Raw genomic sequence first — 106,121 nt, forward strand, 5'->3', positions numbered from 1 at the left:
GAGGGGAAACAAAAATATCCAATCCTATGATACCAATGTTCATTTTTGATGCAAACAACTTCAAAACGACTTCAGAGCATATTTGACCGGTTTCACCTTTCCTTGCAATCAAGCATCTCACCAAAGCCTTGTGAGAGGAAGCCTACCATCAGCTGGTCTCAAGAGACTTACAAGAAACTGCATTTATTTAACACAATATGATGTTTATTTTATGCAAATAGTTTCCAACATAACCCACTGAATATACAGTTTTGGTCAAAAGTTTGGACACACCTGATTAAAACATTGGGCAACATGCATTCAGACATTTTGATCTAAAGACTTATGATTAAATGCTTGATTTTTTTTCTTAGACAAATATAAATTGTGAAGTTGATGTCTATGCATGAATTTCTTTCCAAAAGTTGCATTTTAAAAATAGTTGTTTTATTTTATAAACAAATCTAAAATATAAGATATTCTTTATTTGTTCACAACACTTGTTTGGTTACTGCATAATTTCATTTATGTTGTTTCAGAGGTTTGATGTCTTTGCTATTATTCTATAATGTGGAAAATGGTAAAAATAAAGACATAAAAGTCTGTAAAAACTTTTGACTGGTACTGTATTTAATGAAATGTAGTGTTTCCATAAAATAACGACTAGGCCTTTGACATTGTGTTCTGAATCTGAAAGTGTTATGTTCAGGACCTAGGGTGGGTCCCACAAGCAAATGGAATTGTTCCAGAAAAGGTTTAATCCAAACTTGGGTGAGAATTGTGCCACCTGGTGCACAAGGTAAAGAAGAAACAAAATCTAAAATCATGAATGCGGGAACCCAATGTGAACATATGTCAATGTAGACCATAACATGAAACTGCATGTTACTTTGACATTCTTGACTCCTGAGGTGGGCCACTGCCTTTTTAGATTTGAAATACATCTCAAGTGTGGCTTCATACGAGCAGCTGGCCAGCAAGATACATGTGCACGCAACTGATCATCTAACCCTGCCCTGCAGAGCTCATCAAACCCCAGGAATCAGTTAAAGAGCCGGTTATACCATCACAAAACTCTTCCATTCATTTATTAACTCTTGAACACACTTGATATAGCAGGCTGCAGACTGCCAAGTGAGGGGAGCTGGAGAACGAGAGTGCAGGGGCCGGTTTAGGATGCTGCCTAAGTCACTTACCCACCCCAGTCCTTTTGATTCCGATCCTGGATGAGTTATTAAGGTCAGGAATTTGTATACAGACTGGCTGAACTCCCAGGCAGAAATAAAAAGCATGACATAAAATGTTGCAGACAGTAGAATAGAACAACCTTAGTCTTTGCAAATACATTTGTATTTACATTATATATATATATATATATTGCATATACATTGTAGATCTGGACAGACTTCCTTCTTTCTCTTTTTTCACAGCAGTCACAAGATTAGTGAATAGCTTTTACCTGCATGCAGGCATATGTGTGCAAATGCATTTTGTGCATGTGGACTCTTGTCAGGAGGCACTGAGCTGTGTCTGAGGCTTCTCCTACTTGTCAACAACATATATAATTTCAGGACATCACTTGCTACGGTACTACATCATAAAAAGAACAGAATAAACTATAAACCCACCTGTAATCATTTAACCATATCACAATTTGAATAGGTGTTATTAACATTGTTAATTTACCAGTGACTGATATTCTATTGAAACCCAAAGGATACATTGGTACATTAAGTATATATTTACATTATATATACCTGGTGGTATGCATAAATGAGACAGAGGGATATCTGAACTGCTGTTAAAGATTTCCTAAAGCAGTGCTATATGAGTTGAGTTTTTTAAACTTTGGTTGTGAACAATATTTTTTTTCTTGACCTGCCCTGACATCTGAAAATACACCTAGCTAGCTACCAGCACATCATGTTCCCTTAGCTTTTCTTTGTGTTATCTGTTCAATCTTTTGGCTGGGTGTCAATGGGTTTTCTTCAAAGCTTCATAATTCTGTGAAATCTGGTACTGTATAGGTATAATATTTCTGTCACAGAAATTTGATTGTGGTGCCAAGACTATTATTAACAATAGTTTACATATTAATTACATATGAATACAAATAAATGTATGACATTCATCACAAACAATGCAACAATAAATTAATTATCAAGAAGGTGCTCTTTATTTGCAGATACTTGCTACTTCACTTTTTATGCCATCTTTAAGGCCTTTACACCCAGTGACCTTTGACCCATATGCACCAAATGAAACAAGTTCTTTTATTACACTTTTATTTTAAAAAAGGCAGACATGTATAAATATCATCAATAACAAAATATTGCCATCGAAAAAAAAGAATGAGGAAAAAAACAATCAAACGAAGACTGCAGGAGTAGCATGTCGTTGCTTTACTACAATTTCCATTTTGGCTTTGGTCACTTAAATGTCACTTCCTGTTGAAACACTATTGGCCGTGGACAAAAACAGAACTGTAACTGAAGCAGTACATCATGGGTCATGCATGGCTGTGCTCATTAAACAGTGTGCATTCACTGCTAATTTGCCCGTGCACTCAGTAAAAGGATCAGCTATAGCTTAATTGTGAGGAGGAGTGTGTGGAAACTTGGGAGAGTCACAACTGTAGTTCCAGTGACAGCCACAGGTCCTCGCTGGGAGTGGATGATCAGACGTTTTGACTGATGCCACCAGAAAGATGTCCGCAGCTGCACCAACAATGATTCCTTCAAACAGTTTTTCCATTCAGAAAGGTAAGTTACCACAAATGCCCACACCCAACCTGCTGAAACAAAACATTGGATTTATCCTTGAACCTAGGTAAAATTCTCCAAAACACAAGGAATAATGACTCCATATACACTCCCATTTGAACAAGACTGAATATGGTTTTTCATGCTCCTGTGTTCCCAAATATGATGTTATATATACTCACTATGGTATCTGGGCCGTTTGAAGTTATTCCAGCTCAGATCATGTATGGTATGTGGCTGTCAATCTGGTTCTTTTTAAGCCTGGTTTAGGCCTCATACACACTTGCATGCTATTAGGTTCATGTACACACAGCACAGGGTACTGGTTGTGAGATGCCACCTGCCTTGGCAGCGGTTCTCGTTCTCAATACAGGACATTGTGAGAGCGAGGCTACCCAGCATCCACCTATTATTCAGAAGTTGTAAAACTAAAAAGGGTGTCAGTCTTGCTGTTTTTTCAAGCTTTATCCAGGCAACAATAAATGGGGAAGTCAATCACACCACCATGTGCAAAAGTCCTTGGTTTTGCAGAACCATCAGAGACAGAAATTTAGATTAAAAAAAAAAGAAAGACTTCATGTCTGTGTGCATGTTTTCTCTATCTGTCTCATCTATCTCTCTCTGAACAGCTGCTGTGGTTATTAGAGATTTCCTTGTGCAGACTTGCAGCTGAACATATGCAGAGGTGTCAGACTGGGTTTCTGTACATGCTCTTAATGGGTGTAAATTAAATTGAATGCGAACTGCTTGAGAGTGTGGACAAAACGGCTTTGAGAAACCAAAAGGAGTAGAAAAAATATAAATCTGTTACACATGCAAGTGCGCATAAGTCTAACATTGTGAGTGCAAGTGTACATTTCACCGGGGATGGGTCAAATGTGGCAACCTGACATACAATGGAGGTTGCACCCAAGATTAAATGTGGCTTTGTGGAACTCCTCAGTGGTTATGGGATGAAGTGACCACAGCATGAGGATAACACATGATGAGTAATGTTTAGGTAACGATGTAGGGAATTTGATGCCAAAAACACATACAAGCGTGTACTATCACTTCAGTTGTTGTGGATATAGATACTTACATAGCTACTCGGCCCTAAGGTTTTTGACTAAGTCAAAGAGTTCTGGGGAATCAGAGTTAACATATAATTTTACAGTGGCAACAGAGAGGCAGTGAGTTGAAGCTGTTGATGTAAGAATGGGGAGGGATGTGGTTGTTGAATTATTGCAGTCATCTTCAGAGAAACAGCCAGGGAGAGATGAAAACGGGAACTCACATTTCCAACACTTGGGAAGTAAAGCTAGAATATTATATATATATTTTTATTAAACCTCTGCCTTTTCCCCCCCATCGGGACCTTCATAGAAAATCCTCTTAACTGTTGCAATGGTCGAGTTGGAGTTTCCCCTATAACAAATAATTTGAGACATGAAAATGGCATATATCATATCACAACAGTAAACAAGAAGTTCTGAAGGCAAATTCCTTTGCATGACAACAAATGGTCTATCGCAATCCAAAAGTGTTCTGAGAGTAACAGACAGTTTTGCAAATTACATTTTAAATAACAAAATCACCATCATTTTGCTGCCACTATATTTCTACTGTTCATTCTACAAAGACAGGCTCAAATAACAAAAAATACATTCTGATTAGAACCAGAATAGACAGCTACATCAAATGAAAGTTTAAAAAATTTGTCTGAATATCATTTGTCTGAACATAACAACCATTTTATAGGCAGCCTCTTAAAACTTTTAAGTTGCTTCAAATTACTTTAATTGGCGAGTCGAAACATTTGAAGGCAGTGACACTTTTTTTTTCAAATGACCAAATGAAAGCAATAGCAATTATCAAACAAACAAACAAAAAAGAACTAAATACACTTCAGATTTTAGTCCACTGGGCCACTGTGTGGTTTTCATGCTGTGATGGAGAAAAATCTTATGATGCAATCTCAAAAAAGAAGGAAAAGCAATTTCCCACAGGGTGGAAAACAGAATGGAGTGTGGGAACTCCTCCTTATTTTACTGCAGAGGCTGTAGTCAATGCAAGGCACCACAGGAGGAAGGTGGGGTTGGGGGGGGGGGGGGGGGCACTTCATGATAAGAGGACATAAAAAAAAGTAAAAAAAAAAAAAAATTCTCAACAAAGGTTTGGCTTTAACAGTCTGGCCAGGAAGGAAGAAGAAGAGGAGTGATGAAGTCTGTAAAGGGGGGAGGAGGGGGGGGAGGGGAGAAAGAGAATTTGGGGTTTCAGTCCACTCTGGGCTGCTACTCTCTCTGTCTGTCTGTCTGTCTGTCTGTCTCTCTCTCTTGCTCTCTCACTCTATTTCTAGATTGGCTCTGGTTTGAGCTTTTCGGCCAGAAAGTCGCTCACAAACTCCTCCACCACGGCGGGCGTGATCTCCTCCACGTCACGCACGTACTTGGCACGGGCCGACATGTCCAGGATGGTGAGCAGCGGCGCCGCCTCTGGCAGGTTGGTGTAATCGCGCAGGGAGTCGCTCATGTCGTCCTGCGTACACACATGACAGTCACCATAATGTAAACAGAGTACACAGTACACAAACCCGCAGGACAACAGACATTTACTTAACTACTGGGGAGAAAGGGGGTATACTCCCAGTATGAATTCATCCAAATACAGAACCAAAAGGAAACAGAATTATACAATAGTACAATAATATTTGTAGAAATAGTAAAGTAGTAATAGCAGTAATACTAGTCAGTAGAACCAATACTTCAGCCAATGATATCAATGCATTTGATTACTTAAAAGGTTACATGACACATAGCCTCACCCAGCTGGTGAGCCCTGTTTGTGTACTTTCAAAATTCAGCAGGAAAGCTTGGATGAAAAAATTACTTCCAAGTGCCTTTAACTCAAACTAGTGTTCTTTTTGCTTTCCCCTTACCTTTTTAAACCATCTATGGCTTGTTTTGTGATGTGGTGACAGTGTGTGATCTAAGCTGTGAATATGACTAAAAATGTGACTAAAAAGCCGCTGGCTTTTGCATCTTTCTTTGTGCATCATTCCTCAGCATTCTGCTGTGTCATCTTCATATGACGAGGTGCATGTTCTGATTCTCTCCTCCTCACCGCACAGTCTCCCTGGGAATTTTTATTGGATAGCGGAGTGCCATTGAAAGCAACAAGCCGTGCAAAGCTGAGGGACTCCGGCACAGCCTCGTACGAATGCTGTCTCAGCTCAGAGAACACGAAGAGCTCTTTCTCTTCCTCTGCCTCCTGCAGGGAGGGATGCCAGATGCTCTGTGAGCGTGTGCCACGCCCTACTGTGATGGGAGCTCTGGGCTGGTGAGAGGGAAGCCAAGAGGAGGCACGATAACATCTCTCCCTCCTCCTCCCTCCTTCGGCTGGGTTATTTCAGACATTTCGCCCTGTTTGAATGTAGTGTGCGTGCTGGAAGGGGGATGGTGTCTGCTCTTGTTCAGAGGGGGTGTTGTTAAGCACCTGGGGGTGGGGGGAAAGCAAGGAAATTGTCTCCCTTTTGCTGTGCTTTATAGTCCCGGTCTCCTTCAGAGCCTCTGGCAATCTTCCATTGCTTTCACACGTATGGTGGGGCCAGGTGTAGCCATCACAAGAAATGCTGCATACCTGTGTGTTCCTGAACACTGCATCTGAAAAAGGTCTCTGCTGTAGTCCTGATCCTGAAGTAATTCCACTACCTGAATGCATCCCACATTGTTACCCTCCCCTGATTTCATTTGTTGTCTGTGGCTGCCTAAATTGCAGCAATTGCTTCCTTTTCCTCAGTTCCCCTAGGCACTCCACTAATTGTCAGAGCTTTTTGCTGATTTTATAGTTTAAAACAGTAGTACAGAGCTCCAAAACCAACACAAACCAACATTTTGAGATTTTGTGTCCTTCCACTTACTCATACTGCTCTGTTGTGATAACAATACAGGGCCCACAGGCAGCTCGGAGGGAAGTACTCGCTGTCAAAACAGACTCTGGACTCAGCGCTACCTCTCAAACTGTGAAAAACTAGATTGATCCAGCATGCAACAAGCTGCACTGAGCTCTGAAATGCTCCAAAGTATTTGAGAAAGGATCCTTAGCTCTCCATTCTACAAAGCCCCTCATCCAGTTCCCTGCCTCATATTCCCAGCCCCGGGCCCAGCTTAATCTTTAACCCCTTAACGAGTGTGAATTACATCCTGCAATCCCAGGCAACAGGAATTGGCACAGACACACCATAAAACACTACTATGCACGTGCACGCGCCTCTCAGCAAACATTAACACTGAAGGGTTAGTAATTATGTGGGAGGAAACACACAGCAATCGTCATCCGGAAACAGAACCAATGTATCCATGAGGGATACATTCTTGAGACACCCATGGCACAGTAGAACCACTATGCATTTGCTGAATCTAGACCTGTCTCACCTAGGGTTCAGTCTATTCCAGTCTTGCACATAGTCTTGGTCTATGCCAGCATTGCTTAACACAAAAGATGCTAACCCCCACATGTGCCATCTCTATTTAACTTCCTTAAAAAACGGCAGTGTTCCCCCAGGCTCAGGGACATCACAGTCTGGTCGTCTGAAAAGTCCCACATGTGTCATTTATGGCCACCAGGTGGCACTGTCAGGTAGGCTTGAGTATGACTAAAAATCTCAGTCTTTCACTCTCACAGTGCCATGATTTCATTTCTCCCTACACAGTGACAAGAAGCTGTGGTACTTAAATCAAGCACATGGTGTGCTGGCTGCTTTTTACCACAGCAACAACAGAATAAACAAGGCCATTACAAATAATTTCCCACAATCAATTTTGTATGTTGCTGTCAGAATTCACGTAACCAATATTTGCATGGACTTCATGTATGGCCAAGATTTAAAAATAAAAATACTCCAGGATACAATACCCAGAAGTGTGCATTGACAGACAATAAATGTATATTAAGGGAAAAAAAAACACCACATGTAAACAACAGTGAATTAACTGTTCTCTGTGAATGAAACGTGAAAATCATCACTACAATGGCAAGTGGATAAGCATACATTCCTACTGTCACCAAATAAAACAAACAGCAGAAGCACTAATGCCTACCAGTTAATTTAATCAGTTAATTTAAACCAGTTGCTGACTGGGACAATGCTCCTCGATCAGTTAATTTAAACCAGTTGCTGACTGGGACAATGCTCCTCTTTGGTACAGTGTTACCCAAGAGTGGCATGCCACCTGAAAGGTGTGATCAGAGCATGTATGCCATGCAAACATATCGGACATGCTAAAATCGGGCTAACCCGCTCCCCACTGATGATAAAATATTTTTCCATGATTGCTAGCCTCTGTATCTTAGCCCCAAACCATGGGTGCAGAAATTAACTATGGTATTTTAAGACAGTCAAAACAGGTAAAAACTATATTTAACAAAAATAAATAAAAACACTAAAATGTGATGTTTATTTTTAAATTAATTGTATGAGTGAATAAAATAGTAAGGGCATCCCAATAAAGAGACTTAGTAAAGTAGTATGAAGCTCAGAGAGCCCGTTTCTAGGCCTTGCTGATAATAATTTCTGGTTTTTGGACATTGTTGACCACAGACACATCTCAGTATAGTGGGACAGGGACAGGAATACTGCCAAGTAGCTTAACTGTTCTGTGCAACAGCACAATAACATGTTCTGCTGGATGATTCTCAAAGGGGGAAAATGCTGATTTAGGCTACGTGTGAATAAAAATGAATACAGACAATAATCTACTGAAGGGTTTCTGAGCAGTATTCATGTTAAGCCATATCACCTATATTATTGTATTCCCAGGAAAAATCCCAGAAAAAAATGAAACTCTTAACCAAGCCGAGGTAACTAATTTTACAGTTTCACAAAGAAAGTCTCACAGGAGGGAGGTGAAATAAGAGAAACCAGTGCTGAATGGTAGAGGGGGCTCTTTCCAGCTTCCCAGATAAGGGCAGATCTAATCTCTCTGGCTGCTCTCCTCGTGGCAATAACCCAGGTATCACCTTTTGTGAGGCAGCTAACCTTGTGTAAACCATTCTTCATGAGGTGCAGCCATTCCAACACTGAGACATGCAGGTCCAGCCCCCAGGAGCCCCGGCTGAACAGAAAAAAAGACAAAAGGCCCCCCTGCACAAACCCGGAGTCACCGTCGTGATAAGGGCTCGTGTATGTTTACCGAACCCCGCGGATCGCACAGTGTCTGGTTTATTCTGTCCATTGTGCTGTATCACTGTAGCATTCCGCCACGGCTATCAGGTGAGGCCTGAAACCACAACGGCCTCCCATTGGCCCGGCCCCAGAGAGGCAGGCCTCTGCTGATTGGTCGGTTTGGACAAATTGAGGTTCTGCGTTGTGACATTCTGTAGACAATAGGCTTTCTAACGCGGACATTATGGGCTGCACAATGATGTGTTTCTAAGGGGAGGGGGGGCTCAGGATCTCGAATCACAACCACCTCACATTAGAGAGCGGATTGCACCAGTCACAGAAATAAGCATCCGTAGTGTGTTAACATGCCTTCAGTCTCTATTTTGAGTGCCTACCCAAAAAGAAAGGCAGCCATCAACGGTTTAAAACTAATACTTTTTGTCATTATGTGCTTTACATACTCAATTTAATCTATTCAACAATTTCAAGTGTGATATTTTTGCAGGAGTTGATGAAATCATCTTAAATTTGAGTATTGTGCACTCAAGAGTGTACTGAGTATACTTGATCAGTACACAGAGGAATGCACAAATGCATATAAGAAAAAAAAATCAATTATTAGATTTATCACACCTCATGATCATATAAAATTTAACAGTTTTGACAGTAATGTCCATTACCAAAAGCTCTGAGCCGACTGAGGCTGTCACTGCCTTACTGGGAACAGGATGCTGTTTATTTTAGAATGACAAGCTGTGAGGAAGTGCTTCAGGAGGCCAACTGAAACCCCAGGGTAACAGGGGCTCTTAACTGCTCAGGGGTCACTGGATAAAAAAATTCTTGCATTTCATTTCATTTTCATTTGATTTAGTTCATTCTTCAGGAAGTTACATTACATTTTACATTTACATTTATTCATTTGGCAGATGCTTTTATCCGAAGCGACGTGAGGTGAGGCAGAGTATAACACAAGAAAAAAAAGGAAAGGAAGTGGCCATTAATTTTTTCATGAAAAAACATGAGTGAAAGAGACATAAGTGTCTGCAAAGATTGCTTATTCTGACTATGGGATCCTCCAAATTTTCAATGCAATAAAATGAATTGTATGCAAAATTTTGGCCTTATGTTTATGTGCATTTTTCTGAGGAGCTAGTCTGTGACCCAAAAAAGGTTAAGAACCACTGAACTAGATGTTTTTTCCTGCCTTAAAGGGAGTCTGTATTATCTGTACACTGTCTATGATGGGATAACAAAGACCACTATTCATCAGCAGCTGTATGAATGTGACGCTCACAGAAGAGTTAAAAGGAGGAAGCCACTACTGAAGCCACAAAGCACAAAGACGCTGTGTAAATTTGTCAGACTGCATCTTAATAACCCAGGGGATTGTGTTCTGTGGTCAGATAAAAACAAACGCTGAATTTTAAAGTCCTGCCCATCAGCGGAGCGTTTGGTTCCGAAAAGGTATAGCTCACGCTGAGAAGAGCATCATCCATTCAAATATTGATGTGGATCTGTTTTGCTTCGGGGGTTGTTTTATATTTTATTGGTGCCCTTAGAATCAGAGGAAAGATGTGAGTCAATCTACACCATGACATTCCTCCAAAAAAAACTCAGTTTCCCTGTGCTAATAAGCTCAATCTTTGTGGATAATGGTTTTATTTAGTGTGGTATTTGTCTTTTTAATTGTGTCCTTTATTTACCAGGGACTGTATAATGATCAAAAGCACAGATCCAGGTCAAGAGAGAAATGCTGAAGGGGACACAAAATCAATCCAGCAGAAGAATTGTGTTCTGAATGATGTAAAGCAGCAAAAACCAGAAACACGCAGGAGCTAGGGACTTTCTGTCAGGAAGGGTGCTCAAAACTACCCCCTAAAAAGCACCAGAACCCCTGAGAATTCTCCAGCAAGCATTCCTCTCGTGTCATCAAAGTGAATGAAGACTAGATCAAACGCTGATTTGGAGGCTGCTTTTACAAAAAAAAAACAAAACATGCAATTATTAGTGGAAGTATCCAATCTCTCTGTGTAACATTGGTGATATCAGTACATATGGTTGTTCTGACACCTTTTGTGTCTTTGCACTTGTAAATATAAAGCTTTGTCTGTTCTTGCATTGCCCATAAGAGTAATCAAATGCAAAGAGTCATCATGTCTCTAACATCACATTGTGGTCCTTTCCCACACTCTAGGCTGGGGACGGCGGCCCCTCGTTTACATAACCTTTGACCCTGGGGTCAGTGTTGCCGGCAGGTGAGGAGGAGGGCAGGCGGAATGTTTAGACTCTGCTCTCCGAGGGCACTGACCCCTGCCTGGGTCAGCCTGGTAGGGGATCAAGGCCGAGCAGATTGTTGTGGATGGAATCTTAATATTGCTGGTCTATGCGTAGTTACGACTTTTACATGAAAGTCAGCTCTCGGCATCCTTTTTGGGAACGCTTCAGAAAGATGTACAATGCAAATGTCTTCGACGTGTTTTGAATTTCTATACTCTGACGCATGAAGAAACTAAAAATGTGCATATTTTGTCTTCTTAGGCTTGTTCCTCATTCTTGACAGAGGTTTTCTTGCTGCAACACATCCTTTGAGCTGTGATTTACAGAGTGACCTTCGCACTGTTAATGGATGGAGAACAGCACCTGAGCCTTCTGCCAGTTCTGCTGTCAACTCAATGCTCAATTTTCCTTAGACAGCATTTTTGGGTCTTCCACTAATGGGTTTGCCAATTACAGATGATGATTCACCTGTTGATCTTTTTCAATAACACACCTTGAAAATCAAGTGATGAAAATCTTTATGTTTGAATGTCCTTAGAGAGTTCAGTGTATATTAGTGTTTTTCCTTCTATGTGAAGTAACTCTTCCTATACATATAAGAATATGTGTACATCCATTTACCGCAACTCTTGAATGTGTCTTAAACTTCAGCACAATAATGTTTGAATGCAGATTCATTAATTGGTTGACTGATATATGTAAGTTATCACGTAAACCTTTCACAAAAGATGCTTGCATGTCCACGTATTACCCCTGATTAAGGAGTGGAGAATGCTGAAATGCTGGGTGTGTCTTATAAATAATCGAGGGCTTATTTTGGAGTAATCTCAGCGACCTTCTGTGCCCTTTAATTTCTGTCCCTCAAAGCCACTATCCTCAAGCCTCCCTCAAACATCTTCAAGAGCTAATAATACCTTGCTGCGGTAAAAACTCTTTCGCTCACTTGAGGTTTGTTCCAGAATACTCCAGACCGGTGTGAGGGTCGTACTGTGACCATCTCCGTCCCCCCTGGGTGATTTACCGCCTTTTGGTATGTGTCAGCATGTTCTTGCATTTGTGCGTCCGCTTTGCGCTGTCCATCTGTCCGTACATGCAGATTCCAGTCGGACGTGGGAGCAGCAGGGAGCTAGGCGTTCACGCAGCGGTGCATGCTGAGAGCAGATGTTCGGGCTGCGCCCAAAACCGAGGCCACCGCGCACGGGATGGGGAGATAGGGGATGAGTGAGGAGCAGGGCGCTGCTCCGAACTCCACAGGACCAGAAACAGGGCTGAGAAGCAGGGGCGGGAACAGCGGGAGGCGCGTTTGGGACCCCACTCGTGCCTCATCCGGTGCGGCAGGGCGGGTGTGGTGATGGCGGCAGCTGGGGGGCGGGGAGGCCGAGAGCAACACATCTGTTTCGGGGAACAGAGAGCTAGAGCACCATGGCTTCTCCTGTCATCAGAGGGACGTCCTCCCTAATTCCGGACGGTACACCTTGAGCCCCATCTGCACATCTGCTCGGCTTGTTTTGCGCAGTTATGTATTGCTAAGCATAGACATGTTCCTCAGGAGGCTGATGGCATATGTTTCCACGTACAGATACAGTACCAGTCAAATAACTGTAAAAACTATGAAATAACACAAAAGGAATTATTATGTAGTGACCAAAAAGTATCAAAAAAATTAAAACTATCTTTTATTTTAGAATTTTTCAAAGTAGCCAAGAAATATTTTTTTTTTTTTAAAAAATAAGTCTATAAAAATTTTTGGGAAAGAAATTCTACGTAGGCATCAACTTCACTATTTATACTTGTCTAAGAAACAAATTTCAAGCATTTAAGCATAAGTCTTCAGATCAAAATGTCTTTGCACATTTCCCATTATCTTAATCAGGTGTGTCCAAATGCTTGACCAGCACTGTACATGCAATTTAACATTCAAACACACACGCATGCACACACAGAGAGACCAGGGAGAACCAGCCCTCTGCTGCGGAGCAAACGCAGGCCTCACCCTCACCTCTCCCGCCACAAAGAAGAGCAGCGGTGTCTCCTCCTCCTTGGCCTTGTACTTGGCCATGATCTTCTCCGCAATTGGCTGGATCAGCTCCTTGGCCGGCCCAAGCTCCTCCTCTTCCTCGGCATCTTGGGAATGAGGGAGACAGGCGAGTCCAGGCAAAGGGAGAGGGGGGGGGAGGCGGGGCGGGGGAGTTGGGGAGAGAGAGAAAGAGAGAGAGCAGGTGAGCGGACAAATGGGCAAATGAGTGAAGCCGCAAGTGGGGAGATTAGAGACAATGAGCCTCTTCAGATCCGCTCTCGCTGCAGCAAGTCTGTGGCAGCAGGAAAAACAGTGCACCTGCAGCTATACGCTCTGTAAGGCGTTATTTTACAACTGCTACCCGTAATGACAGACCAGAAAAATTAACCGGGTCCACCCACTTCAGTCTGTACACCTGAGAAAGAGTTCCTTCTGCCATAGTTTGCCCAGGTGGGGTCCTTCATTGAGCAACCTCCCCCACCCACTGCTCACCCACAAACAGCACCAGGCAGGGTCCCTCGTTGAGCTGAACGGCGTTGGACTCGCTGAGCTCCAGCACGGGCCGCGGGTGCCAGGGGAAGAGCCGGCACTCGGGGTCGTTGAGCACCTCCACACGCCCCTGCCTCGTGATCACGCGCCCCTCGGGGTCCAGCAGGATCAGGGTGGGGATGCCTGTAGGAACGCCTTGTGGTCAACATGGCATCGAGGCCCAGCACATCCTCAGCCTCCAAACAGGTCCTTTCACACATAATGCTATTCACACACAGCAAAGCCGCATCTCCATTGTGTCATGTAACACCCTCTGCAATGAACTAGCAAATAAAGTGAGTTGGCAACAATCCAACCTCGTGGAACTGGTTTCATGCAACAGTCAATGAATGCTCAGATATTGATCGCATTTACATCCTAACATCCTACCAAATCCACTCAGTCCATCCATAATAACACATTCACTCAATAATTCACTCAGACGATCTGGGTATCTACCTATTCAACTGCTGACAAAATACTGCTGACGGGGAAAAAATACTTTCTGTAGATACATCAGAAAGAAATATTCATGAATTGTTATCATGGTTTGCAAAGATGTGAGTGGAAATTGCAACTTATTTACATTTACATTGCTTGCACATTGGTAGCATGTAATGATGTCACACGCAATTAGTTCGCACAACTTTAGTTGCATACAAGAAGCTTTGAGTTACATCAGCTTTACATCACATTCTTACTCCCCAGCAAATCAGCACCGCTTCATACACAGCATCTCCACATTAGCCTCTTATCCTCAAACCTGCAGTGTGTGAATACCTCTGGCCTTTTCCCCACGTTCCCCTTTGTGCTATTGAGAAATGTACTTTCCTCTGTCTCATTTCCTTTCTTTGTGACCATGCACACATTCTAGAACTAACCCGGTTCTTTTCTTAGGCTGGGTGAGAGTGCAGGGTGGAGCTGGATGTGGTAGACTGCAGGAGCTTGGAGGTCCTGACCACAGCTGGCTCCTGTAGTGTTTCTCCACTGTCCTTGTGTGCCAAGCATTCAGACTCTCACTCTCGCTAGAGAGTTTCCCTCTCCCTATCCAGACTGTTTTCCCCACTAGTATGTATGTGACGAGTATCACGCTACACCAGCGCCATGTAAAGTGTTCTCCGCTAGCGCCAGCTCTCAGGCAAGCCTCCATGTGATCTCGGCAGGAGAGAGAGAGAGAGAGAACAGAGGAACTCTCCTTCTCAATAAAGTGGGACGGCAAACCTAATTACCATCTTACCTTCCTCAGGTTTGAGGGCTGTTTGCTGCTGTGTCATTTCTTAAACAGACTGCGGTGGAATGCAAAACAGCCTTTTCTGTGCTCATTCCTTTTCAGTATCTAGTGTTTATTTTAATCTCCTGTGCCCTTACAGTTCTGTTGTCATTATTTTAATCTCTCTTGTAATGTGTTTTTTTTATTATTTTGTTTTGTTTATGCTGTACTGCTGGAAAGGTGCTATCAGAATAAAGATCACTATATTTTCCTCAACGATTCTGTCAACATAGTTTGAAGGTGTGCAGAAGCCAAGAAGCCTGTTACACCCCAGATCCACCGTAAATACCTGACAGCGCTCACCTTGAATTCCATACAGCCTGTTGAGCCGCGACCGTCGGCCCTCGTCTGAATACGGAACGGCCACCCAGGGCATCTCGCTGAAGTACTGCTTAAAGGACTCCTCCGACCTGTCAGGCGGCAAACAGAAGCGTGTTTTCCTCTGTATTGCGAAAGGGTCAGGCTGTTCTCTGTCTGCTCTTGAAGGGGTGCAGATGTGCGTTTGGTGAAAGAGTGAATGAAGATGGACTGCCTGACGGACGGACGGATGCCTTGCCTGTCTGCGCTGACAAAGACGATCTCAAACTTCTGTCCGGACTCGTTCACAGTGCGGTACGACTCCACCAGCACCCGGGTGAGACTGCGACACGGAGGGCACTGCCAAGACACATGTACACACACCCACACATACACAGACACAGATACACACACACATACACACCCCCACACACACACAGACACAGATACACACACATACACACACACAGATATACACACACACACATACACACCCCCCCACACACACAGACACAGATACACACACATACACACACACACAGAGAGAGAGAGACACACACCCACACACACACACACACACACACACACACACACACAGACGCACACATATAATGTTAGCCATTACAATTTTATAACAAACATGGACATAACCAAATTCAGATTTCAAGAACAGTTCATATGGTCTCTGTTGGGTTTTGTACACACGCATGCACGCACACACACAGATAATACAAGTTTGGTGTATCTTCAGAGTAGTTTCACCTGAACACTGTGAAACTGGTGACAGATTTTCATCTTTTGAGGTCAGCATCGCCCTAGGTGTGTTCCCCAATTCTCGCCACACAGCTAATGCGCTACAAAACCACACCAGTAACCACAAACACGATTATCCTTTTGTTTCCTGGGCCATTCTAGAAGGAGGCCGTGAGCGTACAGGAAATGCTCTCCCGACACACCGATCTGTGTGTGTTTGAGACCTGGACTCCACAGCGCAGCCAGGATGACCTCACTGTCTCCTTTCGAGCCGGTGCACATTCCAGCCCTCCCGCAGGATCAGCGGTGCCAGCGCAGCACCAGCTAACAGAGAGCTTGGCACCGAGTGGGCACCACAATGCCAGCAGCCCAAGACCCAGGCTAATCTCACTCCCTCACGTCTGTCTGCCTCTATCTCTCACACACGTCTGTCTGTCTCTCTCTTTCACACACGTCTGTCTGTCTCTCTTTCTTTCACACATGTCTGTCTGTCTCTCTTTCACACACGTCTGTCTGTGTGCCTGTCTTTCTCTCACACACACACACACACACACACACACACACATACCCATGGGCTAGTACAGGCCGCAGTGTAGGGAGAGGGCAAGAAATAAGACTCCCACTGCATCCTGTCTAGGGTTATTTGAGGTTCGCACGAAAACAGAGAACCTATCGCCAGTAAGCTGACACCGACACCAGGTGCTGGCCCTTTCACACTTGAACGTTCCTTATTTATTTTTTTTTTTTACAGTGGGTAAGTTAGCAGTGGAGAATATGTGAAACATGGCATTAAATTACTACAAATAAATATGTTATGGCTTTTGTAGTTCCTCTTTAGGAGCTGTAAAGGCTTGAAAAAAGAAGCAAGGTAGTCGGATAGCTCACACAAGAGGTCGGGGCTCTGTGTGAGGGCGCCCCCTGCCCCTGTGGGGGTCTGCAGTGCCACTGGCATCACAGAGCCCCGGGCAGACTCCCGTTTAGTGAGTGGGAAGTGATAAGCAGCACGGGGAAGGCTGCTGCCCATTATGAGCAGTGGTGATTCTAGAGGTTTCCTGCCATCGTCATCGGCGACAGCTGATTGTTTGAAGTCTGGCAGCTGAGTGGAGGCTTGGCGGTCCCGCTCAGGATTTCCCGTCTCCCACCAGCGGTAACGATGTCGCCCCCCCGCCCACGCTCCCCTGCATGGCTCTGCCCTCCCAGCATGCTCCTGGCAGGCCTCGCCCTGAAAGCTGCCTCTTCTTTACCCAGCTTGAGCTCACAGCCCTCCTGATCACTGTGGGCTTAGATCTGCTAATGGCTCCTTACACACATCTGTGCCATAAAAACGGAGCCACTGGACTGAGTGTTGATAAATGCAGTACATTTGCTTAGAAGACACTCTTGCAAAGAGATCAGAAGGCTTCTGTAGTGTCTTCTGTAGTCTCTGAACCACACACTCCCCTCATCAGACTCCTTGTTTTGCACACATATCAGTGCCACACACATAGCTGCTTTTCAGGCCTGCTTTTTGGCCTGGAGTTCATTCATGATTTTGACACTGAGGCTGCTCATTGGCAGACGGGATGGTCAGAAGAATGGGGGATCCAATCACACTCACCCAGTGGGCGGAGAAGTAGACCCCGACGTAGGAGCCCTCCAGGGAGCTGCTGTCTGTGGTCTGCCCATCACTCCTGAGCAGGGGCCCGGCCACCACCTCCGCAAATGGCTTCGGCCCCCAGGGGAACTCCAGGCCTGGGGAAGAACACAATAATGTGTTTATGTGCGTGTTTATGAGTGTGTGTGTGTGTGTGTGTGTGTGTGTGTATGTGTGTGTGTGTGTGGGTGCGCGCGCACGTGTATCACATTACAGTACAAAAAGGGCACAGTGTCTGTGACAGCCATCTACTCAAATACAGAACCCTTACATAGCACCTGCAATTGAATTATGGGGTATCACATTCATACAAGAAAACTTCAGCTGTCATTCATACATTTAAAATCCGCTGAAAAACAGCATCATACAAGCTATCGTGTTCTTGCCTCAGAGGAAATAAAATTGCATTTGATAAAAAGCCACACGGAGAGAATAAGAGCAGAGTAATTTGCTGTGGAAGAAGGGTGTGTTTCACACCTCTGTTTTCAGCCCTGCAGGCTCCCTCAGGTGTGTCACTGCCAGTGCTGTGTGTGTGTGTGTGTGTGTGTGTGTGTGTGTGTGTGTGTGTGTGTGTGTGTGTGTGTGAGAGTGTGTGTGTGTGTGTGTGTGTGTGCGCGTGTGAGAGAGAGAAGGAGAGGTTGTATATGTGAGCTGTGTGAGAGGGTAGCCAATTATATTTCCTTCACTTTTTTTGCATTTTGAATGCCTTTTTGCCTTTTAGTCAACCCTGTCTTGGAATAGTCAATTGTATATGAGGCTCATCTCAGCACAACAAACTCTGCACTCACACAGGAGCTGTGCATTTATATGAATACAGGGTGTTACAGTGGAGCGGGTGTTCATTATTCCATTTCATGATTCAGCGATTATGACAAGGCTGATTTTGAACTTGGGCGGTGGAGCCACTTGAAACCCTTCACTTTGGGTTTTACTACTGACTTGGCTACTTGGCTACTGACGCAGGCGGTGAAGAAACGAGGGGATCCCCGTACCCACCTTTGGGGTCGTCCCGCACCACCAGCAGGCCGTTTCGGCACACCACCTTCCCCGTGGCCACGTCCACAAACACCAGAGACGGGATACTGGTCACCTTGTACTTGTTCCACAGTTTCATCTGCGCAGAGAGATGGAAGGAGAAAGAGAATTAATGATTTAAAATAATGAAACGAAACTTAATTAAAAACACTGACAGCAAGATGATATAAGTGAAGATATAAAGATGATATAAATCATTTCAATTCCATTTCATACTGTTCAACGTTCAGTCTTCTTTTAAACTTTGACAAATTGTCCTATCACTTTCCTCTTTTCTGATTCCAGAAATGACATAACACACCAACAAATAGGTCAGCTGATACTCCACCACAGATCATTTGGGAAGCAGTTACGGGCAGAATGACTGAATTTAGAAGAAAACAAGCTTTAAAATGAGAGCAACATAAAGGAAGAGGATGGAAAAACAGCTTAAACTCCAGCTTTAAAGCCAAATTCTGCCTCAGATGTAAAATTTAACTGAGAGAGGCATCCAGTTGAATTTAACAGCAGCGGCGGCCGCCCACAGTGAATTAGCTGAAGGATGAAGATCACACAGCCACAGGGCGGATTCAGCAGTAAAAAGCCGAGCGCTGGATGCAGCTCAAGATGCGCATTTCTTTCCTTCCCCTTGTCTCTGGCAGAGCACCACACGAAGGAGCAGTAAATGCAAAATCCACATGTGACAGCCGTTTGCCACAGCATCTCCGCTGCCCCGCTACCGCGGGCTGTTTTCCGTCTCTGCAAGGACAACTGTGTAAATAACTCAGAGTTCAACGCGCGAAGCGCAGGGAGATGGATGTTTACGGACGAGATGGAGGGGTGGCTTTACAAACCAATCAGATAAACAGAGCAGCTGCCAGAGTTTGAGCCCGAGGAGGATGTCAAACAAAACAGGGCCTGTTCCACTGATCCGGTTTGCATTACATTATTGTCTTTTAGCACATGCTCTTATCCAGAGCAACTTACATAGGTTATGTGTTAACATTGTCAATTTATACAGCTGGATTATTAACTGAGGCAACTCTGGGATAAGTGTCTTACCCCAGAGTGCATCACCAGTGCCCCAGTGGGGAATCAAACCAGCAAACTTTCAATTATGACCCCTGCTCCTTAGCACTACACCACACTGCTGCCTGATTTCATGCACAAAATCATTACAGAGCAAAGTATGCTTGGTGAATCTCAGACCATACAAAGCGCTGCAGGGGATCCAGAAGGTCCGGCCATGAGCATGTCTCCTCCAACATTCTTAGCCTATTGCTGTAAAGCACCTCAGACTCAGCATCATGAAAGGCAGCGGCCTTACAGCAGGACAGCGTGTTCACTCCAGCCTGATCCCTGCCTCAGACCAGACCCCAACTGCCCGGGTCCATGAATCACAGCGGGTGGAGATCCCGTGATGGACACAGATTTCACATCCCTGCATAGCTGCATGAAACTGATTACAGCCTTGGTTTCCCCTTGTTGTGGAAATAATGGCTTTGCCTGCGCGGTGCGGCTGTAATCTCCAGAGACAGTCAGACAGGCCCGCTGTGAAAAGGGTGGGGGGTGATCTCAGTCCTCAGGGGAGAGCTGTGTGGGATTACCCCCATCACTGTGATACACAGTGACCCCTCTCTGCTGGGCGCACTGTGTCCGCATGACTCCTCCACAGTGCAATGACCTCCAACCCCCTCTCTCGGCCCCAGCACAATCAGAGGGACATCATGTGGCCACCTCTCCAACTGAGACAACCCGATCGGCTGCTGTTGAAAATTACGTTAGGGTGCTGTGTTCTGGGATTAGGGGCTTTAGAGTATGACATAACCCAGCTTCTCTCCACCAGATCTGTGGAACTGAAGTCAGGGAGTGCACACACTCTGCCTTGTTTCTTGGTTGTCAATTAGCTGCAGCTGAGCGGGAGGGTGGGGCTTGCTTTGGGGAGAGGAAGATTCGAGAAGTCAGAGACGGGTCGAGGGGGCAAGAGGGCTTTAAACTCTGTAGTATAACGAGGTTCCCCTCATGCGGGGGGGGGGGGGGGGTTAATTGACACAAGCTGAAAAATATCAACATATGGGTCTTGTTTCATGACCTCCGTCTTCCCCTTCTCCTCCAACAGTGAAGTCTAGAAAGGATGATGGCTGCATTGGGAAGGTGTTCATGGGCCTGCCTGACTACAATACCAATCATTATCACATCAGCTTTGCTGATAGCAGAGCATTAAGGACCACATGTTTTCCATTTAAAAGACTTTGCTTTGCCTGGCACTCACAGCAGTAACATTAGCAATGTAGCTTCCACTTTTTTATTTTTCTTGGTTTTACTTAGGGGAACTCCTTTGATGTCGCATTACCATATATGTTAATCAGTTCCACAGTAAGGGGATCTAAGCGTTTCTGGAAGGTGCTTAAGGAGTCCTGCACATTACGATAGTGTCTTACTTAAACATTAATACCAATAACAAAAACACGGGGAAACATGTCCTTGCCAGGAACGACATAGGTTTTGAATCACCTGAGGAGGCGTGCCGGCTTTGTCTCACAGAATAACGTGGAGTGCTGTGCCCTTGCTGTTGGGCGGAGCACAGTGGTGTATACGTAAGGCGCCAGTCCGAGGGTAACCAGGACCAGTCCGGACCTGACATCAACACAGCGGCTTGAAAGACCAACAGACAAATGAACTTAAAGCTGTGTTGGTTCAACCTCTCCTCGCTGCAGCTGATATAAGCAACTCCAGAGCTGTGTCAGGCTTTTGGCCTGGCTGCAGTTCAGAACACCACAGGACGATAAATCACTCAGAGGGTGGATGACTGAACAAAGCGCACGATAAGCATCTAAAAATGTTACCTTGGTCCCGGGGCGGGCAGGGGATTGACAGCTACACCGCAACCGCTTATCATTAATGAGCATGAATTATTTCACTACACTCAAAGTCTGTATTTAAGTGTTTAACAAGCTTTTGCACAATCCTGCAGTCTATTTAGCTGCTGAAACGCCTTTGGTGAAATTAAAGTTTCATTTCAGAGCAGAGGTCTTGCAGAGATTCTGAGCACTGTTTGGAACCAGCAGTGAAATCTAACTCCTCTTGCGCTGTCCTCGCTCTCTTGGTCTCCGCAGGCTTTCCAAAAATGCATATTTTCATGAGTGCACACATTTTTTCAGATGTGGCTGGAGAAATAATGAAGGGAGAATATTAAGATAGAGTGCGTCTGAATAATTCCTAACTTCCATTGTAAGCATGGCAGTGTGGTTAAGTGGTAGAGCTAAGAAGGTCCTACTCTATACCCTCAGAGACTGACACAGGTCTCCCCCTTAAAGCCATTTCAGTCACATAAACTGAAGTCCGTACTTGGTTTCTTCTTCTATGCTATGTGCTCAATAGGATTATACTGCATACAGCTATTCAAATTTACTAAAAACATTACTATCCTGTCGAAACCGTACCTACTCCAAATTGAAATAAATCCAACAAGGAGGGGAAAATTAGAGAGCAGACCCCTCTTAGATATCTCCAGAATTCACTTTAAGGCGTTGCATCAGGCCAGGATTTATTAAATATACTTCATTATATGTGCCCACATCATTCCCTGTAATTTGTTGTGCTGTAACTGTATATTTTCACTGCCTTTTCTGACCAAATGTATCTGTTATAACTTGTGGGATATGCAAGTGGGACGAAGTTTTGAACTGCTCTAATGCGCTCCAATTTTTTGATGCCCCAGCCGCTCTTTAACATACTGCAGATGGACAGAAAGGTGAACAAAAAGGTGAACAGGTGTGTCATGAATGAAACACCCCTCCCCCTCTAGGTCCTACTTTTTTAAAGGGAATCCCATCCCTCATTACAGGCTCAAATGCTGCGGGGCCATATGTGTATTCACCCTTATGAAACAAGTCAATTTCCTCCACAAAGACCCTTCGAATGGCTTAGAGTGGAGGGAAAGTCAGTCTACACCAAAAGCCTGTTCACTTTCACACACGTACATTAGCGGGGGCCATGCTAATGGGGTTGCGATCACTGTAACAAGCACAGTGTGGTGAACTCAGCATGCAGGGAAAAGAACCCACCCACCTTCCTCCCCCCACCGACCCCAGGTGGGTCATACCGTCTTGCCCTGCACACTCACTCCATATGGTGCCCTTCACATTAGAAGCTTCCTGCGGTGTGGAGAGGTCAAAAGGTTATCATCCTGTGGCTTGTATTTCATTTGAACAGCATGTCATCCTTGAGGGCTGTGCACAAACAGGACTGTAAGGTTGCCCGTTTCTATCAACATTTACAACTGGAATGCAGCCAAACGAACCAGTGCAGTCCGTGCCTACAGTACACCAGTGTTTGTTATAAATATGTCACCGATATGGTACGATTTTCCAGTTTTATTGCTGAAAACATGCTGGGTCATTTTTGCACAATGTGCTTTATATCAAGCGTCCGGACTGAAATATTTTCATGTGTTCTTCAGTTTGAATAGCTGTTCCTAAAAGCAGAGATCCAAGAAGGACTAAATGAATAGCAGAAAGTGAAAACCTTGGACAGGATGTGAAGACCTTGGACTAGGATGGTTCTTTTATGTTGTCCTTAGTTCTCTTTGGAACCTTTGCTCACTTAATTAACTAAATGTATAACAGAACACTGTACTGCTCTGTGGTGGCATAAAATGAACCATCATCAAACTCCATCAAAGTTTTTTGGGCAACAAAACAGGTGAGTGAGGTAAGACTCTAACCTTTACTGCCAATCCTAAACCAATGGTCTCCTATGAGCTAAAGTTCTCTGTGAAAGAATGGGTTAAAATCGTGACAAAGTCTCTGCTTCTTGTTTTTCTGTCAACCCAGTTTTAAGGCCACAAACATTTGACAAAATAGCCTCATTAGAAAAAATGCTCTTCAAAGACTACCTTCACAGTCCATTTGAGGAGGAATGTATAGCCACTGTCCATTCTGTCAGACTGGTACATTACAGAGATCTATAAAATTCTTCATTTGTTCCAGATGACTAATACAAAGCATCTTTGAAAGGAAACCTAAATCCTGGTCTTAGTTGGACTGTTGGTTTTGTCTGTAACTGAAATACGGCATTTAGCCCATCGCAGGCAAAGCAAAACAGTGTCCTGACACTACAGACTACAGTCAGTCCCATTTATATAACTCGGTCCAAGACTAATTTTCCATTTTTGGTGAACATTTACTTTTAGTAACAACACCTCCAGCAAAAAACCTTAACTAATTTAATTGTGATATCAGTCCTGTTTTATTGATACTATCAGAGTGGAGTGCTGTATGATAAAAAGTCCTCTGGTACACATTAATCAAAACTATCCTGGCAGAAGACCAAGACCACTACAGTTCAACTATGAAGAAAACATCAAGAAGACTGAAGACACCTACATATTGTCAATTTTTCTTTGTTTATCTGAATTTTTATAAGGTTTCCACTAATTAGGCTACTGCAAAATTTAGCTTGCTTGGCTATGATTTCTGCATTACATGAAAACACTGTGCTGATATTATTGTTACACAACAGCCTTTTGTTCCTCACTTCAGTATAACACTGAAATAGCCCAAAAGTCATTCCTGAGATGTGCGAACATTGCAGCTAGCAAGCCTATCTGGCCATAGTGTTGAGTGTGCTCGCTGGTTGAATAAATAAATAAATAAATACAAACAGAATTCCATTGCTGTTGCTCAAGTAACACAGGCAGATGCTGTCTTCACCGTTTTAACTGGCTTCTTAAAGGGGAAAGAAAACATGAAACGGCCATTAAAGGGAAAGGAGAAAAGTGCCCAAATTTTTTGGTGTAAAGCCATAATATAAGTTCAGTTTTGACTGTGAAACACTTTCACACTGATGTAAAATGCCCTATTTACTTTTAAGAAAACATTACATATGTTTCATAAAGTTTCTTTTCACCAGGGACGTATCTGTGTGAGATTTTGGCAGTTCCTTCATGTAACTTTCTGTTTACATATCTCTGCAGTCTGGGTCCGTGTGTCCCACAGAGAAAAGCAACGTCACTGCATTACACTTCCAAATGTTTCTGTGCTGGAATCCTTCATGCTGGGATGCAGAGCGTGTGAAATCACTGCTCAGCCGCCTCATCTGCTGATGTAAAATCATATTCTGCTCTAATCACTTCCTGCATTATCTTCGTACCTAAACTGTGATGGATGGTTTGGCTCCTACACCCGCCTTGTCAAGGAGGACTATCTGATGACAGCTAACACTCTGTGTCTGCTGGTAACACTCGAGCGGAGACAGTGGGAGATCCAGCCGGTGGCTGTTCCCAGCACATCTGGCATCCAGAATCTCGTGGCTGAGTGATCACATACCCACTCCAGTGCACCCTGTGCTCTGGATCCACGCAAGGCAACTCAAACCCCCCTCAGTCGACCTGTTTCACACCACTCCAGCGCAAAAGGTAAAAGTTATCACTCTGATCACAGCTGACCTCTGTGGAAGGGGAAGGACAGAGAGACGGCTGAGTGAGATTAACTTACTGGAACTCTCTGCGCTACATCACTTGCTTCAGCCTGCCAATGCCTTTTTTAAAGAGCCCGTGGCTGTTATACTCTTACTGTTGTTAACAACTGGGAACACGTTTGAATACATTTTGAATTTTAAATGTCTTTCCAGGATTTTGTTTTAGGGTGGCTTTGTTCTCCAATCTAAGAAGACGAGGAGGTGAATATGCTCTTGAAATATATCTTCGCCACAAAGAAACCGAGTGGAAATTTCTCACTTTTTCCACAATCATCTTATTTGTGTTACAGGAGGTAAATCCTGTACATAATACCTAACTATGCGTAAGTGTAGGGTGTCGCACCAGGACATCTCTTTCTTCAGAGACCAGCACTGCTTAAACACACCCCCTAGTTTGCAACATTGCCACTCCCTGTGATTAGCTGTTATCACTGCATATTTTCACTCCTTCTTCCAACCATCTCATGTTACATCTATCATAACTTGCGCCGTTTCTCCAATGTATTCTTTGAAGCACTCTGTCAGTTCATCGCAGTACGAGTATTACTGAATTGATTGATTGACACAGCTGAGCAATCTAATCTGTCTCTTTGCAAGCCCCCCCCCCCCCCATCCCCCCCCCCCCCCCCCCCCCCCACCCCCAAAGCACTGGTCTTTTATTGTGGTTTTTTTATAGCGCAGGCCTACAGGCCTGTTTGAGCTCTGGCCATAGAAGAGTCTGTGGAGACTCACAGCTGGGTTGATACTTTTCAACTTTCTAAAAATACAACACAAAAGAAACACTATGAGGTGAAGGCTTCTTTAACATAGAAATGTACCACGGTACTGCCGTGGCTTTAGGTCTGCGATTCAAAAAGCAATTTACAACTGTTTCCATATAATCTGTTTACACAGCACACATCTATAGATATGCAAATAATGTGGGGTCATTCTATAGTGTACATGTGCATGTGTACACACACATATGCACTGAACAGAGCCCTCAGCTATGCACATACACACTCATGCACACTACAGTACAGCCCGATGTGTATGAATACCTACCATAGATCTGTCATTGAAAAATCCTTTGTGTTCTCAGCAGCACTATCAGATGAGTGAGTTGCTCTCAGGTCAACAGTACAACTAAACAGTGTGGATTTGAAGGCTCTGTTCAAAAAGTGTGGTAATTACCAGGTGACACAAGATACAACACCTTAAAACTCTTCATCAAATGGTTTGCTTCCACACTAGCATGGGCCACTTGTAAATGTCGGGTGGATGGCTGCGTGTTAGGAAGTGGATGTTGAAATATGAAGCTTCCGTCCCTCTGGACTTAACACCTCCATTTGTGTGGCCATGCAGAAACCTTCCAGTGCTCTTCCAGAGAAGGCTTTGGACCCCACCCACACCACTGCAAAGCACTGTGTCTGGCTGCGGTAGAATCTTTATCTCCCCATATGCTCACACCCCCGGTGGAGATTGCTTTTTTAAAAAAAAAAAAAAAAAAAAAAAAACAGGGTCTGTTTCCGTGGAAACCCCTCCCCGGTCAGGACGAGTCACGGAGCGCCTGGCGTGTCGGGAGCTTTTGGTTAGTAATTCTGAGACAAATGAACGGGTTCACCAGGGAAACAGGTGGCAGAGTGTCTGAGTGAGAGGGAGGTGGCTGTGGGGAGAGGGGACCTGAGTGAGCCCTCAGCCCCAAAGCACTAAAGCTGCCTCCTGAATGCAGCGACTTCATCCAAACTACAGGGCTCCCCAAAGCTGTGATTCACTCTGCGGTTGTTTGTGAGGTTTGAGAAATACACAGCTGTAAAAAGAGACAATGCGCGTCTTCCCCCATCAGATACCTGCAGCACTGCCTCGTCCTGCTCTGCTGGGCACAGACCCACAATGCCGCTGAGTCAAGAGGTCAACACGGCAGGAGCATTTTAGAATTCGACCTGCATCCCCGCCCCCATCCTCTTCCTGCCTATATCACACACTCTGTGTTGAGAGGGGGGCTTAGACAAAGAGGAGACCAAGCTAATGTGCTCAGGTAAAAACATGGCTTAGTCCCACTGATAAAAAAAGAGACCATCCCATATTTTAGAAGTTGTGTTAATGAAACAATCATGTACTTCGTGATATAACATTTATTATATGATGTACGTCATTACAGAATGGTTCAAATTGCACCAATGGAGAAAATACAGCCTTCCTTATTGGCCTATGTCCCTCACAGGCCTTTTCATCAGTCTGAGAGCTGGAGGGTCCCTAGCGAACAGGATGCCAGCGCTTGGTTCTGGCTCCGTTACGACTGCACCCAGCCAGGCCTCTGGGCACAGCGTCCCATTTAAAATTGGCATCACACCCTTTCAACAGCATGAATCACAGCTGTTTAGAGTACACGATGAACATAGTTTTGTTCCTGCCAAAAACAATTAATATCTCCATTTTCACATAAAAGGTAATCGAATACACTACTAGGGTAGCTCCTTGCACAAGGCAGTGAAGAAACAAGACCCTCCACTTCTAATGACAGGCAGACACATACACAGAGAAGGTACTAATATGCACAATTTACCTCACACCCCTCAGTAACTGTTTTCAACACTGCAGTTGTACATTCTTTATAAGCAATAAATGAACACAGAATGGTAACATTTTCTGGATATGGATCTGAAAACAGAATGATTTAAAAAAGGTACTAACATTAAATTCTCATGAAAGGTATTGCTGGGCAGTACCTTTATCCAGTGTATCTGTGCTGTATCTGGGACACTGGGACGTGCAAATGAGCTGCCGAGTTTCAGCTCATTTGCTGGAGAGGAAGAGGGTGGCTGCATTAGCTGCCCCTCCCTTTGACCGTCACATGATCCTCACTCATGTCAGTTGGGAGGAGGGGGAGGGGTTCGTCAATTCCCAGAGGCTGTACTACTGCAGCTCACAGCACAGCAGTCTGATCGGCATCAGCACTGCTCTTAAGATGGTGTCTCTCTAGCGACCATCAGAGCTACATCAGAATCAGAGGTGCTGCAATACGTAACCACAGACACACAGTTATCTGAAATTCTTGCATTTCTAGATGTTTTTTTAATGGTTTTCAGGGAGAAGCCCAGTCATTCCTGATAGCTTCCCAATGAAAATAGGGATTATTGCCACTGTAATATGAATCAGCCACTGAGGAAACCATTTGGACCCGGGATCTTGGACGTGATAGCTGCGGCTTCCAGTCCAAGACCCTGATGCTGGGTCCCTGAACGGACTGGGTTACCACGAGCCACTGCAGTAAAAACCTCAGATCAAACGGGTGACAGAATGTGCACGATAACACGCGTCTGTCCGCCACACTGCACGAGGACGTCTGTGATGCGAATATTTTTAGCTCGCGTCTCTAAGGACATGCATCTGAAACAGGTATGCCTTCTCGGACAGGGCTCTGAAACACAGTGACATCACTCATGAATCTCAGTGACACGCCCCAAGGCTACGCTACATCAGAAAGAGAAGAAGGCTAGGTTTCTGGCGGCAGGGTGGGCTCTCTATGACATTGTCATTTGGTAGAGTCATGGTCGATGAAAAAAGCAAACCAAAATTTAAAAACTGCTGTACGCTACTAAGAGTTTGTCTAGTTCTGATAGACATGTTCAGTTAACGTGACACTGTACAATCACAGTGACTTAATGATCACATGTAATATATCTGTATCCCTTCTCAAAATATACCTTCAAATATATGCCCTCCCTTTCATACATTAGGGCTAAAATCCACTGCAAATGGCAATCCCAGCCAATGAATAATTAAGGACAGTGATGACAACATGATCTGCTGGATTCTATTCAATGCACACAGTGACTGTCTTCATCCATTAACCCACTTCCTTCACTCTTCAACGCTTTTTTAACATGAGCAACATCTGCGCCCCGCTGCTGAGGACAGCACTCACCACGTCATAGCTGATTCCAACATCTGTACCCAGACCCCCTCACAGCAGCGCAGACTCTCTGAGAAGCACCACCACCTGCCTTAGAACCCCTGCCCCCTCCATCTTTCCCCCACCTCCTGCTTAAGCCAGATCAGTTTTGCTCCAGGAATACAGTCTTAAATCACATCAGTCCGGATAGCTATGCTGGCCAAGTAGCTGGAGCCAAACGAGTCCAAGTTTAACACCATCCCTCACTGAAGGCTTCAGAGATCTCAGTATTCCAACATAATAAAACTCTCACTAACTGCTGCCTTTCAGCTACAACAACAGAAACAAAATCAATTACTATATAATTAAGAAAGAGAGAAGACATGGGGACTAAACGATCTTGATTTTGCTGGTAACCCTGCACTGTGGCCGGAAGATATATGAACGTCAGCTGCTGGCTTTGAAATGTGGGTGCGGCCGAGCTGTCTGTGTGTGTGTGTGTGTGTTAAATGCAGGGACAGGAGCAGGCGCATAAAAACAGCTGAACAGCATCTTATCAGGGTCTCATGATTTGACTGGCAGCCGCGTGACAGGGCGGGGCCCACCGCCCTGCTGCGAGGTCACAGGCCACACCTATAATCCCCAAGGCGCCAAATACAGCCTTGAGGAACACGCCCAACAACCCAACAGCCTACATCCCCCGAGCGATCCTCAGGCCTATGTGAAAATGCTTCAAGCAAAAACGCTGAAATAAATTGCCTCTTTAAAGCTCTTCCCATCATGCAGTGCTCACCTCGTAATGGATGCACAGTGGACACTGCAAAAGGGGACAGACAAAGGTGGTCATATTACAAAATGATGTTCATGTGCTTTATTCAGACTGGCCTTTCATCTCTTCCACAATAAGTGAACGGCTCCCGCAATGTGGCTGATTGATGCTCTGTGTGCAACACCACTCAGCAGAGGAAAGCACCGCAGATCTGCAGTCTTACCCATGAATGGGGTCAGAGGTCACTGACCTTGCGGAAGCCCTCCCTTCCAAACGGTTCTCATGTATCCTTTTCATCTCCGCAATCCAATCTGTGGTGTATGAAATAACACTCCAGCTAGAGGACCACACAGCAATCAAAACCCCCCGATGACTCCTATAAATCGATGGCTGCAAGTTTCAAATGAAGAGGAACGGCAATTAAATCATGACCTATGACACAGACTGGCACTTCTCTGCCTTTTGGGGAAAGCCTGCAATGAGCTATTAAACTGATATGAGAAAAAAAAGAAAATATGTATATATAAGATTATATATATATATATATATATATATATATATATATACACACATAATACACTGAACACATGCTGAACTCTTTATTAAACCACCTGGCTGAACATGACCACCACCAAGAAGGTAGCACTGTGATGGTTTTTGTCTGGCATTTCAGGATATAACATCTAGATCCTTGAGACTTCCTCTCATGTGAATTCATTGAAAAGTTCTCATTTCATGGGTTTCATGTTGCCTCATATCCTACTCTTTATCTCATCCCCAAGCAGCAGATTACGATGAACAAATCAGAATCTGAAGGAGTAGAGGGAAGGGGATTTTATCCATTTCCTGATCAGTTTTAATCATTTGGCGGGGTTGCGACTGCCGTCACTCACGCTGAGTGACAGCTGAGAAAACATCCTATCCTGAGAAAATATAACGCATGCGAACATGCAGAAGTATATCGGCCACAAAGTCTTCACTTTTCTTTTTTCCCCATCTGCGTTCAGATGGACAGAGCTCCATGCGCCTGCAGAACTTTTGCTAAATATTTCAAGCTGTTTGGTGCAACATGAGAGGGCTGATTCTGCCTGCTTTCCAGTGATATGTAATCAGGGCTTTGTGAGCGGGTAGGGAGAAAAAATATGCACTTTCAAACTGTGCCAAGAACCAAGAGTTACAGTAGGTACAGGAAAGCCACGCTGTTACTGAGTGTTCAAAAGAAACGTTAAAAAATAGAGGAAGAGAAGTGGAGGAGTGCTGTGTGGTATGACACGAGTCTGCCAATCTTTTCAAGTGTGTTCGCACTCGTCCTGAAGGGCCTCTGAGCTGCTGGCCTGCAGAGAGTTTCCCTTCCTCCTTTTTCCCTCAATTAAGTCTGAGCAGCCGAACCCGAATGAACGAATCAGTGGGGTGAAAACTCCCATGTTTCTGCCTTCCCTGCTGCCTCTTGGTTTGATCCCCTGGGTGTGGGATGCAGAGAGAGGGGCAGGATTTCAGGCTCCCACGGCGGCCGCTTGGACGTGCTCCAGGCCTTCATTTCCAAACTGCGGAGTGCCGTGCACGGAATGAGAAGGCAGGCCACCGATGCATGCGCTGACCGACTGCCGTCAATCGACCGACGGCTCCGGGATGCACAAGTTCGTCCGCTAATCCGTTAACCATCTGCAGCGGATCGAAATCGTGCATGCGTCTCTGTGCCTCAGGAGACTTATGTAACGGGCTCGTGCACGCTTAGAGCTGCGCTCCAACAGCTGCTGAAGTGCCATTAACGTTTCTATTGCAGCAAAGGGGGGCAGGGGGGTGTGTGGGGGGGGGGGGGGTCGCTATGCCTGCCCCCTGGTTGCGGTTTCTGAGCGGTCTTCTTTGAGACACCAAGACAAATGGACATCGGGGCCAGCAAGACCAAAGTCTGAGGTCACAGTTAATTTTGGGACCTTATTGCCCGACGCGCAGATCGTCTTACTGAGAGGAGAGAGTGCAGAACCCATTCGCTGGACCTCGTGCAAAGCTAATACACTACAAACACAATACCATAGAGATGACCTGTGGAACAGCGTCTGTGAATCAGAGCTGCTCCAGAACGGTGTAGGAGACAGAGGCATCCCCATGTTTATTTTACATGATGCTATGCTGCCATTCACTGATGACATTACATTAGTGTCATTCAGCAGGCACTAATATCCAGAGCAACTTACAAAGTTTAAAATTTCCACTTATACAGCTGGATATTTACTGAGGTCAATGGGTACAACAGCAGAGCCCCAGCAGGGAATCGAGCCGGCTTTATTCCATTAATGAGCCCTGCTCCATACCACGATGCCACGTTGCTGCCACACTGTCCCCCTGATGGAAGCAAAATGTTTGCTGAATACCTTCTATTGGTGCTGTCCTCTGTCTGCAGAACAAACAGAACTGCTGGGAAACATATGACGACTCAATGTCACCGCTGGCAGAAAAGAGAGTGCGAGTGTGTGTGTGTGTATGTGTGTGTGTGCGTGTGTGTGTGTGTGTGTGTGTGTGTATGTAATTTGACAGAAAAAAAACCCCACAGAGTAATATTGTTTGAGATAATGGGGTAGAGCGAGCACGGCTGAACCGCACCTTTCCGAGGGGAGCGGGAGCAGACAAAGGCGACACACACGGCTCTGACGGGCAGCTCCCGCGGCGCAGGCCTGGAATGCGCGGCCCGCTCGCGGGGTTTATAAATAACCCCGCAGACGCAGTCAGACACAAAAGGCTGCGCTGTTCGGGGCCGGACAGCTCCCTTCCCAGCATGCTCTCTGCCCGTCAGGCACTCCGGCGCTCACAGTCGCCACGCCCGAGCCCATCTCCGGACCGCTAATGCGCAGTCCCTGCTTCTGGAACATCCCTTAGCACCATGTAGCTGTACGCAGAGGCTGTGATGTTCAGGGAGGGACACAAGCTGTTCTCTGTGGCTGGGCTGTGAATGAAGCAGATTTCAGCTTCAGGGTTCTGCTCTCTCATTGCTTGTAAGAGCTTTGCACAGTGATATACAGACATACCAATATAAGCCCTGCTCTATACATATGGCAAACAATCTAATTACACATGCAAAAAAATTACAGTTACATACAACTACAGTATTATTTTAAATCTAGCTTGACTCTCATTTTAATCAATTAAAAACAGAACTGCAGTAACATTTTAACGGAGGGTGTTAAATTATCCCATTATAATGTAACTAATGATTATTAAGTTATTAGCCTGGGCAATAAACGACTGTCAGATTATTAGCCTGTGTGATAAAAGATTGTCACGTTATTGAGTCCCAATAATGATAAAGGGCCTGTCACCATTTATGTAGAGTAAAGCATGCCATATATCATGAAGCAGACAGTTTCAATGGGATCAGAAGAGAATAATGCTATGTTATTGATGACTGTGTACCATAAAGTAACATGATATGTATTTATTTGGTTATTTATTTCATGGTAATTAACACTTCTGTGCAGGACCAAAGTAGCTTATTCTCAGTATTAATGGTCATCAGCCAATTTTCCTTCTCTTCACGGGGAGAGCTTATGCAATACCTCACTTAGTCACCCCACATAGTCCACAAAATCAAACAGTGGTGGCTGCGTCTCGCTATAGATATTCAATATGTGTCATTGTGATTGTACTGAAGAGAGATGGTGAAATAGTTTCAGACAGGGGGGTTTGAGTACTGTGTGTGGAGGGTGTTGCTTTATGTACAGCGGGGGAATGAGTAATTTGTGTGGAGGAGGGTTGTGTTATGCAGTGTGAGGGGTGTGAGTAATTTGTGTGGAGGAGGGGCGTGTTAAGGAGAATGGGAGTGCAAGCTTTGCAGAGGGAGCGTGTTAGTATCAGAAACAGAGGGAACTCGTAATGCAGACAGGAGGTCTCAGAATTGATGCAGATGCGGGGAGGGGGATAATGGAGGAAGGGGTACGGGAATGGGGGCGAATGAGCTGGCTGTTTCGGGCCGGAGGTCACCCACAGGACGAGTGCGTGAGGAACTGAACTGAAAATTCAGCTGTGACAAGAGACGCACGAACTGGGACCCAAAAACATCTACGACAACCAAGGAGCTGAGAAGGAGGAGATTTCTACGAGAGAGCGATCGGTCTCACGACGTCGCCGCCCTCTTCCACAGCCATGTGCTCTCTGAGGGAGTGCGCTCTGCTCGCAGCTCAGCTGAGGCAGAAACCGCCACGGCCTCCTCATCCCTCAGTCCTCTCTCCTGCTGTTTCTCTCCTCCTCCCTCGGTTTTACGGCCGCTGCAGTAATTCGCAGGGACAGAGCGGCGAGAAAGAGGGGGAGAGAGGGGGGGGTGGGCGCCGCTGAATGGCTCGCAAGTGGTGGTTAGCCTTGGTGTAGGTACCACAATGGCCAGTCACGCTGAATTAAGGCGCTTTAGTAAAACACAGGGTCTAGGGTCGGCTGGGGGGAGGTTGGAAGAGGAGGCTTTAGCGCCAAATTCTTTGTGGCGAGGGGAACTGAATTGTGGGGCTGCATCGAGGTGGCGGCGGCAGCAGCAGCAGGCACCCCAAAGCAAGCTGCCAACCAGAGACTCGACACACACAGACAGCACAATGCAGGGGGGAGGCGAATCCCAGCCAGCCCTTATCTCTGCCTGAGAAACAGGCACAGGCAAAGTTGCAGTACATTAGACCGTAAGCCAAATTACCTCTGTGACACATAATATAGGTGTGACATTACCATATGTCCGGGGGCAGGAACATATCCACCGGGCTTACATAAGAGAAAGTCCCATCTTGAAGACAATATCAAGTTCAAAAATAAATGGGGTTCTATTTTTAAAGTATGTCCATTGGATCTGATTTTATTACTGGCTGTAGGGGGCAAAGAAAGAGCATCTTAAGAGCCCGGTGTCTTGGAGCACAGAGGACCAACTCCCCTTTTCTCAGGCAGACAGCCTGTACCGGAAATCTTCTATCAAATTTATAATCACTCAGCCTGTAATTACTTCTTTATGTTGTCTGTACATTGCGCCTCGGTGCTGTACAGTAAGACACACCTCCAGAGATGCGTGACTGGGACAATTAAATGCTGTTCTGCGCTAACAGGATTGAGAGCACTCCCCCCCCCCCCCCATTTCCTGGCTGCTCCCCCTGCCGTTTGAGTGGCACGTGGGAAAATGCATAGCAGCAGGCCCGGGGACGAAACGCCTCTGAGAATGTGCCCAATCCCGCCAGACGCAAGCGAAACGGACATGTACACGCGTGGCGAGCGTGTACACATTGAGGCGGGAGAATGCGGAACAGGCCGGCGTGGCAGGAGAATCGCAGAGACACAATGGCCGGCGTGGCGCGCAGCCGAGGAGCAAGTGACACAGACGTGAGGCCCTTTGTGCTGAGCAAATTCGGCTGGACGGGGGAATAGAGTCATGTCCTGTTGGCAGAACGGGTTTTGTGACAGATACCGAGGGCCACGTAGCAGTAAACGGGGAAGAGTTGGAATGAGTGTAACATTCAGTTCAAGTATGTCTTCTGCCTTCCTCGTTCTTAGCCTGCATCTCCTCCTGCCAACTCTGTTTCTTGTTATTTCAAATTTAGAACAGGGTCTTTTTATCCGCATTATTTACCGAGGGCTCTTCATGTTTATTTCCTGCAGAGCAAAGGGGGCCAGAGGCTTTTGTCTTTCTTCAGGTCATTTCATATTCATTGGAGTTGGGGATTTCTTGAAGCAGTAACCCGCGAGGCACTTAAACCGAAAACCGCCTCAAAAGCGACCACGCCGCCACATACACACACGCCTGAAACCCAACTCCACCGCGCTGGCTGAAGGGCTAAACAAACAGGCAAACAAACCCCTCACAGTCCTCCCATTCATCTGGCCTGGTTGCCCTCATTCAAACACACACACACACACACACACACACACACACACACACACACACACACACACACACACACACACAAACACTCCCCCACACACACACACACAAAAAACACACACACTTAAACACACTAACTTGTGGAGAAGTCAGATCCCGCTGAACCAGGCCCTAGGGGTTACCATATAGACCTCTCTCCCGTCACCAGGCCCCTGGCAACAGCCAGCTGAGATATGGCAGCCTGCCAAGCTAACGGTAATGCAAACTCTCATTATGGCGAGACTCTGACCCTGCAGTGCAGCAGCATACTGCATGTCTGCACGAGGCTTCAATGGAAAAGCTGGCAAATGACCTACTGCACAGCAGTGAGACTGCTCAAAATCTTCCACAGTGTGCAACAGAAAAGCCCCTCAACAAATGGTCCTGCCATGACAGTCCATCAGCATAAAACCTGATTTTGCCTCTTGCTCCTTCCATAAACCAAGCATGGCACCTCAAACAAGACAAACCATAAAAAGCAAATCGACCCCACTCAGTGCAGTTTGACTATCCACAACGTATTAGCCAATGTAAAACACTTGGGACCAGCTAGAAAACCAAACACCAGCAAAGAAATAAAAAGCGGATGTTTACTCTCTGACATTAATAGCAAGCTAATGTTCTACTTCAGCAAACCCAAAGGTCAAAACGGGGTCTGGAGTCATGACCTTGTTTGTTTTTTGTCTGCAGCATGTTATTCCTATGTGCTATACAACATTTTAATGATCTGGAGAGCCTTGTATGACTGGTAAAAGACAGTGGACCATCCCGCACACTGAGACAGCTGGGTAGGAATGGGTTTCGTAAAATAATATTTGCATTTTTTCCCTGACAGAACGCATACCACAGGCAGACCGCACTGCCCCATCTCCTCTCCTGCTCCTCTCACTCGCCTGCAAAACTCACTCAATCGTTTATCTCCCTCTCAATCCCTGCTGCTCTCGATCTCCCTTTCTTTGGCGAACTGTCTCTCTCAATCCCTAATTCTCCCTGACTCCTGATCTCTCGCTCCAAGATGAAAAGCCTGAGCCATTATTGCACCTGACAAGACCTCTGCGTTTGTCTTCTAAATGTCCCGTCAGCTGTTCCCCGAGTCTATAATGCACCAGAAAAAGAACATGCACCCCATAAAATGCTTTCCTCCCCAGAGCTTACCGTCCCATCTGTGGATATGGATTTCAACATACAACTCATAAATCTTGTGTTGTGTGCAGGTCGTCTTTAAGAATTTTTCCTTTTCTGTCTCTCCCTCTCTCAGCCTTTTCACACAGGGAAACTGTCTGTCTGTAGTCTTGTTACCTAGAAACCTGGGGAGGCGATTTAAGCATGGTGGATAGTACTATCACTCATCTGTCAGCAAAGGGAAACGAAATTCAAAAGGCAAATAGAGAGCAGTCACCAGGGCCATCAGGAAGGACCAGAAAAGAACAGCTGAAAAAAAAATCCCACAATGCTTTGCATCTTTGTCCAGGTGTTTGAGGCTGAAATAGCCACACAATCCAAGCATTACATTTCTCACTGTTAAAAATATGGACGTCTACAAAACATTTTGCCAGCCAAACATAGTTAGTGGCTCCGAGAAGTCTCACTGGAAGTCACATTGATGAGCTGAACACTGTGATTTTACATGTGCTGCCTGAAGACTCAGTTCACCAAGTTTTGCATTTTTTACCACAGCTCTTTCCCTCATTGTGTTAAGAAAGCTGAGGATTCAGATATTTCGACCACAAATAAATGTCAAAATGTGGGTCTGTTTTGAAAATTAAATGTTAATGAAAAGGTCTGCCAAAAGTGATACAATTCAGACAGGAAAACACTGGTCTGATTAAGCAGTGCAATGACACAGGAAAGTAGAAGAAAGATAATTCAGGTTATGACTGCCATTACATGATATACCGTACAGGAGTGATCAAGCGAGGGAAGCTTTCCACATTTACATTCGATGACGTATTAATTTACGACATTGCTGAGGAAAGGCGATGCTCTGACAAGACATTCTGTAGTTCATTTGATTAACGGCAACAGCTGCTTAATTGCTACAGTGCTGCGTGCCATTAGCCCGTGGCAGGCACTACAAAGCCTGGCTTCTGTTTGCCTCATAGGGAGAAGCAGGCAACTCTGGACATAGTTTTGCAATGTGGCATCATCGATTCCAAGGCCTCAGTTGCTCAAATGCTTCGCACTGGAGTTGCCTGCACGATGCATTTTAAATCGGTTTTACATCAAACCGATTCCCTCCAAACATGCGCCAAAATGTGGTGGACAAGGAGGTTCACCGAATCAGACAGCAAGTCTTCAGAGCAATGTAGGAGCGATATTTAAGGAGTGCAGTACCGGGAGATTGGGATCACAGCAGATTTCCTCTGTCTCTGCATTGCAGAGTTGTGCTTGTGACAGAGCCCACCTCATGAATCAGAACTGCTTATTTTATTAAATCAAACTTTCCCAGGTTCCTCCTCTCACCAGGACCAGACTTTTTTCCTCTTTCAACTCCATTTCAGCTATTCACAAGAGAGGGATTGCCTCATCAGAAAAGACAGCCTCTTGAAGATTGATTCCTTTCCTGGGTGTTCTCTGGAGGAAGACATGCAACACGTCTGTTTGCAGAACAATGAAAAATGGATGTCGTTCAGATATTTCTACTCCAGATTCCTTTCCTGTAGAGAAGAGGATGGGAGTGGGTTTCATTAGGCAATAAGCTCTGAATCACCGCTGAATATTGCAGAGGCAGCCATCTGGTAAACCGCCACTTTAAGCGCGCTCTCTGCTAACAAAGGAGTCACACAGGGGTTGATGGGGGATTTGATAAATTGCACTACGCCTCACTGAAATGAATCTCCAAAGGAGGGATGCAATATTGATGTGTGAAAAACCCCTCAGAGGGGAGGTCTGCGTGTTATGAGGGGCACTTAAAAGAGGTGGCCCCGGCCCTCTGAGAGAGCAGGGGTTCTGCGACTCACAGGAGGGGTCACGTCACCAAGTCACCCGGCAGTTGGGCCAGCGCCCCATTCAGCCAGTCATCGTGTGACGACAAAACAGAGCAGACCCCTACCCTGAAGGATCCCCCAAACCTCCCCCCCCACCACCACCATCACTACCCTTGACACCAACTATGTCATAAGACATAGTAGTTAAGGCGAAAAGACAAACTAGGCTAATAATCCATTGTGTGCAAGGCGTCCCACGCTTGTGGAAAGCTTGATGAATTTGGCAGACACATTGGTGTGTTGTGACCACTTCATTAGATGCGGGTTCGAGAGGGGTTAGTCCCTCCCGCACGGGCTGAACCAGAGTGATGCTGGTGCCTGCTACAATGCAGTGCTGAGGGTGCGAATCGCACGGTTCTCATGAGTGGACCCCTTTCGCGGCCCACATGGGACAATACGCCCGTGTGACTGCAGAGCAGATTTTTAAAACGCGTCTCCAGCTATGCTGCCACCATTGAGCGACTGCAGCTCCCCCCAGACACCCCACCTTGATCAACAATTACCACCTGTCACCTGCGATTCCACTGAAGGGGAAAAAATGCAATTTAATGCTTGTGCAGATAAATGGGTGAATGATCACATTCTTAGCGATGCTGAAGGGACACCCGGACAAAAAAAAGAAAACGCTTTGCACCTTGGAAAAAGGGAAAGGGAAAGGGGGGGGGGGGGGGGGGGCAGCTTAATCCGTGACACCTGTCAAACGGCCCCCGCTGTGCAGACCCCCGGCACTCCTAAAGAGCTGCAGTGGCACTGAGAGGCTTAACCCCAGAGCGCCTCTGCATTGTAAGTGGGGGCGGTTCAGGAATCCCCCTCCCCCCCTCCACACCCCCCCCCCCCGCAGGGGATAATGTGGGGACATGCCCACACGCGCGCTCGCACATATGGACGTGGCCATAGATCAACCGCCCGCGAGTGAGAGCACAAGCTTTCCTGGGCGTAATCCGGCAGTTAAACAGAGGTTAGGCCGAGACATTTCTATGGGTGCTTATGGGTTTCCGGAAAGTGAGACAAACTTCACCAGTCCTGTAAATGCCTACAGTGGTGCAGCATGCCCATGAGACTTTCTGCACTTGGAGCTGCCTTGGAACTCCCCAAACATTTGTTTAAATAATTCACATGGGTGGGGGTTTCTGAATGGCTTGGTTGGCAAAGTGCTCATCTAGAGTGCAGGCTGAGCCCTACAGTCCAGGTTTGATTGCAGGTGTGCTATCGGTCAATAATGACTGGGAACCCCCAGTGACGGAGCAGACTGCGGGTGGGGTCAGTGTTTCCTTGTCTCACTGCTCTCAGGTACCCTGCGATCTGTCAGTCGCCTGAAAGTTGCTCATACGCCGTCAGTGGAGTGGGGCTTATCCTCTAATTGGCTCCTGCTTCAATGTTGTGCACCATGGGACTTGTAGTGTGAAAAATTTCTGTGAATTGCTGTGCATTCATCTTGTTTCAGCTGAGGTTGTCACTGTGTGAAGAGCCTTAAGTACAACTGGCAATTCCAAACAAGGTTGCATTAAAGTGAAAAGGTTTAATAATAAAAAATATAATTGAGGTAGGTAATAAGCAAACAAACAATCCACAAAACACAGTGACTACTGACCTGAAATCTAACAACAGGGCACATGGCTTTATCATCTATTGCTCTGTCCATGGCTCTATTTAAAAAAAAAAAAAAAAAACACAAATGTTGGAACACACACAGAATTTGTTAAAAATAGAAGCTATTTAATTTCCCAATGATAAGCATTCCTTTCTGTAGTAAAATGTCACACATTTCAGCTGACAAAGGCTAATTCTTCACCGGTTCATTTATTCTTCTGTATCACTGTGAGGAAGGCAGTCAGTACTACCATACAGATGGTAGGATGAGAGGTGTCCAGTGAGTGTGCTCTCATGTCATGTACTTCATATGTGTACCAGTATGCACTTGTGTAAATACACCAGCACGCATTTCACATTGGGATAGACAGAAGAGGCTCAGACTATGCTGCAAAGCTTGCTGGAGACTGGAGGAGAACAGCAGCAAAGAGGAAACCACTGTCTGTTTCAACTAAAATCTTGACTTTTCAATTTCCAGTTCCAGTTCCTCCAATTGTGGATTAGCCTAATTGGCTCAAGAACGCCACAAACATGCTGAGATGGTAAAAAATAATGACTTACTGTGGGGAGCCAGTACACCCGTATCCACTGATGCACTAATTTATCCCTACCTCGAACGAGGGAAATGCAGGTAGAAACAGCGAAACAACCGGGAGAGCTCACTGCCCAATTTATTGCACTCCATTTGCACACCTATATATAACGTAACGTTACAAAAGAGACTTCCTGACCTGACTTCCTGGCCTAACACCATGGCTGCCAAACTACTGCATTAGCGTATATGATGCAAAGGAGTGCATCTCCTTCCCCACACACCATTAGTATCAGATTAAAATACGGAATGTACCACAAACATTAAAAAAAAATCCAGTACAAGTTTTTTTACCCCTAATTTTTACATAAAAGGGCTGCATATCTTAGCTGATCAAATCAGATAAAGGCTGGCCATGAGAACCACCTGTGCTGCGAGTTTGGTGTGGACACGGTTACACGGCTCGATCGCCGTCTTCACCTTGTTTCCATTAGGGATCTCCTTTAATTTGATTTGCTGCACACAGCTGAACTACCTTTGAATTTGATAAAAACGCCCATTGCCATTTCCGAATGCTTTGATACAAGACAGCGCTACTCCCACGCAGTCTTTTACCCATCTCTGTGCCCTGTAATCAGCACTTGCAACAATAATTTTTAGCATGTGTTCCCTATTGGCCAATACATAGCAATAAAACTCTGTGTGATGCATTGCTGGAAATACTGGCTCACAGAAGGGTGACTTGGTCAGTGTGATAAGGGAGCACCAACCACAACAGTACAGATTTGTTGGCGGTAATGTTCAGGGTTACTATCAAAAACGAGCATAAACTTGGAACTGCAATTAAACTGAAATTTCTTTGGTGTATCATGACAAAATTATTCTTACATATGTAACTGAATCGGTTCCACCATTCCTGGTAGAACAGTGAACAGAATGAACGCGAGTCAGGGAGGGAGAGACAGGATATGAAGGATACGAAAACTTGAGAAGCACTGTAACACTTCTCATTTCACTGAGCTAATTTTAGCTGTTTCCCCCATTCATGATATTCTCTGCACTGGGAGTTCTGTTTCGGCCTTGCTGTAAATCAGAGCTGCACACAGGCCACGGCTACCGAGTGACACGTGCACTGCTGGGGAGCCAGGGCTCCAGTGACGGGCAGAAACAGCAGGCCTTAGAGACACAACAGTGGAGGAGGACGGGGCTGTCTGGGCCTGGGCTGGCTGTGCCACCCTGTTCAAGGCAGGACAAGGGCGATCCTGGCAGGAGCCCCGCAGGCGCCGCCAGCTCCCGCCTCTGTAACACACACATGCACACGTACAAATGCACGCGCGCGCAAACACATGCACGCACACAAACACGCAGGCACGCACGCAGGCATTCACACAAGCACACACACACACACACACAAAATAGTTAATGTGGAAGAAGCCCAGCGGAAAACAGCACAGAGGGTTTTGGGGTGGGGGGGGCGGGTGGGGGCGTCGGAGGTCAGCAGAGAGGGGTCTACATTGTTCGGGCCCGCTGGAGCATGAGAGAGCGTGCAGGAGAGTGGCACTCACTCTCTCAATAGTCAACAGTCTGAGGGACAAACAAAATCACAGGAAGCTCTCCTGTGCTTCGCGGCGAGGCACACTCAAGCGATCCGTGCGACAGCGGCTCCTGAGGCCCAGCAGGATCTGCTCACAGCCCTGCTTTCCTCCAGATAAACTGCCATTTTTTGGCTTAGAAACAATACTATCAAACAGCATTTAGAAAGGGAAATGAATGCTAAGCGCGGTTTTGGTTTTCCACTTTTAACAAGTTAAACAAGAGATCAGAGTGTTCTGGGGATACATTTTGATAATGTGGGCATTGGAATCACAGACCACAGCTCATTCGGGAGGTGGATAAAAAGGATAAACATCGCAGCGCTCGGACAAAAACAAAACTAAACAAAAAAACAACTCCATAACCTCCAGATCTGTAAATGCAATCATTCCAGAGCCCTTGTGCTGGAGCCACAAACAACAAATACATTATTTTACATGGTTTTGCATAGGGAAGACCGTGGCGTATTTTGACATAAGAGCGGAGAGCAAAACTTCGCCCATATCTGGGTCACGTCTTTAATGTTTATCTAAGAATTCCATTCCCAGTCCAACCCCCCCAGCTCCACGGCCAACCTTCCGAAACAGAGGGAGGGAAAGGGAGAGAGGTTTACACAGAGGCAGAGAAAGGAAGCACAACACAATCTGGCCTTCCTGCTCTCCTTTGTGCATGAGGGGAAGGGACACAGTTTTGTGTGTGTATGGGTGCGCGCACGCGTGTGTGTGTGTATGTGTGTGTGTGTGTGTGTCTGTGTGTCTGTGTGTGTGGAGGTGGGGGGGGGGCAAAGTCCCTTCACCCCATTCACCTCTCATGGATAATACATTTTTAAGCACGCTTCTGCCTTCTCACTTCTCCACCACACAGATCATTAAACTTTAATTGTATTTACTTTTGAAAATGGCACAACGGCGGTGATCACTTCCAGGCCTGGAGAGAGGCCTGGAGAAAGAGAGAAAGAGACAGAGAGGGGGAGAGACAGAGAGCGAGAGAGAGCAAGAGAGAGAGACACACACATAGAGACGGAGGCAGACAGAGACAGAGAGAGAGACAGAGATGTGAGCTGGACTCAACAGCCTGTTTTCTTCTTCACTTTGAGAAATACAAGATGGAACATCTTACAGAACACAGACGCAGTAACTGAAAAGCAGAGCAAACCCCGCTCCTGATAGCCAGCCTGCCGTGCATGCACCTTTCCAGAGATGGTACAGCAGCTCACAGCCACTGGCATGTCTTTATGCTGACAGTCTACACCCTCCTCTTGCTGTGTACCTCAGGAACAAGCCAATTCAGACCCTGTTATGGTTATGTAGGTCTAATCCCAGAAAAAATAACAGCGGTTCACCTCACAATTACCATACTGTGAGTTTTCTGGAAAAAGCCAATTAGTGTCTGAAATGAGCCCCGAGGAAAGAAAAAAAAAGTTAAGTTGGATGTAACAAGCACACAATGAGTAGCCTGTAATTTATAGATGTTTGGAAAAAAAAACAGTTCCCAGGGGTTTTCTCTTCTTGTAAAAAATCCACGGGCGCAGTTCTTACAGAATCCTTAGCATTGCTATTTGTAGTGAATTTTCAGTTTACTGTACAGTGTTTGAGTGAGAGGCACCGCATTGGCTCTCTCTGGTCAGAAAGTCGTTGGAGGCGACACCAGTGGTGTTGCAATGTCTCCTGCTTTACCATCCTCTCACTCTAGATTTGGCGGGGAATTTTAGGGGGTGGCATTGTATTTACATGTCACTCAAGATCTTGTGGTACTTGGCCCATGTGTATTACTTTATTAGTCTTTGTTTGTGTATGCCCCCCCCAGGCCCCTTAAATGCAGGGATAAAATTGGCAGAAAAGAAGAGGGACAGTTTTTGGTTGGAAAGAGCTTCTTCCTGCTGCGGAGAAATGAAATGGTGCAGGGTGCAGGTCGTTCGCAATCACAGTGTGCCCAGATGGAGTCACATGCATATGAAATACAAGACTGAGACATGATTTACCACTAAATCTGAAGACTGATAATGGTTGTGAAAATGAATCAGGACAGTAAGGCCAGTGGTTCTCACTGATTGCTCAGATGCGATCCACTTGAATCAGGCAGGGTCATAAGAGAAGTAATTTCTTTCCAATGACGCTTGCAAATGAGTGTGAAGAGGAAAATGTGCATGAGTGTTATTCTCCATAAAACAATAATAATCATAAGGGACATATGTTCTTGTCAGCTATTCTGAATGGGCATGTTTGCTGACGTTCACCCTCAGCTTTGAGTCTTTCAACACTCACAATGAAACTACAACGAAAAGTCATCTTTAAAACATGTTTCAACTGCAGCCCCGTTTAGATGGCAACTCCACACCGCTTACGGTATTGGAGCATAACCTAAACATGATGTAAGCCGTGGACCTGGTCCCAACAGCCTGCCCCACAAATATCTGGCATTCCTGGTGTAGTTTAGGGGAATGCAGCTGACATTTTAAGTGGGCACATCTGACGACTGGAATTGTCGAGATAATGTGAGGGTTTGAGTCAGAAAAGAGTACATAGATTTCCACTCTTTTTACCATCAGTCCACATTTGTCTTCTCTCTCCTAATGTAACTTCTGAAGACTTGCATCTATGGTACGAGAGGTGAAATAGAAAAACAGAAAACACATATTTCAGCTACCAGCACTAGCAATTACAATCCAAAGAAAATCAATTTGAAGACTTAACATGCTATATTATGACATGTAATGACTGCAATTTAAAGATCAAAGACAGTCAGATCTTCCAGAATAAGTCTTAATTTCTCTTCCCTGCAACCCCCCTCCAGTCTCTTCCAAGTACAGAACACAGGGACAACACATGATTGCCTCCGACTCCCGTCTCTGAATTTAATTTCCCCTGGGCACCTTCGCAAACTGAAGTTATGAAGGAACGGCAGCGCAATTAGCGTAATATTCTGGGACAGCTGGTTTGGCTTCCAGCGCTGAAGCAGCTCCCGGGTACCACTTCAAAAAGGAAACAGAACGGAAGAATGAGAGGAGGAAAAAACCAGAGCAGGAAGCTTACGACCAACACAACAAAAACACGGCCTCTTGTCCTTTTCATTTTTTCTGGGGACAGGGCAATTTTCATGTGCCTGCTGGATAACCTTCAATTTCAGAATGTGTGAATTTAAAGAAATAACATTTATAATCCCAAAACCCAAGGGCTTGCAAATAACCAACTTATTAAATACAGCAACCGCACACAATGTACTCACAGATCATCTGTGCACATGTGCCTTTGGGCGAGACAGTTGCAGGGTGTTTACCAACAAGGCCAATAGCTTCTCTCTCTGCTAGAGGGAATGGATGATGTCACATAGTTATTCAGAGTATATCTGGAACTTCCTATATCATTTCCTAATATTAGATCATCATGATTAAAATACTTAAATATTTTCAGGGAAAATATGTCTGGTCCACATTAAAATACTGAATGCCTGGCCTTTTTTAAAAATCAGAGTCTATAAAACTGTCACAGTTTGATTGGTTCAAATCACACACCAATGCCTTACAGTGTATAAAAAATGCCACATTTGAACATAATGCTGACTATACCTAAATATATGGCCCGTCCACAGTGTGGAGCATGTATTACTTTATCTGGCAGCCGTAAGGCCACGACGACATGTGATCCATTATCTCTCTCCCTGAACTTGCATAAAGTGCTTTGCTCTTTTCCTCTGAAAGATCCTAGGCTTTGAGCCTAGGCCAGATATTTAGTTTGGCTGAACATTCGGCAGCAAATTAAAAAGTGGATTGGGGCGGAGAGGGAGTGGTGGTGGGGGGGGGGGGGTGTCGTTTTAAGGATTGTCCTCAGACAGATTCTCTTCCAGAAACCCTCTCAATAAAATTGCCTCATTTAATGCAAATGCAAGCCTACAAAAACAGAACTTTAGGCAACGTAAACTTATTCTCTTATACCCTGTCATCAGTGTTGGCAGTATCAAAAAAACTATTGAAAAGGGCATTCCTGATTCAAATGGTACTAACAAGTCCTTAAGCCTAATCATTCTATTAGCAGTATACAGTGAAGCTCATGAACAAAAGGTACATTAACGAGAGGGTGAAACCGATAGTATCTCTCTCTCTGTCTCTCTCTCTCTCTCTCACACACACACACACACACACACACACAGCTGTGCACAAATCTTAGACGTAATCAGGAAGTATGATGCATGGGTTTTTTCTTCTTATACGTATGGCAAGATTGCTCTTGAAATGTATTAGAGAAGGAAAAAAACTCTGTGAAATAGCTCACATCACTCAAATTTCAAGCTGCGGTGTCCAATGCACCATCAACAAGTACACAGAAACATCATCTACATTAGACAAAGCCAGGACTGGAAGACTGAAAAAAGTAGTCCTACAACTAGCCAGGATGAGCAGTTCTTGAAGGTAACACCACTGCATGCATAGTTGTATTTAATTTCTATATATACTATTCTGAAAGACTTTTTTAGCATTTAATGCTACAGGTGCCTGCATTATATATTTCTGCGACAAGCCAATGACAAGAAAGAGTTTTTAAAAGCTTAGAAGGCACAGTGGAGACTTTCAATAGATATATAGACTTTCAATAGATATGTAGATTTTCAATAGAAAAGTAGTAATATAAGTTGCACAGAGTACTGTAACTTAATTTATTATTACGTTAATTATCAGAGCTGCCTGATAGCCTTACTTTTACCTGCTTCTGATCTAACAATCAGTTAGTTAGTGTACAATATCATGTTTTGGGACTTGCTTCAGCATAGCACTGATCAAAGCAATACAGTGAAAACTATTTTTACCCACTTTCCCTGTGTACCTTTTCACTTTCACCTGATTACTTGCATTGAGGGAATAAAGAGCAATTTGATACCTTCAGCCTTTTGTTGTTGCATTACTTTTGCAGTATGTGGACGCTGTTAAAGCTTCACATAAACACAGCTGCTGTCTGTCCTGCCGGTGCTATCCGCCTCCTCTGCCTGGCTAGTGTCTCACGTCTCTATCACTCCCTTTCTGCCTCAGTCGTGATCATTACTCGTTTTTTACTGCATACTTCCAGCTCGTACCATACCCCTTAATTAGACGCGAGCAGGGGGGAAAAAAACAGCGCTTGGCAGCAGCACTGACATTCCAAACATAAAACCTTCCTCTTCCAGCAGCGAACAGTCAACCTTTATTACCCAAAGTCCAGCAGTTCCTCTCTCCTCTTAAAGCCAGAGAGAAACCCCATGCAAACAGCATCACGTACTGTGACACATCAACCCCCCAGCGTTACTGCAGACAATACAGCCGAACCACCCCAACAGCTGGTTGGACGTGTTTCGTGCTCCCTGCAGGACGTGGGTTTGTCCATTACGTTATTGTCATTTAGCACATGCTTACAGAGGTTACAATTCTTAAATGTAATCCATTTACACAGCAGGGTATTTGCCGAGACAATCCTGGGTTAACTATCTTGCCCAAGGGTACAGTAGCAGTGCCCCAGCAGGGTGTTGAACCAGCGACCTTTAAGTTACAAGCCCTGCTCCTTACCACTATGCTACACCGCTGCCCATTGGTGATTCTACGAGCTTCAGAGCTGGGGAGACTGCAGCAGGACAGCAGCAGCATCTACGCTTTGTGCGTACCGCTCCAAAAAGGCCAGTCTTGGACGCAACACCTCAGGAGGCTGGGAATCTCATCAGCACTGTTCGGCAGTGCCATTTTCCTCAGACCCCTGTCTCGTCTCAGAGTGAGCATGGAGGAAAAGGGGATAAGACTCAAGACTCGTGGCACAGTGTGACAGGCTTATCCAATTTCCCTCACCAATGGTACATTCAATATTGTTCTAACCTCACCTCAGCTGAACAACCCTGGCTAGTAAATTCAAAACAGAAGGTGACAGAAAGGGAAACATTATGTGCATGGCCCTCCGGCTTATGCAATTCGAGCTCCGAAAACGAATCCCGTTCCAGGCTGGAGCTGGTAGCCCTTCACTGCTACTGCGTTGAGCTCCTTTCTTTTTCAGATTAACTCCAAGCTAACTGCACTGCGCCCAGACCATAATGCACCTCTGTGTTTAGCCTGTGCTAACACCATAGAGGGGAAAAAACGGACCCCAGCAGAGTCCTGTGTGCTTGGCATATTCCTTTTAGGAAAGCAAGGCGTGCCTAATGGCCGAGACGCCTCTGTTTCGGGCGCCACTCTCCTCGGTGAATGGATTTGAACCTCCGTGCTCCTGGAAGCAGCTTAAGCGGACAAATCCTTTTCATGTAACGCGGCCGCCGGATCCATTCCCCTCAACCCGAAATAATTTGGTGAAAAAGGAAGATCAAAACAGTGATTAGCCCCCCGGCCCAGAGACACAGACGTGCCGCAGTTCTGTCACAGCAGGGAGGCACCCATTAACAAGAACTGCTTTCTGATGGCTGGCCCCCCTCCACCTCCGAACGCAAGACCCAATCACTGATATTAGTGGCTGTAATGCCTTCGGTGATTTTGCAGTTCTTTGCATAAGCAGTCATCTTAACTGTTATTACCGAGATAATACTGAAATCGCATTACCATGCAACCCTATTCAGCTGAACACAGGAGCTCTTGAAATCAAATGTTCATTCATTTAATCATTGACTGAACTGATGCCATGAGGACAAGTATTGTTATATATATATATATTGTTATTGTTATATATTGTTATGCTTGAAAAATCAAATAAATATATATAGAAACACAGACCAGCGCACATTGAGGTGGAAGAAAAGTGTAGTGATTTTGTCTGTCAAACAGGGTGACGGCCCTCGTGAGATTGTCTAGCAGGTCATTTCCACCCCTCTACAAGGCCCAGGGTCCAGCAATGCAGGACACCAGGGTTCTGTCCCAAGCTCCAGCAGATAACCTTGTCACCTCCCCCCTCCCGCTTGCTACATTGACGTCAAGGTGGGGCCTGACCCTGTGAAACAGTGTCACCTGGAAACCCCCCACCCCCCCCCCCCCCTTACTATAATATAAATATATATTTCTACATCTGCAATAACAAAGAAGCACATAATATGTTACACACTACGGGAAATACACCCACTCTTTGATGCTACAATTACAGGAGTTGCAACCAAGAGTGGCCCTTCATATCCCCTGTACAATAGACAAGTGCATTCATTTGGACTCACCAGAATTTAGCGAAGCTCATTTACTAGATGAAGTCCACCCCACCTCATTCCTTATGTGGAACAGAATGACACATACGCACTTAACTGTTCGTTAAGGGTAGGACAAGACGTCAGAGCCCAATAAATAACTTGAATGTTCTTTTTTAACATCTCTTTCAATCCTGTCCTTTATTCTCCCCTTTACCTGTCACTGTGCACACAGCTGTAGCAGCAGCTGCTTTTCCCAAACAGGACACTGGGGTCGCCCGGAAAAAAACACAAAAACAGAGGAGGCTTTTGAATCCTCCGCTGTCAGTGAAGGCACGCTCCGGAGGAACCCGTCAGCTCCTGGGCTGACGACATCAGACGCGAGCTCGCCGGTTGTTCTGCAGAGCGCTACCTCCGAGCAGTCACGAGGACCCGCACATGTGGCGGGCAGGCAACGCGCAGCGGCTTTCTGAGGCTCACTCTGCTGGCACGAGCGCTTCCAGCATTCCGCCAACGTCAGCCCTGAGCGAATAAGGTGTTCGTTAAGGCAGGGGTGGGCTGTCAGCAAACCGTCTCGCCAACTGTGGAAAGGAAGGCTGCAGAAAGGCACCGTAGATAACAACTCGAAAGCTGCCCGTAAGATGACAGACTGAGAAAACATTTTTCACATATAGTCTAGCTTTCAAATTTGCCTTCACCGGCCTTCATGCATGACTGCAGACCTGTGTTATGTCAGCAACATAAAAATGACACGATTGCCTTAGTTAACACGGCATAGCATGTACACCCTCCACCAATCTACAAGATAATAGTTATGGGGTCTGCCCCACTAAACACTTCAGCCTTTCAACCACGTAACTCCTGCTTGAAACTACAGAGTGCTTCAGTTTCGCTCCTCTTTGACCTATAAAGTGTTTTGTGAAATTGTCACAAAAAAATAGAAAAAAAAAAGCTGTCTGTCAGTTAGTTAAGCCAATATTTATTTGCTAATTTGTTGTCTGGCTGAACGTGTTCCACCACGAGTTGCCCAGCCAGCGACTCACTTCGGTTCCACTAATGTGCACCACACTTATAGCTGGCCTAGAGTGAGACCTGACATCATTAGCGAGGTCAGAAATTCATGGCTTGACACATACACAGGCACACATATACACACACACACACACAACTTAATTATTCGTAAGAGAATGGAAATGACACAGGAGAGGGTTAATTAGACATAGCAGGTTAAACCCCTTTACGAAAAGCACGGGGGGGACTGCTTATGTCGGTAAGTGATGTGCAACACCAGCACCTGGACCGCGTGGCAAAGCAGAGTGGGCTGGCAGCCCCTGAATAAGCAGAGCTATTATGTGCCTGCCAGCATGTGCTGATGGTGAATTAAACACAGATGTGCATTTTATTTACCTAGCTTAAAGAACATTGCACTTACTTGCTTGTTGGTTTACCGCTGAGAAGCGGGGAACCCCCTGGGGAGGTTAGCACAAACTTTGCCGCGGGTAGGTATCACATGCTGAGGCTTTCACAATAAAAGACATGGCATTTATTTTTGTTGTAGCTGTACCTGTGTTCTGGCAAAGGAAGCAGGGATGCTGAGTTCCAGCAATGTGCCTTCTGTCCTGGGATTTTTTACTTGATCTCATTCTTCTTTTAAGATGTATTTGTGCTATAGATGGAATAAGCCAGTTTACAGCATTAATGGTTACTTGCCTACATTTGTTTTCCCTTTAGCAATTAGTTTCAACTGCATTTAAACAAGGCGTCTGTATCAATACACTTGCAAGCCAAATGAACATTGCCCTTCTTGCTATGAATTTTCAATAAATGCTGATTGAAAACCTTACTGTCAACAGACTTCTGTGTATTGTTTGTGTCAATCTCTGGTGTTTCTCCTTTAATAAACATGCCTGTGGCTTTCTGGAAAATGTTATTATTTTTCAGCTAAACACGTACTGCAACCGGAGATCACAAAGCCCAGTGTAAGCGAAACTCGTCCGCAAAGCCGCGAGGACGGTGAAACGACATGTTGACACGCTACTGCTTCAACGCCGTCACGCCAACGAGATTAAAATCGCGCCACGACGGCGGAACAATGCGATCACTTCCAAAAACGTGGGACGGCGAGGCGCTGTGGTTCCCCGGGGAGGCGGAGGTTCCCCTTTGTTTAGATGCGCCATGGAGAGACGCGGGCCTCGCCCGGCTGCGACCCCGCAGTGCCGCGGGCTCCGCGATCGAGCCGCAGGAATCGCATGACACCCTCCAACGATCCCCGAGAATATTTAATGAGGTCGCTCAGAGGCTGAAGGAATTTAAACACGAATACAATACAGCGGAGGCTGCCAGCACGGGCCTCTTTTCTCGTCTGTTTTGCCAAGGATCCATTTCACGCAATTACGTGCAAGACACATTACCACGCAGGCACTGAGTGACAAACACGCGTGCACGCACTGGCTGACAACCCCCGCAGATTAAGTGTGCATTTGCACGGGTAATCAGCCGTACACATAACATTCCAGCGCAGCAAAGAAACCGCCGTATAAAAAAAAAAAAAAGAATTTGTTGACGGCCCCTTAAGAGGTGGGAGAGAGCTCTAACCTGGGTGCTTTGAGGCTGTGTTTCTCCAGCACTGACTTTGCTGTGTGCCACATTCATGGTGACGACATGCAGCCCATGGGAGTCTGTCTGGGAGTGTGACCACAAAGACGGGAAGGCTGCCATGGCTGCTAAGACAAGTCCCTTGAGCCTGAATTCTTGGGACCTCGAGACCTCTCATTCATGCACTCTAGTGACCATCGGCAACATTCAGCAGTGTTTGCTGGCTCTCTCCTGGCGTTTCCTCCAGGAAACCCTTATTTAACCTTTCTCTCTCCTCGTCTCCTTTACTGTGTCCTCAGTTTATCTCCCTTCATCTTCCCCCCTCTCCTCGCGTGCTCTGGGGGTGACGTTATTTATAGTCTGGGCGCAACTTCCCTCAGACCGTTAGCCAGCATCCTGCCTTCTGATCTGAAGCCATCTCACAGCCGAGACCCCAGCGGTCCTGCTCCTTCACCCAGGGTCCTGCAGCCCTCCTCAGGGCACCTGTTTCTGCTGAGCACCTCAGTTCCTTATGATTTCTGGGGTGCAGAGTTGAAAGGGTTTCCCATGGCCTCCTCCAACTGAGAGAACAACAACAACCAAAAAAAAAAAAAACAACAACCCAGAACTGTATTTGGATTAAACTGGCGCAAAGCCTCAGCCTTAGTCATCGCAGAAAAGGCTATCTGAAGGGCAGAAAATCCAATCGCAGGCATAAACACTCTCCCCCAAAGCCATGTGTTGGAAAGAAGCAAGGCCCTCCTGCGTTTCCAGCAGTACTGGAAACCCTCACGAGAGGAACTCAGTGCCACAAAGCGGCGCAGTTAATGTATCTAAATTATGTCAGGTCAGAGGGGTTAAGAGTCACTTGCTGTTAAGTCGGGCCCCATTTGAGGCTGGGATCTCCATAGCAGGAAGTGGGGTTGGTGGATGGGGGAGGTTCTTTCTAGTGACCTTGGGGGTGCTAACTGGCTCTAAGCCTCCTGAGGAGAGGGTGAGAGGGTGGCCTGGCTTGAACCCAGATTTCAACAGTATTCCCAGGCAGAAACGTGCTCTGGAGGGTGAGAACTGCTGAGGCTGAAATGCTGCACTCTTCTTTTGAACTGTTCTTCTTCTACTCACTTGGCAACACTTGGATCCTGATGGCTTATATAATGCCCAAATACACCTCTGCATCACGGTCCCTAAGGATCCATTTTGTAAGTGAGGCCAAGACTGCATAACTGAATACTTAATTGTGCTACATATTTTGGGGGTAAACTCACCCAAACTGCCAGGCTCACACCAAAATCCCTGTCCCAGATGTCCAGCTATATGTCAGGGAAGCCTGAAAGATTGGACTTCCCTGTTTCTTTACGTTCTCTCCCTCTCCCAGCACAAAGAGGCTGCTTGGACGTGCCACTAGGGATAAGCTTAATGTTATTGTCCTCAATCACTCACTAGTCCCACCTGTCAACCCTTCTTTTGCTGGTAAGTACTTCAGTGACAACATACACTGGTGATCATTACCTTCTCTGTACCTTCTCCAGAGCATGCTCATTTATCTTATTACTGGTTATCTTAAATCTATGTTCCTGTGTTCCATGTTCACACGTTGTTCCTCTTGCTCCTGTGACATTCAACTGAATGTATCTTGCAGTGGTAACTGTTTGAGTCACTCCCGCTGGGAGCATCTGCCAAGTAAAAAGTAATGAATAATGATAATATACATTTAGACGGATGATTCAGCTCGGAAAGGGCATTTTGTGATGAGCACATAATTAAGCGCATCAACATTTCCAGCCAGAGGCAGCAATCATCTAAATGATGATCTCACAGTCCTTAGATTGGGCATCGAATGCCCTTTCTTTGAACTGCTCCCCTTTCTCCAACTCGGTTCACTCCACAATCAAAGTAGGTGTTCAAGCGCACAGGGGAAGTATCAGATTTGAATGATGTACCTCAGATGAATTGAACATAGGCCAAGTTGCCAATTGAATACAGATAAAAAAAATATTTAAAAAATGAAATTACAAATACAGAGTCTATGCTGGTGCTAACACAGTGCTAAGACAGCGGACTCATTCCTGCCACTCTTCCTCTTCCTCTACCTCGCCACGGACAGCATGCACAATACAGCCACGCCTGGAATGGCATTACCAGCACCTCTGCACAGACAGCCAATGGGGATTCATAGTTTGTGCTTTCTTTTTCCCCTACTGTGTGTAAGCGAGTGACAAAATGTGTCAAACAAAAGCACGCTGTTTCAGCCTAAAAACACAAAACAAATTATGGTTATTTGTCACAAGTAAGCCTGTATTCGCTTTGCTTATTACTGGTGAAATGAAAGTGCGACTTATACTCCAAAAATCTGGAAAATATCAGCAATGTTTAGTGATGCCTGTGTCCAACTAAGTTCAATGGAAAAAAACCACACCTTTATGCCTGGGGCAAAGTTCACCAAGTCTATGCTAGTTACCCTTGTCTGATACAGATAAGTCCAGGGGTTTTAAAACACATGATGATGATAATAGGTTTATTGATAATACAAGGGCTTAGAGCACTCACAGTGCATCACACATGGAAACAAACGAGCATCAATCAGGTCTCTGTTTTCTCAGAAACAGCAGAGGGGTCTGTGTCCTGACTTCAGGTGTCTCACAGAAGTAGATGGCTATACCACACACCGCACAGCAGTGAATGCAAGTGCACCCAGTGAGAATTTTGATGACAGAGCACACTGTTGCTGCAGTCAGAAAGAGTTCATTCTCTTTAGAAGCTTCCGTGTACCATGGTAGATTATAAGTTTGATATTCTCTCTTTAGACAGCGCTACACCGAGCAGCCTGCAAACTCCCACAGCGTAGTAATGAACTGTATACCTATAGGAAGCTACCGTGAGAGGAAGTGTGATGCAAGACACTGGAGACAAAGTCAGAGTGGTAGTTTATGAGAGATGTCGCTTCTGAATGTCAGAAATGCATCTGGTGAATGTCAAAGATGTAGTTTATGAATGTTCTCCATGTTTCACGCTTGGCTTAACTTTATGTCTTTGTCATTTGTCAAAATGTCCTTTCTTACACATATCTGAAAATCTCTTTATACTGATCTGTCCATTTGTGCATTGGTCATCCTTACTATGAAAAAAATGTGATAAAATGCCATTGAGGGAACTGGGAAATTAAATGTGTTACCTTCAATTATGTGGAAAAACAAAGTGAAACAAACAAACAAAAAACCCCTCTGGTGTAAATACTCTGGGATCTAGGTTTATTATGAAGTTATTATAATGGTTGCAGAGCTGTGTGTGTGTGTGTGTGTGTGTGTGTGTGAGGAGGGGGAGGGGTTGGTGTGAGAAAGCAAACCCGTCCACCGCCCCCTTTGGAAAACTGCCATAAGGTACAAGGTGTACAAGAGAGAACAAACACAGTCATATCCACATTCAGTAGTAGGACTACTTGCCAATGAAAGCACTTGTGATTTAAAAGCTCTTACTTATCAAACAATACAATTAAACCTTATTTTTCTACATCTGCTTTCTCAAGAAATGTAACTCGGGATACAAATACATTGAAGTGCCACACTCAAATCATTTAGCCATTTATGCATAATACAACAAGCGGCCTACATAATGAATAACTACTTCTTAGTATTTTGAGTACATTTTGAGAAACCACATGGTATGTGTATCAGCAGTCAATATGACTGAAGAGAGTGTCTGATACTTACGATCTAACAGTTAGCTCCCAAGCACACAGTTTGCTGAATCAGCTTTCTCTCATCCAAGCGGGGGTGTCTGTGATCACAGCAACGTCACACCAAGTTTTTGCCACAAAACATTTTAATGGCACTGACCTTAAGCTTGCTTAAAACGTGAACAAATTGAGCTGGACAACTGTTAACGCTGTTGCACTGTGGAGAAGGAAAGGAATTTCGCAGTACAGTAGGAAGCAAGCTGCTTTCTCACGCTAATGGGGACAGCTAGCTAGCTGTTAGCATTGTATTTATATATCATTTCCATCAGTATATATATACTTTCCTTCAGCAGTAGCTTGACCAGCACAATTTGTTCCAAAAATCAAAATAATTCCAAATTAATCTTTAAAAAAAAAAAAACAAGAGTCAGATGATCAGAACTGCTGTCCATCTTCATAAATTTATTCTCCTCTTTCAAGTAAAAACAAAGGAAAAATCTCTGCTATGCCTTGCATTCTGGAAAGAGCTTGAGGCGGCACCATAAGCTTTGAGTTTTTCCCCTGGTCCCCCTCACTCTGATTTCAGCATGTCGATGTACTGATATTTTACCTGCTGCCACTGAAAGTGGTAGAGCTGTTTATGGAGGGCAGAGGGGGAAAGCCATGGTTTCTTTGGACATACGCTGGGTTTCTGCTAATACGTCTGGTTTGGAATAATGTACTTAATGTTATGAATCATCTGCCTCACCAATTGGGGTGCTGTTACTGTAGAGACTGTGGTAAAGACAGCACAGAGGGAGGATCTGCCATTGCTGCTTAACCACAGTATCCACAGAGATGAAGACCCTGAAATACACAATCACGTCTACACCCCCCACAAATGACTCCTGTGACTAATTCACACATGTAGACCTGGCATGCCACAGATGCATCCGAGTCCAATGTCACAGCTGTAGATGGTGCCTGTCACGTCACTGGTAGGAAGACGAGCAGCTGAAGTTACAGTACTTGGAATAGAGGGGACTTGTTAATGGATCGGACTGCAAGCATAATAGTGTAGATAACCAAAAAATCTCTTCGCTTTTCTACCAGAGGGATTGCAAAAAGTCCTCCATTGTTGTCTCCCACAATGTAATGCAGCTTTCAGTGACTGGAGGAACAAAATGAGAGCCCAGAGAAAATGTAAAACAAGCCGCATGTGGGGTGTAGCATTTGGGACTCCTGAGCGTCAGCGGGCTCCCCTACAAATCGCGCTCTTGTGTTTGGTCGCCCCTGGCTGTGATGGCCTCCGTCCACATTCCTGACATGATCCCTTGTCAAACAACCCAAACTGTAACAGGCACTCGCAGCTGCGACACAATAGGCCCACATTACATTACAGAAACTGCAGCCAGGCAGACACTCCAGCCCCGAGATTATCCCCAGACAACGGCCAAGACTCCGCCCCGGATACTAGAAGCCACCCAACTGTGGACAGGGGGCAGCCCTGTGCGGGAGATGACTACCAACAGCTGGCCTGGATCTTACCAAACACATACCCTGATATTAGAGTAAAATTCACAGGAAGAGGATATTAACATATCTACGCAGTGGACATCCTCCCAGAGTTCAGCCAAACATTGCTGGTGATGTCTTGTCAAAGCTCAGCTGGTGAGAATCTGAAGGAACTTGGCACCAGAGAGACCATGCTTTCTGGCCGTGCATTTTTGAGAGTCTACCCTGCAAATGGCTCCCGCTTCACTGTGGTGCACTGTAAGACTCGTGGTTCAACAAACAGCCACTGGGCGCGTGTGCGTACATGGGAGGATTGCACCAGTCTTGCTTCAGCGCTCCTGCACGGCTGCAGAGGTTGCTGCGGTGGGACGAGCGCAATATACAATTGGCAGTTCCTAAATGGGGCTGCATAAAAGGGGGGAAAAGGCTTAAAAAAAGAATCGTGGCTCTTTTCCTGGCAGCTTCTGCAGAAATCGCAGCCACTGCGGAGGCAGCAAAGGGTGATACCCGAAGAGCGCGCCGGCAGCTGCGCCTGTCATCGGGTCGATGACACTCCGATGACAGCCACCCTGTCGCCCTCCCAGAAGCTCCCGGCAGCGGCGCGGCTCCGGCTGGAGAGAGCTTCTGCCCAGAGGAGCGCGGTGTGGAGCGCGTGGGCGGAGCAGGGGTGTAATTTCTGCCCCTTCCACTTTGCGACGCTGGCAGAGCCGGGGGTTTGCAGAGAGCTGCTGAAGGCTCCGGCTGATTTATGGGCCGCACTCTCGGCCCGGCGTGGGACCTCTCCTTGTAAGGCAGCAGCAGTCGCGGGGGCCAAACCCGCAGCCGTGATTCCCCCGACACCTAGCAGGCGCGCTCACTCCCGAGTCCCTTTCCAGGGAGACCGAAAGGAGGCCCTCTGGCAGTCCGTCTCAGCCCCAGAATTACAGAGCCGGGCTCCAGACACACTGCTTTCACAACCTCTCCACTGTTCCAACACAAGGCTGGAAAAATATATTACAAAATGCTCTGAGGACTGGAGATTTTGGAGTTCAGCTGCTGAGAGGATGTTTGTATAGGCTGAGCAAAATTAAAAATGGAAACAAGTGTAATACCTTTAATTCTTACCTTAATGCAACTGAAACTAAAAGTCAAAAGACTGACAGTTAAAGGCTGTTTCTCTTTTTTAAATTCCATATTTAGACTGCTCACTGTTTACACACACAATTCAGGGTAAGTGTACTGCTCAAAGGTACAGCAGCTGTGCCCAACCAGTGTATCAAACCTAAAAGCCCATCACAAGCCCCAAGCCCCACTCTGCAGCCACCTACAAGAATTCAGTGCCACAATGTGTGCTATATCTCCATCCTGTATTACAGAATGCAGTATTTGTAGTATAAATGCCTTTACACTTCTCCGCTTCCAGCAAAAAGCCAGCATTTTTACAGATACAATAAATCAATTCTCAATTTGTTCACAAACATTAAATATACACATGTGTGAACAGGTACTTTATCATGCAATAAATACAGCTATTATCTGTGATTCAAGCCACAAAATGAGGCCAAGTGCTATGTGTCTGAAAGATGTGATTTAGCGGAATCAGGTTCAAAGTCCTGCAACTTTCATCACAGCACAGCAAAATGCAGTCTAAATGTGCATTTATTTAATTGCATAGTAAAAATACCATTCATTGTTCTCCTGCATGGTGGCACCATTAATTAATGTTGAAACCCTATTAAAAACCACTCTCTAAATGGTCACGTTTGTTCTGCATGGCAGAAGGGACATTAAGAGGGTTGTATTGTATGTCACATTCCTGTACGCATTGCCTTCATCAAGGATGATGCTATTACTTTGTGCTCTTCCCACTGAGCACTGTGGTTTCTGAATGCAGTCAGCAGCAGCTCCCTCAGCTGTGAGTTCAAAGATCCAATTCATTGTGGATTCACTGCATACAGGCCTGTAGAGACATCACATATTTCACAGGGGCCTTTGAGTACGCAGGTAATCCTAATAAAAAGTCTCATAGTTTTAGACAACATCAAAGTGCTTCTTGTAGAAATCACCTTTTCAACAGGAGCTCCTCCTACCAGTTCCCCCTCCCCCTTAGTCTGGGCTATGTACCAGGTCCCAGAGAAGGTAGCTGCATACCTGGCAAAAATGTGACCCAAATACGATCCATGTGTACCAGAGAGGGCCTGGCACTGCTGAAACTTTGCTTAAAAGACTTGTGCCAAATGTGGCAACTACACTCTCCCCTGAGATGACCTATGCACAAAACCCGAGAAATCAAGAGCAGCAGCTCAATCTGCACAGAGCAGGCATTTCTGATTAAAATTCACGGTATGTTTGACCAAAAGGCTGACTGGCCTTAAGGAGAAGCGCAAACACAGAGGACTTCATTTTGTTTGCCCATTAAACTTTCGCCCGGATTATCTGACAACCGATGCGTGCAGCGCAAACCTAAAGGTCCGGGATGTCTGTGAAGCGGTTGTACGGGACGCATGCCACCTGAATTTGACTGCACTGGCAAATCCCCTCCAGCAGCTTGCTCTTTAAACCGCTTGCCAAGTGAAATGTATTCACCTAAATTAGTTATCTGCACTGACAAATATAGCAGATGTTGCCAACACTAGTTATGTCACCACAACAATGAAATTGGCCATTGCACGTGCCCAGACTCTTTTGAGGCATATCACCCTGCTTTTCAGGTGGGATTTCCAATAGTAATTATGCCCTATCCTCACTTGGACTGCAGATGGTTCTTTAAATATGGGCAAATGAGTATAAGGAGATGCTCCACCCTGCCATTAGGGGCAGCCAGTGCATAATTTAACATGATTGGCTGAAAGAGACAGGCCCTAGTAAGTGAAGGTGGGCTGTGGACCTTCAGTTGTTATCCTACGTTCCCCTTTCACACTGTTCTCTTGATCGCATGTCAGAAGTCTGCATGTCATACAGAGCCTCTGAAAGTGAAGGAAAATCCTTTCGCTCCAAAAAAAAGTGCAGGTACCTCGTATGTCCTGAAATGCTTGGTGATGCCAAAACAGTGATGAGGTGCTAATCTCCTCTTTGGTACATACCTGCAAGAATGTCATAACTCTGAAAATTCTCTTCAGTCATTTTAATGTAAAACAGCCTCAAGAATTATTTTTGCAAAAATCTTCACGAAAAATACTTGTGTAACCAAGCAGTTTTTTTCAGGGCTCTTCCTTATTCATTAAAAAAATACTACCACAGAAGCAGCAACTAGGAAAGTAGCTCTTAATACAGTGGTCACCATTCATAACAATTACTCATATAGGAATAAACCACATATGGTTATCCAAAGCAAATGGTCCTTGACAGACATGATTCTCATACAGTGTATTGCACTTCTTTACAGTACAGTGATTGCCCAAGGTAATGGTGTTTATGAGCAGCACGTATCAGTGCAGGTGTCTTAGACAGACCTGCATTTTTCACACCTTTGCACATTGCATGAATGCCAGGAATTTTACTAGGTCACAGCTGGTGACAGAACAAAAAAAGGAAGCCTGAATCCTAGCTGCTACAGCCCCCCTTACACCAAAGCCATGCCTGCAAACATTTGGAGTGAAAGGAGGGAACATGTAGGTACCTGGCTGTAGCATGAAATGCCTTCGCTTTAGATATCCTGTAGCATACAAAGACCACTCTACGACATATCAGCAGGGCTTGTGAAAATGACAGGCTGTTGTCAGGGAACATTTGCACTTTGTCACTCTCAATGTGCGTGGACCCTCTTCTCTACCCCTGACACAGCCCTCAGCATTAAGCCTCGGCTGCCCTCCTGTCACTCCTATTTAGCCTGCACCGCTCCTATACGTAAAAGAACCGACATGAAAGACAAATTTTAGGCCAGGGCTGAGCTATCTTAACATGGTGTCACACCCTACGCCGCTCAGCCGAGAGGCATTACCACGGGGCACGGGCGGTGTGATACACACACATGTGCACACCTCCTTCTTGACCTCGCGCAGCAGAACGAAACGAAACGAAAGCGCAGCCGTGTCAGCAGTGTGTAAAATTAGCACAGTACACAAACCGTGTCAGAACGCTGGACCTGGCATTGTGGCTACGGTCTGCCAGGAGTTCCAGAACTGCCATCCCCATCTGCTGCCTCGTCTCTCTGCTCTTCCCGCATCTCGCCTTAACTGCGTAATAAAGCGAACCACGGACCACCAATGACAATCTGCAGTACATTATGAGGGCTTTGATTCAGTCTATATCCAGCCGCAGCCATAAAACACAGAGTAGTGGGGGGTGCGGGTGGAGGTAATTCCCCAGTATGTTCACTCAAAGGTCATTAAAAAAACTATACCTTATATAGAGGCCATGGGGAAAGACTACAGGACTACTATGTAGAGCATTCTCAAATATTCTACAAGATTCCTTCAAAAAGACATCACACAGTAAAAATTCCACACACTATGGCCATTTTTCTGCAGGGTCCTTGATTAAATCGCCATTTCCAAGGCAATAATGAGCTGTTGCACCAGCTGCTGATAAACAGTATGTCAGCAAATGCAAACAGCAGTTATTATATAATGTTTACTTGCACTTTTCCAGACCAGTCATATGTGAAAGCAGTTTGCCTGGGTCCTTTACAACTGTGTTTTTATTTCAAAAGCCCTCACTAAAGCCATTTATTACCCCAAAGTTGCAATTATATACACCAAACAAGCAGGTGCTAGTGCTACTCAGAGACAATTTCTAACTAAAATTTTGCTTCACAGCTCAAACCAAACAAATTTGTTCCTTACCAGCCAAAAGCTGTTAGGATAAGACATCCCAATCCCAGGTCTTGCAGCAAAAACGTCTTTGGCCGCATAATTTCATAGACACTCGAGAACAGAATACGATATGATTTATGAAGCTGGGCTCACTGCAGTGTTGGATTTATTCTTCTCTTTTCCTGCAGGGCTTACAGTTTCAGACAGAGGAGCGCTGCTGTGAGAGCAGCTCCTCTTGTCCAGGGAGTGCCACACCACAGAACCAAGCACAGGGCACATGGCATTGTGACCTCACACTGAGGCGCTTTCTCACACGCAGCACTCACACCTCTAGCACACCCCGACTCACCCCGTCACAATGCGTGAGCGCACACTTATCCACCTCGCAGACAATGCGCAACCGAGCACAAAAGCATACCTCCCCGAATTCATGCAATGCAGCGTTTCTGTGAGATTAACTGCAAATTGCAACTGAGGGCATGCTTTCTTTACTGGTTGGAGGCTATGTCATACATTCAGGGAATGTACTTATGTATTTGCAGGGGGTGGGGGTGATTGAAAACTGACATTAAGACCAATGAATGTTTCTGGGGTTTGCCCACAAACGCACTTCAAAAACCATTATGCATCCACAACAAGTCAGGTCTTATCTCGGCCAATGTCATAATTTCACAGACATCCCTGAAATCACAATTTTACATTGGTAAGATCAGACCTGGAATCTAAAAATGAAATAAAACCAACAACCACATTTTGCATAACATTTCAATGTATCGGGCAGGTTCAAACATTGCTTGACTAACCTGAAAATAACGGAACTGTTCAAAAATGTATCAAATGAATGGAACATTGCTTTGAACACTTTAGGCTACAATGATAAAAAAAAAAATTCACATTAACCTATATTCACATTAACCTATATTTTTATATTAACAGATTTTTGAGAATAATAACACAAAATCACATAACCTATAGCTTAATCCAGCAACTTGTTTAATTAAACCTATTGCTGCTGGACTTTCCAGGAATAAAGCAGGCCCAGAAGCAAAATATATTCATAATAAATAAACTGTTATTTTTACATGCTTAGACCTAGAACTTAGATCTATCTAAAATAGCAATAAAACATTTTCTGTTGTTGTTATTTTTTGGTTATCAAAGTGTATGCCTGCCCTGTCTTGATCATGTAAATACCAGTAAATAATGGTAACTCTGGCTGACACATTGTAGGTAAAAACTCAAACAGGGCGTGTTGCTCACCTTATTAAAATCATTCGATTGTCTCATGTAGGTTAGGTATTTTTGCTTTACGTAAATTTAGCAGTGTACCCTTGTTTATTCATATTTAGAACTTTTTAAATAAAACTGCATTCTTTGTAAATGTAACATTTCGATGACAGTAATAAGTAAATGCTAAACGTCTGGAAAGTAATAACATCCTTCATCGAATTAAGTGGAGAATTTGATGGAATGAAAATTGGTTTTATTGTGATATCGCTACACACAAAAATGAGGATAATGCTTTCCGTACCTAGCAGACCAGTTATTGGAATAATATTACCCCATAACAAACCGATGTATTTTACAGGTGACAAAACATGATATTTCTGGCCTTGCTGAAGTATGTATTTAAAGGTGAACTGTGCGTCAAATGAGGGCATGACCAAATTTAACCGTTTTAAGTAAGCTTGTAATTAAACCCCTTTACAATGCAACACGGTACTGACCATCACATACATTTGAAGATTACAAAAAAAAACTAGCCTGATGATAATGTTTTAAAAATAAAACATATAAGCCTTGCCGATTTTGAAATAGACAAAGAAACCATGAAAATGGTGGTTGTCGCAATTATGACGTTATTGTTTAACAATTCTGTTGCAAATTATCGTTGCACAGGCTTTTACTTTCAGTGCAGACCGTTATAACCTGAATATTTTGCTTCTTGGACACAGGTAACTGTGTGATTGACAGCGTTTAATGGCATCGTTATCAGCACCTTACCACATAACAGTTTAATTAATCTTAAAGAGCATCACAAGGTCGAGGTAATACGTGAAATCTGTGACCTTTTTATGTTTCTAACTGAAATATTTTAAACGCCGTTATTACAACAGATGCGATAACAATGCAATTTAAGTTATAGTTATTTAAGACTTTATGTAATTATCTACATGCTACATTAAAATTAGCTAGTTGACACAAATGCGTACAGGCCTGAAGTTGACAACATATAGCTTGTCAGATATGGGGCTGTCAAGTTCTAAGAACCTGTCAGTCAAAAGCTCACCCGCTAGGTATTTTTAAAGTAGTTGACTTAAGAGTCGAGTAAATCACGTAAAAGCTGCCAGATGTATGCGATCTATTAAATTGGTTGTTGCATATGTGAATACAAACGAAAACAAAAACATTAGCTAGCTAACCTTGCATTCACATAATAGCCTAATCGAACGATGGCAACAAGCGAAACAGAAAATAGGTCATCTATAGCTATTTATATCTAATTCACCAAGAGTGAATGCCAACAATCTTGCTTCCATAGTGAAAACAAATTTTCAGTAAAACAAAAACGTACCACCTGTGTTAACGTTACATACTGCAAGCCAAGTTCAGTCTGGGAGTGAGAGGCAGTTGCACTGATCGCATGAAAAGCTTGATAATAGACAGGACGTTTCACGCAAAAATCCTTCACTTATTCTTCCAATAAATCGTGTACTCCCAATTCTTGCCGTTTTCGCTGCTTACCTTTTTGTGTCTGTCTTTAAAAGGCAACGCCGGCCATTGCATCTCCTGTAAGAAGTCCTGCCAATGTTTCTGGTCCTGATCGGATGAGACGAAGACAATTTCCAGTTTGTCTTTGTGTTCTGATGATTTTTTGAACTTGCTGTAAAACTCACACAGGCTGGCGTTGAACTGTTTGCAGGGGCCGTTCAGGCTGCAGCCGAAGTAGAGTCCAATCAAGGACAGCTTGCTGCCCAGCGCCTGGACATCCACCTCGGCTTTTTCACTGTTGACGAGCCGCTCCCCGAGTAGATTTACCAGAAACTCCGACATCGCTGCTCCAGTCCACAGATCCGACACTATACAGCGCAATGTATTCACCTAAACAATAAAAAAATAAAAGATGACCAGTGCGATAAGAAATTAAGAAGCCTTGTTCCTTCTTTTTTACCTCCTAAGAGGATAGGAGCGCGACTGTGAATGTGTGAACGAAACGCAGCCACTTGCCTTCTCTTCCTATGTGTGGTGTTCAGGAATTCAACTCGTTGTAATATTCCTCGGCAACGGCACGGCTGCGCCCGCTGGTTGAAAATTTAAACTCTTTTATGACACCTAGTTACAAATAGTAAAAACTACATCTCCAGATTCTATAGCCTACATGTTGCACACATTTCTTGCAGGAGATACTAGGCCACATTTGTAAACAAAAGTCATGAAGAATGATTTTAAGTGGAGCAGGATTTTAAATGGAGATGATATATTAAAATCCGAACATTTTACTGGATTATTACATTACTTTAATCGGTTGTTTAAATTGCGCCGTTTTAATCGTTAAACAAGAAGAGACTTTTTCCTCTCACCGCTTCTTTCATTACAAAATTGCAGACTATTTTTCTATAACCCTCCCCACATGTGTAGATAAGTGGACCATACCGTGATTGACATGCATTTTCTGTTTGGGAAATGTGCCTATGGTTTTGAATAATGTCTTTTAAAACGACTGTCTAAAATGATGGTCAGACAAGGGATATATCAATACGACAGAAACATTTACAAAACAATATCGTTTATGATATCCTAAACTTCGAAATCCCCTTTCCGTGGAATTACCTGACCCACGATGTATGGCTCAAGTCAAGGAATTAATAGTACATACTGCCGCCTACCGATACTGATTGAGAATAGCAGATTACTTTTATCAGTTCCATGTAAGGAGAACCTTTTTCTGCCAACACTGGTGTGTAAAACGTTGGTTAGTTTACACCACCGCTTGGTGATGTGCAAGTGATGCTGTACCCATATAAAATTTTTCTCTGGTCATTCAACAAAATCCAATGTATGCTCACAATTTATTAATCAAAGTGCTTTCTTCTACATAGCAACATAATACATGACATTTTACCCCACAATTCAGACTACAGAGGTGATCAAGAACCAGGAATGCATTGCTTGAAACCAACAAATAATAAAATGGCCGGCATTCAGTCTGAGAAAAATGGTGCATTGGACCTCAGATAACTAACCACATTCTGTCATAACGAGCCCCTTAAAGACGCTGCAGAGCTATCTGGCATCCATTGCACACATCAGGTATGACTACATTCTGAAATTACACTTTGATTACCCAGTTATAGGCCTTTAGTTAGAACTGGTACTTCACGTCAATACATGGGGAAAAAAAAAAAAAAACAATCACCCATTTACTTGAAATGAGAATGGATGGAGCAGACATTATTCCAAGTCATACAGACATAACATAGAAATAAGAGCCACAGCATTTCTCAGGAGACGGTAGTGTCAGGACAGGGGAAGGGGACGTCCAGATTTCTTTATTTCGCAGTTGGCACGGAGGGCGCATTGATTGGTGCAGTGCGCCAGGCGCGGCGCACAGTGAAGAGAGAGGTCCTTTAGTCCTCTGTGAACATCATCCGCACCAGGTCAGACTTGAAGCACTCCTCCTCTACAAGCTTCTGAGGCTGAAACAAACAGATGATAGACACTTGAACACAGCCTCACTTGCATTTATTGCATTTACTCAGTGCTTTTAATTAGTTTTGTATCCAACAGATGTAGGGGTTATTGGTATGCTTGCTAAACATTAAAGCACAATTAAAACTTAACATAAGGAATAAATCTGATTTAGTTGGTTCAGCTACGAGCCATCAAATATGCATCAAAGTGTTAAAAGATTTCTCAAAATGATTGCACTGCAAAAGGATAAGCAGTGCAATTTTGGCTACTGTGTGTGCATGTATACGTGGGTGTGCGTGTGTGTGTGTGTGTGTGTGTGTGTGTGTGTGTGTGTGTGTGTGTGTGTGTGTGTGTGTGTGTGCATGCAAGCAAGCATGCGTGCACGTGTGTGCAGTCATTGCACAGCACTTGTGTTCTCCCCAAGAATGTCATGGAGTCAGCCCCACCGTGCCATATCGAAGTAATGTAGGAACTCCACTAAGCTTCAGTGTCTTCTTGAATTCATTGCTGGGGTCCTTCCAGCTGGTGGGAGGGAAAGATGAGACCTGGTTACTAAGATCTCACAATACAAAACACTCACTCACACTCTCTCTCTCTCACACACACACACACACACACACACACACACACACACACAAACACAGTGGTGAGACAATTTAAGTAGTTCAGACTTTGTTTATTGTCAGTGATTCATACATACCTGTATAATTTTGTTTTATGAAGTGAAAATGATGGTTCTGCAGAGAACTAACAAAGAGCAAAGCTCCTCACATGGCTTGAGATTTTTTTTCTATTACTCCAATGCTATAAATAATATTGTATTGAATATATACAATGTATGTACTGATGTACTGTTAACCTTTCAAATGTAAGTTGCCTAAAGACAGAGGTTACATACTAGGGCCTCTCTCCAACCTGACAATAGATGAAGACAGACCCCTCTGGAAGGTGTGCCATTTCAGCCCGAACGATGGGCTCCGCTGAGGAACAGGAAAAGAAAGTCACTTACAATGTCAACAACATAAATAAAAGTACTTAATGTTTAATAGGTGTCAAGCACTAGAGGGGCTACTCCACATGCAGCTAATCTGGGAGATAAAAACATCCAGTTATAGCTGTCTAGTTTTTCAACTACACTGGATAACATATTGTTGAATGGTCTTTGTTACCAATAAACCTCCAGGTTGACTATTAACTACTCGAGAGGCGCTGTCACTGCATCTTAAGTTACCCCTTTTCTTCAGATTGAACTGTGTATCAAAGTTCTCTGTGGACTGCGGTGACCATGACTGGCACTAGGAAGGTAGTGTGTCATCGGAAGAGACACTCCTTGATGGTAACAAAGCGAAACGCAAAAGAAACTCATTTCTGCACATAGAGAGAACTTACCGGAAAAAAAAACATATTCGTTCTGTTACACGGAGATATAAATGCCTTGAAATGCCGTTTTGTCGAATTCACTACACTAGCTGTCTTGCTAACTCTTGGGGAGGCAGCCAAAACAATCAAAAGAATCACGTGCATTTTAGGGAAGCGCTTGACAACTAGTCAGCACAAGCAGGTAGAACAAATAATTAGCTAGGTAGCGCAAATGCAATTTCAGTTTTACAGATGAAAAATTAACAATGCTGGATGTGCACTCCGTACACACTGAAAAAAGCAATACCTTTAACACAATCTGGACACCAGCTCACACCCTGTGCGTCTTTGTCGCCGGAGAAATATGCAAATATATCTTTGCCTTTTCTCTCTGACACTGCTTTGCAGAATTCATCGTAACCTCGAACGGACACCTCTTCGTAATGGGTCATACTTATTACGGTGATAGGCAAATTTGGTCTGAGTGTCTAAAAGCAAGGTAGCTAGCACGGTTCCTCTACTATACAGTAGCAACAAGCTGTGCAGCTAGCTAATGGTATGACTACAGGAGTAACTGTAGTTCAGACGACGAGCTTCCGGAACGCGTGTGAGTTTAGTGAGGGATGACTGGGCTTCCTGTCAGTTTCTCTTAAAGCAGAGGGGCAACATAAATATCTTTATGCATCGCACTCTTCATCGTTTTAGGCATGTAACAACGAACCACCCAATTAGCTGTATCTGAATCTATGAGAAAGGCCATATTATATGGACAAGTCTTAGAACGACTATGTGGTAACGTGATAATGAAACAGTATTTCTATAGCGCATTTTTTCGCGTTTGACCTTCTCAGGCAACCGTACGTTAACTTGCAACTTCCGTTCGCGAAAAAGTGGGTGTGGCTAGATTCTGTTTCTAGCGATGATCCCAGATCAGTTTTAGCCTTAACGTCAAGGTTGGTTTGTCTGTGACTAAGGCAAGGGCAAAAATGTGCGGTAATCCTGGATCAGCTGTTGAGACCAAAACGTATGTGCCGCCCAAGCAATATTGTTGTCATGGCGGCGTTTTAAACTTGGAGACGCTTGCACGGTTAAGGCCATTCTTATTTTTAGCTAAACAGCTAGATTTACTATGGTGATAATAGTTAAATAAACCAATATAACAAGCCAACTACCATTTCTATTACATTTAGACCACGCTAAATATTTTATAGCAGGTCTTCTGAGCTAGACAACATTAGCTATTACTAACTGGCTAGGTGAGATTGTAACTGTTGGCTAACTCTTACAAACAAGCCAATTTAATGCAGGCTTCTGGATTTAGCCACCGTTACTTAATTTAGGCTACCACTAGCTAGCTAGATAATGTTAGCTAAATTGGAGAATTAAATTGCTAATTTAAGACTAACTGTCTGAGGATGAAGTTATTTGTTAGCAGGCTTGCTAACGTCCATTTTTACTTGATTTTTAGCATCAAAATTTGATCCCACAGAGGATTTACCAGCTTCCACCATGACCGGTAAATTTCAAACGCGCACTCGTCTGACCGGTAGTGAACTGGGCAATTTAAATGGCTCTTGGGTGACCTCTGGCTCTGCTCAGACTCAGAACGGTGGATATCTACAAACTCAGGTAGAATGAAACCGACACTCACGTGTATTGATTCCAGTGCTGTAGATGGAGTTCACTGAACGGTTTTAAAATGCAGAATAACATGCTGGCTACCATAATTGTAGTATTTAACTTAAAATAAGACAATTTGATATTGATAAAATGAAATTTGAAATTGATAAATAACCATCGTGACTGGACAAGAATAATATCACGTATAAATTATTACAATATTTATTTACTTTATAACAGTATTGTACATCAGTGCTATTCCTGGACTCTTAAAGTTGGTAAACTATATACATTAACCTTTTAGAAAATTACTGTAGGAATATGATGATAGGAATATATGCTGTTTTTGTGATCCAGAAATATTTGAACATTACAATACAACAGACCAGAGTTGATGATGTTGTGCACGATCTTCTCAGCTGCTCTTCAACAGGGCCGTGCCAGCCAGTGCCTCCAACCGCGCAACCCACGTGGGCCCGCCGGCACCCATCGTGATTGAGAAGCTCGTCGCGCCGGGCATGGCGGTGCAGAGCGGCAATGACAGCGTCACCAGCTCCGTCTGCTTCTCCGTTCTGTCCGAGCAGCGTCTGCAGGATGCGGTCAGGCTGGCCAAGAGGGACATGCGGCGCAGGCACCGGGAGTCAGCCTGCAGCCCATCCCCACAGCAACATCCAGACGAAATAACACAGGAGAGGAAAAGCCTCAACCCACAGAAGGTACAAAAGAACACACCCATCATTAATGGCACTCCTGTGTTGTATGGAATAAATGTCAAAGACTAGAATGTGAATACCACAGAAGACAAGAGATACAACTACAGCATTTAGTTGAAAAAAAAATCCTTCCATCACTAGTTCCTCTGTCTGTGCGTGTTGACAGTGTCCATACCCTCTCTGTTTCCCCTGAAAAAGCCGAAAAGAGATGCCTCTAAACTGCAGCAGAGGGCAGCAGGTTCGAAGGAGCTGATGCGGTCAGGGGCCACGGTGCTGGTGTACAAACCCCAGGAGCTGCCCTTGCCCCCCAGGACGGAGCATGTCCTGTCACCCCCGACCCGAGACTCCGCCCCGGAACCCCAGCTCAGCCAGGAGATTTGCAGGCTGCAGAAGGAGCTGGGCACCTACATCCAGAGGATTGAAGAGCTGGCCAATAGAGGTAACTCAGAAAGAGAGAGGCTGAGAGAGAGCCTAAACACATACGCACACGGGAAGAGCATTGTGCTAGAGTGTGTAGCATTCATTTGACTACATTTTGTGCATTTTGTTAGCTGCAGCACTCTGCGTCTTCTCCAGAAGGACGTACATAGCTTACAGTTTTTACTTGTTACCCGTTTATATAGCTGGCGTTTACTAAGATAGTTAAGGTTAACTACCTTGTTCAAGGTTACAACAGCAGAGGCCTACCTGGGAATGAAATTGGTCTACTCCTTACCACTACAACACACTGCTACCTGTGGTTATATTGTATGTGTGTCTTTGACTGAGAGTCTAGTGTGGGTTTGTCCATGTACAGTAGTGTGTATGACAGTGTGTAGCACCGTGTGCCTGTGTGCACCAGTGTCCTGTGCACATGTGAGACCGCGTACCTCCGTTGGCGTGCTACGGCGTGTGCTGCGTCTCTGTGCGAGGGCGATGAACTGAGTGTTCTGGGTGTTGCAGGCCGGATCACAGAGGAGCTGGACCCGGAGGAAGAGCGCAGGGTGGAGGTCCGCAGGCAGGAGCAGGCGGCACGCTCGGCCCGCATCCTGTACGTGCTGCAGCAACAGGTGTGTCCCCTCTGTACCCTGCACTCCGCGGGCCGCCCCCATTAGACCCTCCTCACGTTCTGCATCTGTCTGTTCGCCCTCCCCCATCACTGTGGCTTTATATACTCACCCGGTACCACTGAAACGGTCAGGCATCTTCCTTCCTTCTTGCATATGTAGAAGTTATGCTGTGGTTGGACCTGATGGTATGCGCTTGGCAGATTTATTAAATGCTCCTCAATCTTTTCTAGGTGAAAGAAATTCAAGAGGATTTGGACAAGTTGCGTTCTCAGAAGATCAGGCACACAAAGAAAGTAAGAGTCGAAAATGCAGCTGTGCAGAGTAATTGGACATAATTGGTGTGTCTAACAACATCATGTAAATGAAGAGATTATATTTAATTTCTATAAACAAATAAATGTGGGATGGCATTTTCATTATTGTAACTTCATATTCTTGTGACATGTTAAACCAGTGGCTTCATGATGTTTTGGTAAAAACACAAGTTACTTAATCAACCATTCTGTTTCAGTCACAGCTGCATTTCCAACAGGAGATGTCATTGAGCGCTTAGAATCAGCCCTGTTCTTCTCTTTCTCTCCCTTCATTAGTCCAGAGCAATGGACAGGCTAGCAGCGGCTCACAGAGGTGCGGTTCGAGCAATACAGGTGTTTGTGAGTCAGCTACCTGACCAGTCAGAGAGGAAGATGCCATCACATTACAGGGAGCTGGGGCAGCTGATTCGCCAGCTGTCTCTCTGTTCGGCCAAGGTGGAGGAGGTACAAGGATCCTCTGTCCCTGAAACAGCCAATGACATCCTGCAGAAGCTGGAGGTTAGTGTGAAATTTTGTACTGAATGCCTTTCCGTAAAGATGCTTTGCAAGTTATTGTCCATTATGTTGCAGGTATCAGTGAGAATCTGCTACTCATAAACTCATAAAAGCAGGAGGTGGTGCTGGTAATGTAGGTATTCAGTATGGGTATAAATTAGTTTGTATGTGAAACATACTTTGATACCTTTATCCATTCATTTAACATATGTTGGGTATGTTGAATTGTAATATACACAAATACATGGGTTTTGATTGGTCAGACATCGCATGAGTTTGAGTATAAGGAAATAAAAGCTCTGTAAAGGATAACATTTCAGCTGTAAGTGTTAAGAAGCAGTGCAGTTGCCCTTAGTCAAAGGATGTCACCCTAGTGTGCCTCAGCAATGTTGCTAGCTGATGTGAACCCATTGAATTCATCACCAGCAAGTGCTCAGAGTGACTAGCACACAAGAGATGCTGTAAGATCACCAGTAAGTCCTTTCACAGGCTTGTCCTTGTATTGGATACATGTGGTAGTTGTGCTATTGCTAATGTAATATACAACATAAAATGTTCTTATATGCTGACTAAAATGTTTTGGCCCTCTGGTCTACAAATGTTGTATAGCCTCCATTGTGGCTGTATGGTACTGATCCTGTTTCTGTGGTTGAATCAGTGAGTGTTGGCCCCCATTCAGTCAGAGTAACAGCAGACTGTGTGTTGACCCAGGCCCTGGACTCTGCTCTCAGCAAACAAGAGAGCGTGCGGGTGGAGCGGCAAGCCCAGAGCAGCTCCCCAGCGAGGCGGAGGTCACCCGGGGGCAGGCAGTCCAGCGCCTCCCCGCCCCGAGAGCGCAGGGCCGTGACCGCCAGGGGCCCCCGCGGGGCCCGCAGACCGCCGGCCGCCAGGAGGAACTTGCAAGGTGAGCCGTCTGAAGGCGTGCGTGTGACCGGGGTTTGGAACCTCAATTGGTTATTCGGCATCATTGTGTTAACCTTGTGAGAGTTTTTTTATTTCTGTCGTTTGTTTTTTTTTTGTGTGTTTTCATTTGTTTTTCATCCTTTGACTCTGTGTATAAACTGGCACAAAATCAGTGTTGGATCTGTCTTAAATAGAGAGGGCATATTCCCTGATTGGTGGAGGTTGTATCATTTAAGATGATGCTTTTTGAAAATGAAATGTCATTGCTAGTGGAGTACATGGTATGACCAATCTTTTGGTGTGATGTTGAGCCCTGCACCGGACTGTCTTTCTGCTTTTAGAAAACCGTTTTAGACATCAGTCTGACCCTACTGCCACCTGCACTCGCAGTGTTTTTAAGTGTCCTGCACCTGCCAGCAGCAATAAAATCCAGTGCTGCCAAGCTAACAGTCATATTTTTCTATTTCTGTCTGTATTGCTGCAAAACACTGTTGACAAGCTTGGGAGAGTTGGATGGTTATTTTCATCACCAGCACTTACCTTCAAATACTATTGATTTTTTGTCATGACTGCTCTGTTCAATGCCGTTGTCAAGTGGAAGACACCTGTAACCTTGGAGCTAATTTCTGAAGTGGTCTGTATTGGCAGACCTCTTATCTCAGGTGAACGGTCTCCAGCAGTGCACAGTTGTGGATGGCTTCTTTAAATTGCCTTCAGTTAGGTTTATATAAGTGGAAATCGAATGCTCAACGAATCAGAGGATTCAGGATTTGAAAGGGAAAGAAATCCTGACAGCAGAGTTCATTACGGAGTTTGTTTTAGAGATTTATGGAGTAACACAGGGGGAAAAAAGTTAAAAATTGATATGGTTTTATAAGCAATGACACATAACCACATAAACAGGGGCAGTAAGCGAGCATATTTCCTGCAGGATGAAACAGACAGCACCACTTAGCTCCGGGCCGAACTGTCATCACCAAAATTGCCTTTTAAGTAACCAGTAGCAGTTATACAGCTGGAAAAACCTCAGCTAGACTCAGCATTTGGAAAATAACTCACCCCATCAAAAGTAATTCTCCTGTACCCAAACTGACATTTATCAATGTGGGAAATCTGGTTGGCATGAGTACACAAAGAATACCGTCTTTGTGTGCTCATGCCATTATATCTGAATGTAGCACAATTCATTAATCTTCTGTTGCACAGGGCATCACCCGAAGATCTCTGAGCACATATGACTGGGTTTCGTGCAGTGCTGTGGTGATTGCATTAATTGAGAGCAAATGGAAACCACAGACAGGAGGAAACCTGGCAGTGTCACCATCAGCTCTATAGCTGCATTTCCACTAACCCGACCTCAGCTGTGCCTCGGCTGTCTCAGCGGAAAGCCAAGACCATTGCCCCGCCAAATTGACCCAGACCGACAGTCTATGGGCCAACCGCAGACATAGCAGTAGGTTCAGCCCAGTTGTCCCGGCAAATCAAGCAGAAAAAGGCCTTGTCTATCCAATAAATTAATGTAGCCTGAAAGGTTCCGTAGTCAGTGCTAAGCAGGAAGTCCTGTGCTGTATGGTGGATCTGTACATAACCTGCATCGTTCACCATACTTTTATACTGACCTTTTTGTTGTTGTCCTCCCAAAATGGCAACAACAGCACAAGCACTGGGATTTCTTCCTCTATAGTGTGCAGCGGGTAAGAGCATAAATTTGGCAGGTCACCTCGCTCGTGTGATGCAGGAGTGTGCAAAGTAAAAATACTCAGCAGCATTGGTGTTGAGACACAATCGGGTGAAATGCAAAGTGCTAGAATTGGCGACACAGGAGTGGCATACAGAGAGCTGAGCAAGTTTATTTGCAACAGTACCAAGTGTGGTACCACGTTTTGGACCTCTGTCTCTTCCTGCTCATTAGTTGAATTTGCTATTTCAGCAGGGATGGGTTCCTGCTAGGGGAGATTGTCAAGAAAAGTTGTACTTTCAGTAATCGAGCTAATAACTTCCATAGTCTCTCAGTGTGACAGGAGCCACCACTTAAGGGCTGAATCCCGAATGGCATTTTTGCTCCCCTGTCCTAAGCACTCCCCCTCGAAATGACCCTGAGTGACATGGTCAGCACTGTCCCAATCCAGAGTAAGGATTGTCAACGTGCCCTCGGTTGCTCCCTTCCACCGAGTGTACATGCACGTGCCTTTCATGTTGGTCTGATATCCCAGCATTCCTTTCATCTGATAAACGGTGCCATTTGTGCAAGACCTTTCTTGCAAAAGTCACCTTAGACAGTGATGCGTCCTTAATAAAAGTGCTTGTTTGTAAGCTGTGTACAGTGTAACAGTTGTCTTTATTTGGATTGTAAAGATGACGAAGAAAATGATGTCCCCTATCAGACAGGAGGGTGATGGTACCTCGTCCCAGAACCGCTGATGCTCACGCACTGGACCGCAATGAGGTGCTCAGGGAAGGGCTTAAAAAGCTCATTCGGATGAGGAAGCTTGGGGAAGGAGAACCCACCAATCACAGAAGAGTACCGCTCCCTGAGAAGAGCAAGGTCAGTCTAAGTCAGTTAGGAAATGAGGCACATTACCTTGTTTGCTTAGCAGGTACCCTTATCCAGAGCCACTTGCATAGGTTATATTTCATCCGTTTGTACATCTGGATATTTACTGGGGAAATTTGAGTTAAATACCTGGCTCAAGGGTACACTAGCAGTGCCCCACTGGGGAATCAAACTGGAAACCTTTTGGTGACAAGTCCTGCTTCTTGCCGGTAAGCACACAAACAACAGCTAACCCAAATTGGAACGATATAGAAGTAAACTGTCTATACAGACCCATATTGCTGTGTGAGTTCTGTGCGTCTTTGTAGCAGACGTGTGGTAAGACCCTCGCCCCCTCTCTCCTGAGCAGGCTGCCCCCCAGCTGGACTCCAGGTTCTGGCAGCCCACCGTCTCGTCCCAGCTGAAGAAGATCCAGCTGCCGCAGAGAGATGCTTCCGTCCCGTGGATACCCACGTCCCCTCACGCCTCGCCACTCCAAGTGTGAGCTACGAAAGGGTTAATCTGTCTGCCCATGTTATCCATTCTGAGCACGCTTGCCTCTGACAGCCGGCGCGTGTGTTACTGACAGCACTGAGCGCTCTCCACACCTGAATGCACACTTGCCTGCCTGTCAGAAAGAGGATGTGGAGTCATACCCAAAAGTGAACAGGGGTGTAAGGATACATCGATTATCCATGCATCGATACAAAAGCAAGGAGACAGCTGTATTGATTTTGCGTATGAAAATCCATCCATACGTATTCATTTATTTATTTTTATTAATATTAATGCAGAATTTGGACGACACTGGAGTGCTTGGGACAATTCATGTTATTGAACACTGAGTGTGGGCATGTCATTTCAGTGGCATATAATGAACCAATGTTAAGTTACTCAACATTGCTTTAAAAGGGTGGAATAGTTTTAATGGTGTATCAAAATGTATTGAATTGTATCGCATCATAATTCAGTTCAATATATATCATATCATTGCTTAGGTATCACATCATTGTTGAGCCAGAGGTTTACACCCCTAAAAGCTCATGTTGGATGAGAAGAAAGGCATCGTCTCCGTCACTGTTTTTCTCCCTGTCAACCTGTTGCACTTTCCGTTAGTGAGGTTAGGTGGTCTCTCATCGTGTCACTCCCTGTCTTACAGCGGCCCTCCGAAGAGGCCGGAACCCCGGTGCCTGTTCTCAGCCCAGAGGCAGCCAGCGGGCCCTGTGGAGCAGCAGGCCCCAGCAAGAGAGGCTGCAGAGCAGGGGCTAGGCCCTGAGAAGAGGACCGAAGCCCACAGAGAGGCGATCAGGTCTGCCTCTCTCCAGTCCCTGTTCCCCCTCCCTCACCTACCGGCAAACAGCAGCGATAAAAATAAATGATGCTGCTCAAGTGGCACGCCCACCCACCCTTCTGAGCTGAGGGCCAGAATTCCATCCACCACTTGGCCATGCTTTCTGTAATACGCTGTTTCTTTCTTGAGTTTCTTGTCAGAAATAGTGTTTGATCCTGCTTTGTCTTATAGGTCACGCCACCTTAGTGATTGTGGCTGAAGTTTGCTGTTTTTTTGTGTTAGTTCTGGCCACTAGAATTTTAAAAAGAACTAGTCTCCCACGAGTAGGAACTCAACAAATGCAAATTGTTTCAGTATTTGAAGGGTCAAATTTCACTGTGATCTGTGGCCATGGAACCACAACATGTCTTATTTGCGCAGCTCTGTCTGCACTCTGAGTGTAAAAATGTTTTGCAGGCAAGCATGGCTGGACAGGGAGGAGACGCGCAGGCTGAAGGAGCTGAACCAGCTGAGCCAAGAGGAGGCAGAGCGAATCAGCAGGCTCAGGTACAGCACTGTGGCTCCTCCCTGCCCTGCCCCATCCAATCCCACCCTGCCCCGCCCCGCCCCATCCTTCACTGCCCCGCCTCTCTCTGCCCCACCCCTGTGTCTGTGCCTAAACACAGTCAATGATTCACTGACTCTGTATCATGTTTCATCTGACTTGAAAAAAATTCACCTAGTGGTGTTATGAATGTTAAACAAGTGTAGTGTTTGTTTTCCCAAGGGAATCGCACTTTTGTGAGGCTGTCAGGACCATTTCAGCTTGATTAAAACATAAAGCTTGGATGAGGTGAAGTGTCAAAATGAAGGCCTCAGCGACAGATGTGCCTTCTGCCTGAGCACCACCTGTCAGATCAAATTCCTAAATACTTCCCCCTGGAGGGTGTTATTGTGCAGGTCTGTCCTGTTTGACAACCCTCTAATTAGAGATGCATGTTTGCATTTGCGCGCGTGTGTGTGTGTGTGTGTGTGTGTGTGTGTGTGCGCGTGTGCGTGCCTGTGTGTGTACATCTGTATGCATTTGACAGGTTGGAAGGGACCTCCCCAACAGAATGGGCCGAGAGAGCAGAAAGAGCTGCCAGAGAGAGACTCCAGCCTCTCCTGGATCAAGCGCAGGTAGGGCCAAACTCACACAACAGGCGACGGGTACCAGATCAACTGCACCTACACACAAATCAAATTCCAAACCCTGCACAGGTGCATTTACATGCAGTTGCATTTTCATACATTTTCATTGTGTCTGTGAGAAACAGGATTCAGTTCCTGGTGATCCTGTTTATGGCATATTAAGGAATGCAGTGTCATAAAATCATGATGGCTTGTATTGCCCAAAAAAATGTTCATGGGCTTATGTTTCAATGAGTATGTGCCTTTCCTAGTTGCAGTGTTCTCTGAATATATGAATTAGAGTGAGAAGCTGTGTTCCCTCAATTAAATCGCAAGCATCTTTTGAGATAGTTACTAATGATTTCCATGAAGACAAGTGGAATTTTCTAAAAAGCTGGGCTGCTTTGCAAATTTGGAAAATAATTTTCTCAAGTGTGCTGAGGTGGAATTAAGAAGTGCATCAGGCCATTGCTTCTAGTGGGGTAACATGATCCTTAAAGACAGTCTGCACTGGGAGCGGGGAGAGGGTGGCATACAGCTGTCACGCTCTGTGGTGACAAGAGCAGTTTCCTTGATGATCCCCTGGTGCTAAGTGGGGTTAGAATGACCCTGCTTCCCTCAAATTGCAGTCAGGTTCTTGTGAGAAATTTTATGTTCCATTGCATCCAACTTGCGATCCCGCTATTTCCGTTTTAGTTTTTAAATTAATGATTGTCACGTAGATAAAAATAACTTATGTATATTTGATGAGCTCCGCTTCTTTTGTGTATATAAAAATGATTAAATTTGTGTTGCAAAACAGATTTGAAAGTAATTCTAAGCATGTTTGATGAAGGAGACGGTTATGTACCTGCATCAGATGTGCATAACTGCTTGACAGTTCATTCATATGAAGATTAATGAAGGATAATGGAAGTTATGTTTGCCCTTCAACCTGTGCTGCACTGAAATGATCTGAGAACTTGTGACAGTGTTAAATGGTTACTGTGGCAAAGTGAGGGAGGGAGTGCTGTGGACGACAGATTGACAGACACGGGAGGCACCGGTCTCTCGTTGTGCGAGAAACTGAGCTTGATCTCTCTCTAACAGCGGATCCGGGAGTCCTGGGACAGAAAGGGCACATCTCTGAGGCACCGGCTGTCCGAGCAGGCTGCTGATAAAGTGGGTAACTCTCATGCGCAACGCTCTGCAGTTTATGCTAATGGTATTGCTAATGCTAACACTAATGCTGACACTCGAGGATTTTGCATCAGCATATCAAAGTAAAATTTCACTTTAGCACGTATGTCCAGTCAAAATGTCCTCCCTTTATTTCTCATTCTGTGGTATATTCGCTATTGCGCATTCTCCACGAATTGCAGTCTAAAGCCGTAATTGAAAGTAAATTGTTTTGAAAGTGTTTTCATGTAACATAAATTGCAAATGAAACTTGGTTTAGGTTTCCCGAACGCACAATTACTCTGGTAGGGCTGACACTTGGAGGGTTGCCAGCATGAGTCATTCTGAGTATAAGAGAAGCTTTTATAGAGAAGCCATTATAGCTGTGCATAAACACTGCATGTTAACCCTGGAGGCTGTGGCATCAAGTGTCTGTCAGCACTCACAAGATGCGTTACAGGCATGTTGCCGAGATGTTTCTGTGGAAGTGAAATGCGTTAAACTGTAGTCCTCTGTGCGGTGTGGCGTTGCGCCCCCTGCAGGCAGCGGCCAGCGCAGACCTGCTGAGCGAGGCCATCCTGGAGGACCTGCTGGAGGACACGGTGCAGGCCCTGTGGGAGGCGGAGAGGAGCAGGGAGGGGGACCGGCTCGCCCAGCAGCGGCTGGAGGCGCCCACCCTGGAGGGCATGCTGCTGAGAATGGAGGAGATGGAGGTGTGCTCGGGTCAGGGGTGTCTGCGTCTGCGTCTGTGTCTGCGTCTGCGTCTGTGTCTGCTTCTGTGTCTGCGTCTGCGTCTGCGTTTGCGTTTGCGTCTGCGTCTGTGTCTGCTTCTGCGTCTGTGTCTGCGTCTGCGTCTGTGTTTGCGTCTGCGTCTGCTTCTGCTTCTGCTTCTGCTTCTGCTTCTGCGTCTGTGTCTGCGTCTGCGTCTGTGTTTGCGTCTGCGTTTGCGTCTGCGTCTGCGTCTGCTTCTGCATCTGTGTCTGCGTCTGCATCTGCGCCTGCACCTGTGTCTGCGTCCGTGTCTGCGTCTGTGTCTGTGTGCGTGCGTGTGTGCCAAGTGTGCATGTGTTTGTGTACCTGTGCGTGTCTGTATGTGTGTACCTATGTGTGTGTGTATGTACTTGCCTCTGTGTGCGTGTGTGTGCACACGCGTGTGCACGCGTGCAGCGTGTTTACATGACTCAGCCCGTTGGCCTACGCGCAGTTTTCTGGAACATATATTAATGATAAAAACAGTGTGCGTGCGTGCATGTGTGAGCGCATGCCTTGTGTTTATGTGACTCATGATCAGGAATAGATCATTATAATAAACACGGTCGACCTCTGACACCACACTGCACGCGCATGCCGCCTACCGTGCTGACGAATCCGGGGGTAGGATGCACCAATGAGACAGAGCCTCCGTTCTCCCGGCTGCCTTTCCCAGCATCACTTGCTCCAGATTGAGGCTGACGTGAACAGCAGGGGCTGGAAGCGTGGCACCGCCCGAGGCCGAGGCTCGCTCTCACCTTGCTATACTGTTTGCTTTGGCTTTCATTCAGTGCAATCAATCAACCAAATCGAATTTAGTTTAGTGTCCTTCTCGAAAGGATTGTTATCCCACTGTTTGTAAACTTAGTGTCAATTGCAATTCTGTATTCAATCATTCTTCTGAAAAATGTCAATAAAGAACAGCTTTGCTAGGGGGAGAGAAAACATAGAAAAAGCTCAAGATACATTTCTAAACAAGGAGAACAGTTTCTAGCCTGATGCTTAGTTCTTCCCCATATCCCCCAAAAATGCTGACGTTTGGCTTGCGCCTCCCCCCCGCACCTCCTTGATGTTAGTGTTACATTGGGATAACGCCTCCTTGGTACAATCCACCCCTGGTGCTCAGCACTGTAGAATCAACCCTCTGTCTTTCATGGCTGAGCATCTTAAATACAGATTCATTCACATATATCCATAAATGTCTGATCATTTCATATGTTACTACAGATGTGTGTTTGGCAGTAGACATGTTGTACATTTAACATGTCCCTCCGAGTCCTCACATAGATATATTCTTTCCAGGCTAAAAGAAGGGTCACCACACACGGATCTATAGTAATAACAGTTAATCAAACAACCAGTCAGAAACAGTTTATCTGTATGTCCGTGTAGTTTGTTTGCTTTCCAAACATTGAATTTTCATTTGTTTGTTTCTTGGAATAGTAAGCCTTACATACATGTGTGATGTGCAGTTAATTTGCATGCAATTTCTGTACGGATTCTGCATGTTGCATAATAGGTGTGGTGCATAGTCAAAAATCTGCTCAAGGCTATATTCATTACATTCTACGATCTCTTCCCCTCTATGAACTGTCTTTAAAAAATATCCTTCAAATGGTCACAAGAGGGCGTAATGTACATGTAAATAGTGAATGTAAACCAGTGCTACCCCACCCTCATGCTGGAGACATACAGTGCATGCTGATGCAGTTGGATTTGGTGGAACTGTCAGTTAGATACTGATCTTGCTTTGAGAAGATTTCGTAGGCATGTAATGATGACTTTTGTGAAAGAATTGTGTTTGCCTGTTTGGTATATTTGTGATACATACAAGTAAATAGTTTGTATTTCTGCCTCCTATAAACAAATAATGCTTGTTAAATAAGTTTAGCTGGGTTAGCTGCCTCAGCATTAAGTACCATATGTTAACCAAGGCATGGTGAGGAAAAACCTTTATGTCCTAACACAATTCATTGTTTAATCAATCAATCAATCACTTGTATTTAGATTAATGTCCTTGTCAATAGGATTGTTACAGCCGTGTTCATAAATTTAGTATCAACTGCAATTCTCTCTTCAATCAATATGCTTAAATGCCAATAAAGAACCAGTTAAAACCGATTAAGTTTATTTGGGTTAGCCTCTCCAGCATTAAAAGGTTAGCAAAGGTATAGTGAGTAAAACCTTTCGTTGTGCCCAAACATGGATCTGAGACACCTTTTTAGATTCAGGAAATGAAAGCAGTCAAGGTAAATCCAGATGTGAGATCAGAGTCTCTAAACACCTCCATCACTACCCAGTGAGAAATGCTAGAACAAGGAGCACTTTACAGAATGTGCCTCCACAACCAGCAGCAGGAAACGAGGGCAGATCAAGGTAGAAGTGAACACAATAATTAACACAAAATAAAGCCCTGAAGCTCATTACACAGTTACTTAATTTCTGTAACAATACGAGTGTTTTCTTTCTTGGACAGCAATTTGCACATAACCTAAAAAAAATGACAAAATGGTTTTGAATGTATTAGTTTTTAAATAGCTGTAAAGATAGCAGTAGTCTGAGCTGTTTAGGGAAACGAGTCTGCACACTCCCACTCGTTCCTGTTATTTCAATTGAAATTCTTGTTTAATTATTGATTTTACATTTTTATGTGTGTTTTCCACTTAGTTCTGTTAATAGCAATTAAAGCAAAAACAGCCAGTTGTTGATTGGCTAGGCTGCAGAAAAATCTTCACCATTATAGAGTCAAAGAACCCACACAAGTCTGACGCTAGATTAGAGAATGTATGTCTTGTGTCTTAATCCGCTCATTACAGTGAATTTCATCTTACATTAATGACTGCTCATTTATGACCGTGTTAACATGCACGTCTTAATCTCCCCTTCCCACGAACAGAGAGACGAGGAAGCAGTGCGACGGCGCTTTGCGGACATCTCCTACTCGGACCCTCGGTTCTGGCCCAAAGAAGACGGGAAAGGTGAGTTGGTAGCACAAGGCTGGACATCTGGTCATAGCAAACAACAGATGAAGTCAGAGGAGACTGTTAACCCATGCCTGCTTAAAACGAAAATAATCAGAAAATGGACATTTAAGAGTTGCTATACCATATTTCACATTCTTACCACTGGGTGACACACAAGTTTAGGATCATGAAGGTCAGTGGACCAATGACGTGTGCAGTTGAATTGGTGTCAGTAGTGTGATGGTGCAGCTGGAGATGCTCCCTCATCTGTTTGGCCTCATCTGATTGGCTTCCCTTCTCCTCCCCCTCCCAGCAGCCCCCAGGACATCTCTGGACTGTAGGCCCGCCTCTCCTCAGCCCATCCGCCTGACCAGACCAGCATTGAGGAAGGACCCCACAGCGGACATTGTGCTGGAAAGCCCGGTGGAGTCCGGGTGAGTGGCTGGCGCTTACCTGCGTTTTAATGGTGATGTAGCACAGTGGTAAGGATCAGGGCTTATAACCGAAAGGTTCTTGGTTCGATTCCCCGCTGGGGCCCCGCTACTGTACCCTCGGGTTTCTGTGAGCGTTGTGCTTTAGCATCCCCTCCCTGCCACCCACTGAAAAGACACCTACACCAGACACACCCAGCTGTGCACAGACACACAGGTACAAGCATCAGCGGTTATATTCTGAGCTGTTTGGTTTAACTGTCATTAAAAATAATGTGAAGATATGTAATATTTTACAACCCGGATCTTATTCCCTTAGAGAACTGACTGCATAACCTGTTGTGTCTTGATCAAGCGAGAAAGAAATGGTTCAGCTCAACACACTGAGTGGATATTTCCTGTGCCATGCAGGCAATCAGAAAAAAGCACACAGCTGAAACACAGGGGCAGTAGGTTTGTCTCATTACATATTCTGTCAGCCACAGCCCTGTAAGACAGCAGCTAAAATGGATCACATCCACTTAGTGTCCAGTTGACATCTGGAATTAAATACAAGAAAGCGAGAGGAAATTTCTCTGCCGGCGTTGGGTATGACTTGCCCCACGGCGCCCCTTCCTGCTAAGAACCTCTGCAGCGGTGAGACACACACACACACACACACACACACACACACACACAAAAACACACATACACTTTTTAAATTCTTCATTTGGGTCCACATTAAAAAAAAGCCATATATACAAGTGGACTCAATTTATAGATGTCAGCACTTGTAAATGACAGCATTTGGTAGACTATAAACACAGAAGTAAATGAATAAATGTACATCATCTCAGGAAGCAAGTGAGGTACACACACAGATGCAGAGCTACGGCCAGAAAGAGCTGACTCCTCTTCCCTTGCCCACAGCTTTGGCAGAAGCGACTGTTTGTCAAAACAAACAAAGGAAGGGAAAGAAAGAGGTGAGGGGGGAGGGAGGGAGAGCCCCTTCTGGCAAGTGTCTGCTGCAGATGGAGCAGATGTTAGCAGGTATCGCCGTGCCTGTTTTGCAACTGTGTAAGGAGGCGTAATTGTGAGCATCAGGTGTTGAGCATCCCCGTGCAGGATTAGACATCTGGCTTGATGTACTGAAATGAGTACATAGGCACATTTATAAGTCTGAAGGAGGAAGATGGATTCCAAAACCAAATATACAAGAGAGGGTGTGTGTGTGTCTGCCTGTATGTGTGTTTGTGTTGTAAGTTCTTGGCTAACTCCTGAATCAGCCTTTGTTTTTCTGTTATGATCCTCTGAGAAATATGTGAACTTCTTTCGATGTTTCATTAAATACTGTTAATATGTTTTTGTTTGGAAACACTGATTCTCAGCAAAGACATCTGAAGGTTAACAAATGTAGAACGTTTCATTTGTTGCTTCGAGTTGGAATTAGTCCCTTTTGTTCAAACAGATGGCCTGATGAAAGCAACTTGATGTAGAAAGCGCACTTTTTTTTTCTGAAGCTTTCTTTTCAGCAAACGGGCTTTTTTCCCCCCCGGTTTTTCTTTTGTCTTGCCTTTCCTAACCGTCTGTCTTGAGGTGTTAGACTGCCATGCTGGTGTGTGTCTCCCGCAGGCTGGTGCTGCTGGGCCAGGTCTCGTTTCCTAGGACACACTCCTCTTGAGATGTGTTTTTTTTAAACCCTCCCTCGTCATAGTTCTGGATTGTGCTTGCGTCCTTTTGTGCAATTCTTTCCACAGAGGCTCCATGGGTAATCCTCCGTTTTTGCCTCTGCTGCTCTCTGTAGACATAAAAGAAACCCCTTTTTCAGAATGAGGATTTCAGAATAAGGAACTGTCTGAGTGGAGATTGTTCTTTGGTTGAAGCAGTGTTGGCAGAAGTGGCAGAAGAAAAAAAAAACATAATATCTGTATAATATCTTATAATATCTGTTTGTATGTAGAACCTCACACAGCCGTTCATTTCATAATAAGTACCTTTGATTGTTTCGTTTCATTATTCTGGGGTGATGCCACTGTTGTTTTACATAATATTGTTTTATGTAATCAAGCATTTATGTACCTGAGAAGACAACAGTTGAAAATAAATGAGCAAACAGCCTTCGATTAAACAAATTCCACTGAGGCAGTTGCAGGACATGAAGTCGTGAGTGTGAGCCAGCAGTTGGGTCGGTCTCTCAATGTACTGTGGCTTGATTGCCAGATGGCTGCCATTAACCTGTGTGTTAAGTTAATCTAGTGGGGAGCTGTGCCCCTTGTTGGAGAAAGTGTGCACTGTGTTGATACACATTTAGTTAAAAAAAAAAAAAGTGTGTTGTTAGAGAAGATGGTTCACCATGAATGAATCTCAAAAGGACAATACAATTTGACATTGCAAACTGCCTTCAGCTTTGTGAAAGTTTGTGAGAGTACCCATATGTGGCTACACTTTCAATGTTAAAATAAGTGTTGGTTGATTTTACCACGGCTGACCCTAGCCTGACTGGAAGGTATGTGTGAGTCTGATAATGGAAACTGCAGTCATTTTAGGTGCTGGCTATTGAGGTGCAGTGGGTAGCTAGTGAAGAAGGCAGTCAGGATGCGCCTGGGTGAAGCATGGCAGACATTTTGTGCCAGAATCATCACATAGGCCTATCAGCTGTGGTTGAAAGGCTGGTGTTTATCCCAGTCAGGCCGTTATTGGCTGATTTCAGCCTATCAGAATGCTTTGGTGCGTGGAGAAAAGCACTTCTATTGTTTTGAATGTGACAGACGCATTAGGTGTCACCTGCTGTCAGAAATAATTGGTCAGGCTAAGTGAAAAAGCTCAGTAAAGTCTACCTGTTATTCTCTGCTCCTTTGTGAGTTATGGCAGTATTTTAGTACAGTGGGATTATAGATGGTGTGGGGAAAGTGATAAACTAAGATAAATCACTTGAGAATGAATTGCTAATAGCGTAATGGCAATGAAACTTTGCATTGGCTGTTTATCTGAGAGTCATTGAGCAGATTTATAGCGTGAGGTGCAGTAAAATCATTTTATTTTGGCATATCCACTAGAGGGAGCAATCGATCTTACTTGCTTGACTCGGGGACATTTAATTTTGTTATTGCTTTGACTTTTTTCTTTCACTTTGCTAAATTAGCGATTAGGGCTGTGGTTGAAAATACATTCGATATTTTGACTTGGGTGCATTTAATCTTGTTCCTCTGGCTCGCTGTATAAGGTGTTAAAGTTTTGATTAGGGATGTAGATTTAGAAAGGGGTGTCAGGCACAGCTGCTGATTAGGTGCTCATTATGTATTGTCTAAACTGTCATTACTTCTGTTTACAACGCCCACTGTTCAGCCAGGGGAGGCCTGTGGGGTCACACGACAAACACACAGAGGAGGAGGACACACACACACACACACACACACACACACACACACACACAGTGGAATCATGCATTCTCAGTTACTTGGACACAAACACACACATACACGCACACATACACGCACACACACGCACACACACACACACAGAAACATGTATGCATGCATACACAAACTGGCATCAGGCATACTCTCAGTCGCAAATACACGTGTGCATGCAGGCACACACAGAAACATGCACTATATACGCAATGTACACAATAAAACAAATATACGGTTCCAAATACATTGCTAAAATACCCTTTGGTAAAATTATAATTACACACAGGGGAACGAAAGAGGGTGGGGGATGGGGTGTAGCCTGAAGAGATGGGTCTTCAGTCTGCACATAAAGTATTGTACACACTCTAAGAGCTGCAGTCTGCTGGTAGAAATGATGCACTCCAAAACTGGGCTTCCAGTTTTGAGTGTTTACTTGTCATCATATTTTTCCCTTAATGGCAAGTTTAGCCAACTAATTTCAAATTTCTTGGCTTTTGAAAAGATTATTCCATCAGTTGGTTCATCGCAGTTAAATTAAATCTGCATCTGAGGTGCTGAACCCACAATATAATGCAGTAAATTATATATGATCTCTCAGATCAAGATAGCCTTGAAGATACCTTCCGCTTGTTGTGAAAAATGCTTTTTCAGGGCTTGATCTGAAGGAATCTTGTCTTCAGCAGTGCACAACTGCAGACATCTTGTCTGAAAAATTTATGGGACCCGGTGATGCGGAGCTTTCCACAATTTCAGCTGTACGTTCCTAGGTATGCGCACTACTGCTGATGGACCTTAGAAGTGGCACTGTGATTGGTAGAACAGTTTGGTCATGATAAAACCACAAACAGAAATGGAAGCCCGTTGCATAGAGAGGCAAATGAATTCTGTAGATGGAGAGAGAGTGCAGATGGTACATAATCGTGCAGAGCATTACTCCCATCTGATCTGCAGCAGAATGGAATACCTCTGTGCTCCGCTCCAGTCTTCTCCCCGAGATTTTACCAGCTATAACAAAATGTCAATTACAGGGAATAACAAGCTTCGTCTGTGCAGTAAATGCATCTGGAGTATTATTTTTCCATAGATTCAGCCATGTTAACATTGGTCATTATTCATTATGATCTGAATCATTTATTGTTTAAGTATTCATCATTGAATATTGCAGAAGAACCCATGTCCAATTATTTTGATGTAATGGTTGTCCCACTTATGCTCAGCATGTAAAATGCAAAGGTAATTTATATTATTGAGGTTTGGGGTGTTATGCTTCCACTCTCTTTCTAGAATAAAGCTATAGAAGCAAGTATAAAGTACAAGATAACATCATGGAATTTGATTAGTTTCATTGGCCTTAGAGGATTGAGGTATGGCCATTTGTTATCAGTTATATTATCATACACACATATTTCACAGACTCTGTTTAACTTTGATCCTGCACCAAATGGCACATTAAATCCCAATAGCAAGAACTGATCAAAGTCTGAAAAAAAATAAATATTCGGTCCAAATACAAGGTTTTACTGCAGGTCTGTTTGAAAGCTGCAGTAAGTGCTGTTAGCATCACAGACCTGTGCAGGTTGTGAACGCCATTATCTGTGACTGTGTGGCTTAAACGGGAATGACGTGCTGGTGGATAAACAGTGAGCAGGTGTGTCGCGGCCCTCGGGGAGGGTGTGATTACCGCGTCCCGGGGGTTGGCTCGGCGTTAGGGGACCGAGCCAGAGAGAGAGAGGGCCTCGCGTCCGTGACTCATCCCGCCCGACCGCGGCGGTGTCACAGCGGCCACCGAATCGATGACGAGATCACAGGCCGTGTGCCCCGAGACGGCTTCTCCCAAAAGCCTGATTTTTATCTCGCTCTCTTGCGACCGAATGCCTTTTTTCTTTTTTCTTTCTTTTGTTCGCCCCTGTGCCTCCCCTCCTGCTCTCCGGCCAATCTCCTTCTTCGACGCGCCTCCGACCCCTCGGCGAGAAAACAGGGCATCAATTTGTTACGGGAGACGGCCTCTCGGTGGATTTGGAGCAGTGATCTGAGTCTCTCGCTGTGGGCTGAAAATGACTTCCCTCTCTCTGTGCAGCTGTTCTAATGTTTCCAGACCACCACAGCCCTCAGCAGTTGTTTATAAGTGACTGTTGCCAGAGAAGAACAGAGATGTTCTTCTCTCTGTCTGTCTATAATTAAGCTATAACTCAAATGGAATTTGTCTATTATCTTTTATTATCTTTTTTGCCATGATAATAAAGAAAATTATTTCAAAGCATCTTATAACATAATCTAAATAATAGCAATGTCCATGACTTAATTTCTAAGTCAGTAATGGTCCCTCCCCGTAACCTTGTATTTCTAGGAAGCTCTAGGAGAGAAAAAAAAATTCTGTTTGTTTTTGATAGTACATATAGGAAAGATACACATGATGTGTTTGAGTGTGTGGGTGGGGGTGAATGTGAATATGGGGGATGTGAATCGGAACACCTGTCCCTGACACATAAAGGACATAAGAGACTCATATGTTGAAAAGAGATATGCGACGGTAACATGCAATAAAATCAACATTTGTGTTTGTTGTGTTCCAACAACTATGTTTGTTGGAAAAGTTTTTATAGTTCTGTTTATTGTAGGGTGCACAAGGATTGCATTAAATCATTGTTAGGAATATTGGGGGTAAAATAATTCATATTTTATTCTGACTAGCTGGCACATGTGCATTGTTTTTTGGAATTTTGTTTGAATTATTAATGCCAACTGTATTTGTTATTTCATTTTAGAGCTTTTTCCTGGTAATTCTTCTTTACAGACATCAGTCTCTGAAAAGAGCAGAGGTTACACTTGTCCCCTGTAGTACCATCATCCAGCCATAAAGCATGAAACATTCTCTCAAAAACTTTTTTTGTTTGTTTGTTTATCTGTGAAATATTGTAAACTATACATAAAAATGATTCAACACACAGTTCAGGAACAAAATCTGCACCTCTGGGTGAGTTCACACTGGGTACTACATGGGTGTTCCTATGGCATATTTCCTCTGGACAAGGCAGGAACATGTACTGTATGCACTAAAAACCTTTCACTGCCCTGTGAGGCTGTGGATTAAAACTGAAAAACCCGCTGACTCTCTCTTCAATGGATGAAGGTGTGGCAGGAAAGCCACCCCAGGCCTCAGCCAGCCTGCCTCAGACCGAGCGCGGGCCACTTAACTGGGGGCCGCTCTCCCTTTAGACGTCCTCATTAACTATACAACAGCCGGCTAATGGGAAGCCACAGGTCTCTGACAGGCCGGCGGCTGAGTCTCGGAGATTCTTTCACAGCGCTTCAGGATGCGGTATATCAGCATGATCACCGAGCGCCCGCAGGGGGAACAGCTTGGCCCCAAATGCCACCCGGCACCTGTTTCCCTGCTGCCAGAGAGGGGAGACCTGCCAGCGGGGAGACTGGGGTCTCGTTTATCAGCATGTGCTTGGGATTACCGCTGAATTTGTTCACTCTCATATATGCACAAGTGTTTGTTTTTTTGCATTCAAAAAAAAAAAAATCCCATGCCTTAATATCATGCCATCGTTGGATGCCAGCCTTTTTCGACAGCTGCATGGGTAACTCCTTGTGTTATTCCCCTAGTGTTGTTTGATCGCATAGGGGTTCTGTATTTCTGGACCACGTTATGAGGGATGCAGCAATGTGAGAATTCGCGAGGCCTGGGGCATCCACAAGCTCCCATTGGATGGCAGTGAGCCTGCTCAGAAAGCTGTGGTTTGATGGCACCTGGATGTGTGCAGCAGACAGAATGACCAAACTGGGTTAATCTCATTAACAGAGGAGTCAGGACATTGCACAGATTGGAGATCTGTAATTGCCTCTGGTAATTAGTAATGATTTACAAGGCTTTCCATGCTCTCGGCAGATAAATAATAACTCTTGCTAGAAAATTGCAAGATCAGCCATTTTCACATTGATTGAAGTTTCCTTGGTTCAACTTATTATGTTTGTTGGAAAAGTTTTTATAGTTCTGTTTGTTGTAGGGTGCACAAGGATTGCATTAAATCATTGTTAGGAATATTGGGGGTAAAATAATTCATATTTTATTCTGACTAGCTGGCACATGTGCATTGTGTTTTGGAATTCTGTTTGAATTATTAATGCCAACTGTATTTGTTATTTCATTTTAGAGCTTTTTCCTGGTAATTCTTCTTCACAGACATCAGTCTCTGAAAAAAGAGGTTACACTTGTCCCCTGTAGTACCATCATCCAGCCATAAAGCATGAGACATTCTCTCAAAAACTTTTTTTTGTTTGTTTATCTGTGAAATATTGCATACTATACATAAAAATGATTCAACACAGTTGAACACATTGAACACAGTTCAGGAACAAAATCGTAAATATGCATGTTTGATAAAGAAGGCCGCTGGTGGCCAGTGTAAGTTTGGTGACTCAAACTGGGTTTTGCAGTTTCATAAGCAGACTTTGTTTGTGACCCAGTCTTTAGAGGAAAATGGGCTGGGACTCTGGGCAACTCCACCCACTGTTTTGAGAGCCCCTGCTCTCTGCTCTTGGGGAGTGTGTGACCAGACTGGTGGCCCCATTGGGTCCTGGGGGGCTGTCAGTCAAACGAACACCGCAGATGGATGAACACATAGAGGACACGGATGGACTTTCTCCCCCACACTCATTCTTATATCTTTATGCATACAAAAGGCTAAGCTACAGCAACATAGCACATTGCTAACTCATAGCTTTCTCATCTATCTTTTTCTCGGAACGATCTCTGTTCCTGAGTCAGATTCTCCACATTTCCCGCATGCTCCTTGATCTCTCGCTCATGTAGCAGAGGCTGGCTGTGTCCCCACCAGAGACTGCAGGGGTTGCTGAATGAAAAAGCAAAATTAACTGCAAGCAAATTCCCTGGTTCAGCTGAAGCATTTACAGCCAGCTGCCCATCTGTTTTGGTTGCTTCTGGCTTTGATAAATATTTGTTGGCGATGAGGGAGATTGGAGTGATATTTTTTCTTGGGACAGCTCCCACTGACGTTATGATATATAAGCATGATGTTGTCGGGGTCAGGGGGGAAACCCCCCAAAGAGGGCTGTTGTGAGGGAGGTGGGGGACTCTGTGTGAGAGTGTGGCTATTGGAATAGAGGGTCTATGTGCTGGATAATTTTGTTCATTCTTTTGATGTGGGTTTTCATTTTATATTGTTTGTGAGGGCGGGGGGGGCTGATTGTCCTCTTTGCTCATGGGAGTGGGAGGTAAGGGGACTAGCTGTATAATCAGATGCACTTTATTTAAAACACAGAGGCCCACTGGAATCAGTTGTAGAGGTAGATTGATTCATAAAGAGAAGGTTGAACAGGGTTTGATATTCCAGCTCAGCCTCTTGCTCCTTTTTTTGAGGCCGTTCCCAATCCTCCATCAGGCACATCTAATGCCCCATTTCAATTCCGCCGAAGCTAAAGTGTAACCTGTTGGAGTGACCCGGGGCTCTGTGTTTCCTGCTCCTCTCTGTTTGACCTCACCTTTAATTAGAGCGGGGTGAAAAGACTGCGCAGATCGGATTTAATTTCCGCCACCCGCCGCATTATCATTCAGATCAGCTCCTGGCGCCGTGCGGCCGGTGGAGAGCGGCCTGGCAGAAATTTGCGGGATTAAACTCCCGTTTGCGGGAAGTGCGGAGCCGCTTTCATTTAAAAAGCGCTCCTTCGCCGCGCCGGGCGGCCCGGGGCTCAGCCCGCGCGCTGAAGCGCAGCAGAAATGCTCAGACAGCTTCGGATCGCATTCACCTTGTTCTGTTGAGTCATTATTTATGATGGGAAGGGCACCTTGTGGCCATTGTGAAAAAGGGGAGATGATTGCACGGTTTGCGCGGCTCGCTCTTATGGAGCGCCGTCTGAGAGCCGCTCCACGGCATGCGGGGCCAATGGCGGGGAGAGACGCTGCCAGGCTGGAGCTGAGAGACAGAGGCGCCAGCTGCCGGCTCCCCTTCTAAATATAGCCGCCAAGAGCGCCGTCACCGCGGCCGAGGCAATTCGCTCGCAGAGGGGATTGTTACCCTGGACACTGGCTCGGCCCAGCTGAGCCCCTGCTGAGGTACACCCCCGGACGAACAGGTCTTGCCCCCAGAAGGGTGAGGTGTAGAGGTTGCTGGGTGAATCGGGTGGTGGTTTTTGTAAGCTCCAGGGGTCCTCGTTTGTCTGGGCCTGCTCTGGGCCTTCCAAGTGCGGAATGGTTGTGATCAGGTGTGAATGAGGTCCTGTAGGGCTATTTATTTATGTGTGTGTTTGGTGCTAATCTGATTCATTGCTTTGAGCCAGCAAGTTCAGTGCCCCAGTTTAAGGCCGCTGCTAAACTCATTTGGCACTAGATAAAGAGCGCACAAATGACAGGAAACGGCTCTGAACCTGGATCGAAAACATCTTATCATCTCATTTTATAAACTGCTCCAGCCACCAAAACTGTGCTGTCTTCTCTCCTGCAGAGCTGCGTCTGAGACGTCCCTCGTGGATGATATCGCCTCCGGGGCACGCCTCCCTGAACCAGCCCAACCAATCACGGTGGAGAGAGGCAAAGGCGTCCTGCTTTCCCTGCCAGTCAGCATGCAGAGGAGTGTTCAGAAGTACAGGGAGGAGTATGAGTCATACCTGCGCCTGGTGTCACACGAGGCCGTGGGCAGCTTCAATCCCTGGGCCATCGCTGACAGGTGGGTGTCTTTCAGACCAGTGAGCGCTGACTTCAAACCACCTGTGTCACCCAAAATCCAACAGTCTCAGGGCCTCTGATCAAGGCATTTTAATGCTGAGTTTAAAAGGGAGAATTTTTTCTGTTACTGAATATTTCAGTGAGATTTATGCATATTTACATACTTTTTTACTGTACATTAGCTCGGTTACAGGAAAAACATGAAAATACCTTTTTTTCTGAATAATTACTAGTAATTTACCTCAATTGTAATTGATTATAAGGGTTCTTTTCTTTTCAGAAATGCTCTCCTTCAGTCCTTTACATTTACATTTAGTCATTTATCGCAAGTCATTATTCTGAATGACTTGCGATAGATACAAAAATCATACATAGCACAGCTGGAATGCTGCCTGCATAGAGAAGAGAGCATTAAGAACATTAGTGCTAGGTGAGAGGAGAGTAGCCTAATGCAGGCTGGAGGGGTGGGCATATGGCCTGCAGCAGAGTATGACCGGCGACTTTGCTGTTCTGACTGATATAGGTAGCCTGCTCCACCAACTGTGACTGAGAAGTGAACCCCTGTAGAGCGAGAACCATTATGTTTGCAGAGAGCAGGGGTCACCTGTAAGCAAGAGGGAACCATCCCTTTTGACATTTGGTAGCGTGGAACCAGAGTTTTGAAAGAAATGTGATGTTTGGTAGATAGTGGGGGAAGATGAACAGATAGGAAATGTGAATATTTTGGTAGTTTAGACACTAAGCAGGTCAGCCAAACGGTAGAATTTTGGACATGCAGGTAGACTGGCAATTAGACTGTTACAGTAGCCCAGATGGGAGAGCAAAAGGGTCTGCCCTAGGAGCTTGCTTGAGTAGAATGTGAGAAATGGATTGTTGTAAAAGGAGAATCCACAGTTCCCAATCACTCCTGCTGTATTCTCAGTGAAGGACAGCTTGTCATCTGATTGGAGTTGACAGTGTGGTATTATAAAGAGTACTATAAAGATGGGAGGGTGGGGCTTTAGTTGAGAGGTAGAGCATCTTAGTTTTGGAGATGAGAATGGCATGATGATGCATGGCAGCATAGAGGAAGGGAAAGGAGATGGGTGTCCTCAGCATAGCAATGGCAAGAAAAAGCATGAGAAGAAATAAGAGAGCCGAAGGGTTTTGTGTAAAGGAAGGGACCAAGCACTGATCCCAGGGGGACTCCTATAAAATCCTGTGTGAGGCTGAGAAAGAGACACTCTGGTTCACCTGGTAGGAGCACCCAGAGGTGCAGTGAGATCCAGTTTTAAGGGCAGCACCCGAGATAGCCATCCCAGCCAAAGAAGATGAGACAATCTGGTCTGGTGGTCACCTTTTCCGAGTCTAGCGGATAGATTCAGGAGGAACAGGGCCAAGGATTGCTTTTACATTTTGAAGGTCACTTTTGCAGAGTGAAAAACCTGAGTAACAGAGACATGATTGTTTCTGTCAAGTACTCAACCCTGGAAGCCTTAAAGGTTTCTGTTTTTTATCTTTTCACTCTGTGCTATGTGGTGTTTTTAAAATGCTTGTTGACGTTCAGACTCTCCGCTGCTGTAGTTTATGCCCAAAGCCATCACCGAAGATTAGTCATGATGTTTGATATATGGTTTTATTCCCACAATGACGTTAGAGGCTGTATGATCAACCAGCCCCAAGCTTGTCAAAGGACCCTTAGTGTCTTGGAATGTTTGAATACTAGGCTTGGCTTTGAATTTGAAGCTGATTCTGTCTTTAGTAAATGTTTTAGGAGTTTCAGTGTTCAATTGTGCCCACTCATCAGTTTAGTCACTTGCTTTTTTATTAAAGTTTAATCATGTGTGCAGTGCAAGGCAGTGAATCACTGAAGCCTTTACAAGCCTCTGTTGTCTATCTGCCTTAGGGGGGTCTGGTTTGTTATAATACCCTGTCATAACTTAGCAGGTTGTACATAAATTTATTCATGAATTGGGTTAATAAATTTCATTTATCATGCAGTAACCTGGAAAAGTCTTAACACTCCCAGAGGAGTGGTGTAGATGTTCCACTCTGGCATATTGAGGTGTCCCTTTTCACACCCCCCTCTATAGCATGACCTAATATTGTGGCATGGTTACTCTACTGTGAAACCCTCTACAGCGGTGCCTGTTTACAGCACAGGACTAAAGCATCCTGCCTGTGAGCTCCTGGTCATTGTTGGCTGATGACACAGCTGGGATTGATCACAGGCCCCAGGGCTCAGCCTGCATTTGCGATCAGTACCTCACCAGCTAAGCCACTCTGGACCCCAATAATGTAACATTTGTCCATTGAAATAATTTTTTGTCATTATAACATACAGTATATTTCATGACATAGCTGAGTTGATGAAATGATAAAACAGTATAACTTTTCTCTATCAGGGACGACATTTGCGCTATGAAACACCTTGGCATCAAAAGCGTGTCCAGATCGTGTACTCAGGTCCTTTGTAGGCATCCAACTTCTTTTTCAACAGCAGAAGAATCCTTTTGCAGCCAATTTCACTGTCTCTTTCTGTCCTGTACATGGGTGTGATTAAGAAACGCTGCTGGAATCGGTTACAGAAAAGAAACTATACACAGGGGAGTGCTTCTGCTATTGCTTCATTACTCTGGCCGGAGAGAGAGACCGAAGCTCTCCCTCAAATATTGATGGGTTTAATCAGAGATTTTCTCCGGAGTTGTTTGAGAGTTGAGGGCAGCGGTGCCGCAGAGGCTACCCTGATTGTTATTCTGGGTAGATAAAGTGGATGGGGAAATGTCACATCAATTATTCCGTGATCCTCAGTGCGAGGGGCAGCCTGTCTGCCAGATATGTGCGTAATAAGCCACTCGTAGTCCATGCGGGAATCGGATCCCTGTCCGCCTAAAAACCCTCTTCAGGGGCGGGGCACTGAACGAACACTATGAAGGTCTGCAAGTCTGATTCTGAAAGTAAGTGCAGTGTTAAGTTGTACTCACAGGTACCCTGTAAGTTGTGAAGTTTACCATATAAGCTTCAACTTTTCCACCAGGAAGTTTTTCATGTTTTTAAGGGGGTGACCAGGTGGTGCTGTGCTCATAACCCAAAAAGCTATTGGTTTGACTCCCAGGGGTAGCTGTTGTACCCTTGAGTAGGGCACCGTTGTTTAAGCAAAAATCCAGTTGTTTAAAAGATACCCAGACATGGGCACCATAACCAAAAGGATAACACTGAATAGTGTATACACATGGGCTAAGTGAAGTTTTGTGTGTTGACAAAAGTGTAGCTCTAATGGAAGAAAGAAGTAGGCAGCTGAGGGCAGGAGATGTCATGTGGGTGGAAATGGCCGCCATCCAACTCTCGGTTGATGGAACTGATGTCCTACATATTGCACTTGTGTTAAGTAATTCAGGCTACTTCTCTGTGTTTGGGCATTAAAAACCACTATCGATCATCTTTGTATTAAACATTACGCATGCATTAAATTGCAGATGAAATTTGTGACCTGCCCCGAGGGTATGACCTACAGATTAAAATTACATTCATGTAGTTTTTTGGTAGGATTTATTACATTTTATTGATTAGATTCAGTGTTAGAATTGAATATTTATTTTATGTATTTGACTCCTGCCTTGTTCTCTGTGACATTTAGCACGGGCATACCATGTATTGACAGGCGTTGGTCAGACCACCTCTACAATTTTAAAATGTAATGAGCACTCTGAAAGTAAAATCCATTTATGTGAGATGTGTGACTTACATTAATGAAAGCCTTGGGCTTGCTGAGGAGCAGGTTGCCAGTTGTCAGGGAGACAGCGGAAAGGCACGGGGTCGGGGGTCATCCTCTGTATTCATTCTCAGGTGGTATGCATTCATTTCTTTATTGTGGTTAGTGAAGAGAATCTTGTCCAAAGAGGAGCATATTGAATTTAGCACAAAAAAATAAAGCAAGTCTGTGCGTTTTTGCCAGGTGTGCAGCATAGGGCGGATACCTGACCCGAGCCTTACAGGAGCCATCGGGACCCGGCGGGTCGAGCCAGGTTCGGACGAAAATTTAGAAATGATGTTCGGGTTGGGTTCGGTCATGTGGGCTGAACAATAACTAGGCAGCGAACACTTGACTTTTGAACTACTAATTAGGATGGGCTGACCTAGTTGACATGGTGCTTCAAGTTCTTTTTAGTGAAAATATATTGTAAAAATAAAAATGATGGATCTACTGTCTGTGTTGGGCTACCTTCTGTTCAGTGCTAGCGTTTGTTTATTTACGTGACAAGGCACATAGGCTATTTCAGGCCGAAAACCATGCAGGGAAATCGACGGTATGGAGTCGTTTTGATTTAGTCGTCAATGCAGATAATAACGAAGCAGTTGGTTATGTAAAATGTAAAACGTGTGGGGTTCTGATGAGATATGACAACAAGAAGACTGGGAGTTCTGCCTTGCAGCGACATGTGGACAGAGGGTGCAGGATGCAGGCTGCTGGTGTTTTAGGGCTACTGCAGACTACCATCACTGGCTTCGCTACTAACTCCTCAAAGAAAATTACACAGCAGGCCAAAGCAAAGATCGTAGAGAGATGCCTTGCATATGTTGCAAAGATATAAGACCGTTTCCTTCCATTCCAGGAGACGGTTTCGTCGAGTTTGCTCAAGAGCTCATTAATATCGGTGCTGCATATGGACCTGTGTCAGCAAAGGACTTACTGCCTGACCCCACATCCGTGTCTAGACGGTGCCACGAACTGGCCACAGAGACACGCAAGCAGTTGATTGAGCAGCTAAATGATATTTTTAGTGAAGTGAATACAATTGGAATGACCACTGACGTCTGGACAGAAAATTACCACAAGCTACATGGCAATCGCTTGCTATTTTGTGACATGGTTAGTCAAAGTGATCAGCAAAGTGTTGACAACAGCAGTGTTTCCACCAGAAGACTCTAAAACGGGTGAGAATATCAGGAGAGAAATAATCAGACTGCTAGTAACAGAATACGGGCTAGACATTAGTGTGCTCAATAAAGTGGTGTGGGTGACAGACCAGAGCTCAAACATATGGCTGCCTTCAGACCATACCAATGACATGACTGCCAGGATCATCTCTACAACACTGTGCCGCGCCATGCCCTCGATCTCACACAGCTGGCACAGGAAGCCCCAGAGGTTGCTGACACTCTGCAAGCTGCCAAAACATTGGTGAAGCACGTGAAGACAGGCTTGGCAGCTTTGCTGTCGAAATAAGTGATGCAAATGGGGGACACAAGATTTAGCACTGACCATGTTCACACTGTCAGTCCAAATCCGGTTCATGTGCGTATCCGATTGGAATCCGATCATATGTAGCAAGTCTGAACAGCCAAAAATCATATGAGATCCGATTTTTACAAATCCGTTTCAAACCACATTCTTGAAATCCGATTCAAATTGCATTTTTGCAAATCTGTTTCGGTCTGAATGCTCTGACAGGTTTTCAGGTGTTGGGCGCGCTTCCCGAAGGGGAGGGCAGTGTGACGGAGTGCCGTCACTACGGTTGAGTTTGCGCTCTGACTGCCATACCAACGAGCCTGGCTCTTTGGCGTCGCGGTCAAAGTCACATGGTTGGTATCCCGTAGACCCGGGTTCAAGGCCGGGTGGGGTGACTGCTCTTGCCCTTCGCTACAGTCACATGTACAGGAAACATACTAGTTTGGTGGCGGAGGGAGCCATTGATGAGCGATTGTAGGTCGTAGTCAGAGCTGGAGCTAACATGTGTTTGACAGAATTGTCGCCGACGCCGTCTCGGTATTTTTATAAAACTTGCGCCGCGGCCCCACGTTGCCATGTTGTAAATATGCAAGCCCATTTCATTACCCTCCATTTTGGTTTGTTTATGTCAACTACTTCTACTTCCGGGCGCAATGTCATTACTATAGCAACCAATGTGGATAAGACCGAAAATGAGAGCAACCAAGAGCTGCGTGAAAAGCTAGAAGGCCATGGAGAAGGTTGGCGGATCTAGGGCATATGCCCAGATGTGCTTGACTTTATTGTTGAGCTCCTGCGACCATTCTGTGAGGCCCAGCGTGAACTTGAAGGAGACCAGTACACAACCCTAAACCTAGTGTTCCTCTGGTCCGAGCGGCTGAAGCGCCACTGTAGGAGATCAACAACAGACACCCCTTACCAGGCAATCATCCATGAGAGGCATCTCGACTGGATCACATGAAAGGTTAAGATAAAGGACCAACACAAAATCGCTACTTTCCTTTGGCCAAAATATAGCCAGCTCAGAATGTTAACCAGTTTCGAGAGAGACAAGCTACACCAGGAGGTTCGAAGACAGTTGAGTTTCATCAACACTGAAATGGCAACTGCAGGTGATGGACCTGCACCCAAGACATTTGCAGTGGACTTTGAAGACTGGGAAAATCTACCTGTGGCTAATATCATTGATGAAGTAGAACTGTATTCAACACAGAATCACCTCATGCACAACAACATCTTTTGGGTGTACTTGCTTGGGGCATTCTGGCCATTCCAGCTAGCATTAGCAGCAGCAAACGGAACTTTAGTAGTAACTAGCATTACTGGAAGAACCAGCTACCAGAGGAGGACAGCGCTGAAGCCATCCACAGTGGATGCTATCCTCTTCCTCCACGACAACTCCAAATAAACCACGATGGTTGGATTATGTAAATAGTTTCAGTTAACAACGGTTACAGTTGAGTTCAAGAGTTCATGAAGAGGAAACTTGACAATCCTCAATGGTAAGACTCAAATTTGATTTGAAATGCTGGGTTTCAACGTTATGTCTAACGTTGACAGAATGCAGGTTAACTATATGTTAAAATACTTTTGCTGGTGTCCTGTACTTTTGCTGGTGTCTCACATGTGTAATCAGGGTAAACAGGCAAGCTGTAATCATGGTAACAGTTACGTGACAGGGTAACACAAACTCAGTACTTCAGCTTACATTAACTGTCGGGCTCGGGTCGGGTACGGGCATAAAAAATAGAATGCCTGTCGGTTTTGGGTCAGGCTCGGTTACCACACTCTCGGACTCAGGTCGGGTTCGGACAGAAATTTGTGGCCCGAGCTGCACTCCAGCGTGCAGGTGTTATATGGTTTTTTGATCTGATCCAGCTACTAAAGCAAACCGAAAGCTGAGAAGGCAGTAGCGAATAAAGTTGCACAGCGAGTTGCACTCGTCCATAAATCACTCCACCGAAGGCTGCAGCCAGAATTAATGTGAAGGTTGCAGTTGTTCATCTTAATTTCTGCACATTTCAGACCCCCATATGTCTTCCTCCCTCTGCCACTGTGTAAATGGTCTCCTTGGCGCTGGGGAACAGTGTGTGTGATTCTGCATTTTCTGATCACATAGAGACCTGGATTGGTTGCTGGTGATGCGCAGTGACGTCTCTTGCCATGCCTGGACTACAGAACGTTCTCAGGTCCCCCTGCAATACTGTCACAGACCTGGTTTAGGCAAGCTTTTTCAGTGATGGAGGGCAAAAAGCAAATTCCTAGAGTTACTGTGATATATCTCTGCCACTGGTTTCTGGTAACTTACAGTCCAGGACAGTAATTGAAGAGAGGGTTAGCAGAGCCATTCTTAATTGTCTCTCTCTCTGTCTGTTTCTCTCTCTCTCTCTCTCTCTCTCTCTCTCTCTCTCTCTCTCTGACTGCAGTCTGGCAGACGAGCTGATGAACGAGGCCCTGGCGGATGTGGCGGCAGAGTTCCAGGACATGTGTGAGGAGTACGCTGAGGCCGTCTTCACCTCTGAGTTCCTGCAGCCTGACCAGTCACCTGCAGAGTCCCATACGCAGCAGGACAGCCAATAGAAATGCTTCCTTTCCAGCTGCAGTTTACTCATCGGACCTCTTGGACTGTCAACGAGATTGCAGCGTGCTTTTTTATTTTTTTCCCAAGTTATTTATAAAAAAAGCATTATTGTTGTCAAAAAGCATTAATGATTATCAGGTAATGTTTTTCAGGAAAAACACAACAGGCAGTCAGACGCATATCACCAATGCATATGGAGTTCAGCTATTTTGGGCAAATAAAGGTATACAGAGCAAATATGCTGTGAAAAAATAAATCATTGTGTGCTATAGTATGTGAAATAGACAAAGTTAAAAGTTAAAACAGCATAGAGGTTTCTCAAGGGGAATAACCAATCCTGTCAATGAACATGAATACATCAAAGCCTTGTTGAAAGCAATTATCAGAGTGTCGTCTGTAGGGTCTTGCAGTGCTAAAACGTGATGGATAATTGCTTAGAGGGAGGTTAATTTCCATTAAAATTACTGATGCTGCACACAGGATTATAGGATTACAGCCCCCTTTCCATATATAACACATGCCAAAGGATTACTTGCTCTTTCCACTTCCGCAGCCATATTCAAGCATAAATTAATTTCAGAGGACTGTACAATGTATCCCAAGGGGCCCAGGTCAACATGCTTTTACAAACAAGCTGAGTGGCACTGGTGAAGAGTCCTATTATTATGGTTATTATTGAATCATTATCATGATGCATTAGTGTATATTTTACCCTTCTGGCTTCCCTCCTAAAGCACAGAAGCCAACACTGGAGTGTAACACAATGTTGAATGTAATGTGCGGCTAAATAAGAGAGGGTGTTCCAGTACCACTAATACAGTTGCAGCCAGTTCTGCTAGAGCAGAGAAGGGGTGTGCCATGGAAGGATATACCAGCATGGCTGCTCTACCAGCAGTGTGGGGCACATTCAGGTGTCACAGCAGGTACCTGTCTCCGTTGTCTGAGCAGGTTCACTCAGCCCCTCTCACCTGTCAGTCTGGCAGACTCTCTGGGGCAGGAAGTGCTTTAAATATGCCGTGCAGGCAGCAGTGTGGCGTAACGGGTAAGGAGCAGAGCTTGCAACCGAGAGGTTGCTGGTTCAGTTCCTCTTGGACAAGGTACTTCACCATGCATTGCATGTCCAGCTGTATAAATGACATTTAAACATTTAAAAAATGTGAGCTATGCAAAGCATTCTGGGTAAGACCATCTGCTAAGCAAAACAAAAAAAGTAAATATACAAATACCTGTGCACGTGCCTTCACAAAAGTGTCTATCGTAGGTCAATACATAGATTCAAGGTTACGTATGTGTTACCTATGTAATATACATCGCTGTTTGCTGCAGCCAGTGACGGGATTTCTGATGAGTTTTTTTTTTTTATTGCCTCAGTACACTGAAGCAGAGTTGTCTGATTGGAGGCTCAGCGGTGCGCCACACCCCCACTGTGCCAGCTATCTCCTCCCACTGTGAGCATACACTTACACTCCACTCTCAGCCAGCTCTCAGCCACAAAAGGTATCCACGCATTCTGCCCTGCTTCAATATCCACTGCTCTATTCGATGTTACAGACTGGCTGGTAGGGACTTTGATTGGTTTGCTGTGCTTATAAAGTGTGTTATTCTTCCTGAATGGAAAGGGCCATTTAAATCAGAAAAGGGATAATTAATTATTTACAGTCCTGCTGTGCAACAAATGAGATATATTCAAACATATCCTCTTTGTTGGAGGTAGCTAAGTATATGCTTTTCCTGTGTGTGGTGAAAGCAACCACTTCCAGAAACAAGGGAGATGAATGTGGAGTAATAGCCAACTGAAAGTTCTGCAAGACAGCTTACTTATTTCATGTGCCCTCAAAATGAGGAACTGGTTCAGATGTCAGATGTATTTTGGCTGATCCGTTAATGACTTGATTCCCCTGGCTAGTGGCTCTAAGATGTAGGAAGAATGTGTTCCCGCAAACTCTTGGGCCGTGAACAGAAATGTCTTCGATATCAGTCCACGACAAGATGCTCTATGAAGAAATTGCAGTGTTCACGATCAAAGCGATGAGTAATTCCATCTGAAATGGTGCCCTTTTCTGGCTCAGCCCTCTCAGATTTGCATAACCACTAAGCGAAAATGTCCATTTTTATTTCAAATATCTTACGAATTGAAGTCCCACCGAGGTGTCCTCTAAGTCTAAGACTTTTGGTCCACATATCGTTGCTTCATATCAAAGCTTGTGTGCTCCAATATATTTGTGGGCACTGAGGTTTTCATTTCACCAATGCATTCTCTCATATTTCAGTTTTCTAAATTTCTGATATTGCTATTTGAAAAATACTTTAAATTTTTTTTTTTTTTTTTTTTTTTTTTACCACAAATGAGGGCAGTGATTTTTACCAAATAAGCCAAAAGCAGTGGTTTTGAGCCACACAAACCCAGAATAGCTCTAGCATAGTACCCACACAGGCCCTGCCTGTGTCACTCACTGTCTCCACACAGGCTGTGCCTTTCACCAAACTCCTCTGCACCTCACTCACTCCCTCCTCTCTGCGCCTTTTATATTTCAGCCTATTTCTACTTTTATACAAATTCCAGGACGATGTGTGTTTTATGAGCATAAATAACTATCAATTATTGTGTTAATGTTTTTGTCTTCCTTATTTATTAAAAATGACAATAATGTATTTATCGTTTATAATAAATATTTTCAATATTTTTGAGTGATTGATGTACTGCATTGTACTGTTTGTCATTTAAACACCTCATTTGAAGACAGTTGTTGCTAATGACTCATGTCTCCACATATGATATTGGAGCCCTGGGACTCGGTTCCAGGTGGCTGAGATAAAATTCCTTTCAGAGAAGACAGTTAAAAAATAATTAGGTTAGCCTTTTCCTCTCAGGTCCAGTCAGTGAGGCTGGGTAAAGTAATCAATGCTATCTGTCTGTCTCTGTCTCCCCTGCCCCCTGCGGGCTGCTTCTTTTTAATTGTTCCTGCTGGAAGCTAAGCGCAGCGTCTTTTGGACCAGAGATCTGTTGTCATAGTTTCCTGACTGGTACAAATAGCTTGTGTCCCGCCAGTGGGGAAGGAACAGAGAGCTTGCCGGTGTTCTGAGACGTGGCGGCCGTGGCTGAGCCTGTGGTGTTGGGTGCAGTCGATTCTCACCGATGTGGTGTGCGAGGACTGAGACTGGATTCCTGCAGGGGAAAACTGCCACACCTTACAGCTGGAGATGTCTGTGTAATGCAAAGGGGTTCTTTACCTCCCTTTTGTGTGTTTTCCTTTTCTCTGTGTTCAAAGAAACGGCACCAAGTCACTGCAAGGTAATAATGCTGAACTGCAGTGTTCTGGTTGTTCTGGGTGAAACACCTCTTTTCTGTGTGAATGACATTATCCAGTCACTCCCAGTTCAGGACCTTCATTCTCTTAATGCACGAGCACACTACCATACAACAACAGCATCGTGAGGTGAAACACGTCCACAAAAACTGAAAAAGCCAAGAACAACACAACAGTCCCTATATAGCAAAAAATATTACTATAAGCAACTATAAACAGAATACAATTCTCAGTAATAAGAGATTTGAACACCCTACCAGGAATAATTGAGAGTCCAATTCACTGAGAGGAGGAAAAAAGCAGGGCTGAGCAATCAGAAGCAGCGGTGGGTTCATTCACTCAATCAACGCACAACAAGCCTTTCTCATTCAAATTCAGGATTTTTTTTTTTTGTGTATTTTTTTGAGTGACAGACCAATTGGCCCTAAGACTCAGCCCGAATACTGAGCACCTCATTTCATTTGCAGGTAAGGCGTCTGCTCGACTGTTTGCCAACCAATCCGAGTGACGTATTCCCCAAGATTTAGGTTTGTTTTTTTGTTGGTTCTTTTTAATGTGCAGGACACACCCACAGCAGCCTAATCTTAAAATTTTCTCAAGCAAGACATGTTTGCCTCCATAATTTTCCTGCACCAACGAATATAACAACTGTCACTTGCACCAGCTCTGTCATTACTATCAAAACAGTCTTGCCCCTTACCTCTATCCCAAACCCACTTTTGAATTGAACAAGGCCTTACCTTTCCTGCTCGGGATTCCAAAAGCAATGAAGTCACACCCGTTGCATTGGCTGATTGGCTGGGAAAATAAGGAACCACACGATAACAACCAATGCCTTTTCCTGCCAGTAGGGGCAGTCTTTGCATGTTTACCTCAGCTAAGTGCACACTTGTCATCAGACATGCATAAAGACAGTTGAATGAGGCGGGCCTGTCGCGCGGCTGCTAAGTGGTGCTACAGATGCTAAAGATGCAGGAAGGTCTGTGTAGGAGCACAACATTCTTGCAGCTGGTGCAGGGAATCATTTGTGCCAGCATAGCATCCTCCCATTCTTTTGGTGTCAAACAAAGCTCCATCACAGCATGGTAAACAAGCTGAAACTGGTCCAACTTGAGCATTCTGTGGCTAAGAGGCAGCTCACAAGAGACAAGACGACTCAGACATCTGGCAAGGAAGCTGTTCTAGTCTGAACCACAGGCACTCTGCTAAACAACTGATGTTCCACAATGTAATTTTTTAAAATGAAAATATTGAGAAATTTGGAATTTTTGAAGATAAAAGAGGTTATGTTGAATCCTTATAAGCAAAGGGCTCATGGTTGTTGAAAGGTTTCACAGCATTTCATTATTTTAAAGCACCCTTCTCCACCTGCCTCCAGTTTGATGGAAATGATGGGAGAATAAATCAGACATCTTTAACAGTCTTTGCTGGCCTGTGTAATGTGGTCCAGTCTTTTCCCTCTCACTGTGAATAGGCAGCCATCTTTCAACAACTGACTTTGTTTTGAAAAGACATTTTAGCATCCTGGTTGGCGTAAATGGACCACTAATCCCCAGTCTCAGTA

General features: G+C 44.8%; 3 protein-coding genes across 3 annotated transcripts; 1 reads left to right on the top strand and 2 right to left on the bottom strand.

The window, feature by feature from the left end:
* Positions 1 to 4,839: 4,839 nt before the first annotated feature.
* Positions 4,840 to 65,164, bottom strand: nxn (nucleoredoxin). The gene is made up of 8 exons (XM_036537112.1): positions 64,705 to 65,164; positions 18,655 to 18,772; positions 17,623 to 17,756; positions 15,532 to 15,632; positions 15,279 to 15,385; positions 13,670 to 13,849; positions 13,160 to 13,284; positions 4,840 to 5,258 (listed from the first exon to the last, which is right to left on the bottom strand). The coding sequence occupies exons 1-8, from the start codon at positions 65,011 to 65,013 to the stop codon at positions 5,076 to 5,078; spliced, it is 1,257 nt and encodes a 418-aa protein (XP_036393005.1). The 5' UTR covers positions 65,014 to 65,164; the 3' UTR covers positions 4,840 to 5,075.
* Positions 65,165 to 66,010: 846 nt separating this feature from the next.
* Positions 66,011 to 68,579, bottom strand: txndc17 (thioredoxin domain containing 17). The gene is made up of 4 exons (XM_036537202.1): positions 68,318 to 68,579; positions 67,550 to 67,631; positions 67,098 to 67,173; positions 66,011 to 66,656 (listed from the first exon to the last, which is right to left on the bottom strand). The coding sequence occupies exons 1-4, from the start codon at positions 68,460 to 68,462 to the stop codon at positions 66,588 to 66,590; spliced, it is 372 nt and encodes a 123-aa protein (XP_036393095.1). The 5' UTR covers positions 68,463 to 68,579; the 3' UTR covers positions 66,011 to 66,587.
* An 806-nt stretch (positions 68,580 to 69,385) lies between these two features.
* kiaa0753 (KIAA0753 ortholog) lies at positions 69,386 to 101,477 on the top strand. The gene is made up of 18 exons (XM_036536549.1): positions 69,386 to 69,639; positions 70,050 to 70,346; positions 70,542 to 70,782; positions 71,286 to 71,392; positions 71,623 to 71,685; positions 71,983 to 72,204; positions 72,913 to 73,105; positions 75,489 to 75,649; positions 76,008 to 76,138; positions 76,797 to 76,946; positions 77,385 to 77,474; positions 77,999 to 78,086; positions 79,167 to 79,238; positions 79,778 to 79,948; positions 82,882 to 82,963; positions 83,262 to 83,382; positions 93,239 to 93,460; positions 101,095 to 101,477. Exons 1-18 carry the CDS (start codon positions 69,520 to 69,522, stop codon positions 101,246 to 101,248), a joined length of 2,685 nt encoding a protein of 894 aa, XP_036392442.1. The 5' UTR covers positions 69,386 to 69,519; the 3' UTR covers positions 101,249 to 101,477.
* Positions 101,478 to 106,121: the final 4,644 nt, after the last annotated feature.

This window comes from Megalops cyprinoides, chromosome 9, assembly GCF_013368585.1.
Source record: "Megalops cyprinoides isolate fMegCyp1 chromosome 9, fMegCyp1.pri, whole genome shotgun sequence".
Classification (NCBI taxonomy): domain Eukaryota; kingdom Metazoa; phylum Chordata; class Actinopteri; order Elopiformes; family Megalopidae; genus Megalops; species Megalops cyprinoides.

Excerpts from the sequence above, each read along its gene's own strand:
- nxn (XM_036537112.1), bottom strand. The coding sequence starts at position 65,013 with ATGTCGGAGTTTCTGGTAAATCTACTCGGGGAGCGGCTCGTCAACAGT. Across the intron at positions 17,757-18,654 it reads GGTGCGGGACGACCCCAAAG|GCCTGGAGTTCCCCTGGGGG; the intron begins GTGGGTACGGGG and ends GTTCTTCCCCAG. Across the intron at positions 13,850-15,278 it reads CAGGCTGTATGGAATTCAAG|GCATCCCCACCCTGATCCTG; the intron begins GTGAGCGCTGTC and ends GCGTTCCTACAG.
- txndc17 (XM_036537202.1), bottom strand. The coding sequence starts at position 68,462 with ATGACCCATTACGAAGAGGTGTCCGTTCGAGGTTACGATGAATTCTGC. Across the intron at positions 67,632-68,317 it reads GTGTCCAGATTGTGTTAAAG|CGGAGCCCATCGTTCGGGCT; the intron begins GTATTGCTTTTT and ends CCTGTTCCTCAG. Across the intron at positions 66,657-67,097 it reads CATTACTTCGATATGGCACG|CCTCAGAAGCTTGTAGAGGA; the intron begins GTGGGGCTGACT and ends TGTTTGTTTCAG.
- kiaa0753 (XM_036536549.1), top strand. The coding sequence starts at position 69,520 with ATGACCGGTAAATTTCAAACGCGCACTCGTCTGACCGGTAGTGAACTG. Across the intron at positions 70,783-71,285 it reads TGAAGAGCTGGCCAATAGAG|GCCGGATCACAGAGGAGCTG; the intron begins GTAACTCAGAAA and ends TGGGTGTTGCAG. Across the intron at positions 76,947-77,384 it reads GCCCACAGAGAGGCGATCAG|GCAAGCATGGCTGGACAGGG; the intron begins GTCTGCCTCTCT and ends AATGTTTTGCAG.